The sequence below is a fragment of the Callospermophilus lateralis genome, chromosome 6, assembly GCF_048772815.1.
Source record: "Callospermophilus lateralis isolate mCalLat2 chromosome 6, mCalLat2.hap1, whole genome shotgun sequence".
NCBI lineage: Eukaryota > Metazoa > Chordata > Mammalia > Rodentia > Sciuridae > Callospermophilus > Callospermophilus lateralis.
Window position 1 is genome coordinate 60,015,725 of NC_135310.1, and position 144,179 is coordinate 60,159,903.

Here is a 144,179-nt window from a genome sequence, read left to right on the forward strand (position 1 = left end):
ACCCTTTGGTCTCTGGTGGTGGTCAGGGGAGTGTATCATGGTAGGAGTGTGAGGTGTAGCAAAACCCTTCATCTCATGTCTGGGATGTGAAAAGGGAAAGGAAGAGGAAGGGACCAGGATTCCACAGTTTTCTTTGAGGGCATGCTCCTGGTAATCCAAAACCTCCCTGAAAACTCCATTTCTGAAAGTTTCCCCTACCTCTAGGTAGTGCCTCGGGCTGGGGACGGACCTTTAACCCTGGACCTCTGGAGGATATCCAGATCCAAACTACGACAGTCAGCCACCCACTTCCCCCATGAGCCCAGGTCTTCAATAGAATTTTGCCTTTTTCTTCTCAAGACAAATCTTTTCAAAAGAGAAATTGGTGTGTGCATGTGTGTGCATTGGCTATCATTCATTAAGGAATCATCGAGGGTAAACTGTGCCAAGGAAATAATATTTATTACAGAGGATAATCAACTCTCTACTTGTTTGGGGGACCTCAGTTATTTCTACTCTTAAATTTCCTATATAAACTCATTTTTGGAAATTGATCTCAGACCTGTTATTTCCCCTTCAGATTTCTCAAGTGTCTTTGTATTGATTTTGAATTTCCTCTCTCAATAATCAAAGTGCTTAGAAGATGTATATTTCAAATAACAATAAATTAAAATCAAATTGCCTACTGAGAAGGGAAAGAAGGCAATGAATCATGTTGAGTAGCAAAGAGAAAGGATCCTTATAGTTGCTAGATTTTGTATTGTTTCCTTTAACTTTTTGCCAACTTTTTTTTTAAGATAGACATTTGAATTTCAGAATAATTAGCTTAGGATTCACACAGTTTTTGCAAAAGAACACACTTTGTTTTTCTTTTCTGGTTGCCTTCTGATTTGTATTTGCTTACACCCCACGTGTGTTGGGATGGAGGTACTCAAAACCTGCATCAGGGCCATCTGCATTGACGATTCTCTGATATGGTAATTTGGAAACATGATACTAAGTCTTGAAAATAATGAAGCTGACATACTGTCCTTCTCCTCCTAGTTCTTCTCATTATATTTTTTTTCTTCCTCTTAATGGAAATAAACCACCTTTACCCTAGAAAGAGAATACCTCATATTTTGTACAAAATTCTGAAATGAATTTAGGAACGACATTATTTCACTTGAGAGAAATGCACTGAAATGTGTAATCTTGGGGCCTTAATCGAGTGCACAGAGACTGAGGAATTGCTTTTTGGTTTATTATTAAAATGAAAGCTTTGGGTTTTCCTCACTGCCTTTCTTGAGACAGCGAGGCATGCATAAGTGCTCAGGTTCCGGAGTATGACTGCCTCTATTTGAATCTGGCCTCTGCCACTTACAGTTATTGGCCTTGGGTAAATGACTTCACCTTTCTGTGCCTTGGTTTCTTCAGCTGTAAGAGGGGGATCATAATAGGGCTTTTATCCTGAGGTCACTGGCAGTACAAATTGACTTAATACATACGAAGGGCTTAGAATAGTGTCACTCTTCTGAGTTACTGCTCACGGTCTAAATAGTCTTAAATAATAAAGTAGCTCAAGAAAAATAAAAGTTAATAAAAAGATGGTGACAAACCCCTAATGATTAGTAACAGTTTTCTGGGCTGTGAATACTCCATTTGATTTTTTTCTTTATCTAATATTTCAGGGCGACTTGATGCTTTCATTATTTTTTTTGGGGGGGGAAAGAAGGAATGAAATGTAAAAGTGCAATGGGCAGATTTTAATAGAATGTCTTCCCAGATGAAGCAGCATTACCAGTGTTTGGTCTTTAGCATAATCTATGGCTGCCGGATGTAATAATAAAATGCATTTTGGCTCTGTCTACTTTTTTGCTTCAGTTACAGAGAAACATGATATTTGGTGCGGCATCAAGTAAGAAGAAGCTTTATAAAATTTCAAGGGACATAGTGTTCCTACAGTGTTACAAATTTGTTCTCATAAAAAATGATCATATCTTGAAAATAGAAATAAAATGGGGAAAGGTTTGGGGGAAGTTTCTAAACTTTCTAGAGTATATCTAATTATGTTCTTGACTATTATTACTAAAAAGGTTTTGTATGGGATTGATGGTAGAAATTGTTGTCATTTCCTTGTCTCTATCTGAATTTTTGCTAAATCATTTCTCTTCAATGGTCTATAACTTGATGCGACTGTCTCTGTTCTCAACCCTGCATGATTCACCTCCATTGAAACATTTTTCTGTAATGTGTTGATTTTTCCATTTCTCTAATAAAGATGGAGTTGCTGGGATTTTTTTCTCTCTTGAAAATGTAAAACTATGTTTGGAACCTCATCATCTGTAGGGATAATTTTTAATGTAAAGGAAAATATATTTTGATAATGACTCTGTAAATGATACCAGTAAAATCAACACTTGCTTTTGGCACATGGGAGCATACTTTAAACCACTGTTTCAGGATACCCTTGGTGGTTCAAAAAAGAGAATATCTTCCTTTTCACTTAATTCGCACTCCATTGAAATTCAGAAACAGGAGTTAACCCCACAAGAGTAGTAATTTTCAAGTAAGTGACCACAAGAACCGCAAGGTCAAACTACCCTGGGGTTATTTAGTGATAGTTTATAAAGTTTAGACTTTTACTTCAATCAGACCATCAATTACTGAAGGGTTAAAGATGAGTTTAGGAAAGGAAGAAGCGGGTGTAGGGCCATTTCCTCAAGCTCTTAGCATTCCTGCCTGGCAGGTTGAGTCACACCAGTCTTTATTAAATGATGCATAATTCACTGATAAATTGGTTTAGCTCTGCCTGTTACAAGTCGGGCCTGAGGTTTTACAGGGGTCAGTGTAGAGGCACCGTGGCTGTTTCATGTCATTAGTTTCCAGTCAGTTGCAATGTGTAACCACTCTAGCACATGTCTTTCATTAGTGGCCACAATGCACGCTTTGTGTGTGAACATCCTTAGATGGTAAAAGCCAATTTAGAGCGTTCTCACCTTCCTTTTATGCCAGTGGATTCCATCAGACCCACATGTGTGTGGAGCTCAAGGCTTTTGTAGCAGGGTCAGCCTCATTTCCCATTTGTATTGCATCCTGCCCAGCTGATGCAGGCTGGAAGCTCTCTCTGAAGTTAATGGGTGTTGAGCACTGAATAAGACCGTAGTGTCAACCTGCCAAACTTCCTCCTCTCTGGAGTTCAGAAAGCTCTTGTAATCCCATTTCCTTTATAAAGCTTTCTTTTGCTAAATGGAAGATGGTGAGTTATTTTCTTCCATTAACTCAGAAATAAAACCCAGACTTTTGTTTTCTATCAACACATACACCAGTTACCTGCCCCCTACTGGTCCAAATACTACTAACACAGTAATTAGCTTTTGGTCAAGTTTCTGTGTGTGCAAGTAGTTACCTGCATGTTAATGAGTCCCTTGTGATCATATATATCATTGATTACTACAAAGGTAGGACTTTTAAACTCATTTTGCAGTCCATCTCTAGTAATAGTGAATGCATGGCATTTTACAAAATGGATGAAGATCATGATTTCTGTCTCATTCAGTCTCTCCACCTCATTCTTAGAATTGTCTTTTCAGTTAAGACGAGATTTGTTTGGAAAGAAAGCAGCCTATTACAAAGGGGAGGTTCTGTGGAAATATAGTTTTGAGTTTGAACCAACATGTTCACATCTGGGCTCTGTTACTTCATATGCATGTAATATTCTCATGTGATTCTCCAAGTTTTTGTTTTCTCAGTGGAAAATGAATTTTATAATACTGCTTTTTTGGTGTTGCTATTGGCATTAAATGAGATATTGTATGTAAATGTGCCCAGCAGTGCTTGACACAAGTTGGTACCTTTCATTCATTCATTCATCAGGTGTTCTGAAGGTCTGCTATGCACTATTCTAAATATGAAGAATGGAAGACAAATAAGAAAAAAAAAAAGAATCCTTGCAGTGACATGAGAAAAATAAGAAACTTAGTAAATAAGATTCTATATTGTATGTTAGAGTAAGAGCTATGCAGAAAAACACAGTAGCATATGAAGTATGTGCACACAGAACAGTACCAGTGCCACAGTACCACATGCCATTGGGAAAACGGCATTTGAGCAGACTGGGAAGTGAGCAAGCAAACTGTGTGGATATGGGGGAAGAGCTTTGAGAAAGGTATGTACTGGGTACATGCTGAGCTTGTGTGATCGAGGCCAGAGCAATAATTAAGACAACAGGGCCCTGTCACTTAGTACCCTTGACCATTGTGAAGATGCTGGTTTTTTATATAAAAATGTAGGATCATAGGGTCATTAGAGGTTTTGACCTGAGGGATGTTCTGATTTAGTGTCTTAAGTCTATCTCCTGGCAAACAGACTTTGAAGTATATAGTTGCATGCAATGGATTTATTTTTAGGAATGTTTTAGAAGAATACCTCTGAGGTAGTGAAGCAGCAGGATTGGGCAGAGGGAGGAGCTGAAACATGATAAATTCGCAACTGAGGTCTCAGCTGAGCAGCAGAGTCTGCCCAGCTGGCAGGTCCCTTCAGAGTCGTCCCAAATCCAGGCAAAGTGTAGGGCTTTTGTATGCTTACATCACCAGGGGGGAAGGGGCATAAACGCCAGGAAGCAATTCCCTTTGGCTGAGGGAAATTCCCAGAGGAGCGTTCAAGTATAAGGGATTGCACCCAACACATCCAGTGGCTGGCTGGTGTAGCAAGTGCCCAGTCCTGGGTGGGGGATCTAGGTGAGGCCCCACAACATCTACTACATTTAGGTCTTATCAAGACCAGGCTGGCTGCTATGCTAAGGATATGCCATAGGGAGATAAGATTTGCTGATGGATTGAATATAAGGTGTGAAAGTAAGAAAGGGGTCCAGGATAATTCCCAGGTTTTTGGCCTGAACAACTGTGAGGATAGAATTGCTGTTAAGGAGTGTGGGGAAGACTGTGAGACTTGCGGGTTTGGGGGAGGGAGAATGAGGAGCTCAATTTTAGACATTTGAGTCAGACGTGCCTACTGAAGATCCAAGTGGGTGTGTTCAGTAGGAAGTTGGATATATGAGTTTTATCTGGGGAGGTATTTTTGTAGTTCTTGACATATACATAGTGTTTAAGACGGTGAAACGGGATGAAATCATCAGATGCGATAAATAGACAAGAAAAGATCTAGGGAGGCTCCCTGAGGTCTGATTTCCTTTGGTCACCTTTATGATTAGTGTTAAGATTCCTCCTCCAAAAGAGAAAATCCTTTGCCCAGAGAGCTATGGTGATTGTCTTACAGAGGGCCAGTGGTAGGCAGAACAATGGTCTCCCAGAGGTGGTCATGACCTAAGCCCCAGAATCTGAATATGTCACCTTTCATGGCAAGAGAGGCTTTGCAGATGTGATTAAGAACCTTGAGATGGGAAGATTAGCCTGAATTATCAGTGTAAGCACAGGGTTTATAAAAGAGAAAGGTGAGAGCGTCAGAGCCGGAAAAGGAGATATGACCAAAGAAACAGAGGTTAGGTATATGTTTTGAAGATGGAGGAAGAGCCACAGAACATGGAATGGAGGCAGCTTCCAGAGGTTGGAAATGCTAGAGCCTTCAGAAAGAATGCAGCTCTGCCAAAACCTTGATTTTAGCCTATGAAACACATTTAAGATTTCTGATTGTCAAAATAGATTTGTGGTGTTTTAATGTTTAAGAAAATTGGAATTTTTCTATTGTAGGATATTTGGATATCAGACTCAGTAGAGCAAAGTGGTTGAGAGTGAGTTTTGAAATCTTGGAATACTAAGTTTAGTTTCTGGTTTCGGCCATGCAAGTTACTTGGGTGAGTTACTTTTCTGATCTGCTATAGCATCAACAGGAAACTATTGAGGTACGTGCAGTTTCATTGTCCAATAGGAGTTAAATTTTGTGATGGAGAATTATAAATAGATACCTTTTAGGGTCTGAAATGCTGATGTTTGCTTGTAAATAAAAATGCTTCTGACTATATGTGTTCTCTATCTCCACCTCTCTATCCCTCCCCTCTTCTCTTCCCCTCCATTTATCTCTTTCCTCCCTCCTTTCATCCGCCCATCTACTCATCCAACTATTTATATATTGATAAATTAAAAGAAGTATAGTTGTTACAAATTGCCCAGTTCACTAGTGTAATTTTACTACTTTGTGAATATAAGATTTATACCACATTGGCTAAAAACCACAACCTCCCTTTTCAATAAATCATTTACAACTCATGGTTGAGGGGTACAGATGGATAAATGTAATATCTACAATTCAACGTCTATTTTTTTGTTTCCATTGGATGTACTTTGTGGTTTCTTTACAGTATTTATGTTTGTGTTGGGGTCTGCTCTGAAAGACATCCATTCAAATGGTGCTTGCTGAAAGTACAATGTGAAGTTCATTAAAAATTGTCTTGGTTGGCCTTTTAACTTAATTTAAACCAGTGAGATTTAGTTCTATGATTAGATTTTTAAAATCTGTTTTTTTTTTTTAGGCTGGGTGATTAAAAATGGAATCCTTGCTTTATTTTTAAACTGTTTATATTTTTTAAAAACATTAATATTGACAATTGTGCTTCTTTGCCTTCTGAGAGAATTGAAATTTTTCTATTGTGGGATATTTGAATATCAGACTCAATAGAGCAAAATGGTTAAGAGCATGAGTTCTGAAATCCTGTAGTACTTAGTTCCTGGTTTTGGCCATGCAAGTTACTTGGGTGAGTTACTTTTCTGATCTAAGACTCAGTTTCCTTGTCCATAAAACGATAACAATATCTTCCTCATAGGAGTGTTCTTCATGGATTAAACAGGGAGTGTATGCAAGCCCAATCCTTGGAACATAGAAAGTATTCAAGAAACAGTGGCTTCAGTGACAGCTGTCATGAACTTTCCATAGCAGCTGAGTTAGGAATAGAAGCCTCCTCGTCTGAGAATCGTTCTCATTTATGCCCCTGGTGCTCTTTTATTTTAATAATCCATTAATCAAGCCATTGGTATTCTGCTGCCAAAACAATTTATAAGCCAATTAACCCTGCTGGCCGGACACTTTTAACAGCATGACATTGTCATATGTGTCACAGATGGCTCAAGGGAAGAAGAGTTCACCGCCTCGAGAGGCACATTATTTACCAACTCCTCTGCCGTAAAATGTGCTACATCTGTGGAGCATCCCTTGGTGATATTTTTATTTTACAGCACCCTGCATTGACCATTTTGCAAAATAATGATGCTCTCCTTATCAGCTCATCTTCTGCCAGTTGGTAATTTATCTGAATGGATTCTTTCAGCATCAATATACAGTACAGGTGTAGGTGAGATATGGGCTGTAATAACAGTGGACCACAGTGTAGCAGACAGGATTTAAAGTACCATTGATTATAGTGGTGAAATAGGTACTAGGCAGAATTTGCTATTTCCTGGAAGGGAGAACATCTGGAACTATGTACAAATTGTTCCCAGAAGAAAGTGAACCTTTGAATTTGTGTTAAAATCTGCATGCTGCTATTTATTTGTAAGTCTTGCAAGTATGCATATTTAAATCTGTGCTTTGTTTATGTCTTAGAGTTGGTGCTTCATAGAAATGGAGTCTCCTATAACATAATCAGGTATTTTGTAACTTTGGGAGCAAGAAGGAGACTCTTAACTCCTTTTTAATCTCTTTTTTATTTTTTCCACACCCAGAGCAATTATTCTATCAAGATGTCTTTAAGGAAAGGTTTAATTTTTATCTGGTCAGCCCCCTTGATCCCACTTCTTTAAATAATTTAAAAAATGATTTAGTTGTTGATGGACCTGTATTTTATTTATTTATATGTGGTGCTGGGAATTGATCCCAGTGCCTCATTCATGCTAGGCAAGCACTCTGACACTGAGCTACAACCTCAGCCTCCTTTAAATGATTTTTAAAGTCCTTTAGGAAGATGCTGAATATGTAAGATCATCTGTATGTCCATTGTCCAGGATTAACTGCAAAGCAGAGATTTTAAAGAATGATGGTTTGAACTATCATTGAGTTGAGAGGAAATTGTAGGGAGAGCAACAAAGCATGTGTTGTTGAGGGTGAGTGGGAAACTGCAATGGCTTCAAAATTTTTGTATCTTGTCTCTTTAGTGGCATGAAAACTCTGTTGAAGATATAGCATTAATTTTGCTGTTTCTACCTTTCTCCCCTTACCTTTTATATAAACTTACTGCTGGCATGGAAAAAAGGAATGGGAATATTTTCCTCATAAGTTTAAAATATTTGAGCATTCTATGTCAACTTTGACATAGTTGAGGGGTCATACTGGTCATTGTCACAGATGATGAAAGCAATCTGGCTTCCAAATATTTCTGCATAGGATTTCAGTAGAGCTTTATGCATAACATTTAAATTATCCTTAAGCCAATTCCATTGATTAATTTTATTTTTCCAGTATTCTTAGCCCCCTCCATTTCCAATCCCCATTTCCAACCTTTTCCAGATTTCCAAACATAGATTCCTTGGAACAGGCAATCAGATATGTTCCTTGGATTTCAGTTTTCCTGAAGAAATTGATCAGATCTCCTATCTCACACGTTCCATAGCCAGCCTTTTTTTTCTTTGGGTCTGTGATCACATTTGATAGAGCAATAGATTCATGAATTACGATTGTGAGACTTAAAGAATGGCTTCTTGCTGTCAAGGCAAAGGATAGTGACTTAAAGCATTTGCCAGCGTTTGGCTATGAATTACACAACTACACATGCACATTTAGGGCTGCAGTGCAGCTTCTGTGAGTAACAGAGCTGCATTCCTGAGGGAGGAGGCATTATGGCTGTACTTACTGGCTGGCTGGATGGAGTTTCCTGTGCTCCAAGGAGACTCTGACTTACTTCTCAAGACCTATATGCATGATTCTCTTGGTGAAAAGAAATTTCCTAGAAATGGGAGTCTAGGGAAATAATAACTATTCTTTTATGCTGTGGAGACTTGGGTGAATGTTTAGCGAGGCTGTTTAAATTTATAACTTGGGAGAAAAAGTTTTAAGGCAGCTTTTGTTCAGTTGCAAATATAATTATGCATTTGACTAGCATTCAAGGTATAAGTAATCTACTTTGAACATTTCGTAATTAGTTGAGACATAAATACTGGATCAAGGGTTTCAGTGAGAGAGTCTCCTTTGAGTTTCAGCCCTTTCTCTTCCTTTGATACAATTAAAACACTCCTAAATATACTGAAGCATATGTGCATGTATAAACAAAAATGTTCACATAAGTAAGAGCATCATATGCTATGTCCAACTTCAAGAAAGGCTAAAAATTTAATGAACAGTGCAACCCTGTCATAAATTCTGTTTTCTGATGAGATAAACAATGACTCTTAATTAGAAGCTAAAATTTTTAATTAAGATGATTCTGTAGTAATTATCCCTGTTGTCTGCTTCACTGGATTTTAATGAAAAAGATTGATTAGGTATAAAACTAGTAGCATAATTAAACATTCAGGGTTGCAGTGGCCGCTGAGGTGAAAGTAATGTGATTAAACCCTAAAATATATTCCTTAACAAAGTATCTTAGACTGTCAAATCTGGTGCAGTGTCTGCAAGCTTTATTTTTATGAATAGCTTCAACATCCTTCAGTAAAAGCAGATTCAGCTACAACTGGTTCTTTTATGCAAAAATATTTATTGAGCACTTACTATGTGGCACAGTAATAACAGTGGCATAAAGCACGGTCTTTGGAATTAGATATACTTGTTCAAAGTCTGTTCTTTTATTAGACAGACTTGAGACATTGAAAAACACACCTTAACCTCTTGTTACATTAGTTGAACCATCTGTAAAAGAAGATAAATAATATGTACGTGGTTATTGAATTTGTACATGAATCAGTGCACATTCCTACCACAGTGCCTAGTACTGAGTATGCACCTCTATATACATAGACTATCATTACAGTTTGAATCAGCGAGTACAATCTGTAGACTCCCAAAGGTTACAAAAAAATCTAAGGCAAAGAGAAAAAAAATGTTTACAGGTGAATTGGGACTTAAAACCATGATAATTAATTTACTTTGCAACAGAAATAAACAGTTGGCAGAAGTTCAACAAGTAAATATTTCCAAAAATAGAGAACACTCCCTTTCTCTTTTGCCTTAGCAATCCCTTTCCTGGAAACACAGACAAATTGACTGCTAGAATTGCTTCATTTTCTTATTTGCTTTAGAATGCAGAACAAATTTCTGCATCTTCCAATTCAAGTTATCTCAACCAGTCTTTGTTGGCTGAGCATACTTTGTGCAGAAGTTGGAGTGAGTGAAGAATGTGTGCACAGAGTTGGATGGATTAATCCCATATAACTTCATAGGCATGTCCTAGCCTCCCAACCTTGTTCTCCTTGGCCCTGTGCTGTAACATTTGAGCCAACCACCCACAGACTGTGTAAACATAGTGTGTGTGACTAGGCATAGTGAAGAAATTCAGAAAAATTCAGGTCGCTTGACATTAATCACTAAATACTTCATAAGGCACTGAGGGAGTTTCAGGCAACTTGGACATGAGGTGGTCAAATGTATATGCTAATGACGTCCTAAGTCATCTTTGAATGCTTAGATTAGGAGTGCTGTACTTAAATCCGGGAGGGTCTGGGTTTAAAACTTAGATCCTTGATTTATGAGTGGTATAATCTTATGCAAAATATTTATCCTTTCTGAGATAATTTTATTATCAAAATACTAAACTATGTGATATTTTTTTTGAGGTATGGGGAAAAAGCCCATTTATTTGCATATGTATATCCAAATGATCTAGTAACATTGGTTGAAAGGATTATTTTCTCTGCCTTGAATCATCTTTGCAAGAAGAAATAAGTTACCTATGTTTGTGTAGACCTATTACTGGATTCTCTATTCTGTGATGTTGATCTCATATCTCTCTCTGTTATCACCAAACTATGTTGACTACTATAAACTTATAATGAAGTTCTGAAATCAGTTAATGTGAGTCCTTCTGATTTCTTCTTCTTTTCCAGAATTGTCTTGGCTATTCAAGTTCCTTTGTCATATTTATACATAAATTTCAGAATTAGCATTTCAGTATCTGCAAGAACCAGGGGGTTGAATCTAAAGATCAATTTGAGTAGCATTGATATTTTAACAAAATTATATCTTCTTTTTTTTAATATTTTATTTTTTTATTGGTTGTTCAAAACATTACAAAGCTCATGATATATCATCTTTCATATATTTGACTCAATTGGGTTATGAACTCCCATTTTTACCCCAAATACATATTGCAGAATCACATCGGTTACACACTCACCTTTTTACATAATGGCATATTAGTGACTGTTGTATTCTGCTACCTTTCCTATCCCCAACTGTCCCCCCTCCCCTCCCCTCCCATCTTCCCTCTCTACCTCTTGTGCTGTTGTTCAATACTCTCCCTTGTTTCGCCCCCTTTCCCCTCACAACCTCTTCTATGTATTTTGTGTAACATTGAGGGTATGTGAAATTAACGAACACGTCATGCAAAACATGACTCATTCCTACATTTGTCAATCTATCCCCCACCCAATATATCCAAAAACAGCACCCAGCAGTGGAAGTTCAAACATGAATGAGATACACTCATGCCTTCAAGAAGTTTTCAGTTGAACAAAATGTAAGTCAACAGAAAATTACCATGTAAATGAGAAAGGGTTGGGTCAACAGTATGCTTGGGATGCTTTGAAAGCAAATAGAATAATCTAATCCAGACTGAAGAGGTAGGACATGCTTTCTGGAGAGATTGATACTTGATCTGAGCCATTAAGGATGAATGAATTAGCTGAGGGATCAAGGTAGCAAGGGCATCCTGAGCAGAGAGAGCTGTTTGAAGGAAAGCCTAGAGGTGTGTATGAAAGAGAAGAGTGGGCAGGGAACTGCACTGGCAGGGATGGAACATCGTAAGATTTTCCTTGAGGCAGAGGGAGTGGCAGAAGATAGAAGTGTTAAGTATGAACACATGAACATCCAGAAGGCCTTTAGGTATCAGAAAATGATTTTAGCCTGGTGTGTGCTATGACAAAATTTATATTTTAAGAAAATAATTTTGATAGTATAGTGGAGGCTAGATTAGAAGGAGTGTCTATTAATGAAAAAAGTTGAGAGATACATTTATTCAATAAAAAATTATTTCTGACTCTGGTATATACATACCAAGCTGTTTATTTCTTGTTTGCCGAAAATGTCGTGTGAGACATGAATCTGCTCTCAAGGCAATCATAAAATATGTGACATACTTAAACAGTAAAATGTCACAGGGCTGTGTGATAATGCATGGTTGACAAGGCTGTTGTGGTTAACGCAGGTGAGAAGTGCTGAAATGCTGTCTAATGTGGCAATGGAGGTAAGGGGATGGGTAAACTTGAGAGAGAGTGAAGAGGTTTAATTGGTAGGACTTATTTATGAATGGGCAAGTAATCATAAATCTAATAGACAGGATCTTTCTCCTGGGCATCCTGGACCAACCAGCTTGTGGTGGACATTAAGCCCCATCAGAATTTTATGATTCCACTAAACCTGAACCTGAGACTTCTACCACATATTTGGGAACTCCTTCTGCCTTTGGGAAAATACAGAGAAATAAGAATTTGTTATTGGACAGTTTATTTAATCTTACCAAAGAGAAATAATGCTGCCTGCTTTTCATAAAAACAAAGAAAAAGTACCAAAATCTTAAATATTTTTAGGAGAAGTTGCTGTGGCCAGCTCATTAATATTCTTTCATGATTATATATTGAATGTAATGAGATTGGCTAGGTGAACATTCAGAGTGTAGATTACATAATGATGAAGCAAATACACATGGATGATTTCACCAGAAATCTAGAGAAGATATGGGTATCACCTTGAAATAGAGGTTTCTGACTGTCAGTCAGCCTGTGAAGTAACCTGTCCAATTTACCTTTGAATGCAGGTGCTGAACTTGACATTGGGTTGCCATGTTGATGATGGTTCTTTGTGATTGTGCATATTGTGGATGTATTCCAGTGGGGACTCTCTTAACCTTTAGAAACAAGATGAATGTTGCTGTGCCAGGCCTAGTGCCCTATTGTGCTATGTAACATTAGAGCCACTTCCCTCTGCTAACTGTGCTTTGGTACTTACTATTCACTCTCTCACCATCCTGAATGATTTGTTGAAGAGAATTTCCTTTTTCCAGTATATGTTCTTGGTGCCTTTGTAGAACTGTCAGTTGAATGTGCACATATGGACTAATTCCTGGATTTTCTTTCCTATTTCATTGGTCTAAATGTCTACTTCATGCTTATATCATGCTATTTTGATTACTGTAGCTTTGAAGTATGTTTTGCAGTCAGATATTTCGATACATCCAGATTTTGTTTTTTATTTTGTTGTTTTTGTTTTTTTTTTCCCTCCACTAGAGATTGTGTGAGCTATTCTGGGTCTTTTGTGATTCCATATTTATTTGTGATTTTTTTCTTGTTCTGTGATGAATGCCATTGGTGTTTTCATGGGGATTGCATAGAAACTGTAGAAGAATTTGGATAGTATGAACATTTTTACAACATTAATTGTTGCAATCCATGAACGTGGTATAGCTTTACTCTCTCTCTCTCTCTCTCTCTCTCTCTCTCTCTCTCTCTGTGTGTGTGTGTATGTGTGTTTGCTATGATTTCTTTGATCAGTATTTTCTAATTTACATTGTAGAGATCTTTCACTTCTTTGGCTAAATTTATTCCTAGTTTTTTTTTTTTTGGCTAATATTATTTTTGGGGGTATTTCTTTTTCATTTAGTTCATTACTGCTGTTTAAAAATGCTACTATGTTTTATATATTGATTTTTGTATCCTGCAACTTCACTAAATTCACTAATCAGTTTTTAACGGTTTTTAAGTGGTGTGTTTAGGTTCACGTCACCTACAAAAGGGGATAATTTGACTTGTTTTTCTCCTTTAGATGGCTTTGATTTATTTCTTTTTGCCTAATTTCCCTAGCTAAGTCTTCCGGTACTATGTTGAATAGAGTGGTGAAATTGACATTCTTGTTTTGTTCCAGACCTTCAAGGGAATGCTTGCAGTTTTCCCCCATTTATCATGATGTAGGCTGGGATTTTGTCATATATAACATTTGTGTTGAGGTATATTCATTCTAGATCTAATTTGTTGAAGGTCTCTATCCTGAAGGGATATTAAATTTACTGAATGCTCTTTTCTGCATGTGTGGAGCTGATCATGCTTTTTGTCTTTCAATCTGTTGATTTGCTGTATTATGTTTACTGATTTGCATATGTTGAACTATTCTTGCATCTCTGCAATAAATGCCACCTGGTCTGGTATATAATTTTTCTGATGTGCTATTGGGTTTGGTTTGCTATTATTTTGTTAATAATTTTTGTATCTATGCTAATCAAGGTTACTGGCCTACAGTGTTCTTTTGTTTATCACGGACAAAATAAACTTAAAAGGAGGAGAGGTTTATTTTGGCTTATGATTTTTGGTTCATGGCCAGTTGGCTTGATTGATTTTGAGCCTGTGATGAGGCAGAGCATCATGGCAGAGAAGCTGCTCACCTCATGACAGTCAGGAAGGAGAGGGAGACGAGGGCGAAGGGAGAAAGGGAGGTGGGTGGGAGGAAGGGTCCTAATATTTCCTTCAAAGGCATACCCCCAGTGACCTAACTTCTTTCTCCTAGGTGTCACCTCCTAAAGGTTACATACCTCCCAGTAATGCCACAGGTTAGCAACCAAGTCTTTAAAACTCCTTGGGAGACATTCCAGATACATGTCAAAATAAATGTCTGCTGCCATTTCAGGTTTCCATGTCTTATAGGGTTCTTGTCTTTCTCTTGCTCAGTTCCAATGCTCTCCCTTGGCTACTCACTTGGAAGGCAGCTGTTTATTTGTTGGTTTGTTCTTTGTGGAGGAGGAGAAGGAGAGTGCTGGGTACTTCTATTCATCTACCTTGGAATGTTCAAGATGAATTTCTTTAGATTATAATGACATGCTTGTCATGATAGAGTCACACCAAGGAGTCTTAGAGTTAATTTGCAAATTCTTAACATCATTATAGCCAATTTGCTGTTACCTGGATGGTAATTTAATTATATTAAATTATTATAATGTATAAGTTTATATTTTTCATATCTGATGTTAAGGTTTAGATGTGAGGTGTCCCCCAAAAGTTCACTGTATTAGACAATGTGAGAGGGTTCAGAGGGGAAATGACTGACTTGTGAGAGTGTTAACCCAATCAGTGAGTTAATCCTAACTGATTGGTAACTGGAGGCAGGTAGTGTGTGGCTGGAGGAGGTAGGTCCCTGGGGGTGTGGCTTTGGGGAATATATTTGTATCTGGCAAGTGGAGATCTCTCTCCCTCTCTCTCTGCTTCCTGATCATCATGTGAGCTACTTCCCTGTGCACCACTCTTCTGCTGTGATGTTCAGCCTCACCTGGAGCCCTGAGGCATGGAGCCAGCCTTCTATGTTCTGAGATCTCTGAAACCATGAACCCTCAAATAAACTTTCCTCCTCTACATTTGTTCTGGTTGCTTCTTTTAGTCACAGTGGTGAAAAAACTGACTAAAACATTTTATTATTCCCTTTTATTTTCCTCCAACATTAAGCATTGCATACATTTTAATCAATAGCATAATATTTCAATTAGGTATATTTCATTTTTAATAGTCTTCAGATCTAAATTTACAACTTTCAGGAATTTGAATGTTTTATAGTCTACAGTTGCAGTAAACATTATTCATCTTGTCAATAAAATAATTTTATGTTATTGTTCTGAATATGTGAGCTTTGGTAAACTCCTTCTTACAACTACTTAAAGGAGCAGCTTCTAGAGAAGTTAATGAGTGTATTTACTTATTTCTCTGATTGTGATTTTCTCCCATCAATCTAGTTTGTGACCTAGTAAGGACTATGACTGGCTTTCATTACAAAAATATGTACAATTGTTAAAAAAAAATAAACAAAAATCACCAAAACAAACAAACAAACAAATAAAAAGCCACCACGCCTAAAAAAAAAACCCAGCTAGAAATTGGAGCCATAGAATGAAAAACTATATATATGTGTATGTAAATTATATACTAAATACTCAGTTGCTGGTCTCTACATGCAATGGAGAATGTTTTGTAAATATGGTTGCAATAGTTGGAAGGGGTTATTGCTGTCATCTGAATAATTAAGAGATCAGAAATATGATAAATTTTGGAAAATAATCAAAGACCACAGACCAAAACACAAATCATATTTTCCTGACTGGATAAAGGAGAACAGAAATAACATAACATTTTTAAAATTGTGACCTTGGAAGCATGTAGATTTTACTGCCTATTAATGGATAATGTTCATATGTTTATTCTAGAGAATTTTTGAATATTTAACTCATAGTTATTGTCTTTACTGAAGAAGCTTGTTGATACAAATCAAACTCCCCTTAAAAATTCTTAGTATAAATGTCAGATAAATATTACTACTAAAACTGACATAAAATGAAAACTTTCTATTGGTAAAAAGAAAATGTGTATAGTACTTACCTGAGAGCTTAAAAATGAAACAGTATATATGTAAGTAAAATTATAATAGTTTGTAAATGTCAAGAGACATTGTTCTGCATTTTTACAAACAATTTCAATACGTTTCTTAGTAAACTGTGAAATGATATGCTTCCCAACAGCCTCTTGTGAGAAGGTACAAATGCATCGAGAATTTTCACTTGTATTGACAGCAAGTGAGTATGCCGTAGAAACTTCCTTGTTGACAGCTCAGTAATGACTTAGAGCTAATTTTATTGTTTCTGTTCAGAAAGAAATGAAATGAAAAAGATCTTTGTGAAACCCTTCATCTTTGAAATTCAAAGAGGGAATTATAATAAGTAGGAGCAGGTTTTATCTACAATCATCATAGTAATTACACCAATGGAACAAAATGCAGAGTGTGAGATATCATCCCCTTCATCCTGCCAGGTTTCACAGCTGCTGGCCCATCAGATCCACCCAGTGTGAAAATAACTCAGAAAAAAGAAATAATGATGGAACTAAAAGCCAAGTGCTTACTAAATCACTATTCAGAAGTATGCATCCATCACCTAGTAAAGTCATTCCTTTAGACAGCCAACATAAACCACATGGGGCTTGAGAAAATGGTACCACAATGGCAGTGATGCAAACATTTGATTATTTCATTCAGCAACTATTTGACCAATGTTACTTTTTCAGGCATTTTTCTTGGTGTTGGATTATATAATGGTGAACAAAATGGCGCAGGTCCTGTCATTCATAGAGCATAGAGTCTTTTTGGGGGAGAAATCTATAGTAAATAGCAATTACTGTATTCTAAGAAGAGGAGTGTTAAAGAAGCACCTAGTCTGGATTTGTACATCACAAAGGTGCTTGAAAGAAGCGCACTGCAGATTAGTATCACATGCAGCCGTCACTATCATCAGAAGAGTTTATTCTATATTGGCTGGACAGAGGCAATAGGAGTTCACTCCTCTGGACATGAAGGAAGAAGCATGGAGGTAATTAAAAACTTGCACTAAAAATTATCCTATGAATAAAAATTCTCAAACTCATGAAAAAATATGATGCTATGGAAAATACCTAAAATGAAAATGAACAAAAACCAAAATCAGATCATGAATTTATATTCTGACTAATTAATTGTAGAGCATCTGAGAAAGACTTTGAAATGGTTGTTAAAACAATGGAAAGTCTGAGACAAAACCAGAGGGGAATAAAATAATATACTGGTCAATGTGAAAATAAATACAATCAAATACCTCAGAAATAAAAATGTAATCAATGAAACAAAAATGCAATATATTGGGCAGACTCTAGAACAGACATAGTCAAAAGAAAATAATAAACTTGAAGATAGTACAGAAGTGCACATCCATCATTCAACATAAAGAAACTATATGGAAAAAATAGTTAAAAAGCATGAAAGATTGAGATGCTCTAATATTCACTGTATACAAGTGACCAAGGGAGTGGGGAGGATGAAAGACATATTAGAGGATAAGCATGTGAAAGATAATTGTCAATAAAATTTCTCAAATTTAAGATTTTTACCCATAGATTAGAAGTCTACTTAGAATATGAAACTACATAAATTAAAAAATAAATTCTCTTTTGGAAATGTTATAGTGGAACTAAGTCATTAAGAATAAAGAGAACTTTTAAGTTACCAGAGAAAATGCACAACTAATTGACAATTAGACCAACTGCAGTCTTTTCCTCTGAGATAGTTTATGCCAGAGAGAATGCAGTAGTATCTGACACATCGTGAGGGAAGATATAAGTAAACTTAGAATTGTCTACACACACACACACACAAAAAAAAAAAAAAAAAAAAAACATGCAAGAATACAGGGAAGGTAAAGAGAATTTGAGACTTCTAGCAAGTATGAGAAATTTGTCATTCATAGTCACTAATTTTTATTCTTTGATGAGAAAGTGAGTGTAGAGGAAAAATATGTCAAATGGGGAACAATAGAGAATACAGAAATTAATGGACTATATTGGCAAATTTAACTCGTTTACAAGAAATGTCTCCTTTGTTTACAAGAGTTACTGGTAAGGTGCTATAAAAATAATAACACATGGAGCTGTTCAAGGATTCAAAGTGTGTTGTACTCATTGTTTTAATCATAAACAGAATGGAAGTACTAAATAACCCTAGATTTTTGTGAGAACATTTTGTGGTTAAATTTCACTCTTAATATGCAAAAGTGAATCATCAAAATAATAGCAATATAATCTACTGTTTAAAAATTAACAGAAAGAAAAAAAATCAAAGGCATAAAAATAAGCAATTGAACAGGAGTTGGGATAGTGAAGAAAGGACCATGAAACAAAGAAAGAAAGCACAAAATCACATGTGGAAGTAAGTCCAAACACCATCATTACAATAAACATAACATTGATTAAATTTACCTGTTAAAAGATGTATTATCAAGTTAATTATAAAACTCAGTCAGACCAAAAGCCAATGTTCTCTCTGCTATGCAGATGCTGACTCACAATGGGGGAGGGGAGGGAGGAATGGAGGTTCACCCATGGTGGGTAGGGAAGGCTGAGAGATGGGAATTAGAAAGACAGTAGAATGAATAGGGCATAACTTTCCTGTGTTCATATATGAATACACAATCAGTGTAACGCCACATCATGTACAACCATGAGAATGGGAGATTATATTCCATGTATGCATGATACGTAAAAATACATTCTACTCTCTTGTATAACTAAAAAGCACAACCCCCCCAAAACCCCAAAAACAACTCAGTCAGCTTTACTCTGGATCTAAGAAAATTCCAAACCAAAAAGACACTGAAAAGTTGATATCATAGGGATGCCAAAAGATCTATTGTATAAATACCAATTAAAGAATGTTAGGGTCCCTGAATGAAACAAAATTTCAAGTAATAAAAGTATACAGAGATACACTTGTAAAATATTTTACAAATAAATAATCTACCAAGTTGTCACAATGATCAGCAAAAGTGCCCTCCAAAATATAAAATAAGAACAAAAAGGAATAACCAACAAATCTTCAATTATAACAAAACTGATAGATTGAGAATATAAAAACAAGTAAGATCAAGAGCTAAGAAGCATTGAGAGAAAAAATTCTGTTTGCTGTCATCTCTGTATGTGAAATCTATTCAGGCCTCTATATCATCTTCAATAATAGAGATTTTTTTTTTCTAATTTTTTGAACATAAGTCAGTAAAAACACAAGTTGAAAAGTTGCCAGGTATTTACAGTTTTTCTAGCTGTAATTTTTTTTTAACTTTTGTTTATCATGGAAGGTTTTTTATTTCATCATCAAATCTAAAGCTTAATTTTGCTGGAAATATCAAAGTGTATTTTCAAGTAACTTGTGGGTTAAATAAGAAACCAGAAGAGCTGTATTAAAATAAAAGTACTGTATATTAGGAGTGGAGCAAGATGGTAGCTGAGTAAGATCCTATAGCAGCAGCTCCCCATAGGCACCAGTTTGAACAGCTATTCATACATCAAACTGCCTTCACAAGAGTTAAGGAAGCCTGTTGAGAGACCACCGAGCCTGGCTGTAGTGAAGTGAAAGGACAAAACACTTTGAAGAAGGCAGGAAGAAGAGTGTTGTCCTAACCACTCCCCCAACTTCAAGCAGCACAGAGAAAGACATCTCCTGCTTGTGGGAGGGAGAGGGAGAATTAGATATATTTCCTAGATTTGAAGCCTGAACCAGGCCTGCCATGGTAAAACTAGGTGCTTGAAAGACTCAAACAATCCCTACTCTAAACCAGTACTTGTGGACAGACCCACTGGAACTGCAGGAGCTGGATAGTTGGCTACCTCCAGCACTCACTTCCAACCTTGGGGAGCAGAGAGGAGGCAAGGCTCCACTTTTTGGGGACCAGGACATGGAAGCTATCATAGGACTTTGTTTTGGAGCTCAGTGAGACCCAACACCAGGCAGAAGTCAAAGTCTCCATACCCACATCAGGGCTCCTGGATGGAGCCTTAAGGCTGATATCACTGGTTATTGGGGAAGGGTCCTGCTTCTTCCCATGTTGAAGTACAACATCAGAGAAGCATGCTGAGGCAAGTATAAAGCAGGGTTTATTTAAAAAGGGGTAACACAGACTTCTCCTGGGATAGAGAAGGGGGCTCTAGCTGGTATCCCAAGAAGTGAGAGAGCTCTGCCTTTTATTATATGTCCTAGGCTTCCTTTATTCTCCTGCTCTCTTCCCTCTTATCTCTCTCCTTCCTGCTTAAATGACTAGGCCCAGGAGATGCTCCTGTGTCATGGCCAAAAGATGAGAAGCAGAAGGGCTATAGGGGCCAAGGTGGAGTGATCTGGGCAGAAGCGGGGGGCAGGGTTCATTAGCATCTTTTATAACTCCCTGTAGGGAGGGACAATTCCTGGGACAGGTTCCTTTAGCAAAAGGTTAGAGCAGGGCCAGGTTATCTTTTTTTTTTTTTAATGTATTTTTTATTCTAATTTGTTCTATATGACAGTAGAATACATTGCAATTCATATTACACTATAGAGCACAATTTTTCATATCTCTGGTTTTCTAAGTCTAAGTTATTGATTGTATTATTGGGTTCTAGAGTTTCTTTGTTCAGTGTTGGTTTGGAAGATCTATCCAGTGGTGAAAGAGGTGTGTTCAAGTCACCCAGAATTATTGTGTTGTGATCAATTTGACCCTTGAAATCAAAAAGAATTTGTTTGATAAACATAAATACTCTATTGTTTGGGGCATATATATTTATAATAGTTATGTCTTTTTGGTGTATGATTCGTACTTGAGCAGTATGAAATGTCCTCCTTTTTCTCTTTTGATTAAGGTTAGCTTAAGGTCTACTTTATTTGATATGAGGATGGAAACCCCTGCTTGCTTCCACAGTCCATGTGTTCATGTGAGTGGTATGATTTTTCTCAACCTTTTACCTTCAATCTGTGTATGTCTTTTCCTATGAGATGAGTCTCTTGGAGGCAGTAGATTGTTGGGTCTTTTTTTTTTTTTCTTTTGATCCAATCAGCTAGCCTATGTCTTTTGATTGATGAGTTCAGGTTAATAACATTCAGGGTATTATTGAGACATGATTTGTATTCCCAACCATTTTTGTTTATTTTTGTTACTTGACTTGGTTTTTCCTTTGATTAGTTTTTCCTTTAGTGTAATACTCCCCTCTGCTGATTGTCATTGTTGTTTTTCATTTCCTCTTCATAGAATATTTTGCCAAGGATGTTTTGTAGTGCAGGTTTTCTAGCTGTAAATTCTTTTAACTTTTGTTTATCATGGAAAGTTTTTATTTCATCATCAAATCTAAAGCTTAATTTTGCTGGATATAAGATTCTTGGTTGGCATCAATTTTCTTTCAAAGCTTGATATATGTTGCTCCAGGGTCTTCTACCTTTCAGGGTCTGGGTTGAAAAATCTGCACATATTCTAATTGGTTTCCCTGTATATATAATCTGATTCCTTTCTCTTGTGGCTTTTAATATTCTCTCCTTATCCTGTATGTTAGGCATTTTCATTATAATGTGCCTTGGTGTGGATCAGTTGTGATTTTGTAAATTTGGTGCTCTGTAAGTCTCTTGAATTTGGTTTTCCAATTCATTCTTCATGTTTGGAAAATTTTCTGATATTATTTTGTTGAATAGATTGTTCATTCCTTTGGTATGGAACTCTATGCCTTCCTCTATCCCAATAGCTCTTAAATTTGGTCTTTTTATTCTATCCCATATTTCTTGAATGTTTTGCTCATGGTTTCTTACCATTTTCATTGTGTGGTCTACATTCTTTTCAAGATCATATATTTTGTCTTCATTGTCTAGGTCCTGTCTTGAAAGTGGTCTACTCTGGTGGTGATTCTTTACAATTGAGCTTTTAATTTGGTTTGTTTCCTTCAGTTCAAAGATTTCTGTTTGGTTTTTCTTTAGAACCTCTATCTCCCTATTGAAATAATCTTTTGCTTCTTGTATTTGCTTATGTAGCTCTTTGTTGAAATGGTCTTTTGCTGCCTGTATTTGCTCTCTTATATATTCTTCTAATTCATAGAACATTTTAATTATGTACAGCTTGAACTCCTTCTCTGTCATTTCATCTTCTTTGCTAGCCATGGATTCTAATATTGTGGCATCTTGATTTGTTTGGGGCACTTTCTTCCCTTGTCTTTTCATGTTGCTTGTGTGTCTTTCTTTCTAGCTCTGTGGATCCGAGCATTACTGTTTTTACCCTACGCTTATTGTGCACCGGTAGGGTTCCAATACCTCCCCTTTGAGGGGAAGGACAATGTTAACAGATCCCAATATAAACAAAATACCACCTAAAAACAAATAGTTGTTATTAAGACATTTACAGTTTGGTCACAATGTGCAGAAATGGTGAATTTAATTATTATGTACAAAATAATCAGTAGGTTTGTAAAAGGGTTTACAGTTTCTGATGGTGGACAAAGAACTAGGGGTGAGGTGTGGAAAGATATGCTGAGGAGGTATCAGATGAGGCTATAGAGTTATTATATCTTAGGAAGTGTGAAAGAGAAATCTAAAGAAGAAGGTTAGTAGCAGTAGAATAGAGAGGTAGCAATTTTGGGTAGACAAGTAAGAGGGAAGACATAAGTACATAATACAAACACACATATATATTAAGAAAAATTAAAAATGGTAAAAAATGGAGAGGGAAAAAGAAGAAGAAGAAGAAGAAGAAGAAGAAGAAGAAGAAGAAGAGGAGGAGGAGGAGGAGGAGGAGGAAGAGGAGGAGGAGGAGGAAGAAGAAGAGGTGGAAGAGGAGGAGAATATACAAAACAACTGTAATATACTATTCAGTTGTCTCAGTCCTCATTATCCTAATTCATGCAAAGTACATGGTTTCACATATGTTAGGGATGTGAGGGTGGGAAAATAGAGAGGGAGAAGGAAGAAAAAAAGGAAAAAACAAGGATTGTTTTGGTTGGAGATCAGTATCTTTCTGGCTTCCTTTCTCATCCAGTAGGTGGGGTTGTCTGTTCTTAGCTGGTATCTCCACCCCCAGGATGGTGGGGGTTACCAGGGTGTGAGGGTTGGTCTTGGATGCAGGGCACCTGGAAGTGGGGTATGGCACCCACTGGCCCCATTGGGAGACTGCATCTCAAGGATCTCCTTTTCAGGTCTGTTCCTGTGACATGGGCACTGCGTTTTTATCTCCTCTTCTTGCCTGTAGACCTCAAAGTTCCTGCCTTCTAAATTAGTCTCTAAAGTGTATCTCTCTCACCCTCACCTTTTCTACTTCCTAATCAGGAAAATGTCTTTCTGGGGGTCTTGTATGTTGCACTCTGATGACTGTTCACACGTTTTGGAGGGCTGGTTTGAATTGGGCAGTCACTCTGCCGAGTTAGCGGCTGTGGGGGATTTGGGGGGGAATTAGAAAGCTATGGGCACCTGACTGTCTGGTGTTCCAAACTGGTAGTTGCCCCGACTAAAGATTATGCTGGAGGGGACCCAAGATGGAGGCTGCTGCTTTCAGGGATGGGGGGTCGGGTCGGGTTGGGGGAGCCAGACGATGGAGTTGTGCAATGCATTCAGAGATGAGTTCTGTGGCATGCTATGTTGCGGCTGTTGGCTTTCTTCAGAGCTTGTGTTGTCCCAGGTTCAGGCAGGCTACCATTAGTAGGAGACTATGGCAGTAGCTGTCAAGAACCAAGATGGAGGCAACTGGGGGATCCCCGTGTTAGTAGATGGGGATCCACACAGGAGTGGCAGCCAAAGTTCATGCGCCTGGGTTGCAGCTGAGTGTCCTTCATGGGAGCAGCATCAGAGAATTCTGTGCTAGTGCTGATGCCGATGGTACCACTAAGGCACCTGGCAGACCTGTGTGGGTAAGTAGTCTGGAGTCCTTTTCTAATACTGAGGCCTGAGGCCCTGCACACAGTGATTCCTGCGTGAAATCAGCTGTGGAGGCCTCCCTCTGGCCTGCCATCTGCACACGCCCCCAGGTTCTCTTGATAAGAGTGGAGGAAGGCTGAAGGCATTAGCATTTCAATCCCTCAGGGGCAACCTCCAAGTTCCCAGACCCAAATTGGCCTCCATTCTTTGATCCAACTCAATTTACCTATTTATACTGGCTGCCTGTCTTTAATGCTGGCTTCAAGGCCTGTCCTAGAATCACCCAGAGACATGCATGATGGGGGATAGCCTCAAGTTTTGACCTGCATCAGTATCAGCTTTGGACTGGGTCTTAAGCACCAGTTCATCCCAATAGTGTAGGTCTCTATGGCTGTGAAACTTAGGTGTGACCCAGATTATCATCAGCCTTCATGTCCAAGGACTGCCTTTACCAACCATATCCCAATCTTGGGTGGCATAGTATGGAGCACAGTTTCATTTACTGAGGATAATTAGAGCAGGACTTTGCTTTGGAACTCAGTGCTGGGCAGATCCTAACGGCACTTATCGCCAGGCCTGTGCCCACAGATGGAGTTTCTTGAATAACTCTGGAGACAGGCAGAGACACATGACCCCTAGTCTATCAGACTTCTCTTCCAGCCAGCATTACTTGTGGCTGGTTGCAGCAGTCTGGGGCCATGAGTAACCCTCAGCAGTTAGCAGCCCATAGAAAGTGTGGAATCTTGGTCCTGCCCTACTGCTGCACTGATCCTGGTGTGCTATAGGCTTAAGGTGGGATATAGATTTGTAACATTGGTGGTCACAGGAGTGGCATAAGAGCTTGGAACTTGTCCTGCCCCATTGATTCTGCCCAAAGCTAGGCAGAACTTAATCATAGGTCAATGACTGTGCACCAGGCATCTGAAGAGCCTTTGGAGAGATGGACTTCCCTTTTTAGGTATTCCCCTGGTTCATCCTGAAAAGCAGTTGTGGATTTGGGACACACCTGGGCTTGGGTTACCATCTAGTACTGGAATAGTGAGAACTTACCAACAGGGTACTTTTTATAAACCTGAACTTAGGATGCTATCTAGTGGGGAAATAGCAGAAGTGACTACAGACTCAGATAAAATAAGCAGCTTGCTTAGAATTTCTGGAAAGACAGGCACAAAGCCAGATTATGAAGACTAGAGTAAAAATATTTAGTATGTCAATGTCCAGATGATGTTGCATCCCCACAAGCATGAAGAACTTCTCAGGAAATCATCACGTCCCTGAATGGTCAAAATAAGATGCCAGAGACAAATCAAATGGTAACCAGTACAGGTGAACTGTTGGAGCAAAAATTAAAAATAGTTGTTTTAAGGAAACTTCACCAGCTTCAATAAAGCACAGAGAAGTAATGTGATAGTCTAATAGGGAAAATTAATAGTGAGATAGAAGCAATCCAACAAAATCAAATAGAAAATCTTGAGATGAAAAATATATTAAATAAAATAAAAAATGTGATGGAAGGCATCAGTACAGACTGTATCAGAAGAATCAGTAAGCTTGAAGCAAGGCTATTTGAAAATATATAGTTGGAGGAGAAAAAGAAAAGAATGAAGAAGAATGCAAAAAAATCTATAGGAATTTTTTGTTTCTTTATTTTTCTTTATGACCATGTTAAGTTGCTATCAGTTCAAAATAGCTTGTTATAATCAAATGATAGTTTTTGTCAACCACAAAGTAACGTCTACAATATACAGAAAAAAGTAATAATCAAGAAATCAAAATACACTACTAGAGTAAATTACCCACAAATGAAGAGTACAAGACAGAGAGACAGAAAGAAATGAACTATAATAAAATTAGAAAACACATCACAAAATGGTGGTAGTAAGAATTTATCTATTCATAATTACTTTAAATGTCAATGGATTTAGTTCTCCAATAAAAACATATAGGGTGGCCAAATGATAATAAAGCAAGACTCAACTATATGTTGTTTACAAGAAACTCACTTCACCTTGAGGGACATATACAAACTGCAAGTGAAGAGATGGTATAAGATATTCCATGTAAATAGACCCTTTCTCCCCAAAGAGGAGGAGTAGCCATTCTTTAACCAGATAATACAGACTTCAAACTAAAAGCAATTAAAATAGACAAGGACTGAATAGACACTTCGCAGAAGAAGAAATATAATTAGCCAATAAACATATGAGACAATGTTCAACATCTCCAGCAATTAGAGAAATGCAATTTAAAATTACAATGAGATTTCATCTTAATCCAGTCATGGCAATTATCAAGAATACAATTAACAATAAATGTTGGCAAGGATGTGTGGGAAAAGGTAGACTCATACATTGCTGGTGGGACTGCAAATTGGTGCAACCACTCTGGAAAGCAATATGGAGATTCTTCAAAAAGCTTGGAATGGAACCATCATTTGACCCAGCTATCTCACTCCTTGGTCTATACCCTAAAGAAATAAAAACATCATACTACAGTAATGCAGTCACTTCAATGTTTATAGTAGCACAATTCATAATTGCTAAATGTGGAAGCGACCTAGCTGCCCTTTAATAGATGATTGAATAAAGAAACTGTGGTACCTATACACAATGAAATATTACTCAGCCTTAAAGAAGAATTGAAATTCTTTCATTTACTGGTAAATGGATGGAACTGGAGAATATGCTAAACGAAATGAGCCAATCCCCAAAAACCAAAGGCTGAAAGTTCTTTCTGATATGTGGATGCTAACTCAAAATTAGCAGGGTGTAGGCGGGTGGTGAAGAAGAGAAGTTCATTGTATTAGACAAAGGGGAATGAAGGGAATGGGGTGATGGGAATGGGAAAGGCAGTAGAATGAATTGGATATAACTTTCCTATGTTCATTAATGAGTACATGAGCAGTGTAACTCCACATCATTTACAACCACAAAAATGGGAAGTTATACTCCAGGTATATATAATGTGTTAAAATACACTGTACTGTCATGTATAACTAAAAGGAACAAATAAAAAGTGTAAAAAAATAGATAAGAAAGATCATTATACATTGATGAAGGAATCAAACCAGCAAGAGGAAATAACAATTCTAAATAAATATATAAGCACCCACTATGGAGCATCAAGGTACATAAGGTAAATAATAATAGACCTAAAGGGAGAGATAGATACCAATATGATAATTATAGAGGCCTTTAATGGCCTACTTTCAGCAATGGACAAATCACCCATCTAGAAACTCAACAAATAATCAGAAGAATTAAATAGTACCACAGACCAAATGGACCTGATAGGCATCTACAAAACATTTCAACCAACAGCTGCAGAATACATATTCTTCTTGTCAGCACATGAATCATTATTCAGAAAGATCATATGCAATGCTATGTAATGGACATCAACCAAACCAATTTTTAAAAATTAAAATACCAGCTAGTATCTTTTCCAAATCCAATGAAAGAAACCTGACAACAGTAAGAAGAAAAACATCGGAAATTATACAAATACATGAAAATTAAACAACTTAACTGTTTTTACAGCTAAAGCTTTTTATTGATACATTATAATTATACATAATAGTGGGTTTATTATGCCATATTTGTACATGCACATAACATAATTTGATAACTCTAATTTTCCAGTACTTTCCCTTTCCCTTCTTTCTTGCCTCCCACTATCCACTTGCTCTACTCTATTATCTCCCCTGTATTAATTATATACATGCACAATCATATACACACACATATGATTCATTGTGGTATATTTGTTCATGAGATGGGCATAGCATAATTTGTTAGATTTCATTCTCAGGTACTTCCCCATTTCCTTCTCTCTTTCCTCCCTCTTTTTTTCTTAAATTTTAAAAAAAGATTATTGGTTCTTTTTAGTTACACATGACAGTAGAATCCATTTTGATATATTGATAGAAGCATGGAATAGGCCTTCTTCTAATTAGGACCCCATTATTGTGGATGTACATGATGGTAAGAGTCACTGTGGTTGGATTCGTATAGGTACATAGGAAAAATCATGTCAGATTCATTTCACTGCCTTTCCTTTTCCTATTTTCCCTCCCTTCCCTTCATTCCCCTTTGTCTAATCTACTGAATTTCTGTTCTTGTCCTCCCCCCTCTCCTCCCTTCCTCTTGATTCCCTTTCTCTATTCTATTTGTCTTGCTTCTGTTTTTGAAAACAACTTACTCTTGCATATTAAATAAATCAAGAAGGAAATCAAAACATTTCTTGGAACAAATGAAAATGGTGTCACACCATCCCAAAACGTGAGATACGGCAAAAGCAGTAATAAGAGAGAAGTTAACAGTAATCAAGATCTATATCAGAAAAACAGAAAGACCTCAAATAAACCACCTAACAAAGAAGCTCAAGGAACTAAAAACAAACAAACCCAAAATTAGTAGAAGGGAGGAAATAATAATGGTGAGAGTAGAAATTAATGAGAGACTAAAAAATACAAAAGATCAACAAAATGAAGAGCCAGTTCTTTGAAAAGATAAAGAAAATTCATAAGCCCTTAGCTAGTCTAACTAAGAAAAAGAGAGAAAATACTCAAGTAAAATCAGAAATGAAAAGAAAGACAACTAATGTCAAGGAAATAAAAAGAACCGTTAGTGATTTTTATGAACAACTACACATCAACAAATTTGGTAAACTTAGAGAAATAAAAATTCCTGGACTCACACACAAACCCAGAATGAATGACGAAGAAATAAAAAGCCTGAAATGGCTAATCCCAAGCAACAAATTAAATCAGCAGTAAAATGCTGTCTATCAAAGAAAAGCCCAGGACCAGATGGCTTCACTATTGAAAGAATATAAATTCTTCTTAAAGTATTCCAAGAAATGAAGAAGAGGGAATCCTTCCAAATACACAAGACCAGCATTATACTGATACCACACCAGACAAGGACCAAACAGAAATAAAGCGATATGTAGACCAATATCCTTGACGATCAGAGATGCAAAATCCTCAAAACAGAAACAAAAGACCCTGAAAAACTATCAAACTGATTCCAATAGCACACTAAAAACATGATCAAGTGGGATTCATCTCAGGGGTGCAAGGACGGTTAAACGTGCAAATCAATAAACGACACGCCATATCCCAGAGTGAGGAACAAAAGTCATGATCATCTCAACAGGTGTGGAAAAGGCATCTGATGAAACCGAACATTCCTTCATGACAGAACAAAATTAAGAACACAAGAAGTATGATAAAGAAAATATATATTAAACATGTAACATTATATTGAATGGGAAAGGTTGAAAAATTTCTAACATCTAGAACAAGACAAAGGTATCTCTTTTCACTGCTCTTATTCACCAGTAATGGAAATCCTAGACAGAGCAATCAGGAAAGAGAAAGAAATAAAGGGCATCCAAATTGAACATAACCTTATATAAAGAAAACCTCAAAGATAGCATCAAAAAAACTATTAGAACTAATGAACAACATCAGTAGAGTTGTACGATACAAAATCAATATGCAAAATCAGTGCCATTACTGTACAACATTGGCGAATTGTCTGAACTAGAAATCAAGAAAGCAATCCCATTTACAACAGCAACAAAAACCAAACATCTAGGAATAAAATTTAATCAAAGAGGTGAAAGATTTCTACAATGAAAACTATCAAACTACAGTGATAAGGGCTGGGGTTGGAGCTCAGTGGTTGAGCACTCACCTAGCATGTGTGAGATGCTGGGTTTGATCCTCAGCATCACACAAAAAAATTAATAAAAAAAGGTATTGTGTCCATCTACAACTAAAAATATTTAAACAATTGATGAAAGAAATTCAAGAGGACACATACACACACACATACACACCACCACACACACACAAATGGGAATACACTACATGTTCATGAATTGAAAGACTCAAACTTGTTAAAATGTGCATACTACCAAAGTGATCTACAGATGCAATACAATCCCTACCAATATACCAACGACATTCTTCACAGAATTAGAAAAAAAAATCTTAAAATTTATATGAGACCATAAAACCCCCCAAATAGTAAAAGCCATCTTGAACAAAAAGAACAAAGCAGGAGTCATTATACTACTTGACTTAAAAATACGCTACAAAGCTATAGCATTCAAAACAACTTGGTAGCCTGGTGTTGTGGCACACATCTGTAATCTCAGAGGCTCAGGAGGCTGAGGCAGGAAGATTGAAAGTTCAAAGCCAGCCTCAGCAAAAGCGAGGTGTTAAGCAACTCAGTGAGATCCTGTCTCTAAATAAAATGCAAAATAGGGCTTGTGGATGTGGCTCAGTGGTCGAGTGCCCCTGATTTTAATCCCTGGTACCAATCCAAACCAAACAAAAATCAGAAAACCAAAACCAAACCAAAACAAAACAACAACAACAACAACAACAACAACAAACCAAAACCAAAACCAAAAAACCCAACAACTTGGAATTAATGTGAAAACAGACATGGAGCAATGGTAACAGAATAGAGAGGCTAAAAGTAAACTCACACATCTATAGCTAACTGATTTTTAAGAAAGGTGCTAAGAATATGCACTGGAGAAAGGACAGACTTTTCAATAAATGGTGCCAGGACAACTGGGTATCCACATACAGAAAAATCAAACTAGACCCTTACCTCACTCCAGTTATAAAAATCAACTCAAATGGAATAAAGATTTAAAGGTGGAACATAAAGCTATGAAACTACTTGAAGAACATATGGGAGAAATGCTTCAGGATTTGGGGCAAGGATTTTTTTTTTTTTTTTAGATGAGACTCTGAACCGCAGGAAACAAAAGCAAATGTCAACAAATGGGATTGCATCAAACTAAGACGCTTCTACACAGCAAAGGAAACAATCAACAGAATGAAGAGAAAATCTAAAAAATAGGAAAATTTTTTTTGCAAATCATACATCTGACAGGAAGGAGGTTGATATCCAGCATATGTAAGATACTCCCCAAACTCAATAGTAAAAAACCAAATCACTCTATTAACAATGGACAATAGATCTAAATTGATATTTTTCAAAAGAAGATATATGTGACCAACATATATATGAAATTACTCAACATTATTCATGAAAGAAATGCAAATCAAAACCACAATGAGATATCCCATCAACTTACCGTAGTAAGAATTGTTATTATAAAAAAGACAAAAGATAATAAGAGCTTGTGAGGATGCAGAGAAAGGGAATAATGGCACAGTGGTGGGAGTGTAAATAGTACAGCCATTATGGAAAACAGTATGGAGGGTCCTCAGCATATTAAAAATAGAACTACCACATGATCTAGAAATTTCACTTTTGGATATATAGTCAAAAGACATAAAATTAATGTGTCAGAGACACCTGTACCCTCATGTTTATTGTATCTCTCTATAGTATACCCAAGAAATGGAGAGAACTTAAGTGTACATCAACTGATGAATGAATGATGACAATGTGGTACATAATGGGACATGGTAAGAGTGAAATTCTGCCATTTGCAACAAGGTGGAGAGAAGTGTCTCATTATATTAAGTGTAATAAGCCAGAAACTTCTCATAGAAGTTGAGAGTAGTACTCACAGTAGTTGAGAGTAGGCTGGGGAGAATAGGTTAGAGAGTAGTAAGTAGTTCTGGTGTGCTATTGCATGGCAGGGTGACAATAGATAACAATTAAGTTCTGTGTATTTCAAAAAGTTAGAAGAAAGCAGTTTGAAAGTTTTCTATAAAGAAATGATAACTGTTTAACCAATTTTAAACATTATACATTGTATACATTTATTCAAATATATAGTATCCCATTAATACATATAATTTTAAAAATATTTTATGTATCAATTAAAAATAAAAAATATCAAAATTTATGGGAGGATCTAATGAAGTATTTGAGGAAAATTTACTAAAAAGGAGAAATTTAGAAAAAAATGATTCATGTTCTATCCTGGAAACTAGAAGAATGTAAATAAAATAAATGAACACAAAAACTACAACATGAAATGATAAAAATGAGAGCAAAAATTAAAGAAATTATAACCCCCCCAAAGCACAAATCAACATAATCTAAAACTAATAATTTGAAAGAGCTAATTCAATAGACAAATTTTTAGCAATACTGATTGAGAAAGTACAAAAAAGTTCTAAATAAACATTTGAAATTTTTCTGAGAGAGAATATAAAAGAAAATATAGATCATACATGGTTATATAAAAGAGAGGTTAAAGGGCTGGAGTTGTGGCTCAACGGTAGAGTGCTTGCTTCGGATGTGTGAGGCCCTGGGTTTGATCCTCACCACATAAATAAAAAATAAAGGTATTATGTTCACCTACAACTAAAAAAAATATATTAAAAAAGAGAGGCTAAATATAAATAAAATTAAAAAATCACTAAATTGTTTAAAAACCATGAATGAATACTATGGACAACTTATACAAATGAAAATTTAAAAAATGATTTTTGTGAGAAAAAATATTACCAAAATTGACCCCAAAATAAAATGAATAACTACTAAAAAATGTAGTTAATAATTCAGTTTTCTTTCTCTCAAAGATATAAAATATATTCATCAGGAACAAGAAGAATAAATTTACTAGTTCATTTTTTTTAAAAAAATTCAAGTAGTAGATTTATTGGCTGTTTCTATTATATAATAGGTAAAATATGTCAATTTAGGACATTCCAAACCTTGTTTTGTCTTCATGTTATAATGAAAAATCAGTGTCAGGCACATAGGCAGAGAATCAGGGACAAGAAAAGTAAATTGATGCTGGTTCACATGTCTATCATGAGTCATTCTGCAGTTACTGGGACCGTTTCATTTGTTTTTTCTTCATAGGATAGCATCTTTCTCTTTCCAAATTCCTTGTAGATGTTGGTTCCTAGGTGTGCAGGAGATACACTGTGTACAACTTTGGCACTTTGAAGGGCAAGAGATCTTCCCTTTAGCTATGTTTTTTTCCTCCAGCAATGATTGTCCCTGTATAACCCTTTCTCCTGTCTGTAGGAACAGTTAAACCAGCAATGAGGGACACTACAGGTTTGGCATTTGGACCTGAATTGTGTCGCTCCAAAATTCTGCAGCATTTTTTTCCCCAGCATAACAACCAATTTCATCAATCAATATGATCTCTTCTGTTGATTGAATCATTCAGAGAGAATTCAAGGCAGTCAATAAAATTTGTTCCATTAAAATGAATCTCAGTGGCTTGTGAGGCTGAGGCAGGAGGCTCACAAGTTCAAAGGTAGCTTCAACAATTCAGCAAGGCCCTAAGCAACTTAGTTAGATCCTGTGTCAAAATTAAAAGTAAAAAGGGCTGGGGATATGACTCAGTGGTTAAATGCCCCTGAGTTCAATACCTGGTACCAAAAAAAAAAAAAAAAAAAAAAAAATCCCCCCAACGCCATGTATAAAGTCTGCCCCTTTCCAATTGTGGTATCTCATGAACTGCTTCACCAGTCAGGGCACCAGATCTGGATACAATGCCAATTCTTTTTTCTTGTAAATATGTCCAGGCTTGAGGCCAATTTTGCATTCTCCAGCAACAATGGCCTGATTAGCCTTGTCCTTTCCTGGGACAGCAGCTTGTGATTGACTGGTACCCTGTCCTGTTGTGGGAAAACTTCATAATTCACACAACCAAGGGCATTTCTGCCTTAACAGCTTCATCAATGGCAGTAGCAGCAAGAGGAGGAGGGATATAAGTGACAGAAGCTGTCCCTCCTGTCTGTTCTGTCCTTCATAGGATTAATGTCAGATAAGCCCAGATGTGTCTTGCCCTCTTTCCCAGAGTGATTCCGCCAACAAGTTTAGTGCCATATTCCAATGCCTGCTGGGTATAAAAGGTGTCCTGTTTACCAGTGAAACCCTGGCAAATAACCTTTTATATTTTTACCGACACAAAGATGTTTCTGGGAAGCTGCCTAGGAACAATGTGGAAATCCATTCTGTTGGAGGAGGAAGGTGCATGACAGGAGGTGAGCCATGGCAAGGCAGCTGCTGCCGCCGGGGACCATGGTAGTGGTGGCAGCTGCCCAACTGATTTTCATAAGCTGAATCTATGATGTGCAAACGGAACAAGGACAATAAAAGAAATACTGATTGTATATGCAGTTCTCTTTTAATCATAGATGCAAAGGACAAAAATGAAAATTAGGACTCTGAGAGGAGACTATGTCCCCTGACCTACACTTCTACACAAGAGCATTCAAACCTTTTAGCCACTCTAACTTCCCTTTTTAAAAAATTCCAATTTAGCAGGGAAAATGAAGCTCTTAGCAAAAAAAAAATAAATAAATAAAAAAAATAAAAAAAATTATGTCATAGAAGGGCATTATACTTATGCAGTTTGTGTGACATTTTAGAAGTTTATCCTAAGAGAAAAATGATGCTGTAAAGCCATTGTTCCAAATCATCAAGGGTCCTACTGGATCAGTTAGGATGTCTGGGAAGATGAGAAAGTTGTGGCCAAGTTTTTCTCTACTACTTTCCAAAAAGAGTGTGTCTGACTAAACAAGATTTAGATTCCAATCTGTAGACACTAATGGAACACTTACTGTGACTTTTATCTACCAATATAAGCAGTTTTTCTTGAAAAATCAAAAATTTGAACAGCCCTTATTATTATGATCAGTTATGGTAATATTTAGCCTCTCTTAAGAAATATGAGATTATCAGTGGAATTGTGGTTTCGTATGACTATCTGTCTTCATCCATTCTCTTAGGTGCAAAACTCATTTAGAGAACAAATTCAGTGAGAAAGACTTTCCTCTTGAAATATTGACTGTAATATGTAGATTGATATCTTAAAAAACCTTTACTATCATGGGCTGCCCTAGTTCAGGGCAGTTGCCTCATTCATCTTAAGGATTGCTAATTCTTCTGGCTGAGGGTCCTTTCAACCTTTAAGATAATTAACTAATAAGTCCAAGTCCTGGATGGAGGCCAAGTGAAAGACTTGGCTTTTTATTTTCCTTTTTTATTATTAGTCCTTTGGTGGAGGTAGAGAGGGCAGGGAAAGAGATTCTGAGTAATGAGTGGTTACTCTATGCTTATTATTAATTTTTCTTTCTACTCTCTTCTCTCTCTTTCCATTTAATTTGAATTTTTATTTCAACTTTGGATGTAGTATTGGATGGTACCTTCTGTTCTGGTAGATGTTTGTTTATTCATATGAGATGAAAAAAAACATTTCCATTATTTTTGTTTCCTCTATAAAATTCCAGATGCTTCATGATCAATTGAAAGTTTAAAATTCAGAACATTTTATCCGAAGTAGAAAGATAACTTTCTTTTAAAAACGTTCACTTCCTTTTAAAACATGACTTAAAATAGATGACCATAGCCTTTTAAATTATGTCTTTCCTCCTCACAATGAGCTGGTCTGTTTTGTTATTGATTCTCTTGAAGCTTCACTCTCTTGGAGAGTTTTGTGTCTGCATCTTTTCCTAGGCTTCCTTTAGTTTTCACTCTCTGGTTTTTCTAATCTCCTGATTTAAAAATTCTTAAAATGTACTCCCTGATCCATTTTCCAGGTGAATTCTTATGTTACATAGGTACCTTGATAAATATGTGATTCTAATCAGTTTTGTGTGATTGAAATGCTAAACATAATCATTGAGATCCTGATTTGTGCCCAACCCTAGGGTAGGTGTGAAGGACACAAAGATGAACTAAGCCAAGGATCAGTCCCAGGAATTTACCAGTATAATAGAGAAAACACAGAGCTGGGGAGCAGAAAAAGGCGCCAGACTCAGGTAGGAGGAAGTTTTGGAGAAAGTTAGAACCAACTTGTTTCTTAAAGAATGAGGAATGCTTAATTTAAGTAGGAGAGAGGAGTTGGGTAGAAAGTATTGCAGGCAGAGGAGACAGCCTGAGCAGAATGGTGAGAGACACTTGAGACTGGAGAGATTTGAGGAATGGCACCAGACTTGGTCTTTCTAGATTCTAAAGGGTGTGAGGCAAAGCTGCAGAACCAGAAGAGGGCCAGTGACCTCAATTCTGTATGCATGTAGTGATTCTCAAACTTTGAGGCTTGTTTGTCCTTCTACTACTCACATAATATTCACAAGCATTCAGCCAAGAATATCATATTGCATTAGAAGGAGAGGGTGTCCTTGATGGAGACCATCACTGTGAGAACTATTCTTCTTATATGATTTTATTTTGGGACCTGTCCTTTCTTAAGAATTTATTTATGCTTCTTGGAGGAAAAAAAAAAAGAATTCTCAAGTAACAACAATATATGTAGATGAGAAAGAGTTCCTGTGTTTAATTCAGGTAGATTACCAGATATCTTTCGTAGTTAAAACCAAATTTAATTCTTGTTTTAAGAAGCTTTATCCAAGGTAATTGATGCAGAAAATTACCACAAAGGAATACTCCCAACATAATTCTAATAAAAAGTTTTGACTTACATACTTTAAATGGGGTTCATGTATATTTTTGTGAATTGTATTCCTTATTTTTAGGTCTAATTACAATACTTAGGACCTGAAATCAGTTTCTGGGAATTAGGGACACACTAAAATTTGGCACAATTTGTAGCATTTGGTCAAATGGGTTATTTCACTTATACTTTGACATCAGCTTTTAATGCCTATTTCAATATAATTTCTGGTATCTTTGGTGAGTATGTAACTGCATTGTATAACATATTTCAATATGCAAAAATGCCAATAATATTGTTTAATAGCTTAATATTCACTTTCATGAATAACCAAACAAACTAGATGTAACCTGATCAAAGTATCTTTATGAAATTTGTCACTTGAAATAAGAAGTAAAACACAGATCATAAATTGAGAACTATTACAGTTAACTTTATATGAACCATCAATTAATTTCTTATAGCCAAATAAATAGAAAATACATAGATAAATAATCTGAATTTTATAGTGTATGAGAACTAGATTACTTTAGGAAGATCATATCCTTTTTGACCCAAAAGGCATTTAAAAAATTACATAGTAGCATAAGAAAAAATTAGGAATTATATCATAATTCTAGTAATTGAAGATTCTTTTTTTTCCTATATAGATTGAACCCAGGAACTTGTGCATTCTAGGCAAGCATTCTACCACTAAGCCATACACAGTCCTATAATTGAGGATTCTTATTTTAAAGTATATCTTTAATATTTAATATTTAGTCACTTAATTCCATTAAGGCCCTGAGCCTTTCAAGAAAAAGTCCTTATTAGCAATTTTTCATATCTGAAAAGGATAAATTAAAGTCAGAATTTGTCACTTTAAATTTCTTAAATTGGAGTAATTCCAGAATATGAACAAAAATAGGTATAATAAGTTACTTTATTCAGATTTAATAAAGAATATAGAGTAGACAAAAAAGAAGAAAGGGTAATAGGATAATGAAGTACTTCAAAAATATCAGCCAACCTTGTTGAAAGTGAGCATTTTTTTTTTTTCACAAGTTTGCTATAGTAAATGACCTCAGGGCAAAATCATGCAATTGACAGAGCTGAAAAATTATCACTTTTATATTACTTTACACATTGTCATACTTTGAAAGTTGGCTTTTTAAAAATAAAATTATAATAATATAAGTTTTTAAATATAAATTAAATTTGTTTTATATTCTAGGAGTTTACTTTTTGGTGGTGATACATTCAGTTTTGACCAAATATTGATTTTAATACTGAGTCACTTGATTTTTGGCCAAAATATGTATTCACTGTTCTTTATTAGGATTATAATTATTTCTATTTAATAATGTTATACCTTTTTGATGTAGGAATGAAGTTCATGGAAGCTCAACTTTCAAATGTTACCTGTCAACAAAACTAGGTCATAAGTGTGGATTTGTCTATATCTTCACAAAAACGTTTCAAAGGGATTTCACGAACCATGGTACCAGGTCTCAGAGAGATCCGGTGTTTTACTCGAGGACACACTGAAGTAAATAACATGAATGAGATTCACACCCAAATCTATTAGCTTTCAAAGCTTGTGTTCTTCCCTCTGCTGCATCCATCCTCTCTCTATTGATGTTGATCTCACTGTATTTTAAGTATTGCTAGTATATCTGCATCCTGGTACACACAGAGCAATGACCCTATCTTGTTCACCTGGTTGTACCCAGTATCAAGCACAGTGTTTGGCACATAATAGAATCCTATTAAATTTTGAATAAAGTAATACATTAGATACATGATGTATGTGGGGGAATATCTATTTCTGTATTTTCAATTTATAGATGAGGCTACTGAGACTCAGAAAGACTGCTATCTTCAACTTTACATGGACGATTATTAGTAGAGAAGGATCAGGTATTTTGAATCCAAGTCCATCATTTACATATACCTTTGATGTTAAAGCCCATTGTAAATTATAAAGCTCATTGTAAATTAGAGAGGCTAATGCATATTTCATATGATCATAGCATTGATTTGATATAATAAAACAAAATAATAACTTCACTTAGGAAACAATCTTTTAGGACCTTTCTTCTTTCTTTTGTGTCTCTTTTTAGCTAATATACCTTAAAAAGCTGAGTATTCTTCTTTAATGTCAAAGAGTGTCATTAACTAGGCACAGTGCCTGACCCATCCTGGAGGATACTTGGTATAGTGAATGAATTATGGTGCCAGCTTATTCTTGCTCAGATCATCCCAAGTAATTAGTTTCACTGAATGATCCTAGTCAGCACATTCACACCCCTGTCTGCTCATTGCTAGCACTTCAAGGAATGCTTGTCATATAGGATAAGTACAATTTGGATAAAATAAAATTAATTCCATACATCATGTATTCATAAACCTCTCTACAGCCATGCCTCTGAATTTATGATCTTGGGAATGCCTGACAGTTGACACGGTGGCTAATGATAGCAAATAATTCCATTCAGACTTCCTCGTCTGTCTGGACTGGGCCATGGGGTTCTTTTGCCTCTAACTTGGTTAGGATTGGCCACTTACTCTTCTCATAGTAGAGAGACTTGCCTCATCATAGTAGAGGATACAGTCTGTGCTCAATGTGTGTGCTGTTCAGAACAGTGGCCACAAACTGGCTCTTGAGCACTTGAAATGTGACAACTCCAAATTGAGATGTGCTGTAAGTATAAAATCTACACTGGATTTTGAAGACTTGATTAAAAAAATAAAGTAAAATACTACATTCATATTTTTTCTATTGGTTAAATGTTGAAATGATGATTGGATTAAATAGAATACATTGTTCAAATTAATCACACTTGAATGTTCCTACTAAAAATTTTGCTTGGCATTTGTGGGTCTCATTGATTTATCCAGTTCCTCCAGGGTTGGCATCCCCTCTCCATTCAGCCCTAGGTGAGCTACTGCTGGCTTCCTGTATTTTTCTTTGCAGTTTCCCTATACCCTACCTACGCCTTAATTTCGTAATTAATCTTTTTGTAGATAATCCTTCCTGGAGTTATACCTAATGATTCTGTTTCCTATTGGGACTCTGATGGATACAACAACTCCATGGTAGATGATCAAATTAATGATGGCCTCTACATTTGACTTAGAAATCTCTGAGAACTAAACATTATTGATCTTCTCTTCTCTTGTCTAAAATTAATATAGAAACTCTTAATGTGAAAGAATTTTTATTATTGTTCTTAACATTATTAATATATTGCCCACCTTCCTCAGCCTTTACTTTGATTAAACCTGTACCTTCAACTGGAATAGAAAAATCTGAAACTGACTTTTCCTTGTACAGGAAGTCCATGACTCAAAAGTATTTTGTATATACAAAGTCTTCTTTTGTATTTCTCTGGCCATTAATATCCAAAACACATACATAGATAAGGAAAAAAAAAAGGTTCTGGAGGATGGTATAACAATACTCATAATAGTACTACTAACAATGATAATGAAAATATTTTTGCATATGCGACTTATTTCCGCTTATTCTAAATCAGATCAAATTAAGTGTGAGTTGCAATAAACTGAGGTAGAAGAGGATACAAAGGATAGAGGTTGGGATAAAATTAAGTTATTTCTCAATTCTTCCCTTTAGCAGCAATAATAACACATATTCTATAGTATCTTTTTTTTTTTTTGTACCAGATATTGAACTCAGCAGCACTTGACCACTGAGCTGCATCCCTGACCCTATTTTTGTATTGTATTCAGAGACAGGGTCTCATTGAGTTGCTTAGAGCCTCACTGTTGCTGAGGCTGGCTTTGAACTTGCAATCCTCCTGTCTCAGCTTCCCCAGCCACTGGGATTATAGGCGTGTGCTACCATGTTCAGCTCTACATTATCTTTTGTGGAAGTAAGGACCATTCATGATTTAGTTCTCAGTAGGAGAATACAAATCATGATTCCAGTAACACCAACACTTTTGAAAATACTTTTTAGTTTATTTTAATCATAATAATTTTTTTACAGAGGTACATTTTTTGTTTCTAGACTTTCCAAAAATTTTTTTGAATATTTTATTTTTTAGTTATAGGTGGACACAATGTCTTTATTTTATTTTTATGTGGTGCTGAGAATCAAACCCAGTGCCTCATGCATGCTAGGTAAGTGGTCTACCTCTGAGCCACCACCCCAGCCCCTCCAAATGTTTTTGTAAGGAAATAGTCCTTTGTTGTTGTTGTTGTTTCAAGTTGACATAGTAGGGAAACTTCTAGGTGTGAAAATATCTTCCCTTTGCAGGGTCCAGTCATTTCTTGTCTGTGTTCTGAGATACTCAAAGTTTCCACAGCATCCATGAGAGCAGAGCAGGCAGGAAGGAGGCCATGGGGGTCCCCCTCACCCCTTCATGTTGCTTCCGTCTCTTTAAACCCAAGAAGCTCCCATTTTACACACTTAAGAAAAACCCAAATGAAAACAAGTTTAGCTTTGCTTAAAAACTAAAAACAAACAAAACAACAACAACAACAACAACAACAAAACAAACTAAAAATAAACCTCTACCATGAGGAGAGCTCTTCTCCCTTTTCCACCTTATTCACTAAGACATCCCCTGGAATTGAGGGAATAACGAACTCAATCAGATTCCTTAGAGAGTTTAAAGAATGAAACATAAGATCAGTGGTAGCAAAACTCACAAAAATGAAGTAGTAAGAAGGAACCATGAAGCAGAGAGGAGACAGAGTGAAGGCACTGAGCAGGAGAAGCTGATTCAGAGTTTTGGACTCATCAGTTGTGGTACCTAATACCCATGATGCCCATCTCTCCCATCTCTGTCACTCAGTGATGGTGTCTTGATAACTCGAGATCAGCCATGGTGGAGATTTTTGCACAACAGAAATTGGGTATCTTCACATTAGCCATGGTGGGAAATTTTAAGCTATGGAAAGACCTTCAAATCAGGGCTCCCTGCTCCCAGAATCCATTGTTAAAGATTTATTAGTACACCACTCTGCAGAGCACTTGAGTAGCCAGTGACGGATGCCCCTTATGGGGTGGCTACTGGAGTTTTCGTTGGGTTTCCAGAGCCATTATTACATATGCAGAAGTATTCTCATCTCTGTGAACTGGGTGGAAAGCGCTCTGGCTGTGTGTGGACATTATCTTCCTGCCTTCCAACATCTAACCCTCCACTTAAAGCAGTCCAAATAGCTGTTTTTGTAGCCTAAGAGATTTCATGGTCTTCATGATTGCCAAGCAACTGATTTAACTGATATTCACACCTCTATTGGTTGCCTTGGCATCATTTTTCCTTTTTTAACCTGGGTGCTCCAACCTTTTGTAAACTCAGTATGGATATATTTGTATCCTGATCCAGTTAGGAAACTCGCAGGATTTCCTTCATCAAATATAAAAGCCAGCAGAGCTCTCTTTTTGAACAATCAGTGTTAGTAAGTTTCTCGCTGTGTTCATTTGCAACCTGTGAAATAGCCTTCAGCATGCCAGTGTGTTCTCTGGGTTTGTCGCTGACAGTTGTTGCAGTGGAAAAAAAAATTGCCAAAGCTATGTTGGTGGTGTTGGGGATGATGTTTTTCATTAAGAAAGCCAGGCCCAGTGTTCTGAATTTGTTTTCAGGTCTTCCCCTCTATGAGGGCTCCTACCTTCTGTCTACTGTTCATGTTCCTCACTTTGTTGAGTCATGTCTGACTCCAAAGCTTTCCAGCTCTCAGAAGTCTTCCCCAATATCGCACTAGGTGCAGCTATCCCTACACATGGCTCTTCTCTGTCTCCTTAATGCCGTTACACTCACCTTTCTCAATGTGTTCATTTTCCTATATCTGTAAGTTGTTATTGTGCCAGTTAAATGACAAATTCCTTGCTGATGGAGAAAGTGCTTTTCCTTTTTTTTTTTTAAAAAAAAACTTTTTCTGCTTTCTATGTTTAATGCCCAGTGTATAGTCTCTTTTAACAAGACAATTGGAAGAAAATATTTGTAATACCTCTTAGCACTTATTTTGTACCTCATATAAGCAAGACATACATTGTTTATTAGCTCATTAAGTTGTTACAGCAGTTTTTGGGGTGGATATTACCACCCCTGTTTTACAGATGAGGACATTGAAATTCAGAGTAATTGAGTAAACTGCTTAAGTGACATCATATAGCTAAAGCAATTGGGAATGTATCACCACCATTCCAGCTTTAGAAGATTGGTTTTCTTTTATTCTCTTTAGGTACAGATGATTTGCCCTGCAGACAACTACTGTCCTATGTAAAAAATAATAAAGGGTAATTAGGATAGGTGTCTGCCCAGTGTTAGGTGTCAAATGACTTTTTTCCATGGTCAAGCCTCCTTTGTCTCTTCCCTTTTTTCACAATGAATGACATGTTCCCAGGACTGCCCTTAGATTGGTACAAGTAGCACACTTACTCTACAAACTCAGTTAACTTCCACTAACATATCCAAGGCTACTTCTGGAGCCAGAGTTAGCCATGCTATCTGAGCAGGGTACCCTAGGGATAGACTGGAACCCAAGTAGGTCTGATTCTGTATCCCTCTTGAGACATTCTTTTGCCTTCTCTGGTGCATATGGGTTCAATTAAGCTGTAGAACTCTTGCCTAAAAGTGCCCCAGGGCTCCTGGCTGGGCCCAGATCCAGGAAGATATATATCCTCATAGGCAGATGACTCTTTCAGACCAGCACAAGTGTGTATGTGTGTGTGTGAGTGAGTGTGTGTTTGTGTGTGTGTAGCCCCCCCCTCCCACCCCATAAAATTTCCAGGATAGTGAGGATAGGCTGCTTTGGGGTGACTTTCATGTCAAAAACAAGATGAAGAACCTGTGTACATGCATTGATTATATAATAAACAAACATAAAATTTCATCTTCTCTCCCCATCGTTGTAAATCTTCATTGATAAATCACTTTATCTTATGTGAATCCATAAATTTTGTAATATCTTTTTGAATCAGATTTTTATATAGGCAGAGTAAAAAGTATTGGCCTGGGGTCTGCACAGTCTAGGTAGAGCCTTGTTCTTTAGGGAAGAAGAACTGGCTCTCTCCTTATTCCTCAATAGAAAATAGATTTCTGTGTATTTATTGTGATTTCTTTTTGGCATTATATTTTGAATTAAAAAATGTTTGGCTTTTGAAAATAAGACACTCTGGCTTTCAGGAAAATTGTTTCTAAAGTGGAAAAAAAAGAGTTAAGAATAAGAATATTGAAAATAAAAAGAGAGAAATGTATCTTATTACAGTGTATCATATCACGTTGTAGTATTACAGTGGAACGTAACGTCGCACATATAGTGAATTGTGTCCTTTTATTGAATTACAAGATTCAAACCAAGCTATTGTAATTACACAGCTTGTGTGGCTTCAGCCTCTTGACATGGATGTAGAGTTTATTCTAAGTCTGTGAATAAACACATTGTTGGTCACCACTCAAAACAGATAAATTCTTTGAAATGATTTGATGAGTAGAAAGAGCTCATTAGAATGTTCACGCTAGTTAACCAAGAGTTGCTCAGTGCTTCTGCCATTGACAGTCTGGGGCAGATAATTAGCAAGAGAAAGGCAGGGCAGCTTTGCTGGGAGAGAAGACTCCAGGTTCAAATCCCTGTCCCACTACTGACTTATAATGTCACATTGAGTAAATCAGGGAAGTTTTCCTTTTTTTTTTCTAAATTTTTTAATTTGTTATACATAACAGTAGAATATATTTATGCACTTTAATCTATAATACATTGATGTGATATAATTTCATATTTTTCTGAGTGTACATGTTGTAGAAACATATTGGAGATATATACATATATATATATATATATATATATGTATATATCTCAACAGTAATAATGTTTGTTTCATTCTACTCTCTTTCCTAGCCTCACATTCTCGCCCCGCCATCACTTTCCTCTACCTAATCTAAGGTAACACTATTCTTCCCTAGTGCCCCCAGCCTTATTGTAAATTAGCACCTGCATATTAGAGAAAACATTGGCCTTTGGTATTGTGGGATTGGCTTATTTCTCTTAGCATGATATTTTCCATCTCTAACCATTTACTGGCAAATGCCATAATTTCATTCTTCTTTAAAGCTGAAAAATAGTCCATTGAGTATGTATACCATATTTTCTTTATTCATTTATCTATTGAGGGACTCCTAGGTTGGTTCCATAGTCTAGCTATTGTGAATTGAACTGCTATAAACATTGATATGGTTGTGTCACTATAGCATGCTGATTTTAAGTCCTTTGGATATAAACCAAGGAGTGGGATAGCTGGGTCAAATGGTGGTTCCATTCCCAGTTTTCCAAAGAATCTCCATACTGCTTTCCATAGTGGTTGCACCAATTTGCAGTCCCACCAGCAATGTATGAGTGAACCTTTTTCACCACATCCTCACCAACATTTATTGTTGCCTGTATTCTTGATGATTGCCATTCTGACAGGAGTGAGAGGAAATCTTAGTTTTGATTTGTATGTCTCTAATTGCTAGAGATGTTGAACATTTTTTTTTCACATATTTGTTGGTCAATTGTATTTCTTCTTCTGTGGAGTGTCTGTTCAGTTCCTTAGCCCATTTACTGATTGGGTTATTTGTTTTTTTGGTGTTAAGTTTTTTGAGTTCTTTATATATCCTAGAGATTAATACTTTATTGGAGGTGCCTGTGATAAAGATTTTCTCCCAATCTGTTCGGCTCTCTCCTCACATTATTGTTACCTTTTCTGAGAAGAAGCTTTTTAACTGGAATCTCTCCCATTTATTGATTCTTGATTTTACTTCTTGCACTTTAGGAGTCTTTTTAAGGAAGTCAGATCCTAGCCTGATATGGTGAAGATTTGGGCCTATTTTTCCTTCTATTATGTGCAGGGTCTCTGTTCTAGTGCCTAAGTCTTTGATCTACTTTGAGTTGATTTTTGTGCAGGGTGAGAGAGAGGTTTTATTTCATATTGCTACATATGGATTTCCAGTTTTGTCAGCACCATTTGTTGAATAGCTTATCTTTTTGTTTTTGGCACACTTGACTAATATGAGATAACTGTATTTATGTGGGTTTGTCTCTGTGTCCTCTATTGTGTACCATTGCTCTACAAGTCTATTTTGGTGTCAATACCATGCCATTTTTGTTACTATAACTCTGTAGTAAAGTTTAAGATCTGGTATTGTGATGCTTCCTGCTTCACTTTTCTTACTAAAGATTGCTTTAACTATTCTGGTTCTCTTATTTTTCCAAATAAGTTTCATGAATGCTTTTTCTATTTCTATGAAGAATGTCATTGAGATTTTAATAGAATTTGCATTAAATTTGTATAACACTTTTGGTATGGCCATTTTGACAATATTATTTCTGCCTATCCAGGAACATGGGAGATCTATCCATCTTCTGAGTGTTCTTTAGTGTTCTGTAGTTTTCATTGTAGAGGTCTTTAACCTCTTTTGTTACATTGATTCCCAGGTATTTTATTTATTTTTTTTGAGGGTATTGTGAATGGAGTAGTTTTTCTAATTTCTCTTTCATTGAATTCATCGCTGATATATAGGAATGCATTTGATTTATGGGTGTTGATTTTATATCCTGCTACTTTGCTAAATTCATTTATTAGTTCTAGAAGTTTTCTGGTGGAATTTTTTGGATTGTCTAGATATAAAATAATGTAATTAGCAAATACTGATAGTTTGAGTTCTTAATTTCTTTCTTTTGTCTAATTGCTCTGATTAGAGTTTCAAGGATGATGTTGAATAGAAGTGGTGAAAGAGGACATCCTTGTCTTGTTCCAGTTTTTAGTGGGGATGCTTTCAATTTTTCTCCATTTAGAATGATGCTGGCCTTGGGTTTAGCATATATAGCTTTTACAATGTTGAGGTATGTTCCTACTCTACCTAATTTTTCTAGTGTTTTGAACATGAAGGTGTGCTGTATTTTAAAATGTTTTTTTCTGAATCTATTGAGATGATTCTTGTTTTTAAGTCTATTAATATGATGAATTATGTTTATTGATTTCCATATACTAAACCAACCCTGCATCCCTGGGATGAATCCCACTTGATTGTGGTGCACTATCTTTTAAATATGTTTTTGTTTTGGACTTTTCAGAATTTCATTGAGAATTTTTGCATCTATGTTCATCAGGGATATTAGTCTGAAGTTTTCTTTCCTTGATGTGTCTTTATCTGGTTTTGGAATCAGGATGATTATTAGCCTCATAGAATGAGTTTGGAAGGGTTCCCTCCTTTTCTATTTCATGGAATACTTTGAGGAGTATTGGTGTTAATTCTTCTTTGAAAGTCTTGTAGAACTTGGCTGAGAACCAATCTTGTCCTGGGCTTTTCTTGGTTGGTAGGCTTTTGATGGCATTTTCTATTTCATTATTTAAAATTGATCTGTTTAAGTCATGTATGACCTCCTCATTCAGTTTGAGTAGGTCAAATGTTTCTAGAAATTTGTTGATGTCTTTGATATTTTCTATTTTATTAGAGTATAAATTTTCAAAATAGTTTCTAATTATCTTCTGTATTTTAGACATGTACATTGTTATATTTCTTTCTTTATCTTGTAGTTTAGTAATTTGAGTTTTCTCTTTATTAGAATGGCCAGAGGTTTATCTATTTTATTTCTTTTTTTCAAAGAACCAACTTTTTGTTTTGTCAATTTTTCAATTCTTGCTTTTGTTTTGATTTCATTAATTTCAGCTCTGATTTTAAATATTTTCTGTCTTCTACTTCTTTTGGTATTGATTTCTTCTTCTTTTTTTGTAGAGATTTGATATGTAGTGTTAGATCATTTATTTGTTGACTTTTTATCCTTTTAATGAACACACTCAATCCAATAAACTTTCCTCTTAGTACTGCCTTCATAGTGTTCCAGAGATTTTGATATATTGTTCTCATTTACCTTTAAGAATTTTTTTTAAAAAATTTCATCCTTGATTTCCTCTACTATCCATTCATCATTCAGTTGTGTATTATTTTGTCTCCATTTTTTATAGTAGCTTCTATTTTTATTTTATTGTTGGTTTCTAATTTCATTCCATTGTGGTGTGATAGAATGCAGGGTATTATCTCTCTCTCTCTCTCTCTCTCTCTCTCTTTTTGTATTTACTAAGAGCTGCTTTATGGCATAAAATATGGTATATTTTAGAGAAGGAGCCATGAGCTGCTGAGAAGAAAGTATATTTGCTCATTGATGGATGAAATATTCTAGATATGTCTGTTAAGTCTAAATTATTGATTATATTATTTAGTTCTATAGTTTTCTTATTTAGTTTTTGTTTGGAAGATCTATTCAGTAGTGAGAGAGGTGTGTCAAAAGTCACCCAGAATTATTGTATTGTGTTCTATTTGACTCTTGAATTTGAGAAGGGTTTGTTTGATGTACATGGATGCTCCACTGCTTAGGGCATAAATATTAATAATTGTTATGTCCTGCTTACAAATACTTCCCTTAAGAAGTATGAAATGTCCTTCTTTGTATCTTCTGATTAACGTTGGTTTGAAGTCTACTTTATCTGAGATGAGAATGGAAACCCCTGCTTATTTATGCAATTCATATGAGTGATAAGTTTTTTCCCATCCTTTACCTTCAGCCTGTGGATGTCTTTGCCCATGAGGTGAGTCTCTTGAAGACAGCATGTTGTTGGGTCATGATTTTTAATCCAATCTGCCAGTCTATATCTTTTGATTGATGAGTTTAGGCCATTAACACTCAAGGTTATTATTGAGATATGATTTGTATTCCCTGTCATTTTGATTTACTTCTTGTTTTTGATTTGTCTTAGTTTCTCATTTGGTTGAATGTCCCTTTAGTGTAGATCCTTCTTTTGCTCGTTTTTACTTTTTTTTGTTGTTTCACTTCATCCTCATGGAATATTTTGTTGAGAATGCTCTATAGTGTAGGATTTTCTAGTTGTGAGTTATTTTAATTTTTGTTTATCATGGAAGATTTTAATTTCATCTTCAAATCTGAAATTTTACTGGATGTAAAGTTCTTGGTTGGCATACATTTTCTTTCAGAGGTTAAAAATATATTATTCCAGGACCTCCTAGTTTTGAGGGTCTGGGTTGAGAACTCAGTTGAGATCCAATTTGGTTTCCCCCTATATGTAATTTGATTTTTTTCTCTCACAGCCTTTAAGATTTTATCTTTATTCTTTGTGTTAGTCATTCTCATTAAATGTGTCTTGGTGTGGGTCTGCTGTAGTTTCCTACATTTGGGGTCCTGTAAGCCTCTTGTATTTGATTTTCCATTCCATTCTTTAGTTTTATGAAATTTTCTGCTATTATATCATTGAAAAGACTGTGCATTCCTTTGGTTTGTATCTGTGCTCCTTCATCTATTCCAATAACTCTTAAATTTGGTCTTTTCATGTTATCCCATAGTTCTTGGATGTTCTGTTCATGGTTTTTTACCATCTTCTCTGCGTGGTCAATTCTACTTTCAAGATTATATATTTTGTCTTCATTGTCTGAGGTTCTGTCTTCCAAGTGGTCTAGTCTGTTGGTGATGCTTTCTATTGAATTTATAATTTGGTTTACTGATTCCTTCGTTTCAAGGATTTGATTTTTTTTTCACAATCTTTAAATCTTTATTAAAGTGCTCTTTTACTTCCTGTATTTTTTCTTTGATTTCACTCCTGATACTATTTACTTCACATATCAATTTAGCTGTATACAATCTGAACTCCTTCTTGAACATTTTTTCTACTGTGTTATCAGTGGCTTCTGTTGTTGAAGCATCTTGGTTTGTTCGGGGCACTTTATTCCCTTGTTTTTTCATGTTGTTAGTGTGTTTTCCCATCTAAAAGTATGGACGTAAGTCAGGGTAAATTCTACCCTGTAGACCTATATTAAAAGAATAGGTTTCACCAGTAAAAGTTTCCAGCACTTCACCTTTACTGGTGAGACCGATACCAAAAGTACCCAGTGTACACAATATATAGCCTTAAACGTAAGAGCTCCCTCTAAGGTTTCTAATGCTTTCTCACATAAAACCAAAATAATGAGTTCAATAACTATCTATAGTACAAACAGAATATTTGCTAAAATGATTTGCAATCTCAAATGGTGGATGAGAGAACAGAGGTAGTTTAGTATGCAGTATTTGCAAGGGAGGAAGAAAGGAGCTAGAAGTAAAAATTCATAGGAAGTGCAAAAGAGGAGCCAACAGAGATTGACTCTTGATTGGAGAAAAATTGGAAAGAAAATCCAAGAATATATACAAGACAGGAAGAATATGAACAAAGAGAAAAAATTAAAGACATAAGAAAACAACAAATATGCAAAACACCATTCATACATCATTGTCCTCCACAAACGGATGCATAAAAAAATCCTGTTCTAAATATGGTAGAGAGATTAGCAAATAATAAAATAAAATAAAATAAATCTTGCTGGAAATCTGAACTGTTCCTGTCGGTGTTCAACATCAGCCCTGTCTCTGATGTCTCTAAACCTGTTTCCTCACCTGTAAAAAAAGATAAGAAAGACTGGTCTATTTCTCATACGATTAATGTGAAGATTTATTAAGATGGAGCAACTCAACCTTGGCTAGAAAATTAAATTACTTTAACGTGCATTTGTAAAAGGAAGTTTTGATCACCACTCTACATTCTTTGCAAGCACAGGTTTGGGTTTCACTTCAGTGCCACAGTCATCTTTGCACACTGCACTCAACTTTGAGTTGTGTGTAGCACACACTCATTGTTGCTCCATAAATGAGTGATCCAGTCAATTAAGGAGGATGAGCAAGTAGGAAGTTCAAGCACAATGAGCTGAAATTTCTTAGTAGTCAACAGAGTATAAAATGTTGAGCATGCCATCAGTCTTATTCTGCCTCACACAGGGGACAGGAGAACATTTGAAACAACACTACAGGGAAACAATCAGCAAGATCAACACCATGAAAAGCTCTAAGTTTAACAAATAAATTTCAAGAAGGAAAAAAAGATAGTGGGTCCTAGATCAAAGAAGGGTAAGAAATGACCCCCAGTCACAATATATGGAACTTACTGAAATTATTTTTTAATTTTAATTTTATTTATTTACTTTTTCTTAACAAATAAAAAATGTTTACATTTATTGTGTACAACAGGGTATTCTAAAATATGAATACATTGTAGAATGGCTCTATGGAGCTAATTAATATGTACATTAACTTAAAGAAAAATTTAAAGATATTAGTCAATTTGGGAAATTTGAACAGTACCTGTATATTTGTGGACATTAGGTAAAACTATGAATTTTTAAAGTACTATGGTATTGCATAAACATTTTTGGAATATATGCTGCAATATTTATGGAAGAATTGTTGTTAAATATGGGATTTGCTTCAAAAATCTAGGACTTGGGGCATTGGGTGTTATTTTAGTCAGCTTTTTCTCTTCTGTGACTAAAGGACCTGACCAGCACAACTGTAGAGGAGAAAGAGTTTATTTGAGGGCTCACAGTTTCAGAGATCTCAATCCATAGACAGTTGGCTCCATTTCTCAGGGCTCCAGGTGAGACAGGAACAATACGGTGGAAGAGTGTGTCAGAGGGGCTGGGGCTAGGGCTCAGTGGCAGCACACCTGCCTAGCATGCATGAGGCACTGAGTTCGATTCTCAGCACCACATACAAATAGATAAAAAATAAAGGTCCATCAACAACTAAAAAAAAAAAAAAAAAATATATATATATATATATATATATTGCTAAAAAAAAGAAAAATTAAAGAAAAATGTGGCAGAGGGAAGCAGCTTATATTGTGATCAGAAAGTCCACTTGCCAGATACAAATAAAAGCCAAGTCCCAATTCCCACCTCCTTCAGCCACATCCTACCATTTCAGTTACCACTCAATTAATCCCTATCAGGGGATTAAATCGCTGATTGGGTTAAGTCTCTCACAACCTAATCATTTCTCCTCTGAATCTTGCATTGTCTCACATATGAACTTTTGGGGGACACCTCACATCCAAACCATAACAGGTATGTTATAGCTAAAAGAAGATTGGCTAGGATTACTATAGCAGGGTGGTGCCTATATGGTAGTTTATTATGCTGCTTTCTCATCTTTTGTGCATGTTTGAAATTTTTCATAATGAAAAGACAACACAAATTTTTAAATAATGAAAGAAAGGAAAAAAATAGAATGATCTATTAAAAACAAGTTCTCTTTTCATGAAGTGGGCTGGGGATGTGGCTCAAGGGGTAGCGTGCTCGCCTGGCATGCGCAAGGCACTGGGTTCAATCCTCAGCACCACATACAAATAAGATAAAAGATGTTGTGACTACTGAAAACTAAAAAATAAATATTAAAAAAATTCTCTCTCTCTCTCTCTTAAAAAAATATATGTATACATGAGTACATTAAATAAAAGAACATGAGACATTGAACTCCTTTTGGGGAACATTTCCTTTCACCTTAAGGTTTTCCTATATCCTGTCTCCAGAAGGCTGCTGTAAATACCTTAGGCACCATCCCTCTTGATCCCCACCTAATAGATAGTACCCAATGTCTCTGCTGCAATCGGGATGTATTGATTGCAGGACATGTCCTGGATGGTGAAGTTCCTAGCCTTTGTTTTCCCCTCAGCTTGTGACCACAGTCTTGTATGTGCATCTGAGCTATTAAATGTGACTCTGGCTCATCACGGGGATTCCTAAGGGTAGGTTCCTGGCAGAATCCTCATTTAATTTTCTTCCTGTATACTGGCATTGTTTTCTAGCTCAGTCTATGATGACTGAGGCAAGAAACTGAGGTTTCATCCCTACTTGAAAACTGTGTGACAGTAAATAAGTCACCTGATGTCTATCTTTAGTTTCTTATTTTGGAATTGAATGTAATAATAACTAGTACACATGGCTGTGGCAGAGCATAATAACATACTGATTTAAAAGCCCAAAATTGGCAGGGCAAAATTTCCCACCAAAGCATGGTGTTATAAAATGTTCACATGGGAAATACATTTATTATTGAAAAGTGAATCAATGAATATTTTCTGTAATTTTAAAGAAAATAAGGGCATCCTTCTTGGTTAATTATCTTGCTGAGAGGAAATAAATTACAGTTCCCTAAGGCCCAATCAGTTTTGCCCAGATTAGAAGACTCTACCTGTGCAACCCCCAAAGATAAATTATGTTCTTAATAATTATAAATCATAATTAAAATTGAATTTTGCCAGAGGGCCTTGGTAAAAGGTTGGTCTTTCAGAAATAAATTTCTTCCTGAAGTCATAGTAAATTAATAAATATAGGTAGAAGATGAGTTAGAGGTGCTAAATATTTAATAGAAAATATTTACTGTTTCTGGAGGTGTAGTTCAGTGGTAAAGTGCTTGCCTAGCACGTACCTGAGCCCTGAGTTTGATCTCCAGCATCATAAAAACAAACAAAAACAAGAAAAGTTTGCTGCCTTTTGTTTTCATTAATATTATATAAATTTGATGATATTGACTATTTTTGAATGAATTTGGTTTATTTTCATGTTAAATGGAAAGAAAAGTCTTTATTCTATTATTGACAAATTTTGACTGCTGAAATATCTTTTAAAATATTATCTGTGCCATGTTCCTTGTTTCATTTTGTGCCATACAAAACTGTTTTAATTTTAAATACTGAGATTTAATAATATACATATATAGTGAAAACCTCTTGATGTACAACTCTTTACATAAGATCTATAAGGCTTAAGTTTACAATGCATTTAAAATATATATATATATGTGTGTGTGTGTGTGTGTGTGTGTGTGTGTATTTGTACCAGTTTTTTGCTATTCTTGAAATAGTTTTCAAATTTTTCCACTGATGTACAATACTTTAAGAAAATAAATGCAAAGTATAGGTGGTGCCCTTCTCTCAGGTTTGTTTCCTTTAGATAGGGATAGAAGACAAGGATGATGATATAGTAGTCCTGCCTTAGCCCCAAGTGATACATTTCAAGAGCCCTAATTAATGCCTGAAACTGAGGTTAATACTGGATCTTATGTACACTGTTTTTTTTCCTATATACACATACTGTGATAAAGTTTAATGACAAGGTATTGTAAGAGATTAATAATAACAACTAATAATAAGACTACCACTTTATGTAATAAAAGTTATACAAATGTGGTCTCACTCAAACTATTGTAGTGTAGATCTTAGCAAACTCAGTGTACCATTTTTTTCTTTCCTTTTTAAGTTGAGAACTTCAATTTGTTTTTCACTTAAAAAAGGATTTTAGGGCTTCTCTTTGGCATATGTTGAATTGCCAGCATCATTATTCTTGTGCTTTGGGACAAGTATTAAGTAAAATAAGAGTTATTTGCACACAAGCATTATGATAAGCATTAGTCAATCTAATAACTCAGATGATACTAAGTGGCAAACAGGCAGGTAGTGTATACTGCATGGATACATTGGAAAAAGGGATGAGTCACATCCTAGGTGAGGTAGAGAAGGATGGTGTAAGATTCCACTGTGCTACTCAGAATGGGCCACAATTTAAAACCTATGCATTGTTTTGATATTTTTAGAATTTTTCATTTAATATTTTTGGACAGTGGTTGACTTGATAATGGAAATCATGGAAACCAAAACTGGATAAGAGGGTACTACTGTAATTGTGAACATTCTGACATTCAGTTGTGACAGATCCTCTTAGAATGTCTCTGTGCCCATGAAGCTACACTACTTTCTACTACAACCTAAGGTCAGTGTGAATGACTGAGGCTTCACTGTGAACATCTGTTTTAGGCAAAAGAGAAATTAGATCTTGGGTTGAGTCTAGGGCACAGAAAAAAAAAAGTATGTTATCAAGTGGCACTGAAAATAACATCATGCTGCTTATCATTCACAAATTTTTTATTGCTATCAAAATTCTATAATTGAATACAGTGTTATAACTGGTTAAGGTCTTCTGCAAGATGGCTGAATGTGTTATGAGTAAATACAGAATTTATGATCAGCATATTTAGGATGTTTTGCTCTTATAGAATATTTCACAGGTCTTAGGGGAATGATTGAAATCATTCTTATGAGTGCTTTGTAGACACACACAATACCATCACTGTTGCTATTGCTGATGTTGCTGCTCAAGAGTTGTTTTTTTTTTTTTCTCTTTGCTGGAATGTAAATTCCAAGAGAGCAGGGATTTTTATCTACTGCTTGATCTCTGGTTTTTAAAACAGGGCTTGTTTCAATAAATATTTATTGACTGACTGCTACAGGGGTAATTACATATTTAAATACTAGAGTGAGGTAGCCTGAGGTAGGCATTACTCATAAAACAGATATGAGCACAGGGTTCTCTTAAAAATCATCCACTCATGCCCTGTATTAAATTTAAAAATTTTGTGAACTATAGGACTACACTCAAGAAAGTTTGTGGATGATATTTAATATGTTTGCAATATACAAATTAAGTCTTGGGAGTTTTTGTTGTAGATGAATGTTGAGAAGAGCACCAATTGGAAGGAAGTGATTTCTGAGCTGAACATGCATAGCACAGAAGGGAAGGGTTTATGGAGAAGAGAATAATTGGAGAGTGAAAGAAGCTGGATGAAGGCTGAAACTGACTTGGGGAAACAATGGAAGACTAAGTCTGAGAAACTCCATGATAGATGGTTGACCCACCAGGCAGGAAACTTAATTCTGATTCTGAAGGCAATTCAAAGGCATAGGAGAGCTTTAGATATGTAAAATCGTTACAGCAGGGGATTACTTTGTAGGCAATATTCTGAACTGATTTTAAAAGTGAGGGAGGAGAGGGCGATTATCATCATAGAAAATATGTTTTTTATATGTGAAGACAACATTAACCTGTATTGCAAAGTTGGGTTATTATTTCAATCCTAGTATATCACCAAAAGTTGAAAAAATTGCTTCTACAACAAATGTGAAATAGCTGTGTTGGGCAAACCACAAGTATTAAATCCAGGAAACAGAAATTGGCTATCTTTCAATATTTGTAATGAAAAATATAACTGTTTCTTTACTTTTTTCCAATCTTAATAAATCTTTACTCGAACTTCTCTTTAAGATTTTTTTTTTCATATCTACTTTCCTCTGTAAGTTTTCAAGTCATGTATGAGACCAAAAGTATTTGAATTAAGTTTCTTTGGGGAATGATTAGAAAAAAGGAATCAAACACAACTGGTTTTTTGACAGTGTACCACTTTGGTCCTCTAATAGTTTTGTGCTATTCCCTTTTTACATTGAATTTCTTTTAGACTAGTCTAAAAGTTAAAAAGTGTAACTTTATACTTAAAAAGTATAAGTCTAAAAGTGTAAAATCTGAATGAAGAAAAAAATACTTAGAGTATGGTAGTGTATGTATTGTAAATAAATTACTTATTATAAATCAGGACAATGGGCTTTTCATTATTTAACATTTTCCAATATGCACAATGAACCAAGAGCTATCATTTAATGGATACTTGTACATAGGGGTTTGCAAGCATCCCTTCTAGTCCTCCTAGAAGTTTAAAGAAGTGCTCTGGACCCCTCTCTTTGGGCCTTGCCTTTCTAATCCCCTCTCTCCTAGCCTTTAGTGCAGGTTATATCAATACCTCTCTAATTATTAAAATTTTGGAATATAAAAACCAGGTATACCATTTAGAAGCTAAACTATGTGCTATAGATATGAACTATTAATAACTATTATAATTTATTTAGCTATAAATACCATGCATTATGCTAAGTGCCGGACATAAATGATGTAGTGAATCCTCCCTAAGGGTTGAATCCTCACTGAAATGTGAGATCATCCTCATATGATGTGATCTCACAATTTCAGATGATGATGAGTGAGTGATTCTCTCAAGTTCATCCAACTGGGTCCTGAAAGCTGTCTGACTTCAGAGTCATACCGTCAGTACTAGGACAAATGGCCTTCCATCATAGCAACTGTTCCACTTGACTTGTTTTGTCCCATCTCGCATCTCATAATGGAGTTGAGCCGTCATTCAATCAGCTTGTTGTGCAAGTGATGAGAAAACAGTGGTCCAGAGAGGTTCAACAACTAGTCAAATATTACCTGAAGACACCACTGGGAAAGAAACTGAGGTTTCCTCACTTTCCTTCTTCTCTATTTACACTATTATTCTTGTGTCTTTATATTGGTTGAATGAAACATTCTTGGGATTATCATTTTTTCATGAAATAATGAAACACTATAAAACTCACAAGTTACCAGCATTATCTGAAGTCTGTTAAATGGGGTCAGCATGTCAGTCCTGGTTCTGCATTCTTATCACAGAAGCCTTGATTTAAAACAGAGTCTGAGGCCAAACATTCGTAGCATCCCTCAATGGGCAGAAAGTGGCCAAGATTATCAATACCAGAAAATATGTCTAAAATTTTCACTGAATTTTTGAAGACATAGCAAATTCTATAGTGTTTCAATTTCCTGATTACTTTCCTTTAAAAGCACTTGTATCTGGGGCTGGGGATGTGGCTCAAGCGGTAACGCGCTCGCCTCGCATACGCGGGGCGCTGGGTTTGATCCTCAGCACCACGTAAAAATAAAGATGTTGTATCCACCAAAAACTGAAAAATAAATACTAAAAAATTCTCTCTCTCTCTCTCTCTCTCTCTCTCTCTCTCTCTCTCTCTCTCTCTCTCTCTTTCTCCCCCTTTGGAAAAAAAAAAAAATAAAAGCACTTGTATCTGACTCAGCAACCAGTGAATGCCACTTATTGACCAGAGTGGTCAACCCACTGAAGCAGGACTATGTGAAGGGAATTAATGGCTCTGTGGACATGGGAGGTACTGTGCATGTGCAGGCACTCATTGCATTCACTGCTGCATGGTTTCATGTACAGAGATGCAAAAACAAAACTAAACAAAAAGGTGAAACATATAGTTTAAGTGATACTTTGTGTAGACCTGGCCAATGTCCATTTATAATGAGCAGGGCTGTTTGTAGAATGCTATCACTAAATGATATGGTTTGGATGTGAGGTGTCCTTCAAAAGCTCACGTGTGAGAAAATGCAAGAAAGTTCAGAGGAGAAATGATTGGGTTATGAGGGTCTTAACCCAATTAGTGAATTAATCCCCTGATAGGGATTAACTGAGTGGTAATTAAAGTGGTAGGGTGTGACTGGAGGAGGTGGGACTTGGGGTAGTGGCTTTGGGGTATATATTTTGCATCTGGAGAGTGGAAACTCTCTATTAGCTTTCTGATTGTGATGAGAGCCACTTCCTTCCACCATGTTCTGCTTCATCCCGAGCCCCAAGGAATGGATCCTGCTGTCTATTGAGACCTGTGAAACCATGAGCCCTCAAACTTTTCCTCCTCTGTAATTGTTCTGGTTGGGTCCTTTTAGTCACAACAGTGAAATAGCTGACTAAAACACCAAGGAATGCTTTGAAGCCAGAGTTAATGCAGGAACTGTAAGAATGATGACTAAGGATGATATTTATTAGTAACTCATAGGAAGTTTCACTATCACCATATTTCTGCTCTGGAGAAGGTATATTTTTCATTTTGCTTGAACTCTAAGAAAACATTTTTCTCATAGCTGAGAATACAGAAAATCTCCAATGGAGTCAGAGGGCATGGCACTGTGATCCCTCTGTCCATTCCTGTGTAAAAAGTGAAGCAGGCAGTATCAGATAATGGTTTTTGCTCTTTAGCAATCAATGCAGTTGCCAGAGACCTGGGCATTCAAGGCAACTTGTAACATAGAGAAGAAATCAATATCAGCTCAGACCAGCAAGGGACATGCACAGTGTGTGACGCACAGAGGTGGCTCAGCAAAGACAAAAAGAAGGGAGATTAATTAACACCAAAATCAAACAGATTTTTCTCACAGCCATGTTGAAAGAATAGTTTTCACCTGTTATTCAGCTAGGAATTGATATCAGTCTATAATTTTTTTTACCAACTGTGGAATATTTTTTTCTTTTCTTTTTTTTGGAGGTAGGTGATTTTTCCTTAGGTGAACTTAGACATAAATGAGTCTAACTCTTGTTCCTTACTATTGTTTCCTATAGGAAAGATGAGAGATGGATGTCTGTCTTGGTCTATACTTGATTTTTCAGGTCAAGATTTTAATGTTTACAAAGTGTCACCCAGAGGTTGGCAACGACTAGTATATAACTGACACTTATGTGAGGTGTGCTATATACTATAGACATTTTAGATACAAATAGCTTAAAATTTCTGGGAATTATTTTAATTATACCAGAGCAATATTCTTTATCTGTTAATATCATCTCATGTTCCCCCAGTTGCTGGGAGCCACAGCCAATTAATATGATGCATGGCATTTTTGATTGAAAGGTGATGCCAGCTAGCCATTGAGATGATATGATTATGTTAAAAATTACATTCATATGGATACCAGACTCCTGCTGCGGGACTCCTGGAGAGTTCCCATTGGTTGGGAAAGTGCAGTAGGAGGGAATTCCGGGGAGGCGCTTGCGCTAGAGTTCCGGGAAGGAACTGGCAGAACACCGCGTGGGTGGATCGGGAAGCTTCCCTGGCGGACGTGTTATTGGCGGTTCTTTCAAATAAAGTTTGTTCCTGTTTGAGTGGCTCGTGATCTTGTGCCCAGCCAGAGACTGCGGCAACCAGTCTCTCTTATTTTCATGTATCCACATACATTATTTCTCATTGTGGCTAATATGGTCTCCATTCGAATTTGTCCTTAAATATTCTAGGATTAAAAAATATCTCTATTGTGTTACTCCTAATGTCGTTTCTCTCCCCTTATCACTTTATTCAAAGACACAGAAAACAATATCTGACCCACTGTATGTTTGAGAAAAAAAATATTTGGATAAAAACTCATTACTCCCTTAATTTACTTTTGAAAACATAAAACTTTGGGTATTATGGGCACCTACTCTGTCTTCATACCCTGACATGCTGCTCTTCCTGTGCTCCCACCTCCAAGGAGAGGCTGTGAATGACCCCAAGGCTAATTTCTCACTTTAATGGGTTGAAAAGATGTGTGTGGATTTGTCCCTTTTCCTTTAAGAGAATCTGCTTGTCTCAGACTCCCTTTCTTTCCTGTTCAAGAAGCTGGAATTTCGGTGCAACTGTTCCTGACTTCAACTTCCAAATGAGGACAATGGTAAATATTTCCAAATTTCCCCTGGGTATTAATGATTGGGATTCAGGATGAGAAGTCATCTAAGAAAGCCCCCAAATAACAAGTTATTCTAGATTTTAAAAATTATACTTTATGTGTTTTTAAATGTAATGAGTGTTAATAAACAGTAAATCTTTTTTTCTGTGATAGAGTTGTACTAAAAGTTTCAGAGATTTTCTTTTAAAAACGATATAATGATGAATACCTGGTTTATTATTGCTATGAACCAATATATAGGGGCAAGACTATATACTTTATTAGCATATAGAATAATTTTACATGATGTAGATATTTGACAACAGAAAGCATTAAAAGGTAGGAACGTTAATATCATATGAACTTCATTTCAAATATTAAAGAATAAGATATGGTCACAAAAGTTTGATATTTAAAAATCATCATTAAAAAAAGATACTTAAAGACACACAGAGTGTTACTTGCCCTCATAGTCTTTCTCTTTGTTTTGTGACAAATAAAGAAGTTGTAGAAGACTTTCTTTCACATTGCATTGGCCTTGCGTAGACTGTCAAATGTGCCTTCAAAAGCCCCTCAGGTTGGTTGTTAGGGCATCTGTGTCTTCACATAAGCTCATTTCCTTTTTTTCAAGGGCAAAAATATTTTGCCTACTTGCCCATATTTTAGTTTTGCTGTTGAAATCGAATTGGTTTGTCTAATTCAGATTTTAGATCGGTTCCTGATTTTATGTTGGAGTATTCCACAACACTCATATCTTTCTCTCTTTGCATTTCTTGTCATATAATATTTAAAAAAGAACTTTAGCCTATAGGGAACATTCAAACTCTGGAAAATGCCAGCCAACATGATTGCAGTAGTATTCAAATAATGTCACATTCAGCTTTCCCAACAAGGTTAACAGCCCTCCATTAAAGCATGTGTCAAAATTGCCAGTTTTAAAGGCCTATTTTGCTTTCCAAACTTGTTATTTCATGCAATACCATCATAAGATTTATGTAAAGTATACTGTTATGTATAAATGGAGTTAAAAATTTTTCCCCCCCAGAAATAAATCATTAGCAGCAGGAAGGGCCAGAAGCACACACTTATAACAGGCCAATGACTATAGACAGGACTGCTTAATAGCTACCACTTTTCCTTTGGCGATTTTTCAAACCAGTGATTCTGTATGTTAATAAGTTTGAATTCTCATGGGAAAGTCATGATGCTTCCCCTAGTTTTCTTCTCAACCAATTTTTCTCAGGATTGGGAAAATGATACATATTCCCCAAGAAATGCCAGGAAGGACTTCCTCCTGAAAGTACTAGCTTAGCAGGTGGCAGAGTAAAGAGAACTCCTAAATGATTAGGATCAAAGCTGCCTTGCTACCCCAGAATGGCTGGACAGTTACTAGGGAGGGAAAGGAAATTGAGCCTTATTTAATCCCTTTTATTTCTGAGCCTTTTTGTTACGGCAGCCTAGCCGTTGATTTAACTAATTCAGAAATGCTCTAAATGGTCTACTCCCAGAACTACGTGAATATTTCCCTTATAGCTTGTCAGAAACTTAGTTTTATTATAACTTTGAATTGAACACATTTAAGAGATGATTTAGTTTAACTACCTCATCTTATTGGTAAGTTGAGTCCAAAGACAATGACTTGGTAAGGGACATTTGGGATTTTTTTCAGATTAATAAAACATGTGATCCAGCAATCTCACTGCTAGATATATCTCCAAAGGAAACAAAATCAGTGTTCTGAAAAGATCTGTATTCCCACATTCACTGCAGAAGTCATCTTCCTTCCTTCCTCTGATCTGCTAGAATACCCCAACCAGAAGTCAGGAAGTCCAGATCTATCAATACAATCCATCAGTGAACTGATAGGACAAAGGGACAACATATCCCAGAAATAGAAACAACCTAAGTGTCCATAAATGGATGATTAAAGAAAAAAATATATATATATATATCACATTTTCTTATATATATAATACAGAATATTGTTCAGCCATAAAAAGAATGAAATCCTGACATCTGGGGCAATATGGATAGAACTGGAGATCATTATCTTAAATAAAATACATCAAGCATAGAAAGACAAATACCAGTGTATATACTTTATATTAATCTTATGAATGGTATTGCATGAAATAAATAAGTAATTAAATATCAATAAACGTATGAGTATTTTTTACATAATGTAAAAAACAAGTTGATTTCAGGTAAGTTGAGAGTAGAATAGTGTTTACCGAAGCTGGGGAGAGAGGGATGAGGGGAGGTTTGTCAGTGTGTACATAGTTACAGTTAAATTGAAATAAGAAGTTTAGGTATGCTCTTGCACAGTAGAGGGTCAGTACAGGTAATGACAATGAACCATATATTTCAAAAAGCTTTCTAGCTTTTTGATTTTGAATGTTTTGTTTTGTTTTCAAAGATTTTGAATGTTTTTGTTATAAAGAAATGATAAATATTGAAGTGAGATACTTTCACACTGATTTAAATATTACATAGTTGCCCCTAAATAGGCATAATTTTCATGTTTTTAAGTACCTGTTAAAAATGTAAATAAAATGCAATTAACTTAAAAAATAATTCTGTATTAGTTAATACATAGGAATATGCGAAATGTCTTCAAATATAAAGAATGAAACTATAATTTCTTTTGTACTGTTTATAGTGGTACAAAGTAAATGTTCTTTCCCCCATCATAATGTTTTAAATCTTGATTATTTAATTTTGGCTCAGTGTCTAGAGATATTTGTGCAGAATGGAGTTAGGGGAATAAAAATGATCTTAACTATATGTTGAGCATTTACATTTGTTATTTAAGTAAGATCATAAAGACTGTGTGAGTCTCATTAGCCCCATCTTACAGAAACAGAATCTGAGTGGTTAAGAAACTATCCTCAGGTAGCATGATGTATGGCAGAGCTGAGATTTTAGATAAATAGATACATAGGTACAGATAGGAAATATTGACAAAAGTAATATAGTTAAAAAAATTGCCAAGTTTTCCCATGATCTTGTTATCATATTGCTGATGTTGATGTATACAACGATTCTTATTCACTGCAAAAGTACTGTACAAACTAGAAAATGGGGTGAATAGTTCTTGATATTTTAAATAATTCATTGACTTTAACCTTTGGACACTGTGAAGTTTTAAAGTACACACTTAGTAAAGAAATAAAAAATTATTTTGCACAACCAAAATTCTAGGCAGTTTGGAAGAAAATGGGAAATAGAACTATGACAAATGACAACTGAATTTTAAATGAATATGAGACCATTATAAAGCAATATGGATGTTGGTCATCCTAAGTTCCATATTAAGGTCATAGTAATAGCACTGTGTTTTATGAGCCCGTGTGGAGTTAGCAACATCATCTCTTTAATCTTAACTTTGCTTCAAGCAAAATAAATCTTAATGTTGTAAACTGTATGGTAACATAACTGTCTTATTCATTTGAGATCATTTTTTTTCACCTATATGTCACTAATATCTTTCTGAGACTAAAAACAAAAAGAAAAGGAAAGAGGGAAAAAAGAGATGCCCTTCCATTTTGTCAGAGTGGTCAATATTTCTATGATTGTAGAATGACTTGTTGACAGAAGCTTTTGTAGTTTTGTTGGTGCAGTAAATTATCATGCATTAGTGCATAAATAAGCCAGGCTACATGAATAGGGCAATTCTGCATATTTAGGTCTCCTAATTGCTGGATTGCCGGTTAATGTTTGAATGTTATACTTCTGCATTTTAAGAGGAAGCAGGCACAAGAGACTTACCAGGAAAAGCTCAGCATTTTTGGAAGAAAATCAAGATTGGAGAAAAATGAGGAGCCGCCTGAGCTATGGTTTACTGGGACACATTCAGGAACTGTTCTTTTAAAGGTGTGAAAGACAAGATTTCAAGCATTAGGAACCTCAAAAGTCTCAAGGGCAACTATATAAAGAAAAGCAAATATTAAGCAAGAAAAATTTGTTTTTAAAAAAATTTTAAATTTTTTATTTTTTGGGGTACTGACGATTGAACTCTGGGCATTCAGCCACTGAGCCACATCCCCAGCCCTATTTTGTATTTTATTTATAGACAAAGTCTCACAGAGTTGCTTAGCTCCTCACTTTTGCTGAGGCTGGCTTTGATCCTCCTGCCTCAGCCTTCTAAGCAGCTGGGATTATAGGTGTGCATCACTGCACCTGGTAAGCAAGAAGAATTTATTAAAGGGATAGTTTTTGATTTATACTTAGAATTCATTATTTCATTTGGCCCTTGAGGTGAATCACATGACTTAAAATTAGAATATACACGTTACTTTCTTAACAAGAAATTATATCTTTGTAGGAAAAACTCACATATATGAATTTTTAATTTTACCCCCAATTCTTTCTGTACCTGACTGAAGAAACTCTGTGCATGGATTCTAACCTTTCATGAACAGACCTAATCCACTGAGTGACAACTACTGAAATTGCAGGCATAGATGGAATTCTTCCAATTAGGCAAGTATCTTTTGGTTTGTGAAAAGCTATAATAGTAAAGAAAAGATCTTTCTAATATTGATCTTTATCATCAACACTCTTTTTTGCCTTTGTTTTCCATTAGGAAAATATTTTATTTCATTGGATTTTTATTAGAATCTGAGGGTTTTTTCACATTTTTTGATTTTTTTCATGTTTCCCAGTGCAATGGGAAACATGAAAAAAAAAAATCATTCTTTTTTTTGGCGGTGCTAGGGATTGAACCCAGGGCCTTGTGTATGCAAGGCAAGCATTCTACCAACTGAGCTATAGCCCCAGCCCAACAATATCATTCTTTTAGATTTTAAAACGAGGACAATAAGATTAATATTTTAATGTTAAGCTAGTCAAATCCATAAAAAATAAGGTAATTAATTGCTTTTGATAATGAACCAAGAAGTTTAACTATTTGAAGAGTTTAGAAATATTGCATAATTTTCCAATGTATATATGAATATCCTAAAATAAATCTCTACAATTTGTACATCTACAAGACTGCAATCTTAATTAAAACAAGATATAATTCATGTTTGTATAAATATGTCAAAATAGACTTTACTGTCATGTATAACTAAAAAAACAAATAAAAATTAAAAGAGTTTAGAAACACCTCACATTCTATATTATAAAGTGTGAAATGTCAGGCAAGTCTGAGGGCAAAGTGATTAGAATGCAGTGTCAGAAAAGTAGTTGTCTCTGCTGTTCCCTTTCTGTAGGAAGGCACTGCAAATAAATGAACCAGGGTTAAGAGAGGGAGCTCAGCAAAACTCACAGGAAAGGGAGGCCCCAAGGAACAGAAGTTGGGAGTCTGTATAGCAATTTCCTAAAGCAGAATAGGGATAGAGGGCCAGAGAACTTGGTGGGCACTCATACAAGAGAGGAGAGAGGTGCTCTGTTGTGGCACCGTGATAATTTTGGCCATATGTCTGAAGATTAGATTCCTCTTCTGTCTGTCAGTCAGGGTCTCAATAGAATAGAGATGACTCCTCCAAACCAGGGAGACTAAAGGAGAATTCCAGAATCTGAGATGAGAGAGTCATGTGCATTGAGAGAATCAGTCCGAGGCAGCCTCAGAGAGAGGAAGCAAGGGAACAGATATTCCAACCTCATTCTTCTTCTTCATGCTGATCTCCTGCTGGAGTTCCGAAATCAGACGTCAGGAGGTTCAGAATCTACTGATATAATCCGTGGAGTTCAGCCTCTACCAGTAGGACAAAAGGGGGAAACAGAATATCACAGGTGTTATGAGTGGAGAACAAACACTCCTGGTCAATGAAAATGTCTCCCTGAGTCCTTAGAGTAGGTGGCATCATTTACATGTGAGCCTGAGAATATAAGTCATCTGGATGAGTCCTGTCAGTTCTACTGCTGTGATGAAGCTAAGGCTTCTGAACTTAGGAAATGGGGTCATCCAGTTCTTCCTTTGGTGCACTTAAATCTTGACAGAGATGTCCTGTTAGAAACCACATATAGTAGAACTTGTGTCATTTTTCTTAAAACATCTCATACCTAGCTATTTTTTGGGAAATTTTAGTATTCTTTGATCTTGGTGGCTAATAAAGCAAGTGCATCAGAGTAAAAATACAAAATGATCTATTTTTGAACTACAATTTCTGCATCCATAAAACATGAAATTACTTTCATAGATTTTTTTCCAACATGCCTCCCAAAATTCAGAATATGAATTGACTTTTATAACTGTGCTGTAAATGAGAAATTGAATAAAGAGCCCATTTCTTCATAAAATGCTTTCATAATCTTATATTCTGCTTTAATACATCATTGTACATTAGAAAGTTCACAAGACACTCAGTGTCTTGCAACTGTAGTATTCATTTGAAAGTATCATTCTTGATATTAAATTAGATTCAAGTAGACTATTTCCCTGGGAGGAAATTACTTCTCCAGTTTTTAGATGTTCATTTGGTGGTGGACAGGTTTTCAAAAGAATTTGCCACTATGACATTCTCTAACAAAATCAAAATCAAAATTTCCAAAATTTGAATCTTAATTTTGAGTCTCATAAATGTTATGGATAAAATAGAGGAAAATACAAAATGGAGTTCACATTTTCACTTACTTTTACTATTGCTAACCATACCCAAAGCACCGTGTTAGGGACTGGGAATGCAGAGATGGAAAACAGTGTGCTCTTCTACTACTCAGGGTCTAGTGAAGGGAAAGACAGATTAAAACACAATCATTGCACCTTCTTATTCTAGAAGTCCATCCAATGGCATGAATGCTAATTTTTTTTATTATAGACCTACAGTTTCCTGAAGGTTTGCTCATTTTCTTTAGACAATTTTATTTTTGTTGTTCAGAGTGGGTAATTTCTATGGTGCCAAATTCAAATTCATTATTTCTTTTTCCTGTCCTCTCCATTCTGTTGAGTCCATGCATTAAATTTTTATTTTGGTTACTATATTTTTCAGTTCTAACTCCATTTGGTTATTTAAAAAATTACATTTTACAGAGTATTACATGATGATTTGAAATATGCAATATTGTGAAATAGCTAAATCAAACTAATATACATATATCACTTCACATACTTATCATTAATTTGTATTTAAGAAAACAATAAATCTATTCTTAGCCATTTTCAAATACAGGATACATAGTTATTAACTATAATAACAATTTGTACAGTAGATTTCTTGAAAAATTTTTTTTCTAGCTGAAATTTTATATCCTTTGAACAACCTTACTCTAGATGACCCAACTCCCAATTTTTTGGAAGTCACCATTCTATTCTCTACTTTCCTGACTTTGACAATTTTGGATTCCATATATAAGTGAGAGCATGAGGTATTTATGTTTTTGTACCTGGCTTATTTCTCTTAACAAAATGTCCTCCAGATTCTTCCACATTATCACAAATGACAGGATCTCCTTCTTTTAAAACATGGAACAGTATTCTGTTGTATATCCATACCATATTTTCTTTATCCATTCATCTCTTCATAGACATTTAGATTGATTCCAAATCATGGCTGTTGTGAACAGTTCTGCAATGAACATGGGAGGGTGCCTGTTTCTTCAACATGCTTGTTTTTTTTTTTTTTTCATTTTTTTGGATAACCTATAGTAAGGTTTCTGGGTCACATAACAATTTAAAAAAATTTTTTTTGAGGATTCCCCATTCTGTTTTCTGTAATAGCTGTATTAATTTAAATTGCCATTAACAAGGTTCCTTTTTCTTCACACCCTCAGCAACACTTACATTTTATCTTTTTGATAGTAGCTATTTTAATAGATGTGAGATCATATATCAGTATGGTTTGATTTATATTTCTCTGATGATCAGCCATGATGAATATTTTTTTAAATATACTGATTGGCCATCTTCTTTGGAGAACTCTCTATTCAAATCATTTGCCCATCTTTAAATTGGGCTGTTTTCTTGCTATTGAGTTGTTTGAGTTTCTTATTTATTCTGGATTTAAACCAAAATGGATTGCAGGTAATTCCTTTCTTCCATTTTGTATGTTTTGTCTTCACTTTGTTGATTGTTTCTTTTGATGTGCAGAAGAGTTTAATTTGGTGTAGTCACATGTGTCTATTTTTTTTGCTGTGCTTTTGGGGTCACATCCAACAGATCATTGACAAGGTGGGGTTGTGGCTTAGTTGTAGAGCACTTGCCTAGCATGTGTGAGGCATTGGGTTCAATTCTCAGCACCACATAAAAAATAAACAAATAAAATAAAGTCTATAACTAATAAAAATATTTGGAAAAAAAGATCATTGACAAAATCAATGTCAGGAAAATTTTATCTTGCTTCATTTTAGTAGTTTTGTAGTTTCAGATCTATGTTTAAGTATTAAATTCATTTTGAGTTGATTTTTATTAATGGTATTTGATAAGGTTCTAATTTTATTCTTTTGCATGTGGTTATCCACTTGTCTCAACATCATTCATTGAAGAAACTTATCTCTTCCTCATTGTGTGTTCTTGGAAACTTTGTAGAAAACTAGTTGACCATAAATGTATAGATTTTTTTTTCTGGGTTCCCCATTATGTTTCATTGGTTGATGTGTTTTATGTCATTACCATGCTGTTTTGATTACTAGACCTTTGTGGTAGATTTCCACATCAGGTAGTGCAATGCTTCCAGTTTTGTTCTTTTGCTTCTTTGTTATAAATTCCATTTTTCTGTTGTTTTGGAAATTCCTTTGCTTATAATACATTTTCTCATTTGTTTCAAATATGTTTGTAATTGCTCATAAAAACATTTTTATGATGCCTTTTAAATCCTTGTCAACCAATTACAACACCTGTGCTATCTTAGTGTTGGCATCTCTTATCTTTTCTTATTCAAGTTGTGGGTTTTCTGGTTCATGGTATGATAAATGATTTTTATTGTATTCTGGATATTTTTGGTCCTACATCATGTTACTCTGGATCTTATTTAAATATTGTTCTAGAAGAGCTCTTCTCATAACAGGCCAGTGGGGGAAGGAGTCACTGCCTCATAACTGCCAGGTGACATGGGAGTGCAGCTTTCCCACGTGATTTTCTGCCATATCTTGAAAGGCCATTATTTTAGGTACCCGGACTGGTGGGGAGGGGATGGAGAAAAGACAAGTAGACACACAAATAGAGACTAAGCCAGCTGGTGGATCACTGAAACCTTGGTAGGGAAACAGTAATCACTAGCATGCTTGGCACATTTATTATATAGGTTTAAATATCAAAAGGATTTGTTGTGAGAAAGTTTCTTCAAGATAAATAGAACTGAAGTTGAGGGTATAAACAGCCCAATTAGAATTATCAGCTTGTGCCTATTATTCTCTATCCTCAGGCAGCTGGTGTTTGAACCCAAGGTTAAGAACTGATAAATCTGTGGCTAGCACATGATTTCCCTTTGAATGGGGTGTCACCATAGCAGCTGGGCAGTCTCAAATCGATGCTTTCACACTGAGAATTACCAAGAGGGGCATTGTTGCTTCTGTCACTGGGCAGCTCAAGGTCCATAATTCATTCACTGCCCTGATAGTTTTCATTGGTACTCTGTTGGGAGAAATAACTAAGGGTTCTCTATTAAAGCCAGCTGGCCTTGGTAGTGTAGGCTCCACACTAGGTCACTACTGCCCTCACCCTATCTGGAAGGGGATGGGGTATGTCATTACCTCTCTCCACTTGACCTCCAAAGACACTGTCGGGTGGTCCTCACTACTGCTGGAGGGTGGCTTCTTTGCCATCAGATGAGGGTGGGAGTCAACTCTCACTTTATGACATTTACCATGGGAGAGGGACCTAATTACCACTAAATGGGGATGAAGTCCTGACTGCCTATTCAGTCTACTCTAACACCATACCCATGTCAGCATGGGGCACTTTCATTAGGGCCTGCCTGTGGGAAAAGAATAGGCTCCTCGCTCATTCTTCACTGACTGGGCTGTAGGCGGGATTGCAGTTTTTCATGCTCTTTGGCTGAAGTGGAGCTATTATTTTCTATAAGTTTCCTGTCTTTCTCAAATTCCCTTTCCTAGTTCTTTGGCTAGAGGACAGGTTTTTCTGGGAGACTCTTTTTGTCTGCACTCACTGATATTTTTGAGTTTCTGACTTCTCCAACTCCAAGTCTGGGATATATAATACAATAAGAAATCCCAGAGAACTCACCATGTGTCAATCCTAGGATCCCAAGTTCCATAACCAACTTGTGCCTTTACCTTTCCTCTGGAGTCTTCTTTGCTCTACTGTGGTGGGAGAAATGGAGAGAAATTCCTGATGACATTGTTTTAAATCCTAGATTCAGCCATGCCTGAAGTTTCCCTTGGGCTTTTCAATTACAAAAGCCAATACATTTTCCTTTCAATTAAATCACTTTGAATGGGGTTCTGTCACTTTCCAGCAAGGTTTCTTAGGGCAGGCAGAGCCTGAGGCAAAAAGATGGCATGTGAGTATTCTTGTGTTGGAACATAGGTCTGTTTGGTATCAGTCCTTGGGCTTCCTCTCAGGTGCACTTTTTTTTTTTTTTTAAATGGTGTCACTTATGACACTCAAAGTTTTGAGATCTAAAGTTGCTGATTGAATTCTGGGTTTCTTCAACTATAAGATCATTTTCATTCAATTATATTGCAAGCCAAGTAAACAAGGGTGGGGAGATGCCCCAGATGCTGGAGCATCTCAGGATATTGAATAATAATTTTTAAGCCTGCAATAAAATATAGTTTCCAATAAAAATGCATTGCAAAAAAACGTAGGAGAGAAACAGAATGAGAAGAGTCCAAGAAAAGGTCAGAAGCAGATCCTAAAGAATTTATGGTGGAAAAAGTACTAGACTGATGTGAAGTGAATGAGAAGGTGGATTATTTCTTGAAGTGGAAGGGATTTACATGTATGATCCTTGGTCACCTGAGGAAAATTGATATTTCCTAGAGTTAATTAAAGACTTTCTGAATTCTCAGAAAGCTGGTTAAGAAAAAGATGGTACAAAGAGAAAAATCTTTATCTGATAATGACCCTGAGGATAGCAAATTGAAGAAGAATGGAGATGTTGCTGTCAAACCAAGAGGCTTTGCTGCAGGTCTTGATCCTTAATGAACAGCTAGTGTCACAGACAACAGTGAAGAATTAGCATTTTCATGAAATGGAAAGATGCAGATGAAGCAGGCCTGGAGCTGGCAAGAGACAAATATGAGGAACTAACTTGGTATTCTTGTCCAGAAAATGATATTCAATAACTATTAAACTTCGGTACTTAATGTGAAACAATAACTTCATTCTAGTGAAAATCAAGTTTGATATGTCCATTTTGAGCTAGTAGTACTTGGGAAGCTGTTGGGTTTTGATTTTTTTTTTATCAATAGCACTGGTTACTTTGAACAAATACATAAAAACTATGTGTGGTGTAAAACAAAACAAATCAAGACTGGTGAGGAGTAAAAATCTCTACCCTAGCAGCTGGGATAGAGTCTATGCCTGCATCTACCAGCAATGGTGTGATTTAAAGTAAGTCATTTGTTCTCTGTGCCTCAGTTTCTATTGCCATAAGTTGTAGGGGCAAACTCTAGAGGGTTTGTAAAGTTTGCATCAGCTCACAAAGTTTCCACACCAGAGGAAAGTGGGGCAAAGCACTTTACAGTTGATTTCTCTGTGATTTAGTGTAAAATACTAGAAAATTAAGGTTGACATTATTTATCATAACTTCACTTGGAATGCGAGGAAAGGTCATTACTGTGCTAGCACAATGGAAGGTGACATTTTCCTGCAGAGTAGAAGTATGATCGCAGTAAAGAAAATAAGCAAACAGGGAGACGTGGTGGCCATCTGAGGTCCTGGTTGTGCAGAGATGGCATAAGAAGGTTAGGAGCTGTCAAGCGCATTGCGCTTTGAGTCAAAGTTTAAAAAATTATGCCGGAGATGATGTTCATTTAAATAATTTAATGCAGAGAGGAAAATGATCAAGACAGAATGCTAGATAGAAACTTCTTATGCTATAATTATTCACAACAGTAATGGCCTCAAAAACAAGAGTCGCATCTTTCTTTTGGGTGATCTTCTTTTGAAAAATTTCTTTGATATCAATGTAAGTCTCAACTTGTCTAGGTGGCCCTCATACAAACTGAGTATGCACTCAGTGGTAGAAACAAATGCTGGTGAAGGAATTTCGAAAGCATGTGGTCTTGTCTCTTCTCTAGAATTTCTTGGGGCAGTCTCCTGTGAGGATAAGGAAGAGGAGTTTGCCTGTGTACACTACTTTCCCACTTCCTGGCTCATCCAGTGCCTACTTCTGCAAGCCAGTATTCAGTCCCAAGTTAGGGAATGAATACTTGGAATGTGTTTCATCATGTTTCTTTTTCTCCTGTTTCAAAGACAGAAAGGAAGTTATGAAACCCATGGAATTTAAGGTGAACAAAGTGGCTTACGTTGAATTTGTGGTGAGTTGGAATCGTTGTTATTGCAGTTAAGACAGCCTGTCCTAGTTTATAAATTAAGTTTTTTTCCCCTAAAGGAAGGAATTAATTTTTGAGTTAAGAAAAATACAGTGGGATTTTTTTTCCTTCCCAAAATAAGCCAGGGAAGTTGTATCACACTCAGGCAGCTTTGGATTATTTTCTCAGGTCCTTTTCCTTGTGGCCACCCAATCTGGTAGGCATGATACTCATTTCAGTTACAGAAATCTTTAAGCTAAACACTCACCTGTTTCTTTCCTGCCTTGTTAACAAGCTGTCATTCAAGGCTGAATGTTACAGACTGGATTTATTTTTTATTTATTTAAAAAAATTGCAGTAAAATAAATCTGCTCATTCAAAAGAGTACAAACAACAACTTAATTATTTTACATTTTGACCTTTAAAAATAAGATTGGCTTTTATGGCAATTACTGGTTGGAACAGATATGTAAATGTGATGGCTAATGCAGTGACAATTTATATTTTAAATTATTTGCTTCCTTATAATTATGGATCTGAGTGGCAAAATTGCTCATATCACAGCTTCCTGTATATTTCAGAAGGAAAGTCACAACAGAATAGGCATTTCAAAATGTTCTAAAATGTATGAAGTTGCTTTTATCTTTATTGGAATGAGTAACTGTATTAAAATGATTTATATTTTATTATTCCTTATGGAAAGGTAGAGAGAGCTGTGTTTGAATAGGAGGATATTTCGTTAAAAATTTCAGATGAAGTACAACATTCATTTTTTATATTGTGATAGGATTCTCTCCTTCCTAGACTATTCTTCCTTCTCTAGACAATCAGAGGTTGATTCACAAATGCATGGCTGTTGTCTTCCCATTGTCATGACCCCATCAGTTGTGGTATGCCTGGCTTATAGCATTTCTGTCAAATGCCATAAAAATGTCTTCCTTCTGTGCACAAGAAACCAAAGCAAGAATGAAACTGCTGGAGCTAATAATGATTTGGGATTAGTGATTTTTAAAAAAGTCACAGGTTAATCTAACCAAAGTTAACAGTGTAGGTGGAAATCAAAGTTCTTGGTACCATGGTGGGGTGTTCAATCTATCTTTCATTTCAGAACCTTTTGAGAGGATTTAAATGTTCTTTTTCAGAATACAATTGTTAGTGAAGAAGGTTCCTAGGTTGTCAAATAAGATGTTAATCATCCTATTCATCATACCCTGAAATGGTCTCCCATCATATATATATGTGCAATGAGTTATAAAAGAAGGATATATTGTATAGACTGGACCAGTGTTGGAAGGCAGAGGAACACAGGGGCAATCCATGTGGGTACAAAAAGCAACATTAGGCAGGATGGAAAACAATAAAATGTGAAGGAGATATAAGAAGGCATCTGGCTAAAAACTAGGTTAGTTGCCTGCAAGAGTTTGGATCTGAAGTACCCCCAAAAGGGCCATGTGTCAAAGCCTTGTTCCCCAGCCTGTGACGGTATTGGAAGAGACGAAGTGTTTAGGAGGTAGGACCTAGTGGACGGAAGTTAGATTACTGGGGGCATGACCTTGAAGGAAATACTGAAACCCTGGCTCCTTCCCCTCTCTCTCACTCTCTGCTTCTTGTCTGTCATGAGGCAAGCAGCTTTGTCTGTCACGTGCTCACACTATGCTGTTCAGCCTTACCACAGGCCCAGAAACGATGATGCTGACTGACTACACCCTGTAGCATCTGAAATCATGAGACAAAATTAGACCTTTTCTCCTTTTCACTTGATTTTTTTTGGGGGGTATTCTATTACAGAAAAAGAAATCTGACTAACAGGTCCTTTCCCATTAACCATCTGAATCAAGATCTTATCGTCCTTTGGATGAGTCATTTATCTCAGGAGAGGAGACTCAGCCATCAACAGCTGTGGTAGGTCAGTGGTTTTCTATAAAGCAGAAGCAGTCCCACAGCAACCAGAAATCATTCCTGCTACTAGCAGGAAAAATGGTCTGACTAGAAAAAGCCATCTTGGAGTCAAGAGTAGTTTTACCTTATGATCCTTATTTGAAAGGAGAGAGAAAACAAGAGCATTTACAGTTGAGGTGAATGAACATTTAGGCTAAATTAAATTTAAAACAATTTTTTTTTCCTGGACTTTTCTATGAGATTTATCCTCTGACTGTTAAGTGTGTGTGCAATATAATATTTTCTATTAATTAGCATTTCAGTGTAACAGCATACAAGATATTTTGTTCAGCATATCTGAGATGATTAGGAATGCTAGATACAATCTGGTGATGTCTTAGGACTTTCTTGGAGAAGATTCCAGGAATATCATATAGATTATGTATGGATATATTCATTTTATTTATAAATTGCAATCCATTTTCTTTCAATAACTTCATCCTAAATATGGCAGGTGGCAAGATTATCATATGATTCTTCTTCTTTTTTGGGTAAAAAAATTAAATGTGTAACTCAAATACTTCAAAATTCTCTTTGAAAAACTTTGCAAATGAATTTTTTCTTAGGTGATAACTATGGAAAAGTGTCTATAAATCACTATGCTGTATTAATGTGAATTGGAAAGGTCTAAACATGCCAGGGCCACTCTATTGAAGAGAAAGCTAGGTTAGGATTTGACTGTGGCAGGAAGTTTTCTTGTTGTTAAAGAACTGTTTGATCCTTTTGGCCACCTCAAGAATTGGAAACTGGAATTTTTCACAGTGTGTGAGCATAAGATCAGTGTGCACCTTTCCTTTCCATTCTGTGGACTGTCTTTTGAGCTCTTTGGGAAACATTTATATACCTTTGGGTATAAAATAAAGAGAAAGTAATGAAAATGAACACAAATTAGTCATGTTGACTTGGGTGATATTTGTTAAAACAACAGATCATCAAGTATCCAGATTTTTCTTTGTCTCAAGTATTAGATAATGAAATCAAACAGTATAAAATTGACCTTGAGTTATGAGATAATTCCCCCAGTTAAATGTGAAAATAAATTTCTTCAAAGCACCTTCATGCTTCCATTTTTCCAAGGTGAAATGGAAAGAAAACACTGAGCATCAGATATTTTGAACTCTAAATATTTTTCCATTTTCACCAATCGCTAGCTCATGTTGTGGGGTTTTCTGTTATTGTTTATCTGTTGTTATATTTTGTAGAGTGAAGTTTAATTGCTTGAATGTATGATTTTATCAAAATATCTTATTGGCACATTTATATTGACTCCCAAATAGTTTGATACATGACAAAAATTTCAACAGGTTTTATAAATTTCCAACTATGCACACTTTCAGGAACCCATGCCTGCCTACCCTTAAGTTCTCATGAACCTACAAGAACAGCTTCTGGTAACAAATGAGTATCAACACCCAGACACAAAGAACAGGGCAGTTGTGTTAGTTCACTTAAAAAAAATTGAATGTATTTCTATGCATTCATTTTTCTTAAACCAAGGTCTAAAACAGGAATTAAAAATCCACAGCTTCAGGGAATCGAGAATTAACACAAGTGTATTAAAGTTAACTTTTTATGGTACTAAAAGCACATGTAATATTTTACTTTTAACTCTAATGATTATTAAGTACAGCTGATCTTGATCTTAGCAGAGATTAAGTATCAAGGTAAAGTCTGGGGGTGGGAGGGGTGGGAGGACAGCTGCCACCAGGATTGGTGCCACAAGGAAAAGTGGGCACAATGTTTCCAACTCTTCCAGTTTCTTTAGTAGGGTCACAAATTTTGATTTTTTTTTTGTAAAGCACCTCATATTCTACACATTGGCAATATAAAAATGGATGAAAAATGTTTTTTGAATATTGCATATGCCAGCATTCAAGAAGACAAACAAATGGCGTCCTCAGATTTGGTCCATGTCACCCAGTTTGAAACTTCTGGTCAGATGGTGATTAATTTGAAACCTTTTTCTCCTGTCTCATGCAACAGTTAGATACAAATCTTCTGGTTGGACATTTTGCCTGCACAACCTTTAAAATACCACATTCACAATAGTGCTTATGGACCAACCACCCTGCTCTTGGCCAAGCCTGCTCCACTCCCAGACTCCCACCCAGCACAGTATTCTGTTCAAAGTCAATGACATGGCTATGACCTATTCCGACACTGCTATCTTCCTGTATTCAGTTACTAGTTCCTCCTAAATATTTATTGACCTTGCTCTCTGTTAAACCTCAATTTCTGCTTATCATCTATTTCCATGATTACTCTAAACCATCCTAATGTCCTCCTGGTGGCCTGAGTGATCAATTAAAAAGTGAAGATATGACTTTGCCCCTCTCTTGCTTAGATGTGTTCAAATGGCTGATCTTTAGCTACAGGATGAAACTGAGCCTAACCTCCTTAGGCTGACAAATCCTCTCTGTCTTTCTGCTGCTCTCCCATCCCATGTCCCACCATCTCCCACTTTTCATCCTATTAACATGAAACATCTTGCTCTTCTACACCACAATGCCCTTTCCTGACTTTGTGCATTTGCTCATGCTGTTTTCTCTTTCTGGAACCTCCTTTCCGCCTTGTTTGTGTGATTCACTCTCACCTGTCTTTCCGAACTCTGCTCAGGCAACATGTGGCACAGCCAGCTTTCTTCCAGGCTCGGCCTACTGTGCGTGCTCTTTTCATATGTTTATCATACTTTGTGAACATGACCTGTTCATCTACTAGGCTGGGTGTTCCAAATGAAAAGATCCATGCATTATTATCTTTGATTTCCGTGTTCCTAGCCGAGCTCCTCGTCAAAGACAGGCAAGCCAAATATGTTGGTAAGAACTGAAATGACCTGAGCAATCCCAGAATCCCCTGGGGAAGCAATGGAAGAGTAAATCAGTGTGTAGAGTAGGGGGCTAGTTGATTCAGCTAAGAGAGTGTGGGTCATGTGCTGTGTACACACACACACACACACACACACACACACACCAGTGTACAAAGACTAGAAAATTGGTTGGTTGGTAGAGAAAAATTATCGGCTTTGGTTTTAAAAAGTCTATTCCTAAGAAGCCTGATGCTCTCTCCTGAGAGGTGTCAAGGAAGGTGTGTGTAGCACCAAGTGTACCTGGTGGTTTTTACTTTCTTAAGAGCTGCTGCCATGCAACTGTCAGTGGCATCCAGTGGCAACAGTTCTTAATTTTTAAGACTTCCCTTGGGCAACCTGCCAAGGACTCCTGAGGGCATTATGGTGGTACTTTCTAAGAGGTTTTTTAATCTACTTGTTCTCACATATAACCTGCTTTTAGGACAAAGTCCTAGAGGGGGTGTTTTTGTGAGCTTTTTTGTTGCTGTGACCAGAAGACCTGACCAGAACAACATAGAGAAGGAAAAGTTTATTTTAGCTCAAAGTTTCAAAGGTTCAGTCCACGGTTGGCCAACTCCATAGCTCTGGGCCTCAGCTAAGGCAAAATGTCATGGTGGAAGGGTTGTGGAGAGGAAAGCAGCTCAGGACACAGCAACCAGGATGCAGAGAGTTCCACTCACCAGCGACAAAAATATAAACACCAAAGGTGTACCTCCTAGTGACCTACTTCCTTCAGTCATACCCTGTCTGCTTATGTTTATCACCCATATAGTCCCTATCAGTAGATTAATCCACTGATTAGGCCACACCTCACATAATCTAATCATTCATGTCAAAAATTCTTGCACTGTATCACGTGAGAGCTTTTGGGAGAAACCTCATATTTAAAACATAACAGTTACTTTGAAGATTTCCCTGGGAAACCCACAGACATATGGGTGGTACATACATGCCAATTCTAATTGAATGGTGGTAGCTCCAGTGAAACAAAGTAACCCAAATCCTTATCCACAAGGAGTCCACAATCTAGCTGTAGAGTCAAACATGCAAACAGAGAAGTGCCACATTGCAACAGGGCAGAAGTCACGCATATTGAGGCAATATTCTAGAATAACTACTCAAAGTAGTCTCAGATGGTAGGGAGCAGTCACCAGATCATAGTCAACACCCTGCTTTTCCATCTAGAAAGTCTTGCCATAAGAAATGTCAGTGAACTTGAGCACTGGTTGTAGCCAATCCATGTTTAGGTATAAGCTTCCTGACTCCAGGCACATGGATGATACGCAGTTTGCTGATAAGCTCTTTCTAAATCATTGTTTTAGAAAACACCAGAAGGTAAACGAAGGGACAAAAGGATGTTAGGTTAGAAACCAGGCTGTGATGGTTAATTTTATTTGTCAACTTGACTGGGTGAAGGTGCGCCCAGATACCTGGTAAAATATTATGTCTGAGTGTGTCTTTGAGGAATGTTTTTTTTTTTTTGGAAGAGATTAGCAATTGCATTAGTAATCTGAATTAAGATTTGCTCTCATCATGTAGATGGGAATAGTCTAATCTAACGAGGGCCTAAATAGAATTAAACGGTATAGCAAGGGTAAATTCTCTCTTTCAGGACTTTCTTCTCCGATTGCATCATAACACTGGCTTTCTTAGTTCTCCAATTTGCAGGTGGCAGATGCAGACTTCTTGGCCTCCATAATCAAGTGAGCCAATTCACAGATTATCTTATCTTTCCATCTCTCTCTCTATCCATTGGTTCTGTTTCTCTGAAGACCTGACTAGTACAACAACCTTGGCCATCAGACAGACCTGACTTTGTGACATTGAGGAAATTACTTAATTTCAAAGCCTCAGTTTTCTACTATCAATGAGTCACTAGTAAGCTTTTTTTTTTTTTTTTGTTTGTGTGTGTATGTGAGTAATATGTGGTTAAAAATAAAAGAAAAGCCCAGTGCTGCTAGCCAACAATGCTGTTGTGTTTCCTCCACTGATGTTATTATGCCAAACTTTTCCTGAGAGTTTGGGGTCAGATACTGTGAACCAACACTGAGTCTGAATACCACTAACTGAAAGGGACCCCAAAGGATACAGCTTGCCAGGTATGGGGACACTCTTTTCTCTTAGATCCTCAGCTTGTACCTACTTTCTATAAGGAGAGTAAAATGACTTCAAACTTAGAATTCAGGCACAGAGGCATTTCAGTCCTTTAATAAGATTTTCTGTAATTAATATTCATTCTTAGGTTCAGGGCTATGGAAAAATCAGCTTAAGTCCTATAAAAAGATATTATATTCTAGCAGCAGAAATGTTAGTCCTATTTGCATTTGCAATAGTTTCCTTCAACAAAATGGTTTTGCCCTATATAAAATAGTTTGTAGTCTATAATTTAATAAAGTAACTATAAAGTATAAAATTATCCTACTTACACTTAATATGCTTGATGTTAAATATTAATGGTAACCAATGCAGGCTCAAAAGTCTTAGTTACCATCAATTGTCCTTGGTATATGTGAACTGAAAACAATCTTGGTCATGTTTGCTTATGTAGAATGGGGAGGGAAGAGGAGTGAAGAAAAGGAAAAAAGTAATAACATCTGTTGAGTGAGTGCCTAATATTTGCCAGAAAATTTGTATATGTAATTTTATTTAATTTTCATGACCTGCCTGGGAGGTTAATGGTGTCATCCAATTAGAAACAAATAAAAAATTGAAACTCAAGGACAAGTTTATGTAACAAGGTTATTATTTAATAAGAGGAGAGTTAAGGTGGTAGGTTCTTTGTTGAAACCAGATACACTCCTGTTATCTTACCTAGATGAAGATTTAACAAATGGGCTTTTGAATGTCATGCCAAATTCATTCAAGGGACGTTGAGTGCTTGTTCTTAAGAAAGCACCAAACCAGGCCCTGAAAGAATTGAAGAATGTGTGAAAGTGACTTCAGGGGTTTGAGGAAAGCCTACACCCAGATACCAGCTGCTAGGAGCTAATTATCTAGTTCATCTATTAGTATTACTTTTCATCATTACTTTAAGCAATCATTTTGGTATAATTAATGGTGAAATGCAAATACTGAACTCTTAAATCTTTAAATCTTATTACCATAAGTAAGTACATCTCTGTCGCCCTAAGCAGACTGTGGTGACCTTAAGGAAGGGTGGTGTTTAGCTCACCTATAATGCCTGGATGTCAAGTGGCTTGTCATCTGATAGATATTAAGTAAATATTTGTTGGATAGTTTAAGGTATTTGGGGGGCAAAAAATAAAAAATAATGCAATAATAATCTTTATTAATAAAAGCTAGATCAGATTGATTATTATTCTTACATAATTACACATACATATTTATTGCCAACAATCTAAAATTCCTTGTGCAGGTTTTTGAAAACATTCTTTTTTTCCTCTGACTCTATGGTTTAGTAGATAGAAAGTATATTGATTATTAGAAATATATTTGTTTTATTTCTCTCTTTGCTTTAAAAATTGATTCAACTTCATCATAACTTTTACTTTTGTTTTGAGAGGCAATTGAAGCGTACCTTTAGAGTTAAAAAATAAGTGTTCATTTGAACCTCTGAATAGTTCTAATACTCAACCCTTTGATTTGTGTGTTTAAATAAAGCTGCCAAGTTTGCCTTATATTTTTCGTGTACTAAATTTTATGTTTTATACAATAGGTTTTAGATACAATACAATTTTTCTGATGAAGCACATTGCCTGTAAATAAAGCTAGCAAATTGTTACCTGAATAATCCTGGCTTCACGGAATCTAATTGTGTTAGTCAGCCTTCTGTTACTATAAGAGAATTCCTGAGATAATCAACTTAAAAAGAAGAAAGATTTATTTTGGCTTATGGTTTTGAAGCTTTCAGTTCCGTGGTAGGTTGGCCTCATGCTTTTGGGTCTGTGGCAAGGCAGAACTTCATGTCACAAGTTCATGGTGGAGCAAGCTGTTTACCATATGGTAGCTGGAAAGCAGAGAGAAATAGGAAGGGTTAGAGACCAATGGGCCCTTAAAGAACACACCCCCCAATGACCCAAAACCTCCTGCTACACCTCACTTCCTAAAGGCTCTATCATCTCTTTGTAGTTTCATGGGCTGGGACCTTTGGGGGACACTCCAGATCCAATCTACGGCACTGATCTTGCTCTTTGGAGAGGAAAGCTGATATTTTGACTTCTTTCACAAGTCCTCCTAGACTTTCTTTGCATTATATCTGAAAAAAAAGTCAGTATAAATATATATAAAAAATATATATATATATATATATATATATACACACACATATATATCTATCTAGCTGTAAATCTATATATGTGTGTGTGTATATATATATCTGTTCTTCACAAGTTGATATTTTAATATATTGAAAGACTAAGGTTTTATTTCTTTGTAATATTGGTATTTACATAATTATGCCTTTTTGTGGCTGATATTTATTGAATCATTATTACATGCTAAGTGCTGGGCCAGGTACATGGGCTAGCTCATCATGCCAACATCAGCCCAGAGAAGTGAAGTGCTATCATCATCCTTACTGTACTGATAAAGGAACAGAAACTTAGAAAGGTTTTGTTGGTTCAATTTATATAGCTAGGGAAGGTCAGACCTAGGACTAGATCTCCAGCTGCTTGAATCCAGCTGAGGTCTTCACTTCCGTGTTGTCCTGTGCCCTGTGAATGCATTCGATGAATGAATATTTACTATGTATGTATAGAAGAGAATTTTAATGTCTTCTCATAACATCACAAGGACAAGTAGCATTATTATATTTATCCAGAAATTAAGGGTGTGAGATTATTTTGATTGTTTGGTTCGATTTGTACTTTATTCTCTCTTTCTATTTGATAAAGGCCCTTTTTCTCAGGAAAAAATGGTGTCTTTGGAAGATATTGAGCAAAAGACCTTGGAGGTTTTATCAGACAAGATGCTTTCAATTGTAAATAAATCTGTTATAACAGAATGGCTCAAAGAATAATGATGTCTATTATCTCACATAAGTGGAAGCTCTGGGATAAAGCAGTTTCAAGGTCAGACAATTGGACAGCTCAATGATGTCACCAGAGTCCAGATTTCCCCATCTTTCTGCCCTGTCACCCTCAGTGTGTTGGCATCTTACCCTCATACTTTATTCTCTTGTTTTAACATGGCTGCAGCAGCTCCCAGCATCACTGCAAATCCCAAAGGCAGAAAAAATTGTTCTTGTCTTTAAGGAAAAGTTTCCCAGAATTACCCCAGCACATTCCTTTCAGGGCACTCTTGCTAGTGTTGTTATCATATAACTATTTTAAAGTCAGCATCTAGCAAGGAGAATGAGATGACCATGACTAGTTTAGACTAACTTTTCCCGCCCTCCTACCCATTATCAGCACTTAGACCTTCAAAGCGTTCTAGACCTTCCTAAGGCACATGGTCACCAAGGTTATTCACAAAGACCTGCATTTATGTGTGGATAAATTGGGAATAGGTGTGTAAATCGGCCTCGAGTAACAAGAAATGCCTATAATAATATTTTTCTCAGCCAAATGCATTAGGTAAAGATTTTATCCCAAGAGAAGATTATTACATATACTGAAGTCTGTGAGCTGGTATTAACCCACCAGGGCCACCATTTTAATATGACAGTAGGGATCTAACTAGCTCTTAGTGGCAGTTTGGTTATGAAATGAGCACTGGAGTAAGGATTATCTCACACTATTATCAATAGTTGACAATGTCTGACACCTTGTAATTGAAGCTCTTAGTTTTCACTTGCATTCCTGGAAAGTAGATTGCTACTGGATATTTTTGTTTGTTTGTTGATACTGGAGATTAGAATCAGGGGCACTCAACCACTGAGCCACATCCTCAGCTTTATTTTGTATTTTATTTAGAGACATTGACTTAGTGCCTCACTTTTGCTGAGGCTGGCTTTGAATTTTCAATCCTCCTGCCTCAGCCTCCTGAGCCACTGGGATTACAGGTGTGTACCACTGTGCCTGGTGGGTGAGGTGGGTGAGGGTCTTTGTTACTCATTTCTCCATTCACAGAACAAGTGAAGAAGGAGCTAATAACATTCCACGAGTTTAACTTATCATTGTTAAATTTCATGGTCTTTGCAAGTGTTTTCCTTCTGGTGCCATCAATATTGAGAGGTTGACATGATAGATTGAAAAACTCAAAAACAATCATTTGAGCAGGGCACATGTGAGTTTAGTAAGATATTTTTCATCCCATAGGTATCTGTCATTAAACTCTTCAGATAACACTATCTGTTGCTAGCAGAAAGGGATATTAAAGAAGAGAAAGGTAGCTTTTGCTTCAAAAACTTATTGTTGTCAGATATAATCAATTACCTTTACAAACTAACTTATGGAATTAATGCAGGTTTACATATTTAGCTTCTTTTATCCCAGTTACTATATGGTGCTATGGGAGAATTTTAAACATGCTTCTGATTTAAATTATGTATTAATTGGTTCAGGAACCAAGTTGAAAAGCCTGGCACTAATGATAAAGCCAGGTAAGCAGTCTGATTAATGAAAGGAGCTGGAAAGAATTTGCTACAGGAACTGAAGCACTTTGTCTAGTAGTGCTAATCATCATAATTTATTATGGGAAACTTCTTCCTGTTCCTCCTCTAGACAGATTATATTGATTCACTTGTTTAAAAATATTTACCAGAGAAAAATGTTTATTCTAAAATTGAAAAAAGAAAAAAGTTTATTGTCTCATTATGGAAGTACAACCAAGGATGAGGAAAGGTAAGATGGGTTATGTTTATTCATATTTGAAAATTTGGTACCACTTAACAACAATATATATACTATATTGGGTAATCATTTTATATAACATTAAAATGTTGGAAAAATTCCATTCTTCTAACTGCACTAAGCTCTTATTGTTTTTATATTGTAAATGAGTTTATGAAGGGAATGAAGAAATCCAGAGATGATTAAAAAGAGCCTGTGAAGACAGAACCAGGTTGAAATGATATACATTGAGATTGTTCTTGATTAAGCATATAAACATAGTTTGCAATGTAAAAAAATTACAATGTCGGACACCTTGTAATCGATCTTCCTGTTTTCCCAGAATTTCTTGTTAGTTTCTCCCCGTGTTATCTGACTTAGAAACATACTTTGACAGTGTCTTTCTCGAGTCTTATTTATAATACACAATTTCCCAACTTATTTTGTGTTTTGTGGAGCAAGTGAAGGAATTGGTCAAGAAAGAGGCAGATTGTCTCTGGCTGGTCCTTTTCAGCTACATCTTTGGATGCTCTAGCCCTCTTGACCTAAGTACTGTCTCTCTTGTTCAGTTTGCTTCTATCTTTTGCTTAGGCTATTATGACACTTGCTGAAATCTTGAATATTCCTGTTCTGTTTCTTGACACACAGTAGGCCTAAATCCCCTGGGCTATGTCTTCATGGAGACAGAGTCACTTTTGGCTGACACTGCTAATTCAGCTGCCAGTTTCCATCATTCCTTTATAGCACAGTAGACACAATTATTTTCTAGGCATGAGTTATGAGAATTCCCAATAAGGAGAGAACTAACTGTCTAGGGAAATTCCATTTCAGCAGAAGGTGATATCTTAAAGGGATGAATTGGAGGTTAAGCAAAAGAGACAGCTAAGATGCCTCAAGTTAGCAATAACAGAGATTAGGTACGGGTGTTGGTGTAGTCACTGGTGATGGGGTTGAACAGGAAAAAGAGGGGGACACAGATGACAGAAACCAACAGTGAAGAAGCTTGAAAGCTTGAGTCACAAATGTGCCTAATATTTATTTGCTTTTTTTTCATTGTTATTACATCAATCTATCAGCAAAAGGTCCAGAATATCCAAGGTGTCATATGGGTCTTATTTATTTTTTTAATTATGTATTAGGGAAATCTCTCCACTCTGTCTAGTAGTGGCAGAGGTCCTCAGTGCTCAGATGAATATCCCATGAAGTACCTCGCAGAGGAGGAAAGGTAGTGGGAGACTGCTAGTCTTCATGAAATAGGGAATGATGAAAATATTCTTCAAGAATGAGTATGAATTATACAGTCAGTAAAGAAGAGGGGTGTTTATACCAAGGGTTGAGGTAAGAGAAAGAATTGAAAGTGGTTCTATAAGGCAGGAGGGTGGGATGTACCAATCAATCACGAGTCTGATCATGCCAGATTTGGTGTACCTTTCCAAGGTCACTTTAAGTAAGAGGAATCTATTTTAAGGGGATGATGATGATGATAACAACAAAAACAATAATAATAATGTGAATTTGAATAGCTTTACTTTATTTACTTTTTTCACTGTGGCAGAACTGTTTAATTGCTTGACATATGTTAATATTGCTTTATGAAGACTCCTAACGATTTTTGAGATAGAGAGTTTTATGATTCTCATTTATAGAAGATATAACTAAACCAGAGGAGAGTTAAGAATCTTGCCCAAGGGCTGGGTTTGAATCTAAGAAAGGCCATGATGATGGTGTCATTCATGCATTTTTTAAAAAATTTATTTAATTTAGTTAGGTATATATGACAGAAGAATGCATTTTGATTCATTATACATAATTGCAGCACAACTTTACATTTCTATGGTTGTACATGATGTAGTGTCACACCATATGTGCAGTCATACATGTACCTAGGCTAATGATATCCATCTCATTCTACCATCTTTCCTGCCCCCACGTACCCTACCTCCTATCCCTCCCCTTTGCCCAAAGTTCCTCCATTTTCCCCATGCCTTTCCCCTCTCCATTATGGATCAGCTTCCACTTATCAGAGAGAATATTCGGTCTTTGGATTTTTGGGGATTGGCTTACTTTGCTTAGTATGATATTCTCCAACTCCATCCGTTTATCTGCAATTGCCATAATTTTATTCTCTTTTAGTGCTGAGTTATATGAGTTATATTCCATTGTGTGTGTATGTGTGTGCGTGTGTGTGTATGCATGTGTGTGTGTATGTATGTGTGTGGAGATTATATATATATATATATATATATATATATATATATATCTCACAGTTTCTTTATCCATTCATCTGTTGAAGAGCATCTAGGTTGCTTCCACAGTTTATCTATTGTGAATTCAGCTGCTATGAACATTGATGTGGCTGTGTTATTATAGTATGCTGATTTTAAGTCCTTTGGCTATAGACCAACAAGTGGAATATTTTAAGTCATGCATTGATTCAGTACACGCTATCTAAAACCTTGTAGTGTTTTTGGATTACAGATAGACTTGCATAGAATTTAAGGACAAGCACTGGAATGGGAGAGAATAGAGAAGAAAATAAATACATATGCATATTTATAATTTATCAATGCAAAATGAGGACAATTGATTTGAGAGAAGAGAGACCAGTTATGAGATTATAAAAGAAGTGCAGATGGGGCTGGGGATGTGGCTCAAGCGGTAGCACGCTTGCCTGGCATGCGTTCGGCCCGGGTTCGATCCTCAACACCACATACAAACAAAGATGTTGTGTCCGCCGAAAACTAAAAAATAAAATATTAAAAAAAAAAAAAAAAAAGAAGTGCAGGTGACAGAAAAATAATCAGAAATTAGACTGGTGCATGATCTGGTGGAGAGGAAATTGGGACTCGCAGAAAGCTTGATAAAGATTTTAGAGGTAAAATTTTCTCTTCTTATGTAATCCTCTGGAATCTTAGGGAAGGAAGAGAGGACAGAGCCCTGTTTGGTTCATGTTTTTAATTACTATGATAGCAGCTCTGGGGAGAAAGGTTTTGTCTTTTATCCCACCTCAAATGGATTATTAATTGATTAAATACCATCCAAATAGGGCATAATGGTGCATGCCTATAATCCTAGAGACTAAGGAGGCTGAGACAGGAGGATGGTAAGTTCAAGTTCAACTTCAGCAACTTAGAAAGGCCCTCAGCAACTTATTGTGACCGTGTCTCAAAAAATCAAAAAAAACTGGGGATGTGGCTCAGTGGTAAAGCCACTGGGTTCAATGCTCAGAACTAACAACCACCACCACCACAAAAATCCATCCAAGTTTTATTATACTGTTTCCTTTCTCTTTTCTTCACTCTTTCAATTATTAGAATAATATATATCTGTAATAAATTGTTAGGTTTTTATCATCAAGTGGGGGAATTGGTGCTCTAAATTCATCCTTGGATATCTCGTATTCTTGTGAACTTCCAGCATTTTCTGCTCTAGAATTCCTTAGAGTTATCTGGTCTTTGCTAACATCTTGATAGCAATCTGGGCGCTCATCATGGTGTTCCATGAGTAGCCTAAAGCCTGCATTCAACTGGTAAGAATGGGAAACCAAAGGGTCCTAAGACAAAAGGGAGTTCTGTTTATTTCTATGTTTAATAAGTATAGAAATCCAAGGAGACATGCTACACTACCCCCATGAAGAGAAAAAGGGGAGATGCACCAGCATGCCCTTGATTCTAAGAGTATATCCCCCCAGCAGTCAGATGTTTCTGAGCTGGACATGGTTCTTAAGTTTACTAGCATTACAGGATTTCTCTAGAAAGACAAGAATCTCAACAGCTTTGGCTTCGGTCTCCTACCACTTAAATGATGAATCTAGAATGCTACCTCCTCTGTTTACGTTTAAAGTCCCCCTTATCAGAACTGGGGACTTGATAATTGAGTGAATTGTGTGTGTGTGTGTGTGTGTGTGTGTGTGTGTGAGAGAGAGAGAGAGAGAGAGAGAGGGAGAGAGAGAGAGAGAGAACACTGGGAACTGCATGGAGGATGACTCATTATTCTGTCCATAACTGTGCTCCTGGTGGCACACTGAGGAAGACAAACTCTTCTTCTGGAGGAGAGTGATGTTTGTAGGTCAAATGGTCAGCTCAGTTTCAGACCATGTAGGTGAACTCTGTAGAAGAGCAGAGGCATCTCTCTATGTGTGAAGGCCTGAAACGCAGGAGACAGGCTGGGACAGAGATGGACTTGGGTATTGGCAGCTTGTTAGGGAGCAGTTCCGGCTGCATTTTGGTCAAGGCTAGTGAGGCCATCCAGAGTCCAGGGAGCAGTGCTGAGGGACACACTTCTGAAGGAGTGGTTGGTGCTTTTCCTCTGTGGTCCTTGTTTTCCAGGGTATGAAAATGCACAGTTGCTCTTGCAGGAAGTGAGAGGGGAGAATAGAACTAGACGGGTCGTACTGACTCAGGGTTGGTTTTATAGCTGGATTATCCATTTTAACCCCAAGCAGTGGTAATGTTTTCCTGAGAGTTTTAAGATTCATGCTTTGTAGAACCCAGTGCCTCCAAGAATTTAGTACTTGGCTAATACAAGGTGCTTAATAACTAGCCATTGGATAGTTATTAAAGATGACATAGCAGAAAAATTAAGTGGTACAACTTTTATGTTGATGTTAAGAAGTCATCACAAAACAGCCCATAGTTAATGAATTCAAGGTAAACACAATTCCTACTAGTGCTAGACAATTACCAAGTGCTAAGCACGTCTTTCTTTCAACTCATGTTGTATATAAATAAAAATGCAATCAGAAATTCAAAGCATTTTAAATACAAATCTTAAAAACCCAGTTTGAGTATATTTTGGAATTTTTTTGGTGGGGGGAGGATTTTCTTTGTTTGTAATATTTTAAAAAATTCGAACAAGGTATACAGTGTAATATTTGGCATTAGTTGTTAATTTTAAATGCTGATGCTTTTTTAGGTTCTCTGTCTTCTGTTGGATAACGAGGTTTTAAAAATAAATGAGAAATTGCCAGAACTTTCATTCTGTATCATGACTACCATCTTAGCTTCAAATTGAGTTCTAAAAGGGATCCTACTCTGATGGCTCTTTTGCTGGTATACTGGCAATCAGGAGAAACTCTCCTTTGGCCTCTGTTTTTGGTTGGTAATGCTTCTTCTGGGGAAGAGAAATAACTCATAGTGTAATCTACTAAGGCTCACAATTTCTTGAGTATTTCAAGTTGTCCTTCTCAAAGGATAAGGTCAGGGAATAAATCTCCACCTCAGAATGTCATGAACGACATCAGCCAAAGAAAGCCCTTGTGAAAAAGAACTTGGCATTACACAGATGTACAAAGGCAAACAGAAAACTCAGACGCAGACACATATAACAGTGATCAGGAAGGAAGATTTAAAATACTCAAGGAATGAAAGCATTTGCTTTGTAGTGATATTAATATTAACCTCTTCTTTTTACTAGTAGATATGCCAGTATAAATTAGACTCTCCTTGCTAAAACAGCATATTTAAATAATCTTCAAGTAAGACTGTGATTTGGAGACTTCGGTTGTGTATGGTTCTTATTCACTTGACTCCCAGCTCGGAGATCTTTGGGGTTCATCAATTTTCTATCTCAGTGAAATTCTTCCAGTCTACAGGTTCTAGCCTAATTTCTTGATTGGGAATTTGCACAATGACCAGCATTAGAAACATTGTGGTAACCAATGAAATGACCTTGACTTTGCCCAAAGAACTTGGGCTTCACATAGCTCTTTCGCCTTTTTGATAAGTGAAAACAAAAGAGAAAGTTGTGATACAACTTGCTTTGAATGGCCATATATTTTAAAACTTGCTAAGGCTGGTATCAAGAAGACGGAAAGCTAAATCAGCCCAGCTCAGTATGACACTTATGAAGAAAGACTACTTGTTCCAGAAATAAAGCTAAATTTACTTATGCCAGAAAAGCCTACCTTGGGAGCCGAGTCATAAGGGCAAACCTATTTCAGAACAGGGATGGACTATTTCCAGTATCAAAGTAACTCTGATGTTCTTCTATTAAGACTTACTTCCTCTTACAATTTTACTCCAGTAAGGTTTCAGCTGATGGTGAGGAAATGATTGTTTGGCTAAATTCCTTAGCTAACCTCTTCCACGAATTTACGGGTTTGTGTGCATGTTTTAATAAAGTGAGATAATTCCTTAAGCCATTGACTAGTGTTTACTTTCATTCCTGATGGTTTAGTTCATGGTAATGGATTTATCTGACCAATGATTTTCATTTCATTTTGATGTTTTTGTAACACATATGCCTAATTAGGTACTAGAACGGTAAGAATTGGTTCTTTCGTAAAGAAAAGTGTATCATTTATATTAAAGACAGCTTCATGGTGGAGAAAATAGAACCTGTTGAAGTTATGCTATCTCTATATAGTATTAGGAAAAAAGAGCTATTCTTTCCTTTTAATTACGCAGCTTCTCGGAAGGAGCTCTGGGATATAAAATACTTGCAGCTTAAGAGAACACACAGCAGCTTGAGTCAGTATTGTCAAATGAATGTACAAATGAATAACAATAAAGCCACATAATGAAAAGTTTTTCCCCTCATTTAATTCTAATATGGTATAACATAAGTGTGCCATTTGGATTCTTTTCACATGTAATTAAACTATTGAGAGACAAAAAAAAAAAAAAAAAAAAAATTGAGTAAACTGAAGGCCAGGGAAGGACAGATAAAAGAATACTAAATTCCACAGAGTATTTTATCAGCTTACCATATTCCCTCTGTAGTCTGATAATAAGATGAAAAAATTCCAGTACTTAAAGGTCTGGTAAAAGGCTGCCTATAACTGAATAAATATCTTATTAATTATAGAAGCAGCATTTTTATTTTCAAAAGGTAGTTCATGCTTTAAAAAAAAATGCACAGATAATTTCTCACACTTGGAAGGCAGCCACCTGCAGCTTTTCTGGACGTCTCTGACCTGACCTACATTGTTAAGTGAAGCTGATCTTACTAACAGGGTTGATGCCACATCAGTTTATTCTTTCTCTTTGCTGAGTCTTTTCACAAAATTATTTAAAGACATGTCTTTAACCGCCCCCAAAGTGCCAAACTGTTCCATGAATGACAGTCCTCTGCCATTAGGAGAATTGTCTTATATAATGTAATTCTATGCAGCAAGGTTTCTTGCCATGTTCATCTTTGTCCTTCCTTGTACAAGATTCTTCCTTTGTTCTGTTGTAGGTATTCCCCTTGCCCTGAAGAGAAATAGGTTTATAGCAGAGATGGAAAAAGGAGACTTAGTGTAGGAACGATACCTTTGAAAGTGGAGACTTTGAATGTGTTAGGCATTTTGTTGAGGAAAGAGTCTCGAAAATTAAAAATTCTGGAACAGAATCGATGTTCTCCCATGCCCCTCACTCACCAAGCCATCATCATGGACACCTCTTTATTATGATGTCCTTGGGGGTCTCAGAAGGACCCTGAAACAGCTGAGTGACTTCCTGGGCCACAGAAGTCACGGAACAAAAAGGCTCCAACACTTATCCTTGGGAAGGATTTGAAAGTAGAGAAAATGTACTCCATGTAAGTTTCCTACTGGCCTTTCTTAACCTTCTAGGTAGAGAGCAAAAATATCCATTCCTACAGCGACTCTCACTTTCACTGGAGAACATATCCTAAAACAATAATACAAAGATCCCATTTGAGAAAGAAGCCTTCCGCTGTAAATCTAGAACTGTTCCTCCTATTATTGTGACAAACTGAATATTCATTGATGACCAAAGAGAAGTCACATGAGAATCCTAGACCCACAAAGGACTTCAGAGATCACTTACTTCCACATTCTACTCACTACCAGAATCTTGGCTCTACCATCCTGACATCTGTCATCTACTGTCTCCTTAAATAGCTTTACCCATGGAGAGCTCCTCACTCATATGCCATCTTTCACTGTGGAAACCTCTGGTTGCTACGAAACTTTTTTTGTTCTACTAAAGTTCTACCACCAGTTTCACATTTTGTATATTTCCTATTTGTAAAAACATACACAGCGTTATTGAATTGAAAGTCCTGTTTGTTAGCCAACTAGAAAAGGAAGATAGTTTTTAACACTTTGCTGGGCATTTTGGTGAGTTTTATTGCATTTCAGTATGCTTCCATTACGAAAACCTCAGGATCTGTGAACGATACGTTAAATTACTATTATCTTTTAAATCGATGTAGAAGCTGAAGCAAAAAGAAATTAAGTAACTTTCATAGTATTGCATTATCAGTGGAAGAGTTGCAAGAAGACACAAGAGAGCCCTTTCAATGGGGAGTGTCTTCTAGAATCTGGTTAAGTAAACAACCGAGTGACTGAATTTTGGTAATGAGGAATACGTTTACTTGAGACATTAGATGAGTCTAATAAAGGGGTTCCTAGAATAAATAAACTTGCACAAAAGGCCAGTATTACCAAAGGAACTTATGCAATTGAAACTTGTTTGAGGAGCAGGTGCCTTGTCACCGTGGCCCAGACAAGTTTTTGACAGGACAGTGGGCAAAACTAACCCATGAACAGGGAAAGTACAGATGTAGAGCTAGACAGAGCCCTATTGAGCAGAAAGGAAGTGGCAGGTTGAACTTTGGGGTGTCTAGAGAGGAGAGGAGCCCTTTGGTTCTCTCCAAAGGGCCTCTGCTCCAGCATGTGTGCAGACAACAGAAAGAGTTGGCTCATGCCCTGTCACTCTGCAGATGGTATAGCAAGGGGAACAGCAATTTGGTCAGCTTCTGGGATCCCCAGGAGTATGGAGAAAACAGCTTCATCCCTTCTTTTGATACCTGGAGATCTGTATTTTAAATTGTTCTTGCCAGATTCCCTGTCTTGGGAGGGGTCTGGGCCCGGGGCCACTGGGATCTCAGGGCTGAGGTCTCAGGAGACAGTGCTGTGTGCTGGTGAAGGAACACTGCATCTTGGCCATGTGGTCTTGAGGGAAAGGAAGGGAGGGTCTGAAGCTCAGGTGAGAAAGGATTGATTTAGGGTTGTCCCCAGTGCATTACATCCTAAATGAAGGCAGAGCTGGAGGCACATGATGGTTTAAAGTGCCAAGCCTGAACCATCACACAACAAATTGAGGACAGGGCAAAGGGATGTGCCGTCAAGTTCTGGGAGGTGCATGGGAAAAAGATGGGGGTGAAAAATCTGAGCATTGTTTAATCTATCTGGCGGCTGCTCAAGTTGCTTTTAAAGCAGTGGTTCTCCACAGAAACAATTTTGACCCATGTTTGGAGATATTTTCATTGTAACTGGGAGTTGAAATTCACTAGGAAGAGGCCAGGGGTGCTGCTTAAGGTCCTTCAATGTCCTGGATAGTCCCCCAAACAAAGAATGATTGAACCCACAGTGTCAATGGTCCCAAGACTGAGAAAACTTGTCTTGAGGACTCAGTATATGGCCCAGTGGTTATATTAAGGCTGGAAGAACTTGTGTATTTTTTTGCATCTTTTTCTCTGAGGCCTCTCACTGATCATTACTTTTGGGGTTGAACCTCAACAGAAGTCTCAGTGACATGCAGGAACCCAAGTCTGCTCAGATTGGTTAGAAATTATTTGAAGATGATAGTGCTAGCGTCATGCCAACCAGAGATGAACTTGTTATTGTCCCTGCACCAGGTGATATTGAGAGTGCCTCAGTTTCCTCTCTGGTCCACTTATGTGTGTCTTATCCCTTCCAGCCCTATTAGCTGACCACTGACTGTCCTCTTGGCCTTCTGGTCTTTACCTGCTTGTGTGACAACCTTCCATCTAACAGTATCAGAGCTAACATCCACCCACTCTAAAATGCAGCCCCCATCAGATAGAAAAACCGGGGTCCCTCTGGCTTGGATTTGCATAGTCATAACATCTCTCCTATGACATGGAGGCCAGGGCTCTGAACTTTGTTCCCTCAGTATCTGTTCTTTCCTCCACAGGCAACAACTGCTTAGTTTGCAGCTATATTCTTTCTGTAAACTCTCAAAACTTTATTTGCCTAACTTCTAATGAAATGTTTGTATTTGGACCATGCTGTGAAAACAGATATCTATATTTTAAAAGCCTTATTGAAAATCACTAAGGAAGATCAAAATTTCCTGTGGAGCAAAGATACTTCTCTTTCCATGAGAAAGGGAGGAAGCTTCATGCTGAGTGTGTAGCAGGGGTCTGTGGTTCACCGCAGTCCTGATGTGGACTCAGGAGGGGCTGGCAGGGCCTTCCTCACCTTGCCAGGGTGAGACTGTCCATCCACAGAAAGTTCTTGTGCCTGTGGTCAGGATGCTACAGTTTTTTTGGTTTAGTTCTTTTCTTGAAGGAGGGGAAGTGGGGCCCAAAGCCAGAAATAAGTCATTGATGCTTTTAGATTGAGAAGGGGGTTTTGGGGAGGGTTAATTTGGACACAGAAGATCTCCGTTTTACTATCCAAATCAAGGCATGGCCATATTTAGGGTAAATAATCTATGTTTGTGCTTTGGAACTTTTCCTACTTAGATTGTATGTGTAAGTATGTGTATTGGGGTCAAGGGGAGGGGGAGGAAGAGGTTGTTAACTATGAAAAAATTCTAAGTTGCTAAGCACAGGGGAAAGATTTTCTTTTTACACTTAATTCAGAAAATCAGGATAACAGTGTCCCATAGACTGTGAGGCTGGGACGGAGCAGACCCATCTCAGTATCCTGGCAAAGGAAGAAATCTTTAATAAAATGTGGCCTGGTCCCTTGTGTGGGGCATTGCCACATTTTATTCACTCTCACAGGTTTGAGGAATTTCAGCCGGTGCCTTTTACTAATGTCAGTGAGAAGAAGGCCCCCCCCCCCCCCCCGCCGTAACAATGAAGAGGAAGTCAGCTTTTATAAGCTGTATTCTGAATCTCCACATGTCTATTTAGGATGCTTCCAACTTGTGAGTAGGTGGTATTTATTCCAGAAGTTCGTTTTGGATCAGGATTTCTTCACCTGAGTAGCATATTAATAGGTTTCAAGGAGCCCCTGAAAGTCCCTGAGGCTATAAGCAAAATTTTACATTTATCTGAAGAATGTATGTTTAATGTCAAGGAAGCGCATAGCTTTCACTGGAGCCTGATAGGACACTGTTTGGTAATCAGCTATTTGGAGCTTTTAACTCATGAATCAGAAGTGAACTCTGTCTCAAGAAACTTAAAGCCCAGTAAGGGAGATAAGACCTGCACATAAATAGCTGTAAAGTTTTGACAAAAATATCCTGGCTGTTCTGAGATCAAGAGATGACTTTGGGTGATGGACAGCTTAATGTGCTATAAGAGTGAGTTGGTTTATGTGCAGAAAAGCAGATCAAAGGGGTGAGTTTAAGACAGCCAAGGAAAGGGGTATTTAGGAGACATTTACAAGTTAGTTAATTTGTGAGCCTTTGCCTTAGTTATATAAAGATATACAAATGACATCATAGCTAAAAATACAGATTCTTTACCAAATAGGAAAGATTTCAAGATAGAATAGAGCTGTACTGATTTCACCATTCTTTCCATTAGACCATACCCATCTCATTGATGAGAATACTTTGAAAAGCAAGTGTTGGACTTCATTGAGTCACACTGTGACTGTATGTGATCTCACGAAATCATATCTAGACAATGAGAGATTTTGGATTTTGCATAGTGTACCTGGAAATTGTAAACTAAAGCAGAGTGGTTCTTTTGCTGCTTCTATTTCTGATGTGCTGTCTAGTCTGAAATAACGTCCTCTGACCACTAGATGGCACTCCAGCATAGGAGAGCCTACCCTGGATTCACCTGTTTTACTAGGGGCAGCTGGGATGCTCTGCAATCCCTGAATGTGATGGCTGAGCCTGATAAATGAGCTGATGAAGGAGCCAGAATGTCAAATAGAGTTTGTAAAAGAGACTTGCAAGAAATCAAATCGATGATATTTGCGGTAACGAGAGAAATAGGAAGTCCCTGTCTGCTTTCTCACATTTACATTTTAAAAAATTGGTGATGTCTCTGACATGATGGTTGCTGGGCCATAGATATGGTAGATAAATTAGTATGCACAAAAACTGAGTTTTAACCTTTCTCCAAAGCTGGTTCTTTCCCCACATTCCTGTTTTCCAGGCTCCTGGGCTTTGTGCTTTCTGAATTTCTTTGATTCTTACGTCTTCCTTTCCCCTATTCTGTCATCAAGTCCTATTGTTCGTTGCTTCAAGCTATCCTCAAATCTCCCTGAATTCCCTTCTTTCACCTGCCATCACCTCTAAGTGACTTAAGTGATAATTACACAATAAATTTATTTTAATGGTAAATAAAATTATTTAATAAGTAAATAAAATTATTTAAACAGCACTAACATAAAGATTATTTAATAGACTCATAGTTGGTCTGCTTCTACTTTCTAATAAAGAAAAGCATCAAAGATCATAAAATACAGTTTATTTGAAGATTATGATTATTGATTAATTTTACTTACCCCTTCAACACATGTTTCCTGAGCTCCTCCTCAAATGTGGCTGCAGAGACTGGGTTAGACTGGGAAGGACTCCTCAAAGATCCCTGAAATTAGGTCACCATCTTCAAGAAGTTCTGGAGCCATTCCTGTGCTCGGGAATGTTTATGTTTGGGAGATCTTGGAGGACAGGAGGAGTGAGTGTTACAAGATGAGTTGTCTTGAATGGACTGAAGTTTTGATAACTGGTTGGTGAGTTATTCTTTCTATATTTGCCATTTTGTGATTTAACAAATTCATTTTCTATAATTTTTTCTGCTTCCCTAACATGGTGGGTGCCTCATAAGTATTTTTTTGAAGAAAGGAATGAATAAAAAGACCTTAAAATTCCTCCATAACGTTCACCACCATAATCCCAAATAGTACAGGAATATGGAAACCTTGTAAAGCAATGGTCTTTAAATATTTGTTGGACTTTCTTTGGGTAGCTCTAATTCTTTCTGAGCCCCCCAAATTCAGAATTATACAAAAATACCTATAAATGCAACTTTTTTTTCAAACTATGACATTTTGTCACATTGGCTTCAGAGTCCTTAAGCAATTTAGTTTGTAATATAATCAAATTTTATGTGTAGAGAAAGAGTGAAGTTGTTAAAAAAATACTTGCTATAAAAAAAAGTACAACCTCTACCTCCTCCATTCTCATAATTTCTTGCTCCCAGAGGAAACTGATTTCAAGTATTTAGGTATTTGTGGGGCTTATAATACTATTCTTGATTTTTTTAGTTTTGATTTCCTACTATGGAGGGTGAGGATGCAACTGTTGTTTTCCCCTCTATCCATACTGAATTTGGGATAGATCTACACACAAAAAAATATTAATTGTGTATCTGAATTTAGTATTTAATGGGATGTTCTGTATTTTTGTATGCCAAATCTCGGAATCCTAAACCTTTTTTTAAAAAAAAATTTCAATTTATATATGAAAGCAGAATGCATTACAATTCTTATTATATATATAGAGCACACTTTTTCATATTTCTGGTTGTATACACAGTATATTCACACCAATTCACACACATGAACACTTCTTATCCCATCGTTTACATTTAGTTGCATCTGAGTTTTTCTTGATCACTTTTTGAGATTTCCTTCTGAGGACCATGCAAGTGCTGATCCTAACTGAGGCAGGTAGAATGTGTTTTTCAACAATTTTTTTATTTTTTTGGTACCAGGGATTAAACTCAGGGGTGCTTAACTACTGAACCACACCTCCAGCATTTTTAAAAATATTTTATTTAGAGGCAAGTTCTCACTAGTTGCTTAGGGCCCTGCTAAATTTCTGAGGCTGTCTTTGAACTTGTGATTCTCCTGCCTCAGCCTCCAGAGTCGCTGGGATTATAGGCATGGCCATGCACCTGGCTAAGCATGTGAAATATCATTTCCTTTTCTTACCATTTTTTTTTGTTTCCTTGGGTTGAAAATTGTTTGGTTTTAGAATTGCTTAATTTTATTTGTATCTACCATGAATTTACCCTCAAACTTCCCCACCTGTGTAACTCACACTCAGTGTTTAATTGATTTTACTTCCAAGATGTGCTGCCCAGGCAGCAGGTGGGGGTTTCCCTTACCCTGGACCTGGGATCCTTTCTGTGGGTCTTCCATAAATGACCTTCTGTTTGGGTGTCCCTCTTCTTCCTCTTGTCTTCATTTACTTCACATTTTGGAGGAAATTGCAGGGAAAAGCTTGCCTGGGTAGTAAATGAATTGAGAACTTGCACATGGGGAAATGAATTTATTTTGCATTTATGTCTGATCATGCTTTTGGCAAAGAATAGGATTATATGCTAGGAATTATTTTGAAGACACCATTACATTACGTTCCGACAATGTTGCTTTTGGCGAGCTAAATGCCATTTTGAAAACTTCTTCTTGTTATCCTAGATGTTCTGATTTTTTTTTTTTTTTAAACAGTGGTATGTGTGCTCTGGTGTAGGTCAATGTTCATCAGTTGTTCTGGGATATTGATGGATGTCTCAGCCTCTAGAGAAATACTATAGAAAAATATATCCAAACTTAGTTAACTGATAGCTAACATACATAACAAGTTTCCATCAGGAATATTGATTTTTATGATGTGACTTTATAATGATCAAATTATGCTTTGGGATTTTTTTGCACTATTTGGGAGATTGTTATTTAAAAGTATGTTACTGAAATAATTCCTAATAAATATTCAAAACATTTTGGAACATCAATTGTATTTTTTTGTCACCTTCCCCCTTCACTGGCTGAAATTTAAATCCAATTTACATTTACAAGCTAAAGTTCTAAAAATTAAACTAAATGGTTGCTTCTTATTGTTGATCTTTATCAAAAACACAACTGAACATTTGTTTTTACCATCTATACTCCAAATACCTTGTTACTTATTATTGATTTATTCTTAATTGTTGCATTATGGTTACACATAAAGGTGGAATTCATTGTGATATATTGAAACATGCACATGACAGAGTTTGGGTAATTTCATTCTGCTGTTCCTCCCCTTTCCTTGCAGTCCTCCCTTCCCCTTATTCCCCTTACTCTGCTTCACTGTTTTCCCTCCTATTTTTCATGAGATCACCTCCATTTTAAAAATTCTTTGTTTCTGCCTATATTTTGCAGATCAGAGAAAACATTCAACCCTTGACTTTCTAAGTCTGGCTTCTTTTACACAGCATGATGTTTTTGAGTTCCATGCATTTACTAGCAAATGCCAAATTTTATTCTTCTTTATGGATGATATATGCTTCTCAATGTTTATAGCCACACAATTCACAATAGTCAAGTTATGGAACTATCCTAGGTATCCCTCGATGGACAACTGGATAAAGAAAATATGATACACACACACACATACACACATATACATACTTATACACAGGAGGGAGTTTTACTCAGTTGCTATTACCTTGCTTTGAAAATCTCAATTTTAAATTTGTTAAACTTGTGGTTAAACTTAGTTGTAAAAAAGGAGAGCTGAAGCTATATAGACTCTGGAATTTAATCCAGTACAGTTTTGGATTTTGATTCCCCAGTAACCTCATTTAATTTCACTGTCACCTCTTATATGGATTCTTGTAGGAAAGTACATAAAATAATAATTTCCAAAGAGCCTTGAGCCAACCACCTATTACACCCTCAATAAAAGTAGCTGGTTCCAGTTCTCCTGACTGTGGAATATAGCACAGAATGAGGACTGTGACAGAGGGGAGGACCTGGGTGATGATGGTATCAGGAACACTCCAACAGCATGCTCTTTTTCTTCCATGAGAAAAATCTGAATACCTGCTGGGAAATAATATACATCTTATAGCTGTCAAATATCTCATTACAATTCTTGGGTATAACGAATGTTTAAATGGTGAAAAGAACAATTTGGGGAAGCCAATCATACATTATTTTTGAGAAAATTGCTTTAGTTGCACCAAGTTGATCAAAAAGAATACATTTTCCCCCTAAAAATGAATGGGTTTTTAGATTATCTCTGAATGGCATCCTCCAAAGAAAGTGAATAAACATCATTTTCTTAGCAACAGTGCTTTTTCCCAGTGGTACAAATTAGAAACTAGTAGTAGTTAATACCTTCATGAATAATCTATATTGCTGAAAGTACTGCAATGATCAATTTCACATATCATAGGAGGTCTACTTAAGGTATATCTTATGATTTGCAAAGAAACCGCTAAGAATTTTCCCATTCCTGTATAGCTGAGCTTAATTGATAAATATGTGGCAACATAATACCTTGACTACGAGGATATGGAAAAATTTTATTTAGTAAGCACCTGTCAAAAGTACTTTTCTTATCAAACAAGATTTTTCTTTTTAATGTAAAGCAATTCTTTCCATCTTCATTTTCCTCCTTCTATAATCATTCTTTGAAATGTCTGCTAGTGTTTAGTATTTGATTAGAGAATTCTTGAAAAGGAGTCCAGTTTTAATAGGATTATCAAAGGAAAATGTAAAATATGAATAACAGGAATAACAAAACCATCTGATTTTTTTTTATTTGTGAAATAAAAATGAGGAAAATGTTCTGGCTGTTTTTTCTTAGGCTGATCTTGGACTGACCCTTTCTTTTTTTAAGACTGTTTCAGTTGAGGGTTTATTTTTATTTTTAAAGGCAATGGATATTGTAAGCAGAATTGCTGCAGTGGACCTGAGATTCTCTCACATCAGTGCATGGGAACATTTTCCATGCCACTAATCCCCAGTGGGTACATTTCCCTACTTTAAGTAGGTATTTCTAAACATTACCATTTCAACCAAGTTATTTGATAGATCACTATTATTTATTGATACTGTGTAAGTCTTGCTGCCAACATAATCTTAATAAGTCATTACAAGTCCACTGGGTAAGCTATTTTTCCATTTCTTAAGCTTTAGGGCCTGTGCTGTATGGATTTGGCATTTAATAAATCACCGGAGGGCCAGCAAACACATTATATTCCTGTAGTCGAGACTGTCTAGACAAAAGTGCATGGAGAGATCTTTCCACTCTAAGTAGCGGGAGAGCATTTGTTTGCCACAAATTGGTTCTGAATCAATTGCTCAGAAACTTGGCATATCCAGGCTTACTTGGATGCAGGAGGAGGGCAAGTCTAAGTGCTGCATGGGGTGCTTTTCTGCCTTCTAGTTAATTGAATAATCAAGAAGCAATGTGGCAGGAACAACAGTCCTATGGGAAAATGTCCCAGAATTTTATCCTTTTTAGATGGAGAATTATTAAGCCAGACATTCCCTTCAATGACCATCGTGTACGAAAATGGGTGAAAGGTTTCTGAAAATCGAGTTAGTGATACTATGAAGGGTGTGCAACAAGAAAAAAAAGGAAAGTGAGAATAAGATTTTTTTCCCCCAATAGACATAGGATGTATGTGCCTGTATGTGCATCCTGTTTTCCCTGTGAAGCTTTGCTGACTGAAAGAGAGAGAAGCAAAGGGCAAGACAGAGGGAGAGGAACTAGAACAGGGAGAGGAAAGAAGAGGGAGAGGATGTGTCCTTATCAAATCTTTTGAAGCACATCTCTCTTTCCATTTTAAGGGGAAACTTCTTTTAGAAATGATGTGGGATCATGCTGGGTTTAATTTTTGCCCTTCCAAGCAGACCACTAGTAGTTATTTTAACTATTGCCACTCTAGGAGGTTAAATTAAAATATGGTCAAGTTCTTAGTAATGCCAGGTTCAAAATATGGCTGAGATTGACCTGGCTATCCTGTTGCTGGTGCTCTTCTATATTAGTTTTCTTTTTCTCCTTCTCCTCCTCCTCTTCTTCCTCCTCCTCCTCCTCCTCCTCCTTCTTCTTCTTTTTAAATTCTCTGTTCTCTCTTCCGATTTGATGGTACTTAAAATTCTTGCCTAATATATTCTCTTTGGTGGATTTCCTTAAGTTTAAGGTCTTTTTGGCAAAGATATTATGAAAATATATCTAGGATATTAATGACATCAGTAACATGGAAGAATTTGGATTACCTATCTTAATATATTACCACAATATTTTTAGCCTCTTCAATGGATTTGAAACTCTTTGGTTCCATCTGCACATAACAAGAGAAGAACAGTCATGGCAGATGCTCATTCCTTGAGAAGTACCTGCCCCACAACTGACCTATGAAATGCGCTGGTTCAGCTGTGTACAAATTTGTTTTGATGGTTTCATATACGAACACATCTTTTACTCTAAAGTATACACTAGTTATAAGTACTATTCAAATTCTGCCTTCATTTCTGCTTTTCATTGTAAGACATTTGAATGTTGAAGAAGTTGTTGAACCAGTAAACAGATGAACACATTTAAAGACTTGATTAGGTGGTGATGACACTCACTTGTAAGTTCCAAATTACCTGAGGGAGGAGTGAGCATTTCCCATCATGAACGTTGCAGTAACTCTTTGACAGGCAAAAGCAGAAATCAGAGGTTTTATATCCTACATAGAATGAAGGTTTTCAATAGTTATTGGTAGGATTCCCCCTGACTTCTCTAAATGGCTTAAGTTCCATTATTTTTTGAAATGATTGTGTATATTGACTCTTGTGGTTACCATTAGCTCTTTGACTTTAAAACATGATTTAATACAGAATCATAAATGCTCATGGCATCCTTTAGCAATGTGATTATACAAGTAACCATACACCCTCATGAGTGGAGCAGTGACTATGTGTCAGGGTATCTGTGTTTATGGGGTTAGCATCACCCAGAGGCAGATTGGATGCTTACGCAGTTGGGAGTGGTAAGACAGATTCCAGAAGGCTTCTCTTGCATTCAAGTGACCTGTGACACATCTTTTCCCAAAACAATTCCCTTGAATAAAGGGACTAAACCTTGAGAATAAGTCGGGCTTACTTGATTTCTATAATACATATGATGTTGGGCCAGTAGAATGCATTTGAATGAAGAATTTCTGAAAACATTAATTTGGTATGGAGAAAGGCAAATTGAAAGAGTAAAGGTTCTGAGGGGAAATTTCTCATAGTCTATAGCAATATCTACTTATTTCAAACATTAATTCTTGACTTCTTTCGTTTTTATATTTAGAATCCAACTTCTCTAAGTACAAAGATTTAATATTTAACTCTGTATACCCTAGAAAGAAATATTGAGCTTTTACTCTTCACAATTAGTAATAAAAATCAAACTCTTTTACCATCAATACCAGTAGGGTAAAATCTCATAAGTTTATTTTTTCTTTTAGTGAAGAAGAGAAAAACATTGAAATATATTCTGACAAGAAAATATTTCCTTTAGAAGTAAAATTTAAGAATACTTTGGAAAATATCCCCCTTTTTCTCTTTTCCATATGTTTTGAGCATAAGGATGCCTGGAATAAATTCAACCTATAGGCCATTCTGAAAATGCAGCAAAACCAAAGAATTTTTATGTATGATTGGCAAATCTCTAGAGTGCTAATTTAGAAGAATGCTAATAAGCAAAGATGCTTCTGTGAGTTTAGATGCTTACCTAAATCTTCCTTCAGCTGCCAGCTGAACCTGTGAAAACTTTGGCACAGATCTGTTGGTATACATCTCCCCTTTTCTTTTATTCAGATATATTGATGCTGAGAACACTTGGGATGATTAAGTATTTAGTGAATCTGAATCATGTGTAGATAGCCAAATTGGAGATGGGTCTTCTAGGTATAGAATCATATCGGCTGCAAATAGTGATAATTTGTGTTCTTCTTTTCCTATCTGCATCCCTTTAATTTCTTTCATCTGTCTGATTGCTCTGGCTAGAGTTTCTCACATCCTAATTATTTGCAGATCTCAGAGGTGTCTTTTGTGGAAGAGCTATTTTGTGAAGTAGGTGCCAAGAGCGGTTGAAACTACATTTCAGGGAAAGAAATTCAGAACTTTTTGGCTGTAATAATAATATTGTAAAAATGGCTGACAATTATATATTACTGCATTGACATATTGACTCCTTTAATCTCATGACACACAATGAGATTAAGCATGATATTTCCTATTTTATAATGGAGTTAACTGAAGCCCAAACAAAATATTTTGCTAGAAGTTGTATGTAAGTGTGTAGGGCTGTGCTTCTAACCTAGTCCTTCTGGCTCTAGTGTCTATTCGGAACCATCATGCTTTAGTGCCATAATCTACCCAATATGACAGGAACTCAAATGAAATATGTATGGTGAGAGGTATCTCTCAGAAATAATGTACAGACAGGCTTTAAGGTATCTAAGATGGCAGCTGGTACCTGTTTATGCTCAGGGTAACTAGCCACACATTATTCTGTTTTTCACCTTATGGTCTTGTTTCTTCATTTCTTCCTGTATTTGTTTTACCCTCCTTATTTTTTTTCCATGCATATGGCTAAAAATGGCCACCTACAGCCCATTTTTACAGTTCAATTCAAGAAGACACTACTATTTGAGCTCTTCTTCTGAGCCCATTCCTGGCCATCCAAAAGGAAGATGGAGGATATGGATGTGAAGGGGAAGGCAGTCCTTAGAGAATGAGGCTATGCTAGGGAGGCAACAAAATATCTCCTACTACAGAGCACATTCAAGATGTTTAGAGCAGCAATCTTTCCACAGGCTCTCAGTGCTTAAGTATTGTGGACAGTGGTGTTACTCCTTGTCAAACAGTCCCCTTTCTGTCCTTTAGAAATCTTTAAAGAAAGATTATAAATCCTGGCCTTATTGTTTTAGTTAGGGTCATGTGATTTGCTTTGGACAGTGAAATTGTCAGCAAAAGTGCCATGTGTCACCTGTGAGCACATTTAACATTATGGTCTGTGGTTCTGCATGCCTCCTCTCCCTCTGTCATGATGCTTGATCATCAAAGTCCCAGATGGGAATAATATAGTTGGAATGGATCAGAACTGCATATAGGTATGATGAATATGTAAACTTGAGAAAGATAACAGCTTTGACTTTTAAAGCCACTGGTTAGTTTTTTTTTCACACTTTATCTTGATAAACTAACATACCACAACTTAAATCATATAAAAATTATATTAACAGTAGGCAGAAAGTGGGGGAAATACTGTTGCTTGATAACCTCTTTCTCGTAGAGCTTCCTTAAACACGTGGATTCCAATTATACCACACGTTGGAGTACAGTTGGTGCTCTTGATCCATTGATTCTGCATTTCTAGATTACTCAACCATGGATAAAAATATTTGAAAAAAGTTTCTATCTGTTCTGAACTTGTATAGACTTTTCTTCTTATCACTATTCCATAAACAATATAATATGACAACTATTTACAACATTATTCCATAAACAATATAGTGTAACAACTATTATGATCTTAGTATTGTTTAGTATTATTTAGGTATGATAAGATGTGTTTAAAGTATACAGAAGGATGTTGGTAGGTTATATGCAAACACTATGCCATTTTACGCAAAGGACTTGAGCATCATTGGCTTTTGTTATTTGTAATGGATTTTGAAACCAATCCCCACTGGAAGCCAAGGGATGACTGTTTAAATTAGCATATACTCCCATGTCCTAAGGCCCAGTCCTAGGTGAAATGATGAATCTGGCACAGTGCTTCTTTAATTCCTATTAGTACCCCTTCTACTACTGGTGTGGTTCCCTTGCTCAGCGACCTTTTACTCTTTGTGTGTGTGGGTGTGCGGGGGGAGGGTACTGGGGATTGAACCCAGGGCCTTGTACATGCGAGGCAAGCACTCTACCAACTGAACTATATATCCCCGGGCCCCGAGACCTTTACTCTTAAGAGGGCACATCTAGATTGCCCTAGGACCATGGGCCTCACCTTTTCTTTCTCTTAGGATGACATCTCAAGCTCACCTCTGTGCCCCACCCCTCTTTTATATCATATTGTCTCAAGCTCAGATTCTAGAGGCTACAAGCAAAAATTCTCTCATATTCCATTTACCAAGGTTCAATGGAAATATAAGGTGTGCTGTGAAAAAGCCACATTAAAGAAGTAAAAAAAAAATGGTGAAATTAATTTTAATAATAGATTTTAACAAGTCCAATATGTCCAAAATTGCATTTCTGCACGTAATCAATATAAACATCATTGAGATAGTTTTTCATTCTTTTGTTTCAGATGAAATCTGTGAAATATGGTGTGTATTTTATACTTACAGCACTTTTCTGTTTGAACCAATCACATTATAAGTACTTAATGGCCACCTGTGCCTTGCGGATGCCATCTAGGCTAGTCCTGTAACATCCAGTCCACTCACAGGCAATTAACAGAAGGAAAACACTTTGGTGGTATTCTTCAGGTCTTTCCAGATGTATGAGATTGTTTTGGTAGCATCTCATGTGATGCATGTGCTTCTGTTTCACAAATATGAGTGACTGTTGTGAGGACTTCCTGGAAGACAGGATTGCAGAGAGGAGGATCTATGCTGTAGTTGCATATCTGTAGAGCACCCAGCTCTGTGATTTTCTAATCTGCCTAAGGATGGGCGATGCTCTCTTCTCCTTCTGGTATTAACACTGTAACCCAAAATGCCCTTGGTAAATTATAAATGGATTTGGGGACTTTGCTTCAGTGTATAAAGTACGGATTTCTAGGCTTAGGGGTTATTGGAGCTGCAATTTTATAAAACCTCTCATAAATTCCTGATTTTGCCTATTCAACCAAAACCTAGACGACTAGTTGATACAAGACCTGCAGGGAAGCAGTTTTATACAGGAGAGATCATATTCTTTGGTTGCTGGGGAAGTAGATAGAGAGTCCCATTTCTACCCACTCCCTTTTCTTCACCCTCCATCTCTTCAGTTGGGAAGGTGTTTTTATTATACCCCAGTACAGTGAAAGGGGAAAGACAACTAATAGTAATAACCTTGAGAGAAAAAAAATCCAGTGCAGAAAGTGGGACAATATCAAGAAAAACAAAACAAAACAGTGTTTAAAATAATTCTCTAATGGCTTCTCCCAAGCAAATTTAGATCTTTATGCAAAAGAGTAATTTAAATGATTCATAGTAAAAGTCGGGCAAATTTATCCAATCATCAGTCAGTATGCCAAATGATGGTGTTAGAAGAATTGCACATCAAATGGGAAAATCGAGTTATTTCACATAGCAACCGGGTTGTTATCCAAATTGAATAACCAAAATGAGAAAAAGTTATGTCTTCCACAGTCATAAATCAACAATAGTGGGCTCTACTGCATTTTTAATTGGCAGCATCTTTCCTTTCATACACCCAAATATGGATTCAGGAAGTATCTCGTTAGCTGCCTGGGCATTTTTATAATGCTTATCATTACAAAAGTGCAGAATCAAGGGAGGTAAAAATGGGACAGCAAGAGACAAAAGCTTTTGTGAGGATTGTAAATTATATGCATTAACGTCATTAAGCTATTACAAAATTCAATTTCTATGTGGGTTTAAAGCCAATTTTTAAAGTCAACTACCTACCAATTAATGAAAAAATAAATGGAGTTATTATGGGAATTAGTCTTCAGCTTTGATGAAGGTTTGTTTCAAATGTCAAGGGTTTGTCCTACCGAATATTGGGATCAGTGAATGTTTCCCAGCAGAAAAGGAAATATTTGTGAATATGAGAAAAATCACGTGGCCTTTTATTAAAGGTGGTTTGCATGAGAAGCACTTGGTATTTTTGAAATTTGATTTGAAAATTAGATGAAATCCATGCTACTTATAAAATAGCTCTTCTCTTTAAGCTACCTGGATAGTGCCCTGCAGAAACCAGGGTGCTTCTTTATAGCAAAGCTACTGAGACCCTGGGCATCTGGGGCATGCATGCTGGTGTACAGAGTAAGAGCTTACACTGTTGCCAGAGGCAGGGGCTGTGGCAGTGGTCCCCTGCACACATGCCAGGGTGGCCAGAGGAGACATTGTGTTTGGGAGGAAGAGGTAAAACTGGTAGATCCCCTTATCCTCTTTTCCTACCTGAGCTTGTTAACACCAACCATGATGTGTCTAACCTCAGTATTCCATTTTAGTAGTAAGCAAAAGTAGAAGCAACTCTGATTTGAATTTATAATGCTTATCAAATTAGCAGAAAGTAAATGAGACATTTTCCTGCAGTGTGTGAAATGTAAACCCTTAGTGGGTCAAGCAGGAGACTGAAGTTAGAGAAGCTGAGGGAAGACGGAGTCCAAGAGGAAGTGATAGGTGACTCTGAGAGACTGTGTTTGTCTGAGGGGCATCCATGGCTTAGGTGGAGCTAATTGTAGCTCTGTAGGAATTCTTTTCTATTTAGTTTTTTTTTTTTTTTAGTTTTATTTTTATGTGGTGCTGAGGACTGAACCCTGGGCCTTACATGTGCCAGGCAAGCATTCTCCCACTGAGCCTCACCCCCCTGCCCTTCTATAGGAATTCTTAAGAGGTGTCAGAATTCCGGATTTTTATGAGAAACTGCCTGATTTTTAAATATTTGCAAAAACTCAAATTAAAAAACCAAATAAAATGAAATAAAAGCAAAACAGAGCAAAACAAAAGACTCAACTCTTGTGTATGTCAAACAGAACCAGGCTGAGAAGCAGGTGCAACCAGCTAGCCTTTGAATTGCAATTTCTGTTTTATTGCTTTTAAAAAAATCCCTACATTTTCAGAGAAAGAAAAATTCCATGATCATAGTTTTCTTTATGAAAAGAGTTCAGGGCCTGAAAGTAGGCCTTAATTACTCATCTGTTCTTATTTTATATAAGCTCTGTTCTGGGTCCATTTTACTTTGGATTGAGTATTTTCTGAGCTGTGAAATACTCTCTGAATCTTTAGTCATTTAAGTTCTGTCTTGAATGTAGATTTTATCATAAAGCTATCTTTAATTCCTTTTCCCTTAAGCCATCTCCCACGTATTTTTTTTTAAAGCTCATCAATATAAATGTTTGTGTCTGTCTTATTTGTTTCTCATGTTTAGAAGGGGAAAAAGGAGATTGATTACAAGGGTCATAAAAGTAATGATGCGTTTAATGAAAGCATGTATTTTATAGATAAAATAAACTTTAAAAAATAACTTGAAGCTAGTACCCAAATTAATGGAATGAAATGACCTTCAGAAAGTCATTTCTGTATACTTTGGTTCAGTTGAACCATTTACTTTATTTTCATTGATTTTTAATTTGACTTTTTAATTTTTATTTTGATGACTTTACTCCAGATCTTCTGTAAAACTTTAAATTCTGGTAAGCCTTGTAAAATTTGGAATTTTATCATAGTTATATTTTTAACTCTGTAAATCACAATGACTTGTTGCTTTGGAGAACTACTTCAACACTCTCTTCCTTTAAAATGTATTTATTGAGTACCTAGGATAGGCCAGGCAGTGTCCTAGGCACTGAAACTCCCGATTTCACTTAAAACACATGTCAGTGATAGAAAGGTTATAAGAAAATAGAACTGGAGATATTTTTGCTACAGAAATCCAAAAGTGCTCTAAGGAGGTTGGAGTATTCAGCAATGTCATTGAGAGATCAATTAAGATGGGGTCAGATTATTAAGATTATTATATTATCGAAATGAGAGATTATTGAATTGGCCTTAGAAGGACCTTTCTGATCATTATACAGCTTGATTTATTGGAGTGGTGACAAAGAAAGCACAGTTGAATGGTGTTATGGTTTAGATATGAGGTGTCCCCCAAGAGCTCATGGGTAAGACAAGAAATGCAAGGAAGTTTAGAGGTGAAATGATTAGATTATGACACGTTTAACCATATCAGTGGGTTCACTTACTCGAATGGATCAACTGAGCAGTCACTATAGGCAGGTAGGGTATAGCTGGAGGAAGTCAGTCACTGAGGATGTGCTTTTGGGGTTTTAATTTTGTCCCTGGGGCTCTCTGTCTGTTTCATGGCTGTGAGGTCCTCACCTGCTTTCCTCTGCCATGCCACTCTGCCATGATGTTTTCCCTCACCTTGGCCCAGAACAACGGAGTCAGCCAATCATGGACTGAGCCTCTGAAACCATGAGCCAAAATAAATTTTTCTTATTTCAATTTGTTTTTGTCAGGTCTTTTGGATACAGTGACACAAAGCTGACTAAAATAAATGAGTTAAGGAGAAACACAGGGTGAAGGAACTGAGATGATGGTTTTGAATAATTGTTGCAAGGAGCTTTGAATGAAAAATGGTATTCTGGATTAGAGTTGCTTTCACATTTCAACTACTCATGGTCATGGGGAATGCTTCTAGAAATGAGGAAAAATAATTTCCCGTCTTTAATTTTACATACAATCAACTACCAATTATGATTGGGGGTAAAATGAAGACATTTTCATACATGCCTGGATTCCAGAAAGGTGCCTTTGAGCAAGCGCAGACCTGGAAAGAAGACATCAAATCCAGGAAAGAATGGAGAAAGTGTGGAAATATGCAAAGGTAAATCCCGAGACAGCTGTATAGCAGGACTTGAGGTTAACTACACCAAATAGGACCAAGAAGGTGGAGGGGTTTGGGAAGCATTAAAGAGATACATGGATAAGAGCTGGGGTAGGGAGGGAGAAGAAAGGAATGTATGTGTAATACATGAAAACCAAATGAACTATATGAAGAATCCCATGGAAAACAAAATTAAGAAGCATATTAACTGGTACATTAGAGCTTTGGAGAAGAGTTAAAGATAGATTCATTGAAAAAAGGTATATGAAAATGAGAAGATGTAAAGTCATAAAGAAATGAAAGATAATCATACTGCATCTGTCTAAAATTCTGTTGTGAACATGGATGATTGACTTAACAAAAGTCTCACATAACTATCTTGGGAAAATTTGGGAAGGAAAATGTTGTAGTGGGGTAAATAGCTCAATCCTCATTTAACATAAAGAGAAAATTTTAAAACCTCTGTAACACCTAGTAGGTGCTCAAATCTTTCTTTCTTTCTTTTTCTTTTCTTTCTTTCTTTTTTTTTTTTTGCTAAATACAGTTGGATAACAAATTATTTTAAGTTGATTTTAGGATCTGGAGTAAAAATTCTGTTTAATTAGCTGTCCTAACTTCACTTAAGTGAGAAGTCAGATGATATTTTCTATACTCTTTGACCCTTTCTTTCTTAGTCCTGCCTAAGACCAAGGCAGTCTGAACAATTATTTCATTTCAGAGGTGAATTGATTTAGTGGTCAGGGGTACATTTGGTGGATAAACTTCCAGGGGGTCTATGAAAGTTCATGGTGAGTTGTGTGATGGTTGTTTTATAGTAGAAATAAATGATTGATAACACCAACCCTCAACTTCTCCAGGAGAAGGTAATATTTTTCATGCTTTGTATTGTCAGCCTGTAGGACTTTAATGACAAATTTGTTTGGATGTCCAAATGGAGCTCAAGTCCCTTCCTAAAGGCAGTTTGGTGTTGTTGGCAGGTACAATCATAACTCTCCATTGAGACAAGGAAGTGTTAGACTAAATAATATTCATATCGTCCTGGGAATCTATGGACAAATCTCTGCCATTTGGTGAGGAGGTACACCCCAGGGAACAGCATATTTATTCATCCAGTATATAAATATTTATGGACTGGCTTCTATGTGCTTGGCACTGTGCTAGATGCTGGGGTTATGGAGAAGGAAGCAAAATATGTTCTCATCTATTAAAGAAAGGCAAATAAACCATGTATAAAAAGTACTATAATAGAAGTGTCAGAAAGGAGACTTGGAGAACATGATTTCTATCCCAACACTATAAATCTCCCATAGTAGAGTTTTATGTTTCAGGTGCCTCATGACTGGGTGAGAAACATATTTCTGGTCAAGAGGGCTTCAAATCACACCTTCATTTCTGTTGCCTTTTATATAAAACAAATTGGTATTTCAATCAACAATTCAAAGTAGCTGAATATAAAGAAAAGGCCATGGATATTAATCTTGAGAATGATTTTCAGTGGCTTCATGTTAAAAATGTATTTCTCCAGAATCGACTCTTTTAGCTCTCACTCTAGGACAAGTCAGAGCTCTAGAAACTTCCATGTCTGGACTGAAATGCTTCAGCTCTGGGTAGACATGCCTTCACAGAATCAAGATTTAACCTTATGTCTTTAACTTTTATCAAAGATGGACATGAAGAACACTCTAAACCTCTGAGTCTCCAGCAAACCTACATTCGGGGTCTGACTAACAACACTTCTGGGTGACATTCAGATTTCAAATTCGCATTTACCAGGGCTGTACCTGGCCCACAGTGGAGGCTATAAAAGTATTTTTTGAACAAGTGAATAAGTGAACTAATAAATATTGAATCTATTATGTGCCAGAATTTGTGAGAGGTGATTTTACATGTTAATTTATGAAATCCTGTGATAGCAAACTTTTGTCATGAAAGATCCTAATAAAATAAAAGTTTTACAAGTCATTGTGTTTTCCTTTTTAGTCTTTCTGTGAAATGTAACTGTTTTCCTATGCTCAATTCACAGTCACAATGACACGTCCTCTCACTATCTCTCCTCTTTCCCTCAGCTCCACATATGTACATGTGTATGCATGCTCATGCACAGCCTTTCTTATCTGGCCATGTTTCCTTTTTTGGAAATAGATGGAGCATGAGTAGGACATTGAAGACTGCAGGTATCAGGTGGTACATTGCTGCTGTATCTTTAATTCTGCTCTGTTTATTGTGATATGGGATTGTTCAGGAATAACTTTCAGGTTTTTCAAAGAACATGTCATCAGTAAGTGTCATTGAAATACATAAATAGTTCTGAGACCCATTTGCTCTTTTTTATATGAAGAAAGTTGTATTATTGGCCACAAATGGTAGATATTTATTTATTTGCTCTTTTTTAACAATAAAAATGATATCATATATTCCACAAAGCTATATTTTTCAGCTAATGTTTAATTGTTCTACCCTGCCCATCTCACCTATGGAAACAACTAGGGCAATAATAAAATATGTAGATACATTGAGTATAGCAAAATGCAACAATATTCCCAACTAAATTCAAACAATTAATTATCTTTTCCCCTTCATACTCAATAATACTGAGTATGGAAGCTATTTCATATGCATTGAAGCCTTACCATATTCTTTTTTCTTACTTGTCTGATTTCCCCTTCTTCTAGTGGATTTCTCTGTTTTATTAACCTGGAGTTAAGAAAAAAAAGTTCTATAATTCATTTTTAAAATTTTATTTTGAGACAGAATCTTGCTACATTGCTCAGGCTGAATTCAAACCCACCATCCTCCTGTCTCAGCCTCCTGAGTTGCTAGGATGATAGCGTGTACCATCAAGCCCAGCTAGTTCTAGAATTCTTAAAATGCCTTAAATTGAACAGATAACTTCTAAAATTTGCCACGTTACAAAACAATAAATCTGTCCTAAGTTGCTAATGATGACACATTTCAAATTGGAAAAAATCTGGATCCTGGGATGTTTGTCTGAAGCAACTAGTTTTTCTCACTGTGTAGACCCCTTCAGTATCTGAAAATCAATGATATTTCCAACATCTCTTATTAAACCTCCAGTGAAATTACAAGGAAATTTGTAATTTCATTGCTTCACAATGAAAGCAAAAAAAAAAAATGAAAACATGCAAGATTTTAAAGCATCTTTCCCCATAATCTATGAGACAATTTTAGAGAACCATAGATATATAAGTCCTTTCAGAATTTTGGGATTTGGGATTTGGAGGCAGCCTCAAATACTTTGTACTTTATCTTCAGTCATATTATGTGACAAGTTTAAAAATGCAAGCAGTATTATTTGTCTTTCAAAATACTGACCTATATTTTGGGAGTGTAGGAAGATAGGAAAAAGTTTCAGAAGAAGGGACAGTCCCTTTCTTTTGGGGATTGACTTAGAAATTTGGAGTTCACATAGGAGCACTTAGGCCACAAAAGTTACTTATGGGTTCAGAATATTAGCAATTTTCAGGGTTAAATAAGCCAATAAGGCAGATCACCCAGAAAGTTCATCTTTGTCTAATCTACCCCCTGGGAAAATCAAGATAACTGAGATAACAGATTTTCCTTTATTTTATTGGGTTCAAGCAACCATGTGAAAAGCTATATAATCACCAAGTAAATATTGACCATGCAATTATAGAGTAAATATTATGTTATGACAAAATAAGTAGCAAATATCATTTCTGCCTCCTGAACTACTATCTTCTAGTCATGTCCTAGCATTGAAAATTAAATGGTGATTATATTTATAATATCTTTCACTACCATTTCTGATTATTGTACCTATTAGTAGAGTTATATAGCTGTTAATGTTTTCTAAATTACTGTTATTTTATGTGTCAACTTAATTTGGTGTTCTATGCAATTTCTTACATGGATAACCAAAAATAGTATTCTTTGTAATACTACATTACATTTTACATTTATTTCCTATCAGTAGATTATGCTTTCAGATTTTAAAATCCTAAAATCCAGAAATATTGTCAGAGTTGTTTCATGCAGTTTATGCAGTTAAACCTGCCAAGTCCGAGGTTTATGCATAATTTTCTGACTCCTTGGTCAAGCTATTTCCACTTGTTTATCTTCCACCCACAACAAATATGTACTGATTGCCTATTGTGTGTCAGGCATTGAGCTAAGGGGCTGAGGATCTGCTACAGCAACAAATACTGTGTGGTTTATGGGCAGAAGAAGAGGGCAGAGGAACTAGTAGATTAGTTGCAAGTCTATTGCTGAAATCCAGAAGGATCTAGTCCAGACAAAGCATCTGGGACAGAATGAAATAAACATATGCAAGGAGGAATATTTTATAGGATGATTTATGGACAGGTGTTATTCCTATTAGCTTTGTCTCAACAGTACTATCAACTATATATAGGAGCAGTGCTAGCCACATAGAGGCTTATTTATCTCATTCAATAAGAAGTCAGGGAAGTCTGCAGAGCAAGACAGTACTTCAACAATGCAATAAGGGATCCAGCTTCCTACTCACTTTGTTACATCATCTTTTCTAATGCTTGAGAAAGCCTTGAGGCCATAGACCTCTTTACTGCTAAGGTCTGCCTCTTCCCAGCCATTGCTTATAACAATTAAATTCAGGTGCAGGAGCACTGGCTTTTGCAAACATGCTGAACTCCTTGTTGTTGGGTTCTCATTTGCAGCCTTCAGACAGAAAGCACTTTCTTTAACAAAGTAGTTTTTTCCTTCATTTATTTTTTGTAGCTATAATTTGGTTCATCTTCTCTTTTAGGACATGACTGAAAAGAACAACAAGGATCTGGCAGCAGCCAACTTTATGAGTTTCCCTTTATCTCTTCTAACACTACTACCTTGGGTCCTGCCTGCTCTGCATTCTGCATCTAGCAGGTAACTAATGTGACCAAGTGTTACATGAGTACATTAGAAAGGTCAGCATCTTCCAAAATCCTCAGTGAGATAATTTCACAATTCTCACTTTCAGTTAATAGAGTTAGTGTTATGTGAACATAACTCTGACATACAGGTGACCAAATTCCCCTACAGAGATCTAGCCTCCTATTTCAGATGGAAAGAAGTAGAAAGCAGAAGAGAAAACATTGCTTGCATCTGGCCAGGAAGACAAAGGGAGTTAGAATGAGTGCTGATTACCTGGTACCTGCCTCAGGTACTGTTATGGTTTAGATCTTCAATGTCCTATAAATCTCTTTTATTGAAAGTTTGATCCTTGATGCAGCAGTGTTCAGAGGTGGGGGCTTTAGGAGCTGATTGGATTATGCAGACTCAGACCTCTTGAATAGATTAATCCATTTATAGATTCATAGCTTAATGAGTTTCAGGGGAAGGGTTTTGCTTCCTGGCCACCATGAGATGAGCAGCTTTGTTCCATCATATGTCCCCTGCCATGACATTCCAACTCACTACAGGCCCAGAAACAACAGATCCTAGTTACCATGGACTGAATCTCTGAAACCATAGGCCAAAATAAATCTTTTTTCTTTTAAGTTGATTTTCTCTGCTACTTTGTCACAGTGATGGGAAGCTGGCTAATAGACACACAACATCTGGAACCGTTTCTTATGTCTCCACTGCTCCTTGTAGTTCAGACATGGATTGTAAAAGATCCACTTACCCAAGACATTAAATTGAACATTACTGATCCACAGAAATGAGAGTAGTACAAGATCCTTGGCTGGAGGGTGGCAGTGCAGTAGTAGTGGCAGAGTGATCTGTATCCACTTCCCAGAGGCATCATGGGTAACAGTTTTTGTGGCAGCAGTCAGTAACCTTGGTGTCTCTGTGTGAGCTGCTGTGACTGGGCCCTGAGATGGTGGCTCTTATATCCTGCTAGGATGGGTGCTGCAGCACAGTTTTGGTCACTTTTCTGTGTCCTCTGGTCTCATTTTTTGGGCCTTCCCAGGCATTCTGTGCATTATCTAACATCACTGAATAAACTAATTCTTCTTAAATTAACCCAAGTTAATTCAGCCTCTTGCAACTTGGCACTCTGATTGACTTGGAAGGATGAGAACTGCTTTTTATCTGTTGGAATGCAAGAGCATCAAGGACAGGGAGAAATAAAACATAATTAAGACCAGGTAATTAGAAAAATGGTGGCATTATTAAATTAAGTTATAGTAAGGTATAACATGGGGCAGAAGTTGGCAAGATTAGTTATTCTGAGATATCCATGGGAACATCTAGTAGATTGGTGATGAGAGGGGTCAGGAACCTGTAGAGAAGTTGAAGCTAAGTGTATAAAGGACCTCAGTTCAACTAGGCAAGAGGTTTGGATTGAATTGGAAGCTTAGGGAGAATAATAAAGAAGATTCAGTTTAAATGATATCCACTTCATTTTTCCAAAAAATTTAAAAAGCAAAAGATACTTGAGGTAAGGATGCAGATGAACAAGTAGACGCAACTCCCTGATGCTTCCCCCTTTCCTTTTAAAGGCGAGCGCATAATTTGTTGGCCAATGGAGTCCTCATTGAAAGAGAAATCTTCCAGATTAGATAGAGAAGGTCAAGGCTACATACTAACTGTGTCAATGCAGGTAGTCTGGTGGAGGTCTCACTTAGCATGCTTGGATCTACCTACTACCATCTAAGGCAACCCTTACTGTGCCAAATGATATACTTTCCCATCCTATTTCTTAATGCATCACTGAGCCTACAGCAAGCCTGGCCCAGATCCATCAGTGAAGTATAAGCATTTTGTTCAGCTGAAGTAAACAGATATCCTGACGCTAGAAGATAAGGCTGTGGTAATCTGCTTAGGACCTTGTTGAGGCATTAAACTTCGATTAATTACAAAGAGCCCAAGAGCCAGAGCAAAGAGCATCTCTATTAAGCTGGCAGGGTCTGTGAGTCTTGGACAGCTTCAAAGAGATAGTTGCAGTGACCCAAGGGTTTATTTGTTGGGGATCATAGTTTTTCACTTTGATTCACTAATGGCAGATCTACCAGTACTGCTAGCATTTGCTAAAAGTAATACATTCTGCAGCTAAGTGTAATGCCATGTGAAAAATATAAAAGAAGGTAGCTGATGGTATATTCTGAGTTGCCCAATTGGAAGATGGGGCTGGTATATAGTAGGCAGCCTTTTTGGGTGAAATGTCTAGAGTCAACAGAGGATTATTTCCTCCCTGCATATTCTAATATTAGTATTCTTTCTAGAGATGCTTTTTGATTAGTTTCCTGGAAAATTGCTTACACCTCTCATATTAGCAGATGGAATATAAATTCAGTTTCATATTTGATAAAGGAAATGGAATAGCTTCACTAAGTATGCACAGACTCATTTGCAGTTAGGTGTGGTCCTATGAGGAAGTAACACAGATCATTTCCATTCCTGCAAACTTGCATGCATGTATCCCTGTGTTTGTAGAAAGGTTCTGGCCTCTAAATCAGTACAGAGTAAAATGTATGGGTCTATTTTGTGGGTGAGAAATAACCTCTTGTGTTGAGCCACTGAGATATTTGGATTTATGTGTTACCTTAACTAATGTGGACTGTTATAAAAATATCAACAATTTAAGGCTTTGTTTGTATTTACCTTCAATCTGTGAAGTTCAACCAATGTTTGGTAAATCACAGAGCTCTGGTGACACATCTAATTAATCACCTCAAGTTCTTCCTGTCAGAACTGTTTATATTCTTCTTTGACTGTTGGATTCCATTTCTCTGCAAAGTCTTGTATTTTACATCTTTGAGTCCATTGGTCACTGGGGTTCCATAGTATGAGAAAGAAATATATAATTGAGAAATTTAACCACCTGCATAATGTGTTTTAAGTTACAAGTTTATTCAAGAGTTGGACACAAAGTAAAAGGATAAACGTTCCATAACTGAATGAAGAAGAGGTTACCAACACTGCCTTTCCACACAGCTGCCATCGTTCCATACAGTTCTTCCCTAAACTGACAATATATCTCTTCTGCAGATACTTTCTGAAAATATGACTTTAAACTCTCTGTTTTCCAGTATCAGTTTTAGAGAACTCATGATAGAGGTGGCCAAACTTTTACTTTTTTGTTACAGTCCAGATAGTAAATATTTAAGGCTCTGTGAGACAAATGGTCCTTGTGTCAACTACTTAATTCTGCTCCACTCTTAAAAGTAGCCACAGACAATATATAAGCAAATGGGTGTGGCTGTGTTCCAAAATTTTTATTTCCAAAAATAAGTGGTGAGCCTTAATGTGTAAAGATTTAACTGTGTGTCTAGACTTTATGTCTGCAGTAAGCTAAATATTCAAAGGATATGACTTTTGTCCCTTTGGAATCTGGTTTACCTAATGGTGCTTTGATAGTGTGTATTTCAGCTTCCCCTGAGGGACCTTGTAGGAATATATATAACTCTCATTGGTCATTATGCTTCAGTGAACATAGAGGGGAAAAAAGAAGTAATTATCTGCATTGGATATTGTATGTCTTATCCTAAATTATAAGGAACTGAACTGCCACGTGATGCAGTGCCTATGTAGGAGAAAAACACTGACTCTCCCTAGTACCTGCAAGTTCCCATATACAGGCAAAGTACATCTTAGTTAAGTGTGATTATGTCTTTGCTTTGATGACATAGCAGCTCAAGGAGCTGCAGACCCCCACCAGTCATGTGTGCCACCTGTGCACTGATATCATCTTTGCTTTCACTTTGAGTGTCCACCATCTGCAATGACAGGAGCTGGTGTGCAGAGGGCAAAGTAGCCCTTCCTCCTATTCTCATAGGGCACATGTTCTTTTCCAACTTTATTTTCCAGTCCCTTTGATTTAAACAATATACTTATTTTTTTAAAATAATCATACTAGATTATATGTGTTTATGTGAACTACATAAAATTCTCATTTGGAATGAGGTCAGGGATATAAAAAAATAGACAAACGGACAAATGATTTGTTCTGTATACCATGGAGTGCAATGGACCCTAGTCTCTTCTTCCTATTTGCAGAGGTTGATGATTTTCCTCGAATTATAGACCCATCACTTCTCTATGCTAGCTCTTGTCTCATAAACTGCAGGTCTGGATTTCAATACTTTATAATCCACATAAGGAATAGCTGGGTTATGGCTCAATTATTTTATTATTTGGTAGTCAACTGTTCTATTTCGCACGAAGAAACTATTAAATATCACAAAAGATCTTGGCGACACTTGCTCAGCAGGTTCAGTCTTTAGTTTTGAGCTCAGTAATTATCTATGGGCTGCCATAGAATTCTTGCTCTGGGTCCTAGGATTCTAATGTTTGGAAACTTTATCACAATAATGAAATAGAGGAAGCTATTGACAAAGCAGTTCCAGATATTGTCACCTTGGTTTAAGGGTTCTGAATTCACTGTTTAAACCAGGGAGGAACTTTAAATGGATTTTAGGGAATCCATGAATCATCTATATTACATATATAATTTTATGCTGTGTGGTATATAGGAATTACTTTCTGGAGAGTGTTGGCAGTCTCCAATGGCATTCCCAAGAGACATCGAGTTAACTTAATGGTTTATGTGAGTACTTTTAAAATTGTCAATATTAAGGGGACCATTTGTGATCCCAGCAGACTATCCTTTAAATATAATAACTAAAAACCCCCAAATTCTGGCTGTTGCGGCAGTGTCAATTTGCTGTACAAGTTTCTAAATGCTTATACTCAGTTTCTGCATTTACCTAGTCACAGATCAGTAATTAAAAAATTGAGTAGGACTTTGGTTAGAACTAGTACAAATGACATGGTCAACTGCTTGAAATTCTACCGTAGAAAACAGGAAGTCAAGTCTCTTTTGACCATCTTGCAGGAGTGGCCTTGGAAACATCTGGCTGTTGGTAGACTGGTCAGAGCACAGTCTGTAACCAACCATGCCCAATCCCAAGATCTTTTGAGTGGTGTTTTGACATTCATGCACACAATACCAAATAGAGCATCAGCAGGTTGCTGTATTTAGTTAACAGAACATATTTCTCATTTTGTAAATTGTGGTATATCTATGGGGAACACCCAATAAAAAAAAATCAAGCATTCTAGAAGAATGGCCAGAGGCTTCTGGATCAAAACAATCTTTTGCCTTTGTGCTCTGGTTCTAGGACTTTAACTAAGTACTTGGTTGTTAATTTTGGATTTGAGAAATCTTGAAGAAAATTTTAGCTTTCTGCAGATTTATCTCTAATCTGATTTGATGAAGTATGATTTGGGGGATAGTATGTATAATCTCAATTTGGGCAGAAAGACAAATGAGTTAGTTTGATTGTTATAACAGAACTAATGCTTTCTATGTAAGGCTTCCTATTAAAAACAAATGGAATTTTCAATATCAATCATATATAAAATATAAATTTCAGGGACTAATCGGTGTCTTTGTCTTGAAAAATTATTGTTCTGTGGTCAAAAAGCCATATTGAATTCAAAGTTCAAAAGGCAAATACAATGAAAATGCTTGCCATTTATTCTTCTAGGGGTCTCTTCTGAATTGTCTCCTTTGAGGCATGGAAAGCATGGATGCTAGATCAATACGAATGTTCTGGAAGCTGGGTTCGGGAATCAAGGTGTGGTGCAGCTATGATAGCATCAGAGCAGGAGATTCCCAAGCCCTGGGCTGAGAATGGGCTAGGTAGTGGTGGAGCTGGAGTTGAGACTATGCAAATATTTCAGATGAGAAAGAGATGAGGACTAGTAATGAGGCAATAGGATGGATTCCTGATAAGCCACGATGAAGTGAAGAAATTTGAAATGGAATGTTGAAGGCAAAGGCTGGACAGATTTCCTGAGGTTCTAGAGTGAAGACTTTTATTCTTTTTAGAGCATCTATGTGCAGCTTGACCCAAGAGAAGCCAGTGGCTAAAAGGACACTGAGCCAGTCTGAATATCCTCTTTTAAAAAAAGTTTAGACCCCTGGAAAACCCTGGGCCTGGACTACATTACTTCCACTCTATGAATATATGCCTAAAAAGGACTATGATTTGACATATAGTCTTGAATTTTTATAAACTCAAAGGTGTTTAGCAACAGTAAATAGAGACTACTTCTGCATGTTTGTAAAACTTCTATTGAGCATATCACTATTCTTTTCAACAATAAATTGCTTTCAGAGTTTGGAGTTTAGGGAAAACATCTCTACTGCTTAAACATGATACTTTCTATAGTTAGGCATTAATTATACAAAGGTAATTATGTTTCTATTTCTGTTTGATAATCCAGGAAACTCATGGGGCAACTACTAGAGCCACTTTTTGTTTTAGAATGAATTTTATTTTCTAGAAAGACCCTTTTGTTTATCTTTGTGGCAATGGTTCAAATACACTGCTCGGTTCAATGAGGAGTACATAGATGAATAAGACAAGGTCCTTGAGCCCACAGAGTTGAGAGTCCATAGGAAAAATAAAAACAGGTTTCACCATAAAACAAATTGCTGAATATGTAACAGAAGAGTATATAATATAAACTAGAGATGTTATAAAGAGGAGGTCACATCTGAGCTAAACTTTGATAAATAAGAGTACATCACATTAATCTGGGAAAGAGAATATTCTAGGTGTGAGAATCCATGAGTAAAATAAAAGCAATGTGAGAGTGTATGATAGGAAATAAATAACAGTCCACTGTAAGGAGAACTATGAGGATCTGAGGAATGTTTGTCTGGAGACTCATTGTAAAAATGTACTTGGTCTTAGCTGTAAACCCCTGACTACCCTGATAAGCGTAATTGGATGCTACCTAGTTGGTCCCTACGTGTTGCAGATATCTAGCCTTGGAAAGTTAGAGTTAGAAATAATTCTCCAAGCTCGTTTATAAGTGGCCACAATTTCACATGTTGAGATACTGACTGTCCTCTATCTGGATGTTGACTGATTAGCTTGTGGCCATATCCTCTTTACAGACTCACCAAAAGCTAAAAATAAGATAAAAGTATGTGAGGCATTGTGGAAAGAGGCACCCGGTTGGACATTTTAATCTTTTTACCTTTGCTTTGATTTTTATCTGTTTTGCTCATGACATGAATTTCTAAGTTACTATGGATAAGAAAGTGGGAAGTTTCAAGACTATTAATTTGCCACTTGCATAGTAATACAGAATATAGAAGCAGATATAGCTTGGTTGTGGTGAGATTTGGCCAGTTGGTTTGGTACAGAAAACATTGTATGACTATTTTCTACATGACTAATTTTCTAGGCACTTTTCATTCTTGAGAATTTATATTCATTCCTAGAAGTCCAGCAAAAATATTTTTTCCTATTTTAGATATCTTAGCAACTGGTAACCAGTATTCGCTGACTCTGTGAGACATTAAAAATAATCAGTGTGCATGCTGGTGATAGACTAACAGCACAAGAGCAGTGTGGCCTATTGATTCTAACCATTTGCATAATTTTTGGCACAACTATTGCTGGCATCTGGAGACAAGGCCAAAACTGGAATGGGCTTGGAGCCTAGACTGCTTTTAGGCCCCGGCTGAAACATAGTCTTTAAATCACACTCCAAAGTACAATTCTCAACAATGAATTGATACATCATAACAATGGCTGAAAGCAGAAAATGACTTTAGAAAGATAGAGTGATCTTTGGAGATAGTCTGCTACTCCTAGGAAGCTCTGAGAGCATCGTCTTGGGAAAGCTCCCTACATGAAACTGCCACCCTTGATTTCACCTCCTTGCCTCTAGCTCCAGCTAGTACACCTCCTTTTACTGTGACTATTCCTCAGAGAAGCAAAATATTGCTTTTTTTTTTTCTTGGATTTTATAGGATCCTGGTTTAGCATAGACATAGCAGAGTAAGTCTAGTTTCCAAAGACCATTCTGATTTCTTTGGATTTCTAAACCCACTTGATTATAATTACAAAGGAAAAGACAGTGATGCACTGTGTTGGTTCTGAAGAAGAACATCGACCAGACAGAAAGTCTTCCCCACAGCCAAACTCAGCTATAATGACTGTGCTTTTTATGTCTCCCAGGAAAGAGTCATGTAATTGGTCCCTGTAATACAGTAACCAGTTTGTTCATTCTTTGTTCAGTAGAAGATGTTTATTTGGGAGATATGTCTCAGAGAATAAACTGGCTTCAGAATAAGGACTGGGAATTGCTTCGTTTCTAAATAAATCTCAAATACATTGGTAAAATGAACACAGTAGGAGGAGTAAACAATGTGACCAGGGATATCTTAAATACATTTACATATGATAATTAACAAGCGATCATTACATTAGAACACTGTTGGGCTGATTTTTCTCAAGGGCATTTGTGTGAAAAATGAACATTTTCTGAATTAGAATTTCTGTCATGGAATAGAAACAAGAGGTAAGAACATGTTTCGAATATGCAGTAAAAAGATCCCCCGCTCCTCTGAAGACCTGACACTGACATTCATCTTAGTACATAAAAGAGAAAATATGCTGAGGATTGGAAATGCAGGAGTAGGAGCTATAACAACAGCTGCAGAGGTGACTGTAATTCTAACGGATTGCTTGTCTGTGACATCGGGACACCACTGAATTTGGCGGGAAAGTAATACACAGAATTAAGACAGCAGCATGAGTGCTGCGTTCTCTTATTAGAAAATGTCAATAGCTCATTGCATGCAGGAAAATTTTAGGGATTTTTATTTTGCAAGAAGCCAATGTTGTAGCTGCAAAAGTAATATCACCGAAATGGAATGCATTAGAGAATGTGAGCAGCACAGGTTGGTACATTAGTTTGAGTTATTCAGCTAGTTCTGAAAAGGGTAATGTCCCAGTTGAATGACGGGCAAAGCAATTCAAAAGGATAACAGTCATTGTTTTTTTTTGTTGTTGTTGTTATTGTTATAGTTGCTTGTTTGTCGTTTTAAAATTAGCTGTGAAGTTAAGGCAGCATTTTTAAAACAGTTCAAATGCGGTTTTATACTATTGTGAATTTTCACTTTTTCATTCATGAATTTTAAAAGATGTATTCTGTATGTTGGACAACCTGCTCAAAACAGAGAAAAGTAACTTGTACTTTAACGAGTAAGCTCATTGTAAGACATCCTTGCACATTAAGATGGGAAAATATATATATATATATATATATATATATATATATATATATATATATATATATGTATATATAAACAACACTTGATAAAATTGCAAGAACTTGTATTTAAATTTAATTTTCTCTGCAAGTGCAGTTAGCATTATTTTTTTTTCCACTGGTCTCTGACATACTATTTTTGAGGGAGGAAAAAAAAATGTTTTTGCTACCATGGCAACAGTATCCTTCTCTTGCTTTCCATCACAAACCATAGTTTCTGAGCATAACTAGGAAAATTGAAATGTGGGTAGCTCAAAATGATAAGGCCAAGCTTGGTAAGCATTCATCTAAATGAATATTTGTGTCATTGTTCTTGCACTCATGGGAAGACTGGAACTTTCAAGGTCAACATATTTGTTCATAGTGTTCACAGCGGCACTCATAAAAGATTATTGCCACTTACTGGGCAACTACTCTTTTCACTAAATGTCTTATTAGCATGATTTTCCAAAGACGATAGGAAATTAAAACACTCCATAGTGCAGTTTATTTTATGGTGTTAGGAAATGTATTACAAAGAAAGGGCACACATTCTAGGTTTTAGGAAAGAAATGATCTGCTACTTGACCTGGAGCGTGTGTGAGGAGGGAGCACAGCAAAGACACTGCTAGAGACACCGATTAAGCTAATTCTATTATTTGTTTCAGGGGTGATTTCAAAATGGTGCTTCTCTGTGATACTCTTGCAATAACAATATTCTTTTTATTTTCCTTGATCTTTCATAGCCTGTGGATATTTCAGCTTGCAAGGTAAAATAATGTTTTTGCTCCATGGCCAGATTTTTAAATCCTCCCTGGCTTTGCCATGACACTAGATTAAAAAAAAAAAGAAAACAACAAACACAAAAATAAACTTTGTTGACCATTGGCACTGAGTCACACCTCCTCTCTCTTTAAATCCCCTTAATTTCTGTCTACACTGACTTTGGTTTGGAACCCTTTATCTAACCAATTTGGAAGAGCAATCAGATTCCCAACTGGCTGGCCAAACTTGCCTCAAGTAATTGGGTTTTATGAACATAGCACACCTACTCGTGGTAATCTTGGAGATACTAAATGTTGTGTCCAGACATCTGGGACACAACCTGCTGGGCTCCGTTGTGCTTTCTGAATTCAGCTTGTCCACCCAGGAGACAGAGAGATGCCCTGTGGGCTGCCAGCTGACAAGGACCGCCAGCAGAGTCGCTTTCTTCAGCAGATGGCTGTATGTTTGTCTGCCTCATGAAGAATACCTTACTACGTTTGGAAAATTCAAGACAGAATGGACAAACCAGGTGTAAACTGGATTTTACTTAATTGCCCTTCACTATACTCTGAGTTCAAAATAATCATTCAATTCCACTTCAATATGTTAACTTGTCCGGGGAGGATGTTTGTTGTTCTTAACTCTTGAATTGATTCTCTATGTCAGAAATAAAGGGGTACAGAGCTCTCGTGTGAGGCTTTTGGTTATCTGGCTTCAGGAATTGACTCTACATGGCTGATTTAATGGTCCCAATTAGATCTTGCTTTGGGTCACACTAATGCTTAATTGCCATAACTGTCACTTATTAGGTGTATCACTTTGGGTAAATAATTAAGTTCTTTTAAAAGGGAGCTCTGCAACTAATACCAGACTAATCTGAGATGCAAAGGGCATAACTACACTAGAGCAGGATTTAGCATAAAGGACACACTCAATGCATTGCTTTCTTCTAAAAGGACTGAGAGGGATTTCAGGAGAGCTGCAGAGCAATTGTGTTGATGTGCTTCTATGCCTATCAGAGTTTCTTCCAGGTAATAAACTTTTCTTACCCAAGATAGAGCATATAGCAGATGCTCAAGTTTTATTGGTCAGACTTATTAAAAATCGAAATAATTTGATTCTTAATTTTCACATCAAAATTGCTTAAGCAGATGTGGAAACTAACAAAATACAGATATGATATGAGAGACTGAAAAAAAAGAATGGGGGTGGTGACCTTGGTTTTTTCCTTCCTCTGGCCTAATAACTTTTGAGGCAGAATAGGGCATGTCTACGGATGTGAAATGGCTGGCCTATGGCACGGCCAATCCATTCCTTTCAGCCTTCTAAGAATTGATTTGAGTTGCAGCCAGATCAATTTGGCTGTGGCGATTGGTATCGATTGTGTAGACGGGCAAAAAGAATGGATTTGCCATGTCACGGAATAGTTCATTTGCCTCTTGTAGATACTATAGTAGTCCATGAAAAATTGCACAGTGGTGAAAATCAGGAAATGAGGCCTTTTCTCCTGATCCTTTCTTATCCTCATCTTGTCCTGTGTGACCATGAGCTACAGAGCTACATGTAGATACTCCCATGGGGCATTTGAGCCTGTTCCTGAACTCATCTTCTCTCTAAAATTATTTCCTAATTTTCCTGGGCACTATGACATGCACTTGAATGGTCAACATTGTCTTTAGCTTCCCTTTCATTCGCCTTCTTTCCACTCTTACCTCCGTTATAATTGTGCACCAAACTTTAGTTCATACTTAGGAATTTATCTTAAATTTCTCTATTTGGGTTTATTTGTATGGATGAACATTTCATCTTTACTTTCTTGGCTGACTTGGTATGGCACAGATGAAGAACAGCTCATCAAAATGCATGTTGTTCCTTCATAGCCTAGAGTTGTCACTGAGAAATAATAACTTAGCTGGGGGCTGCATTCTCTAATTTCTGTTTACATGCAGGTGAGGCCAGGTGTATAGTGCTAATTAATGAAGTGTGAGCAGAAATGATGTCTGTTCCAGGCCAAGGTGCTTGAGAAGTGGATGTATCTTCTTCAGTCTCTCTCTCTCCCTTTTTCTCTCTCTCTTTCTTCCCCCCTGTGGCTGGATGAGAAGACTGAGGCTTTGAGGGACAGTGGAATGACATTAGATACCTGAGTCACCATGTGGAGGAAATATACCAATATACCTACTAGGAATATCTGCATTGAACTATTACATGAGCAGGAAACAAATTTTATGGTTTTATACCACTGGAATTTCGGAGCTCACTGCCATCATGCCTTTCCCTATGTGTTTCTATCTTTCTAAAAGAAAAACATCAACTTCCTTATTTCTCTGTACTAGTCTCAGTTTTACCATACATATAGATTCAGTTCAAGCTTCATTGCTAATTAGACTTTCTTAATTATCTAAAACCAATTTGTTGTCTCCAGTTGTTGAATTTCTTCACTACTTATTTTCCATATCCTATTCAACCCTTTTATGTAATTATCTTTTTGTTCATTCTTCCAACAATTACAGCTCCCAGTTACTACTAGAGACAAAGTTGAAAACTGTGTGTGTCCTTTTCCCTGGAATTTAGCATGAACTTGTTAAAAGAAAAACAAGTATAATGTCTTTTATTTTATTATAGTCTCCACAGTGCCTCATGTGCAGGATATTATTATTAAATGCTGTATGGTTTTATTTCTTATAGTTATGCTAATTAATTTAAGAGTACTTTTAGTATCTTAACAGAAAGGTCTACAAAAACTCTAAGGCTGTGATACCCCAAATCAGTTAGAGTGCTGTCTATCATATTGAAGGGAAGGATACATTTGTATCATTTCCATGGAGCAGGCTTGGGAAATTTCCAGAAATCCATCTCTTTCACTTCTAGGAAAGAATTTATATACACATGTCTAGGAAGCAAGATTTAGCTCTCCCCATCCTCACAAAAAAGAGTCCATTTTTTAAATAATAGAAGATCCATATTTTTCCACCCTTAGGCAATATAAGTACTAAAACATGAAAAGTTGAATTTTTAACTTAGAGTTTTAAAGGATTAGATGTTTTTCCTATTATTAAAAATAAAGTAGGTGGTAAGAAACATGAGAATGTTGGAGACTAATTATTTCTTTATTTCATAGTTTTATGATATTTGGATACCAATGAGCTCACTTCAAATGACTAGATAATGACTCACATTTCCTTTTTATCTTTAACAATATCAATACTCTTCTTTCTCCTTTTCATAGATTTTTTTTTTCATTTTTACTTTTGTTGTTGGCTGACATTGAAGAATAATTTCGTTTTCGTACAAAGAACAATCTGAACTTTCGCAGCATAAATACTATGTTAGAAAAAAAAATGCTGTGATTTAATAACACAGAGGCTGCACCAAGTAATACAAGTCTGAACAATGGTCTTGCTTGAATTAGGATAATCTATGTCTCCAGAAAGGGTATAAAGAAGTACAGAAAAGTCAGAAAGATATAGTTACAATAAAATTGACTAATGGAGAGAATGGAATTTAAAATAAATTCAGTTTCACTGTAACTATATTTGTATAAAATTCTAATAAATTGGTCAAAAAGGAGATAAGCTTGATTGATCATTACCTCATTAGAAAAAATAAATTCCTCATATTTTTGTTTTAATTAAGATAATAGCAGCACTATGGATTGCAGTACTTATTTTGAAGTGGAATGACCAGAACAGATTGTGATAGTTTAATATCTAATAAGGAATGCAATGGAAAGATCTTTGAAAAGACAGCTAGCTGCCTGTCTATGAACTGATGCATTCTAAAATGAATTATATCTCTGATGCCAGAAGATGTGCCCAAACATAAAAGGGAAAATTAAATTTGAGGAGGAGGGCATCCCCTCTGAAATAATGCCCCAACTCCATTTAGTTTGTGGCACAGTTCAATCAGAATATTGAAATTCTCAAATGTATTGTTTACACAGAATGTATATGAGCTGGAGCATGGAAAAAATTGTTTTTCTGTTTATCCTGTGTAAAATTAAAAGTTGGCAAATTTATTTTTTGAAAATAAGTTCCAAAACAAGGAAGAATGATTGTAACTGAGATTTAAAAAGAGAATGCCAGAAGCGTCATTGTCAAATTACAAACTCCTGTTACGAGGACAGGTATAGAACGAACTTAAGCTGCTGCTGGTAAGATCAGAAACATCACTGGAACATACTGGAATAATCACCTTTTGGTAGAAATCACGTCCGTGTTCCTACCTGATACTTGTAAAAATGAACAAATCTGCTATGCTTGAAAGAAAAATAACAATGATTCACATTCAAAGCTGTGTGCCGAAAGTATTGATTTCTCTCTGGTATGTTTTCTGTAACTCTTTACTAGATGTCAACATTTGTCTCATCTTCTAATTTTTATAACCTAATTGTTCCATAAAGCACAATAAGCCTTCCACGACTGGACTCTTTGCCTAACCATCTCTACTGCCTCCAAGGTGGATCCACCATTCACTCCCCACCACTCACTGTCTCATAGCTATGATGTTTTTTACTTAGGTATTCTCCAAAGTCTCTTTTTCTTTTAAAAATCATACATCTTGCTGCTCTGGTTCTTGGATCATGGCTCTAATACCCTTCTGGGATTTCAGTTAATGTGGTAAAAGTCAGTTTTGAAGACCTTAAAAACTTTCTTATTCATCCTGAACACAGAATCATTTCAAAAGTTCAATATAATGAAAGTATTCAGCAACAAATATTTATCCTCTGGGCAAGGCAAGACTTTTCCAGTACTCTCTCACCAACCAAATTCTTTGTCAATCATGGCTTAATTGCAGAAGTAGAATATATACAACATATATGTTATTGAATATATGTATACACACTCTTATGAAATGCATTTGTTTTTATTTTGGCTGTGGGCTGTTGTCTTTTACATGGGAGCTTAGATCCACAGAGTAAGCAGTTAGAAAAGGAAGATCACCAACCGGCTGGAACCTACAACATAAAATGGAATCCCACAAGGATGACCTGAACCCTGCTTGTTCCCTTCCAGGGAAGGTAGATCAAGATCAATGGTGGTCCAGATGGTGCTATGTGTCAACCAGGTGAGTCATGGGAGCAGTCGCGGAAGTGCCTCATGGTTCCTTCTTTCCCTTCATTTACTCAAGTAGCTCAAGTGGAGGCAAAGTCAATGTCTTCATAAGGAGCTCAGAGAACTTAATGAGGAAACTGGTCATAGGCCAAATGAAGACAAAAGGAGGCAGCGGTGTGTGGTTTATATTCTCAGCGCAGCATCTTCCTATAGTGATGGTGTGCTTGGTATTCAACACGTGTCTCTTGAACGGCTCATGTGGCCGTATCCTTCTTTTAGAGAATGCACGTTTGCATTCTCATTAGTGTTAAACCTGAGAATCTATCGCAGTCCCGCATTTCAACAGTGGTTAAAGCATGTAGATTTTAGCACATACCTATTTTTGTTTTCAGATAGGTGCGTCTTGACATATCTGACAAAAATTAATAGTGCCAATAGACTAATCACTAATAAGTTTCACAGAGGCCTTTCATAATGTAGCTTAAATTTAGGGACAGATATTCAGAGAAAAAAGTGCAAATGGAATTATGAAAAGTAGATGAAAATTTTTTTGTTTAGCATAGAAAATATGAGGAAAGATACAGCCATACTGTTATAGCTCCTGCTTCCAGTAAATCTCATTTCTTTTAGCCGTAATTATGAAAATCCTCTTGAGCATTTCAGTCTGTTGTAAGCTGCTTCACTGTTTTTCACAACAGAGACAATTTCAGTTATCTTAGAAATCTGGAGCTGTCTTCAGCTCGATGCCCAGAAGAATCTGCTAGTACTGTGCTCAGGGTCAATTGTTGCTTAAACTACTTTTAGAGTCTATTCAACATGACAAGCAGATCAATCTTTTCAATTCAGAACTGATGAAATTCTACATTTTAGAAAGCATTGCCTGGAGAGTATGAATTCAATAGATGCTTTTTAGGACCATTTGGTGTTTCTTTTGGCTATTTTACTAGGGCTTCTCCAAATGCAGAATGGTAAACTCATTTGGAGCTTTTAAACAGGCTTCTTTCTCTCCATATATACAAATTGTTCCAGAGTATAAGGACTAATTTAGAGCCTCATCCTATAGTATAACCAAGTATTGATGTTTATTTTAAGTAGTTTGTGTAAAATAAGGAAATTGACATTGCTTTTGTATTTATACTTTATTTTGAAAACTTTCTCATCATATGCTAAGGTATGCAGAAAATAAAAAGCTAGGCTAAAATATACTATTTCTAGGCCATGGCAGGTAGGCTGGAAACTTAACTTGGTTTAGCCATGTAAATTTGTATTATAATCAAAGTACTTTCATACTAGAGTTACACTAATTATATTTGAATATATATTGGTAGAAGAGCAAATATACTTTAGACAGAGAGTGAAAGAGAAATAGATGCAGGATGAATGACTGTACTGTAACCAAAAGTGAAAAAAAATCAATTTTTTCTATATGTTGCTAAAATAATGATTTATCTACTGAATGAAAGAATTTGTAGAAAAACTGGATTTTTTTGTTATGTTTCCTGAAATTGCTGAATTAATTGACTTTTTGATAGATTAACAGAGTACACTTATCTATTTTCACCTGGGAGTTGAGACAACAATGTGAGATTTTAACATATGAATACAATGTATAATGATCAGATAACATGACATTTTCTTTATTCATCTGTTGATGGATGTATTGATTCCTTTCTATTTCTTGGTTATGATGAATAGAGCTGCTGTAAAAATAAGTATGCCCAGATCTCTTTGACATACTGATTTTGTTTCCTTTGGAAATCTACCCAGGAGTGGGATTCTGGATTACGTGGTATCTATATTTTTAGTTCTTTTTGGAAACTTCATATTGTTTCTATAATGGCCATATTAATATACCTTCCCACCAAAAGTATATGTGTTCTCCTTTCTCTGTTCCATCACCAGCATTTGTTGTTATTATTTTTTGATAATAGCAATTCTAAATGGGAGAAGATAATTTTTCATTATTATTTGATTTACATCTCCCTGATGACTCAGTAGTGTTGAGAATTTTTCCTCCAGATGCTTTTTGATCATGTGTGTATGCTCTCTTGAGCAATGTCCATTCAGATCATTCATCTATTTTTTTAAAATCAAATCGTTTTGTTGTTGAGATGCAGAAACCTCTTGTCTTATTATCTGCTGATTTGAATATCAATACCTTTATATATTTCATTATTTTTCACAGAGTTGCTGTTGTTTGCTTTCTATTATATGTAAAGTGTCATTAGGAAATGTTGAAATATGTGTCCAACAACCCTCTGCCTGTGGATGTATCAGGCATGTCACTTAAACCTGGTGGCTGGCAGAAGGGAATGCTTTGAACCATTTTTTTATACTCTGCCTTTTGATTGGTTGATGATCTGGCTTCTTTGCAGGCTGCTGAGGCTGCAAAAGGAGTGCAGAGAACCAACCAGCCACTAAATTTTGAAACACTGAGGAGGTCAGAGAAGCTGGGATTATTATCATCTCTCAGCGAGCATATAAAGCATTAAACTTTTTCAGCCTCATTTTTGCGACAGAGATTTTGACAAGAACATAAAATAAAAACCTCACAAATTCACGCTGGTGACAATGATTATAACATGACCGGGGAATGGTATAAATGTCAACATTTCTTGAATCATTTGAAGATTGTGATCTCGCAGACCTCTGCAGACACTGTAAATGACGAGAGTAGAATTTCCCCACTTATGATTATGTTATTGGAAGAGGTGAAGGGATTTCAATATAACACCTGACAAAAAAAGAATTTTAAACTCGCCACCAAATTCAAAGGAGTAATAGATTTTCACAGAATTGTGACGCTTATATCTAAATCCTCCGGCAATGTACATAATCCAAGCCTGATAATTTTTGAAGATTCTCTTTCATAGAGCAACATTTTGACTCAAATTAATGTTGTGATATTTGTTGATTTAAAAGTATTTTATCACACCTCTCTGTAGCAATTATGTATGTTATTTAAAATGTATAGTTAGCTTCTCTTTACCAATGACTTTTTTAATGGAGTCATTTTTGGTTATAGAGTAATGTTCTTTGTGCAGAATAGCCACACCTTTTCTGGCTATTGCAATGAAATGGATTCTTTTTAACACTGTAACAGAATTGCCAGATTAACAGAAGTTAGGGGTGAAACTTGAAGCAAAGAGAAGCTAAATTGAACATAAAACAAACATGAGAAAGCAAAAATCATTCATTATCCTTAATATTGACATTTAAATTTCTTGAAAATGAGCATTTTTTTTTTTAACTGCTCTTTCCTGATCTTGGAATGTTTATCTGAAAAATCAAAGGAACCACTAGGTGTTGCTCTAAGACAGTCTCCTATCCACAAACCAGCAAATAGCTTTATGGTCTTGAGATTTCATCGGTCATTATGATTTCCTTAAAAATGCTAAGATTAAATCTGAGGCTTAGAAAATTAGCCTTAAATAGTATCATGATCATCTATTAAAATATGAATTGCATACACACATGTACCCCTCCCCCATGCCTCTGAGATGCTTTATAAATGCAAATCAAATGAAAAATCCTGGGCAACACTGATACTTTGGTATTAATTTGATACCAAAACAACCAATTTTGACCAAAGCAATCACCTATTTGTTTTTTCTTTTTGGTTTACTTAAGCAGGCCTCCTCAGTTGATTTGGTTGTGAATTACTGGCATTCCTGAGTTGAGGACTGTTTCTAGCATCTTTGTTGTAGCTGAGCTTTTTTATCCTATCAAAAGGGCTTTTGGATCTGGTAGTGTGACACCCATTCTCTTTTCTCGTTCTCCTAATAATCCAGTAACCCATCTGGTACTCTGTGACACTTGGCACACACGCGAAATGAGTTTTCTTGCTTCACTGATGCTTCTCCATAGCTGAAAACAACTCTATGCTACAGTCTGGCAAATTTAGACTGATAGTTGCAAAAGCCAAGACTAGGTTTTTAGAAATGTTGCAATATAAAAATGGGACGAACTAGAAGAACTTTGGGGAATGATACTGAATGATACCTGGTTCCTGCACAGAGTTCTTGTGGCTTTGCATTTTACAGGGATCTCTAGTGTTGTGAAGGAGAAAAAGATGTCTGTGCTAGTCTGGTAAATAGCACATGAAGATGGCATTAAAAGTGAGCAGTAGCTGTCTCTTTGAATCAAATAATTCATGGTTTCTTATCTTTTAATTATATGTCAAAATATAAAAACTAAATTATGGTGAATTATGCTTTTCATTCCATTCCATTTTTTATAAATGCCTGGGTAGGCTGTTTACCAAAAGAGCTTGTGGAGATCCTTCCTGTATCATTTTTTGATTCGCATATTTGGCTTAGATAAAAAATTGAATGTATACACGAAGACCTTAATCTTTTCCTGTCGAGGAAAAAGGCCTATTGATCTAATACTTCTTTTATATCATCAGTGATTATATTGTCCAACATTATATAGATTTCTTGAAGAATTGTAAAATAAAATGTTTACAACTTAAAATTTATTAGATTCTTATTTTTGGGGGGATCATTCTGCATATACAGTTATTCCTCAGTAAAATATTTACAGTGAGTCTGTATATACCAACACATTTGGGGTGAAAACACTTTAATAGAGAAAATGTACATTTCTTATTTATCTTGGAAGTTACCAGTGACGGATACTAAAAGACAGGAAGCTTGTCAGTTATATAGTTATTAAGGAAATGACTTCTAGAATTAGGGAGCTTGGGATGGAATCCTAAGTGCTATTTTCTAGTAAATTAATCCCTGTAAAGCTTCAGTTTTTCAGCCCTTAAACTGGGAAAACTATAGTACCAGTCTCATGGTGCTATTGCAAGAATGACAAGAAATGAAACTATTAGAACCTAGCTCAGTGCCCATATGATGGAAAATGTCCAATAAATATTATCTTGAACCCCATCTCTCTGTGGATCTGTGTACTTGGTCTCATGGAGATTCACAGTGTTTCCCAGAAGTGACTGTTACAAATAACTGAATTTTATCTCCTTTAAAGCATATTTTCTGTTTTACTCCTTACTATTGAATCTTTTGAGATATAGTACATGTTTGTAAGATTTGCTGTTCTGTATAAACTCAGCACAGTTCAACCATTTCTAGATAGCTTAGGACCAACAGAATGGAGACAGGTTACAATATTCTTGCTTTAGTGAGATTTCCGGCATTCCTGCACAATAAGTTATCATTGCCTTCCCACCAGCTCACACCACGTTGAGGTACTTTTTTGTGTTCTTACATCTGCTTTGCAATATTTTCCTCTCTTTTTCCTATGTGGGAATTGGAGACGGAGAGGGGAAGTGGGGCAATGTGTTGAGTGGATACAATAGCCTCTGGGGAACCATTGCTCTCTTTAGAAGGCAGGTCAGGTAGAAGGAGAGGAACTAGTTCTTAGCATCCATGTTGGGTTCTACTGTTCTCCTGAAGATCTTCTCAGAGGTAAGGCCAGGGCTTCATCTTCCTGTAGAGTGGAGAAGGGAAGGGAGAAATAGAATTGCATTTCCAAGTGCAGTGTGTAGGTGTCTGGCGCGCTCAGCCTCTCATACCTAACACATCTACAAGAATCTGTGCTTTTAGTATTTGGTGCATGCATTTTTATCTATTGTCACTGATGCTTTAGGCAGTTTTTGCTCTCTCTTCTGGAAGTTGGCTGTGTTCTGGATTGATAGCTCTGGGTCAGCATGGTGTCTCATTCTCCTCTTATGGACCAAAGGTGAGAGACTTGATGCCCATATACTGATTGAGAAGACATTGTCATTGTCAAGAAATGCTACACCTTCATCTTCACTCCTGTGTCCCCTTCTTTGAACCTCCTCTTTCACCACGGAGCTCATCCCACTTCCGTCTCTTCTCAAACCTCATTGAAATTTCAGGGCATTGACCCTTCAATTTTTCTTTGTTATCAGCTTCTTTTTGTTTGTTTGTTTGTTTTTATTTCCTTACTAACTCAAGCAGCTTGCATGATGTTGCCATAATTGCACTATTTAAAAAATTAATCTCCTACCTTTTCCATATTTCTATTCCACTCACCTAAACCATTTCAACAGTATTTCAGTGTAATTGTTATGACTCGCTATTGAACAATATCAGGGTGAGAGTCTGAGGTGCAGGAAACAGATCTAATAGATCCAGCTAACTGTACAGGCCGGGGACAGGAAAGACACCCCTACAAGGAGCAGCGATTCCCTTATTTGTCACCAGCAGCCAGCTGCTGTTCCACACCACCTGTCACTGCTCTTGTTTGGATTCCTGGCTTCCCACAACTTCTTCATTCTAGCAAACCATTTCATCTCCCACCCTCCAAAGAATACAGAGGCCATTACATGCTTCTTGACCTCCCAAGTGCTGTCTTGCCCCAACCATTTCCCTTCTTTTGCTTTAGTTCAATGGTTGAGAGTTCTCTTCCCCTGCCTGAAAGTGTTCTTCTACCTGTGCTCTGCCCACCATTCCCTTTTGCTCTGTTATGGTTGAGTGTGCCCCCACAAGTTCATGTATTGGAAAGTCAATCCCAACTGAAGCAGCATTGGGAGAAGAGGCCTTTCAGAAGTAGTTAGGTTGTGTCCCATCATCAGGAATGGGTTACTATTCCTGTTTGGGGAGTGAGGGAGTTTTGGAAAGCCTGGGCTTGTTCTAAAAGTAACTTTACCCCGCCTTCTCTCTTGTTCTCATAATGTCTTTTGCCATGTTATCACACAGAAAGAAAATCTTGGCCAAATGCAGTCCTTTGACTTTGAACTTCCCAGTCTCCAGCATTGTGACCCAAATAAATATCTATTCTTTAAAACTTACCCCGTTGGTGGGACTCTGTTATAGCAGCACAACATGGACAAAGACACACTCTTAAGTATCTCTGTTCTTGAGTGGTATTCTTTCTCATCTCTTTCATCAATTCTTTCCTACTGAATTTCTTATAAAACATTTATTTCTCATGGCTCTCACTGGCCAAGACTGGGTCAATTGGAAAATCAAATTATGAGAGTGACCTGTAGAATAGAATAGGAATTCATGAGTTCAAACTGGTCTAAGTAGATGCATGAAATAAATAAATAAATTGAGAAGAAAAAGCCCTTTCTTAGATCAACAAGTAGAAGGCGAAATTAAATTAGAAAAATCAGAATTTGGTAGCTACCTTAATAATTGTTTCAGGTAAAGATCATCTGTGGATGAAAAAATCACTGGGATAATGTTCTTAGGAATAATAGTATATTTATGTAGTCCCAAGGAATTTTTTCTGCAAGACAAAAAGGGAAAATTAGCAACATTACAGAAAGGAAAATGGGCGGATTCCACCTTAACTGAATGATCACAGCTAACATGGCCACTGGTGGGACAGATGGGTGTCTGCGCTTGCTACTAGGACCCAGGGAAAAAGACACACCTCACTGCTGCGTTTTTTTCTGCTCAAAATGCAGAACCTGAATGTAATAATGAGAAAACCTCATATAAATCTAAAGTAGGGTAAAGTTTATAAAAAGAAATGATCTCCAGTCTTCAAAAGAATCAAAGTTGTGAAAGAGAAAGAAGAGACTTCTAGATTAAAGGAGAACGAGGAGGCATGACATTTAACTAAAACCTTTATGCATTTCTGAGTTGGGAGTCTGAATCAGAATTAATTTTTTTTTCTTAAAAGCTTATTAGTAAGACAATTGAGATCAATTTGTATGAGGTCTTTAGCTTTGGCAATAAATACAGTGTCACTGTTAATGTCCTGATTTCAATAAATGTGGTTAAGTAAGAGAATTTTTCTTTCTTATGTTTTTTTTAAGGAAACGCATATTGAAATATTTAGAATATTTTGTGTCGAAGGGGTATCATGCCTGCAAGTTACTCTCAAATGGTTCAGGAAACTTACTACACATATAATAAAGCAAATATGAGAAGATGTTAACATTTGGAAAATCTATGTGGAGAGTAGGGGGAATACTGTGTACTATTTTTACAGCTTTACTGGAAGTCTTCAGTTGTTTTGGAATACGATTTTTAAAAATCCCTACTATTCTACATTTCTCTTCAGATATTACACATTTAATATATATTCTCTGTATAGCCCAAATTTTTGAGAAATGTGTTTTGTTCTTAAGGTACCTACTTTCTTTATGGCCACAGTCTAGATAGCAACTGTAAGCTTGTGAAATTATTTACTTCAAGGTAACCAGAGATCTCCTAGCTGCAAACTCCAAGGAAAACTTTTCAGTACAAGTCTCACTTCATTCCTTGATAGAGTTTCCTTCTTGAAGACTTCTTCTTCTTCTTTTTTTTTTCTGAACTAGATTTTTGTATTTAAGTCTGCATGTACTCCTTCCATAGGAATCCTGTGATCAGTGGTTCCAAACTTAATGTGTCCCTTTATCTTCCCTCTCTAGTCCCCCACCTGCCTAAATATTTCTCTTCCTTCTTTCTGTACTGGGGAGTGATATTGAAGTTCATCCATTTACAGGATCAGAAACCACTTCCCACTTATTCCACATCAAGTTGGTCACAATTCCTAACAATTCCTCTCATGTCTATCTTTTTATCTTTATCTTTATTTTTTTGTATGTCTATTGTTTTTAAGTTGTTTATTTTCTTGCCTAGCTTACTTAACTATATGAGAGATTTTGTTGTTGTTTTGAAAGTGACATGTCTTTATTGGCTCAGTCTACACCTGGCTGAGAGGTGGCCTTGGGTCTAGGAATTTTGGGTTGTAGATTTTGAACTCAGAGGATTTTGACTTGGGGTTCCTACCTCTGTAAAGTCAAGTGGGACACTGCTATGATCTGCATGCCTTGTGAATCCCCTAAATTTATATTTTGAAACAGTCCCTAAAATCATGTTATTTAAAGATAAGAAATTTGGAAGGTAAATAGGTCATGAGGGTAGAGCTCTCACAATAGGGTTAGGGTTAGGGTAGGGGGAGCCCTAGAAAGAGCCCTTTCCCCTTATGCCATGTGAGAACTCTGCAAGAAGATGCCTATCTGTGAACCAGGAAGCAGGTCCTCACTAGACATGCAGACCACTGGCATCTTGTTCTTGTACTTCCCAAATCCCAGAAAGGTGTGAAATAAGATTCTGTTGTTTGCAAGTCATGCGGTCTAAGGTATTTTGTGTAGCAGCCTGAATGGTCTGATAGTCCTCATATCCCTGAGATGCAGATTTCCTTGTTTGCCAAAAATAAGTATAATAATGCATGCGAAAGGGCTTTTGTGCTCTTCAGATGAGGTAAGGAATCATGGTCATTGTGGAGGATTATGCCAGTCCTAGTTGCTGTATTCTGCTGACTGATCTACATTCTGAAGTGCACTTATTATACTGGCTCTTTGCATTTACTAAGTACATCCTGTCACTGTGGTAGGAGAGAGTGAGAATATAGCCAGATATAAGGAGTAAGGATATTCTGCTGGTTCAGGTAAAATGTCTTTCTCTGAGCACAGAGATCACAAATGTGCTCATGTCTAACACTTGGCATTAAGTAGTCAATAACCATGTCAACTACACTTTTATTTACAATAATATGTAGCATCAAACAGGACCTCTACAACTCCTTTCTTGTATTGTATGAAAGTAGCTCTTCAGCTCCTTAGTTTTTTCACTAGTTTACCAAGGAACAAATGTGCCTTGGTGGAGAGTCAATAAAATCAATTAATTAGGCAACCCTTTTAAGTAACAATGGAAACAGGAGTCAGGAGCTGTGTTAATGCCTTGTCTTGGGCAAGACAATGCTCAGCACTTGCTCATGTACTAAAAGCACAGTCACAGGTCAGTATTATGTTTGCTGAGAGACTGAATGGTTATTTTACTGAATGGATGTTGCAGCTCTTGTGTCAGGTTTTATATAGCTAATTTAATCGTCGCCAATGGCAACAGCAGGGGTCATGTCAGCTACTGATGCCATTTATGCTGCTGAAGCAAAGTCTGTGCCAGCGTTTCCATTAGAAATCTCTGTTTAAAAGAATTATGACTGGATAAAGAAGCAAATAAAAAGAAAAGCTTTAAGAGTTTTGAAGATGTGTACATAGGACCACTCGTGAGAAAATTTGCTCATTCATTTGTTCCACAGATTTTTACTGAACACCTGCTATGTCCTAGCCACTATGCAGGCTGCCAATGGTTAATGAGTCCAGATCTCCGTGGAACTCACAGTCTAGTCTGGAAGACAAACATTGAGTAAATAGCAAGTTAAGTAATACAATACTAATTGTGATTAAGAACAATGAGGGGAATAGCTGCTGGGAGAGATTGAAGTGAATGAAGAGATGGAGGCAATAGATAGAAAAGGTCAGGGAAACCCTCTCAGATTGTGATATCCAGACTGAAAATTGAAGGTGGAAAGAAGTTGTGAATGGTGGGTGAGTCCTAGGCAGAGACTTGCCTAATGGAAGCGTCTCAGCCTAGCAGGGGTTCTGGAGTGTCCAGGGACACACTGAGCTGGCTTGATTGGCAGCACTGGGGGTTCATTTTAGTGGATATGAATTTATAGTAAAGCCAGGACATCCAGTTGTTTGTCTAGCTTATTTAGAAACCCAGGTATAGGCATGGACAAGATGGAAAGACAGTTGGGTTCATTCAGATTTTTTAAAAAAATTATTTTTCTTTAGGTAAGTGTGATGGCAAAGAGGTAGGAATTTGAGGGAAATGTAAGGAAAGGCAAGGAATAATTTCGTGAATCGATCTTAAGATCTAAAATGAAGGAGGAAAGTACAGCCAGGAGGGATTATATAAATTGAGAGTAAGCAGCAGGGGGAATGAAATGATGCCTTTGGCTGGAGAGGTAAAGACAACAACCAAGAGGAGGCCATAAGACAGAAAGAAAGGAACATTCTTGGTAATGAGAAGTCATGACTATGGACATGTATATAAAATAAAGACTTAGAGGACCTAAGGTGATGATGTGTGTCTTTTTGCAAGTCTGTCTACATACCAGTAACTTGAGAAGCTGAGGCAGGAGGATTGCAAGTTTGAGGCCAGCCTCAGCAACTTAGCCAGATCCATCTCAAAATAAAAATGAAAAGGATTGGGGACATTGCTCAATAGCTCAGTGGGAAAGCACCCTTGGTTTAAAAAAAAAAGTCTGTCTACATAAGTGGTTTTATTTTCTCTACATTTGTTTTAATCCTTTCATGTGCCCTTGTATTTTACTGTTGAGGATTCTGACCACCCCCTCACAACCTAGTACTGAGCTCCATCTGAGTCTGTCCTTCCAAACCTTGAAACCCTTTCAGAAAAATCCATTCTCATTAACACTTGTTTCTTTGCCCTGTTTCCTGGATCCTTACCAGCTGATATGTTAGTTAACAAGAGAAACAAATTCAGTTAAATATTAATTTAGGATGATAGTTTAATTTGTTATTCCAGATACCACATTTGCATTTTAGCAGAGGCTTTTAATAACAGAAAATTTCATCTAATGTAGGAATTCAAGCCAGAGAAAGAAATATTTTGGTACAGAACTTTTTTTGGCTTTATGTCAAACCAAGGAAAGAGTTACTGAATTCATTTATGTCTAGGTTTAATCCTGAAGATGATCAGATATAAGGGTGTTTGTTTTAAAGCTGTAGCAGAATTGAAAACATACTAGGATTCAATTTCTTTACCTTTTTTTTTTTTTTGTGGTAAGGGAACTAGGCTTAGAAAACAAAATGAGTTGCCTCATCTAGTTAACCAGGCAGCTGTTTAGACATTTAAGCTCCAGTATATGCCACATAACACTATGTGTATACTTCTCTATCTTATCTACCAGAGGTATTCAAATCAAACCTACCCAAATAGATAAAAATCCTACAGTCTTCTAAAAAATGCCCTGTATAATGTTTACAAATCTGTAAGGCCAGGAAATTATCCATTACAATTCAGTAGAAGGGAGTGGAAAAAGCACCAGTTTTGAAATGAGACATGAGTCTGATCATGGTTATGGGTGATGGCCTCTAAGATGGTACCCTGTGGCCCTCACTTCTGCCTCTTTGTGCCTTTGTGTAATTCCCTGCCTTTGAGTGTGAACCCAGGGACTTGCTTTTAATGAAGAGAATACAGAAAATATGGAGGAATGTCATTACACTTGAGGTTATGAAGACTGTGACTCCCATCTTGGGAACCCCTTTGCTCCCTGTTGGAGGGCTTTCTCTGGGGAACCCAGTTGCTAATTTGTGGGGTAGCATGGGGAGAGGTCTACGTGGTGAAGAATGAAGGCTAGTTAACAACTACATGTATGAATTTGGAAATGGATTTCTTTTCTTTCCTCCACCTGTATCTATTCCTCTGAGCCTTCAAATGAGATTGAAGCCCTGGCTTATAGTTAGTTAAGCTTGAGTGAAACCTCACGAGGACCTTGAGCCAGTGGTACACCATAAAATTGTGCCCCTATTCCCAGCCCACTGACACTGTGAAATAATGAATGTTCATTGTTCCAAACTGTTTTAGTTAGTCCTGGCCTTTCTGGACTTCAGTGTCTTCATTTATATATGTTCCAAAATTGTACCAGATCATCTTTGAAGCCATATAAATAAATAATTATCCATATTTCTTGTGCATTACCATAAGCCACTTTTATCAATTCTATCTTCAATGATGATGATTAGCCACAATTTTTCTAAAAATAAACTTTGAAATACTGAAAGACTTTAAGAAAGTCTGTAGCCTCCCCTCTGATAAATTGTGTGAAAGTAATCTGAAACTCTTGATATCTAAGATTTGATTTTAGCTTATTATTCTCTAATGCTAAATTTACTTAATTTCTTTGAAATTAAGTGGAAGTTTTGCAAATGCTATCATATGAAAGTGTATTTTCCTTGCCTCTGTTTAGGGCTACTTCAACAGGGAACAAAGCATAGAGAGCGCACGGAGATCTAACTGAGTAACACTACATTGTTAAACCCTGTTCACTCAAGATTTTATTCTTTATAAAATGCTACAAGAAAAAAATGTATAGATGCATTTTTGCCGATACAATTTGACAGTATCTTTGTAAAGTTTTAATTTTATGGATATGATTGTTTTGCATTTGACAAAACAATCACAAAGACTCAGGCTATTTACCTCAGGAAAATTGAAACTTGAAGATTATTTCAGGAACTTGTTTTCTTTGTCTATTTGGACCAGGAAATTCTGACATGGGGATGTCCATATTCTCAGAAATTATTTCCCCTAAACTTTCAGAGGTCTTTCGCAAGGCACCCACTAGATGGCCAATATGGTCTTATTGATTCATTGATCTAGGTCCTGCATATGTTTTCTAAATACAACAGAACCACTCTGTTGGCATGCTGGAGGAATGATGCCAATTAGCTCTCAGAGAATCCTGGACTCTGTTCTGTTGTGGTAGTTCTATATGGCAACTCATTAAAAATAATGTGAGTGCTATGTAAAACCTTCTCTGGGTATTGATTTCTGCTTCCCAATATGTTGTATTTGAATTGGAGCCCTTATTTTCTCCACTTTGTGGGATACTGTTTTATCTGTAAAGCCAAAGAAATGTGTTTGGTTTGGTGTGTGCGTGTGTGTATGTATTTGGGTGGCATGGTGGCTAATTTCCAAAGACAGGATTGTGGTGTCTCATATTAGCTTTGCCATTTCTTTGTGTTATTAAACTCCAGAAGTTAGCCAGGTATGGGGATCACATTATAAAAAAAAATGTTTATAATTATTAATGCCAGAATGGTTTCAAAACAGATATTTCAAAGCCAAAAAAAAAATATAAATACAGTCTGTTTTTAAGCAGTGTATACACTGTTCTTTATTCTCCCTCCTGTGAGCTCTCCTCATTTTCAGTTTTCTGCAATATGTTAAAGATGCTGGACCTTAGCCACCAGGGTCCCAAATCCCTTTGGTTGTTCAAGAATGTGCTTCTGACCATCAGTGAGTGCAGAGTGCTGGGGTGCCCAGCAGGCCTGCTTTCTTCCCACCCTGTGCTGTCTCCACCATGCTTCTGTGCCAGCTCAGGCTGCTCTTGTCCTTGACAGAGGCCGTGGACGTGGACTGAGAACACTAACTGCTTGCTGTGATGGCTCTGTGGGTGATGAGGTCACCTGTGGCTCAAGGCTCCTCAAAGACCCCCAACTGCTTTCAGCTGGGTCAGTGACCAGCTGTCAGCTGGGAAGAGTCTCCTGTCAATGCCAGCTTGGGGGAGAGTCAGAGTGCTGACCCAGAGGGCAAAGGGCAGAGCTGCTCAACACTCGCCCTATTTGCATCCTAAAGACAGAGAGTGAGGTGACTTTGGGAAGCCCTTTTCCCCCAGCCCCCCACTAAGAGGCAGATGCATTTAAGGGGGTGGCAGCACCAGGCAAGGCAGAATTCTCCTCCTCTGTTGATTCACTGCCTGACTTTAATGCCGCTCTAAATGCCGAGGCTTGCCTTTATTAGGAATTGCGGCGAGGGCTTAATGCTGCACTTTGTTGATTTTTTTTTTTTTTATACTTGGTCTCATGAATCCTTCAGCCTGATAGGTAATTTGGAAATAAGAAAATAAATAACTTAGGTTTCTTTGCAGAGATAGAAAAAGGCTTTTAATCCTATAATGTTTTCCTCAGTCACCACCAAGCCTAGAGAAGAGAACAGCCTTAAAGACAGAAAGCTTTTGCTGTGATTTGGCAGCATGTGTCGGAGGGAGAGAGCCTGAGAGCATCATAAACAGGAGGGGAGAGGTGCTCCATAA

The 144,179-nt window shown here is 36.6% G+C and overlaps 2 pseudogenes; one reads left to right on the top strand and one right to left on the bottom strand.

The window, feature by feature from the left end:
- Positions 1-33,055: 33,055 nt before the first annotated feature.
- Positions 33,056-56,538, bottom strand: LOC143401877 (succinate--CoA ligase [ADP/GDP-forming] subunit alpha, mitochondrial-like; annotated as a pseudogene).
- Positions 56,539-70,047: 13,509 nt separating this feature from the next.
- LOC143401878 (chromobox protein homolog 3 pseudogene) lies at positions 70,048-70,841 on the top strand (annotated as a pseudogene).
- Positions 70,842-144,179: the final 73,338 nt, after the last annotated feature.